Genomic DNA, 117,691 nt, shown 5'->3' with positions numbered 1-117,691 from the left:
ATGGCCTAATTGTTGGAGAAACAGAGATTGTGTCGAATGATCTAAATTTGAATTCTTTTGTCAACGGTCGTTAGGTCGATTTTATCAACCATGATTAGCCTAGTATGGTTTATGTCTCTGGTATGATTTGGAAACTATTATACAAAAGTGTAGGTTTATCCAGTGCACATATATAGTTAACTGCGAGTTCCTTCGTTACGTAAAAACTTCAATTATTTTCACTACCAAGAGAGACAAAAACAACAATATATTAGATCGAATTTGAATCTATGACCAACAAAACCTATAATATTTGTTAAAACCACTCTATAGTCTATGCCTAATTATAGATTGAATATAATGCCAACATTTGGGCCATTGTTACATATTATTCTTGAGATGGACATATAAAAAGAACACAAGAAAAAAAAAATGTTTTTACTAATTAATGTGATACCGTCGGCCCTTCTAAACGAATATAATCATACATGATTTCTACGAAGGGCGATTGAATTTGTGTCTGCGTCAAAAATATCGTGTTCGTTCCGACAAGAAGAGAACTCCCTGGTACCGGAATAGTGTAAAAACGGTACAACCCACGGATGCCATGTCTTGCTATTGCATTGTCCTTGCCTATTACCCCCGTTGTAAAATGTGGCGCTGATTTCGGATTGTTGAAACGCACCTTTTAATTTATTCATGAAAGCCAAATAGAGGTTAGCGCTTTTACGAGTCCGATAATTTGAATACCGTAACGACTTAAATTAAGATCCTTTTGATCGCGACTAATATAAAATATAATCTAAAAATTTATATTTTGCAATCTATGTTTCGTTGTACCTGTAATTCCGCATAATGTATTGATGCAAGGGCCAATTGGAGAGTATAGTTTCCCGTTTTATCGACGTCTTTTAGGTCGAACAAAATCTGCCATGTTGTTCCTACGTACTGTCCTCCCACATTCCTGATATACAATAATACATTAATACTCATATATATATATATAAATATCTCACTGAAAAATCACGAAAAATAAAAAATAAAAGAAATAGTGTTTATTAATATACCTTGTAACCTGAGAAAAAAACCAGTCTTGACTATAATTGCTAGAGCCAACTGTAAAAACTAGATCCTTTTGTGGGTACAGTTCTCCGTAACGGGCCCAAAGTCCGTATTGTCTGAACCTGTTAATATATAAACCAAACAAACTTATTAATCAAGAACTCGGATAACAATATCACTCGAAAATTTCGAGGGGGTCAAAAATACTAGACTAGTCGAAAAACAATAATTTTCTACATTGTGGCTAAAGCCTTAAATATAATGAGGTTTTTAGGATTTGAAGATCGAACTTTTCGACGGGTTGTTTGTATTGATGGATCTTGAATCTTGAATCTGGATCTGGAATGAAGAACTCGGCGGCTGATCGATCGGGAATTCCGAGCTCCCACAATGTTGGACCGTTTCTTGGAGCATCGAAAACAACATTAGTTGCCTGAATATTTGATCCCGGTGTAATAGTGATGTCTGAAGCATGTTTGTAATCTCCGACAAATCCAGGCACCCATGCAAACAAGCTGTAATTTCCGGGTATCACATTCTTAATCGAAAAACTCCCGTCTTCGTCCGTTTGTGTCCAAAATTGATAACCCTGAAACAAGAACATTAATTAGCTAATTCATAATACAGTTGAACCTCTATAAATTACTACAGTCGGGACTAGGGAAATTATATTAATTTAGTGAATTATTAAATTATCGAGTTAATAATTTAAAATATTTTCACCGAGTCGGGGAGAAACTATTATTTAGGCGAGGTTATTAATTTATCGAGGTTCTACTGTATAACTAAAGAAAGCTGCTTTTTTTTTTCCAGGGACTCGTTGCTTAGAAATTATATATATATATATATATATATATATATATATATATATATATATATATATATATATATATATATATATATATATATATATATATATATATATAGGAAATGAAAACCTTGCTTTCGAATTGCCATGAACCAGCTTTTCCCAGTGGTGCCAATCCGACATAAGACGAGGAAGCAGGCACAGCTTTCTTATGAACGAACCTGAAAACCAGCAACAATATACTAGTTGTTCATGCAGATTTCGATTGGCTTGATAAATTAGGTTTGAAACATGTATTAAACACGGAAATAATTCTGTTCATTAATAATAAAAAAAGAAAAAAAAAAGGAAATGATTGAAGTGACAAAAAAAAAGAGTTTTAAATATTCTAAATGAACAAATAAATTAAAAGAAGAAATCATTCTTGAATAAATGGAAAAGAATATACCTGTCTTGAACAAGCAATTGACCACTTAAAGCTCCTCTTTGTTCGGATTTAACAAATTCTTTCGAATTCGGGAAACTGTACGGCCAACTAGCAACCTCTTCTAGCATCTGCATTAGCGGAGCCAGGAATTTAAGTTTGAGGGGGCGAATGCAATTAATAAAAATTCTGAGGGGGCCATTAATGCTATTGTACACTTTTTTTTATATATATTTTTATATAAATTAATAGAGATTTGAGAAATGTTGGGAGGCAATGGCCCCCTGGCCCTATGCTGGCTCCGCCACTGAGCATCTGATCAGTAACCCAAAATAATCATAAAACGAGTAAAATTTTTGCGTTTTTGTCAAAACAAAATTTAGCAAATTACGATTTTTTCGGGTTTCATGCACGTAAATATTGTGCGACTACTATACTATTTATAAATAAAATACTCGTACCCTCTTTTTGGCGTCGCTCCAAAGCACAGAAGGATTGGTCTTTGCAGAAGCGTCGGAATTGAGGTAGATAAAAACGGGGCCGAGAACCTTTTTCCAGTACTCTTGACTCTCAAACTTGAGCGCAAGATCTACCCCGGCATAATGTGTGCTAATAAACACCTTTGCGTATACAAGAAAAGCAAACAAAATTAAATAAACGAAAACAAGCAAAATAAAGAATTTAATTTAATTGATTAGAAGGTTTAGAGAATGAATACTCACGGAAAGTACAGTTGGACCAACATGAGAAGTGAGGTCCTGTTTGAGAGGTCCGCCCGAGCGAAACTCGTTGCTAGGTGTTATCATCCAAAATCCCGATGAAAGATTACTGCTAACCCATCCGTGGACCTTGTTGTCTTTGTTATCGCAGGAGTACAAGTATTTATCGTCCACCTAATTAATCGAACGAAAATTAGCAAATACTGAGAATGGAACATACAAAGTTTGGAACTCTATACTATGCTATAAAATTTGGAAATTGAGCAAAAGGAAGATTTTCAGTTAAATGCAATTTATATCATAAAGGGCAAATTGCACTTCGCCCCCTCAAAAGAATCCTTTTTTTGCACTTTCGCCCCTCAAAAAACAAAAACGAGATTGTCCCCCTTCAAAATATACAACTCGATGCACTTTGCCCCAGATGTGTATTTCCGGTCTAATTCTTGTCGGATTTTTGAGTAAATTGGAAGGGTAATTTCGTCTTTTAAGGCTTTAAATGTCATTTAACCCTTTTCCCACCCCATCTTACGATGATTATGAAGAACAAAGAACAAATTTTGTCGAATTTGGAAGATAATTTCGTCTTTTCTGGAAGCGAATTTCATCAAATTGGGAAGAGAATTTTGTTAATTTGGGAACCCTAAGTAACTCTCAAAGGAGGATTTTCGAGCGAAAAAAAGTAAAATGACATATCCACATTTAATTCGCCGAGATTTAGACAGGAAAATACACATTTGGGGCAAATGTGCACCGAGTTGTATATTTCACATGGGGCAAAGTGCAAAAAAGGATTTTTTTCAGGGGCGAGGTGCAATTTGCCCTTTCATAAATAAATAAGTTCAGTTTGCTTTTCCAAAAATCGGACTCGATAAAATGTGAAATACAAGCAGAAAGTGATTTGATTCAAAAGTATAGATTCAATTATTGAAATTAAAATAACGGAAGATTGTTTAATAAAATTGTTGAATTACGAGTACGAATAATAATCATCGAAAAATTAAATTACCTCCCCTTTGAAATCAGGATTGCTTGGATTGGTTAAGAGAACAGCTTCCTTGTACTCAAGCTTCTCCCCGTTCTCGCGATCCTCGCTCGTAGGCATATACCTTTGTCTCACATCCGACATTGCCATGTAGTCGAACCTAATATATACAGATACATATATAATGTACTAAAACATTGTCTTCCTTAAGACAATTGAATTACATATTTATTACAGTGATGCATAAGTAGTGATGTTTTTAACTTACATGTTTCCATCGAGTTTGAACACCATTCTTCCGTTCTCTAGGTCAAAAACAGGCCATCCTTTTAAACGTTCGAGCACGGTGTACGAGTAGAATCCAGGCGAGTCGCGAAGCATCACGAATCTGCGTTGCCATTTTCAAGATTCCCAAAGCTTGTATTAATAACAAAAGACAAAAAAAATTGGTAATAATAATATAAGGGCTCATTTGGTTACTGTTACAAGGTTCTACTAATTAAATAGTAGGGGCTAGTAACACGTTCGGTTGGCAAGATTCACATTTTTTCAAACCCGTTACTAAAATCAAAGCCCGCTATTAAATGCTACTGTTTCATTAAGTTAGTAGCACCCCTGTCCCCGAGATCAATTTAATAGGGGGTGACTAAATAAGTAAAAGACTATTTTATCCTTCAAATTACAGTTAAACCTCTATAAATTAATACAGTCGGGACTAGGCAAAATTCTATTAATTTAACGAATTATTAAATTATTGAGTTAATAATTTAACACATTTTCACCGAGTAGGGACCGAGACAAACTATTATTTAATCGAGGTTATTAATTTACCGAGTATTAATTTATTGAGGTTCTACTCTACATGTTAATTTTATTAAATAAAAGGCTTTATAGACAAGTCACGTACAATACCAAAATTTAACAGATTTAATACAAGATCTAATCTTACATGCCGAACATCATACTAACTAATTCATTAATTAGTCAGTATGAAATTAATCCAATCTCATCTAATCTAAACTTCTCCGATACATGTAACCATGCGAGCCCTAAGTATTTAAAAATACTTTACCTTTTGTCGACGTTTAAGGGAGCGTTAGTGCTACCAACCGTCCATGTTCTGGTGAATGAAATCTCCGTTTGATTTTCATTTTGCACTATGACCTTATAACTCGTTCCTTCTAAACTGCAATAACAAAATCAATCGTTCGTGAATCGAACTGAAATTCAGTAAGTGCGAATCGATTAATTCAATTCAGTAGGTCTATAACGATAACCGATACTTACTTATCAATAATTTTGCCACGTTCGGTCATGTTCCAAACTATATTCCAATGCCTGTAGTTCAATGTTAGATTCATGACTCAAACCCTCGTACGTTACGAAATACATGCGTAACACACATACATATATTTAACGAAATCGCGTATAATAATTTTTATACCCTCTGTCCGCTTCTTTATCTTCCGGGAGAAGCAAATTGTCGCTCCCGTTGTATGTTATATTAGTGACGGCGCCACCTGGCACCGTCAATCTAATGCTAACTATCCCGTTGCTCATTACAACCTGCGACACATTTCAGTAAGTACATTCTTGTAATAACATTTTATATTAAAAAAATGCGAAATATTAGCTAATTTTCGTAGTTTTACATGCTGATCGTCTCGAAGCAATTCGACTCCTGGAGATGGCGAATCAGCTGGACTATCGTCGTCCACGAGTCTTCTACTACTGCAATTACATATACACGAAGAAATGCTGAGTCGACTCGGCCGAACAACTCGGAAGAAATTAATTTATAAATCTCTGCAGCTGAATAGTTATAGTAAAAGTACTCACTCGTTTGAAAATCTGATATGAATCAGGATGGAATTAAATGAAATTTGGAAGAGTAAAAGTAAAATTGTATACTTACACACTGCTACAGAGGTAAAATTCATTTTCAGAATCATCATTGATAAATTTTCAAGGCGAAAAGTTCAGGCTAAAATTGTAAATTAACAAAACTACCTTCAAAGCAAGGTAGTCAATCTGAGCCGTCGATTTCTTACCTTCAACAACAAGAGTTTTTCTACGCTTCCCCAAAAAACAAAAATAAAGTAAAATCAAGAGCAATAGAAGAGTTTTAAACGCCGGCAAGGTGGTCGGAACCACCGCCGCCAACAACGCCAACGCCGCCGCCATCTAGAGAACGCGAAAAGTTTCGAATTTGTAACCACACAGAACAACCATACGAGGAATTAGGTTTCTTTTTTTTTTCCAATTTCAAATTCTGATTGTTCGTCTTCGATTTTACTTTTGCCGGCGGCAAAATTAATTTTCATATAGTCAAGGGTAGTCTGGTCAATTCATTTTTCTAGCCTGAACTTCAAGTAAAAGCAAGTTATTTATTGAAGGTAATTAGGGTAAATTACGGTCACCTCCCTGATATAAGGTTAAATTACGAAAAAAATCATTTTGCTTGGATAATTATAATCACGTCCTCAACTATGAATTTTCTTACACACTCACTATTATGGTGTCGAATTCAACATAAGCTTCTAGATTCAGTGTAATGTTCTCTAATTTGTACTCGTTTTGTGCAAAAATGCAGTTTCTAATGCACCACAATCTGATATTTATAGGTCAAGAGACACATCATATGATCCTCTTGTTTCAAAATGTGGAGCTTGAATGGCGTAAAGCGAGTACAAATTGGAGAATAATTCACATAATATAGTTGAGGGTTGTTGTAATTATCCAAATATGATAGGTTTTTTCGTAATTTGATATTATCTTAGAGAGTGGCCGTAATTTCCTTAATTTAATATATTTAAATTCACCTAATATTTAACATTCATAAATTACAAAGGAGCCATCAATGTATCCATATAGTATAATTAGGAGTCCGTATGTCTAACTTTTTTCGAAAAATGAACCAATTTTTGCCCAATAGAAAATTGTTTACAAGATGACAAATTCTGACGTTGGGAATCATTCTTGGAGAATTGAATCACATGTCAACAAATAATACATAGTTTCCTATGTTTCATTTTTTTAATATCATTGTTGTCCATAAAAAGGGAGCAAAATAAATACAAAGATCGTTAAATTTATTTATAAAAAAAAACTTAAAACCAATGGATATTCAGAAAAATTTTACCAAATTATTCTATGTTCATTTTATTATATACAATTAAAAAAAAAAAAAAACACATTTGTTTTATAATATATGATCTATTACTACACTCTTTACCCCAGTACCATTCAGATAATTACTTGCAATTAACTAATTAACGTTGTTAATTACAGATAAAGTTGCTCGCAAATGAAGTGTATTGAGATTTTATGCACGTTTTCTTTAACATAAGAAAATTTGGTCATGGTACGAGACATCAGGAAGATAATTAACTATCGTCCTTGCAATTAACTAATTAACGCTGTTAATTACAGATAGAGTTGCTCGCAAATGAAGTGTATTGAGATTTTATGCACATTTTTTTAACATAAGAAAATTTGGTCATGGCTACGAGACATCAGGATGATAATTAACTATCGTCCTTTCAAAAAACTAAAAAAAAAATTATTTCTAAAATCAATTTCATTTTCATAAGAAAAATAAAACAAAGTTAGTTTCACTCAATAAAATGAACAAAGCAAAAATAAAAATATAAAAATATAAAAATAAATAAAAGATGATGGGAAAGTAGAACACAATAAATGTATGGCTTTAATTAATAAAAAAATAATAAAAATTTATTCACCTGTGGATATTCTGAGAATCAGCAACTAATACCAATAGCTGCAAAACCATCACCCAAATCCACCTTCCCATTTTTCCTGCGTACAACAAAATAAATATTAATTCTCTATTTTTATTTTCTTTTTTCATTTTTTTTTTTTTTTTTTTTTTTTGTGTTTAGGTCCACTGAAACTGTAAATGGAAGAACTCAAGATTAAATACAATTGAGAATATATATAAATATATGTATATATAGACTGTGATATACCTGCAATCTGGCAACAGATGAATTTTCTTTTAAATTTATGCAATGGTGATTCTGATTTTCTTTATTATGGCATTTAATTATATTTGAAAAGGTGAGGTTTATTAATTACGAAAATATATATATGTGCTGATGCACATAAGAAATGGACAAATATATATCCTCCCATCAGATTGTTTATTATTACTATTATTAATTAAGTTATAATTGGTAACGATAATTAGGATATTTATATAAAAATATATACACATATAGTCAAATTTTCTTTATTCGTTATTAAATATATTGAATATCCAAATATTACTACAATAATCTCAAGAGATTATATTATTCCTAATTACAGAGTCAAACTCTTTAATATATTTACTAACCTGCCGTGTTTAAAAATCTTTCGCAATCTTAATTGCAAATTGCATTCTTAAAAAAATATTTTTCGAAAAATATGATAAAAGAAAAAAAATATAAAGTAATTCAGTGGGAAGCCAGTGTAGGGGGCATGACATATTGAATTTATATTGTGCTTCTATAATTTTAACAATTTAGTTTTATATATATAAAAAGTAAAATTAAGTTAGTAATTGAAGAAGACATAGAAAAACAATAAATGAGTCTACTCAATCTCATCCTCAATTGAAAACAATTTCACTATATTGTACCTATATATTTATTTAGTCCATTCAATTTCTATTATATAGTACATTGCAAAAAAAGTCCTAAAAGATTTTCATTTCCTATCTTCTGGTTTTGTGAAAAGAAACAAAATATAACAAAACCTAATTTTTTTCGGGGGCGCTACCCCCGAACCCCCAAAATTTAATTATTTTACTGTATATTATTTTATAAAATCCTGGCTTCGCCTCTTTAAGTGATGAACAATATGCTCACATTTCGTGCGAGTTTGCATGTAGCGTGGGCAAGAGTTGTCATGTATTCGGCTTAAGAAGAGTTTCTCAATAGAGTGTAAAATGTATTAAGAGTTCAACAGTTCGAATAGTCGTAAATATACTATTTGACATAGTTTACATATTGAGTTAAATTTCAAACGCTACCGTGAAATGCCTAATTTAAACAAAAAAAAAAGCCCATGTGAAAAAGAACGTCACAAATATCCCCTCGTGTAAAAAAAGTATAAGATATGTATGCCTTTTCGCTTCAGATCGTGTAATCTCTTTCATGCGATTACGCGATCTTCATGCTATTTTAGAATAAAATGTCATAAATACCCTTTATGGATAAACATAAATTCAGTTTGAGTTAATTTTAAATAATCTGCATCTTAGGGCCTAATTGTAATTTTTAATTTATCTTAAAAGCCCCAATTATCTTCTTCCTTCCACAATTTTAGAACGTTTTTTCACCGTTGGGGTGGTTGCCGAGTCGGAGTTTGGTGAACGAAATATGTAGTCAATGAGCGGCGATTTTTCTTTAAACTCATACATTAAAAAGTAGGTTAAAATTTCCAAGTTTTTTAAAGTTATTCACAGAAAAATGCTAAAATTAGGCAAAATATTTTTTTATTGTATGTGCAACACATTATACAAAATGAGCCCCTTTTTTAAGAACTCTTATAATTTTGAAGGAAGGTAGTTGTAATTTAGCCAAATGATTTATTATTAGATATATGCCAAAAGGAAAAAAAGAAAAAAACAATTCATATCTTTTGAACAAGATTTGAAATCATTAGGCCATGTTGGATAGAGTCGATCAACGAGACCGAATTATATATGATATGCCTAATTGGGCCAACCCAATGGGCCTACAATTTCTTTACCTACTGGGCTACGAGCCCAATATCGAAGACTAATATCACCGAGGCCCAAACACCTTCAAGTAAGGTTTGGGCCCAACAAAGCAAACCCAACCCAATAAACGACATATAAATAGAGGTTTTACTCATTTTATTAAGGTACGTCCTATTATCTGAGCAACACTACTAATGGTATTCTCTGGACTATTTCTATGATCAGCACGTCTGACTTGAGCGTCGGAGGGGTTTCCGCCGGATCAACCCCCGGCTTAGCTTATGTGTTCTATGATCGCAGGTACCTCAGGATCATCAAGTTGTCAAGCTACTGATCTGCTTTGCTCTCCCAGTTCGTTTTCTACACCACCCTAGGTGAGCTAGTAATTAGCATCATCATTTTGGCGCCGTCTGTGGGAACGATGCAAACCAGATCACGTAGCCAACAAGATCCTCCTGAGGCGTCTGCTCGGAGAGAAAATGACACAGCTAACGACCTCCCACCTTGTGGAGGCTCTGGCTTGCCACCTCCTCCACATCCCATGGATCCGCCTCGCGAGGTTCAGGTGATCCCCCCTCGGGACCCACCACTCGCCGATCCACCACTCCCTGCTCCTCGAATGGTTCAAATAACCGAGGATGCGCTTCAACGCATGATAGCAGAAGCTTCAACTCGCGCTGCCACAGAGGCCGAGACCCAATATATCGCCACGATGGGAGCAAATGCTCCCAACGCGATACCAGCACCTGCTCCACATGTGGAGCCACCTATGGCACCACCGCCATCGACTCCCTGGGGGATTACATCTGCCCCCAAAATATTTAGGGTTATCAACTCCCTGGGGGTATACAGTGCCCCCAAAACATTTCGCTCGCCAAGGGTTATCGACTCCCTGGGGGCTTACATCGCCCCCAAAATATTTCGTTCGCCAAGGGTTATCGACTCCCTGGGGGCTTACATCTGCCCCTAAAATATTTCGTTCGCCAAGGGTTATCGACTCCCTGGGGGTTCACAGTGCCCCCAAAACATTTCATTCGCCATGGGTCATCAACTTCTACTTGCTCCTCTAACGGTTCAGATAACCGAGGAGGCCCTTCAACTTATGATTACGGAAACATCTTCCCGCGTTGCTACTGAAGCAGTAGCACAACGCATCGCCACAACGGAAACCAACGCTCCTCCTGTGGCTCCACCCATAGCACAACCTCAGAACAACAACCAACTTGCCACGTGCAGGTTCAGGTTTGACATGTCTCAGGACGTCACCTGACATCGTGACCGAGATCCCCTTCTAGACCCCCTCGTGATGATCTTCGAGGCTATCTTCAAGATGACACTTGAGGTCGCGCCCCAGATCCACTTCGAAACCTTCAGCAAGACCCTCATCAACCAGCTCCACCTCACATGGTTCAGATAACCAAAGAGGATATTCGACATATGATCGACTAGGCCATTCAGATGTCCTACTTCAGCTACATCTGATGTCATACATCAGGTACATCAGATGTCCTGCTTCAGCTACATCTGATATCATACCTCAGGTACATCAGATGTCAACTACATCTGATGTCATACTTCAGGTACATCAGATGTCCTGCTTCAGCTACATCTGATATCATACCTCAGGTACATCAGATGTCAACTACATCTGATGTCATACTTCGAGTACATCAGATGTCCTATTTCAACCACATCTGATGTCATACCTAAGGTACATCAGATGTCCTACTTCAGCTACATCTGCTGTCATACCTCAGGTACATCAGATGTCAACTACATCTGATGTCATACTTCGAGTACATCAGATGTCCTACTTCAACTACATCCGATGTCATACCTCAGGTACATCAGATGTCATGCTTCAGCTACATCTGATGTCATACCTCAGGCACATCAGATGTCAACTACATCTGATGTCATACTTCGAGTACATCAGATGTCCTACTTCAACTACATCTGATGTCATACCTAAGGTACATCAGATGTCCTACTTCAGCTACATCTGCTGTCATACCTCAGGTACATCAGATGTCAACTACATCTGATGTCATACTTCGAGTACATCAGATGTCCTACTTCAACTACATCTGATGTCATACCTAAGGTACATCAGATGTCCTACTTCAGCTACATCTGCTGTCATACCTCAGGTACATCAGATGTCAACTACATCTGATGTCATACTTCGAGTACATCAGATGTCCTACTTCAACCACATCTGATGTCATACCTAAGGTACATCAGATGTCCTACTTCAGCTACATCTGCTGTCATACCTCAGGTACATCAGATGTCAACTACATCTGATGTCATACTTCGAGTACATCAGATGTCCTACTTCAACTACATCTGATGTCATACCTCAGGTACATCAGATGTCATGCTTCAGCTACATCTGATGTCATACCTCAGGTACATCAGATGTCAACTACATCTGATGTCATACTTCGAGTACATCAGATGTCCTACTTCAACTACATCTGATGTCATACCTAAGGTACATCAGATGTCCTAATTCAGCTACATCTGCTGTCATACCTCAGGTACATCAGATGTCAACTACATCTGATGTCATACTTCGAGTACATCAGATGTCCTACTTCAACCACATCTGATGTCATACCTAAGGTACATCAGATGTCCTACTTCAGCTACATCTGCTGTCATACCTCAGGTACATCAGATGTCATGCTTCAGCTACATCTGATGTCATACCTCAGGTACATCAGATGTCAACTACATCTGATGTCATACTTCGAGTACATCAGATGTCCTACTTCAACTACATCTGATGTCATACCTAAGGTACATCAGATGTCCTACTTCAGCTACATCTGCTGTCATACCTCAGGTACATCAGATGTCAACTACATCTGATGTCATACTTCGAGTACATCAGATGTCCTACTTCAACTACATCTGATGTCATACCTCAGGTACATCAGATGTCATACTTCAGCTACATCTGATGTCATAGCTCAGGTACATCAGATGTCAACTACATCTGATGTCATACTTCGAGTACATCAGATGTCCTACTTCAACTACATCGGATTTCCTACTTCAAGTACATGAGATGTCTTATAGCCACGAGAAAACTCTCGAGTCGCTACTACGTCGCAGCGGGACAACTCCCCCGACGCCTACACTTAGCCTCGAGACAGCTCTTGAGTCGTTACCACGTCGCAGCGGGACAACTTCACCGACAATAATATTTAGCCTCAAGACAACTCTCGAGTCGATATAACATCTGGGCGATACAACTCCCCAGTTACTACTTACCCGTGTGACAACTCTCGCGCTTCAACTAAATTGTGGTGAAACATGTCTCAAAATGCTCGGCCCTACCACCTCGCGACGAGACAACTCGTTCGAGGCTACCACGCGCAAACGCGACCTCCGACGCCCAGGCCTTGCGCTGCAATGCCGCGCACGCCCTTGCCGCCGCGCTCGCCCGCCGGCCTTGCGCCCCAACACCGCGCAGCGCGCCCCCTAGCCTTGCGCCTTTAGCGGGCGCTAGCGCCGTGCGCCCTCGCCGACGCGCGCTAGCGCCGCACGCCCTCGCCGACGCGTTCTAGCGCCGCGCGCCCTCGCCGAGCGCCTTCGCCGACGTGCGCTAGCGCCGCGCGCCTATCCCTCGCGCATCATCGCCCTGTGCTCCCACGCCACGCGTACCATCCCCGCATCACGTAACTCCTCCTGAGCTGGGGGGCTAACACACCCCAAGGGTTGGACATCCCATCCCCAAAGGCTGGGTATCCCCTCACCTCTCTACATCAATTTCAGCGTATAATCGCGGAAGCTTCAACTTGTGCTACCACTGAAGCAGTGGCACCATACATCGTCATAGCAGGAGCCAACGCTCCTCCTCGTGAGGCCCCACTGGGTCCTCAACATGATCAATTTCTACTTACTTCTCGAACGGTTCAGATAACCGAAGAAGACCTTCAGCGTATGATCACGGAAGATTCAACTCGTGCTGCCACTGAATCGGTGGCACCATATATCGCCAAGGTTGGGCATCTCACCCCAGTGGTTCGTGATCCCTTCATCCTAAATGGGGGGCTATCCCATCCTAAAGTTGGGTATCTCATCTCAAGGGTGGTACATCCACTTACCTTTCAACCCCAAGGGGTTTCACATCCCATCAAGTGTTTCACGTCCCTACTTCAAAAAACAGAAAAAATGGTCTGACGCGCACGCGCGAACCAATGGCACAACCGTGCACATCCACCTCAAACCATAGGTCTCGAGCGCTTCATCCTACAGTGGGCAGTTATCCCCGTCCTAAGGTTGGGCATCACCCTTACCTTTCAACCCCAAGTGGGTTCACATCACATCTCAAGAGACGAGTATAATCTCCCTACTCAAAAAGTAGAACATCCCCAAGGGGGTGCACATCCCATCTCAAGGAACGAGGATAATCTCCCTACTAAAAAAATAGAACATCCTCAAGGGGGTTCACTTCACATCGCAAGAGACGAGGATAATCTTCCTACTCAAAAAATAGAACATCCCCAAGGGGGTGCCCATCCCATCTCAAGGAACGAGGATAATCTCCCTACTAAAAAAATAGAACATCCTCAAGGGGGTTCACATCACATCGCAAGAGACGAGGATAATCTTCCTACTCAAAAAATAGAACATCCCCAAGGGGGTGAATATCAACCACCAAAAAAAAAAAAAAGAAAAAAAAAGAGAAGAAGATGAAGAAATAGAAGAAAAAAGAAGAAGATGAAAAAAGAAGAAAATGAAAAAAGAGAAGAAGAAAAAAGAAGAAGAAAAAAGATAGAAGAAAAAATAAGAAGACAAAAAAAAACAGAGGAAAGGAGGCGCGCGTGCACAGCACGCGCGCGTGGCGTACACGCGCCAGACGCGCGCGCCTTCCCATGCACGCGCGCGCGCCCCCCAAGGCCACTTTGGAGCGCGCGCTCTCACCTAATTGGGCACAACTTTTGCTACTCTCCACCAAATTGCGCGTAGATTTCACCTCGCTTCACCAAATCGCGAGAGAATTTCATCGCGCTCCACCAAATTGCGCGAGTTCTTTAACGCACCTACCAAATTGCGTTCGCTATCAAATGGAAAATAAATAAAAAAATTATTTCTCCACGCCATGCCAACGAATAAAGAAACACTACAACACCGATCTACTCTCAACACGATCCGGTACCCTTTTCGACGTGGCTCCCACATCGTCTCGAGAGTGGGGGGCTTGCGAGACAACTCCCACGAGGAGCCAACTCGCTCAGTACTACCACCCGCAGCGAGATAACTCCCACGAGGAGCCAATTCCCTCGGGTCTACGAAACCATAGCGAGATAACTCCCACGAGGAGACCACTCACTCCGTCCTATAACCCGTTGCGAGGTAACTCCCACGAGGAGCCAACTCCCTCGGGTCTCATAACCATAGCGAGATAACTCACACGAGGAGATAACTCGCTCAGTCATATAACCCGTTGCGAGACAACTCCCACGTGGAGTCAACTCCCACGATGAGTCAACTCCCTCGGGTCTACGAACCCACAACGAGATAACTCCTACGAGGAGACCACTCGCTCCATCCTACGACCCGCAGCGAGGCAACTCCCACGAGGAGCCAACTCGCTCGGTACTACGAACCCGCAGCGAGACAACTCCCACGAGGAGCCAACTCGCTCGGTACCACAACCCGCAACGAGACAACTCCCACGAGGAGCCAACTCGCTCGATACTACAAATCCGTTGCAAGGCAACTCCCACGTGCAACCACCTCACTCGATAAATATTACTCACCGCGAGACAACTCCCATGAGGAGACAACTCGCCCGAAATTCACTATATAATCACAAGCTCAAGTTAGCACGATTACAACCCTAGAAGCACTTAGAGACATTATGAGAATCTATATAGCCTGGCCAGCTTGATTACTCAAATTTATCTACTTGTTTTCGATGGGTCATTCATTAAAACGTGGCCACGGTCCAAACATACTTAAGACCCACGAGGTCTAACAAGGGGCACGACCCCCATAAAAAAAATCTTGAGAGTCTGATCCCCTCCTCAAGTACATCACGCACAAGGCTATATGTAAACACATATAAGCAACGCGTCAAAACATTGACAATGTCGAAAAATAACAACTCCCACGAGGAGAATACTAGCTCCGTGCTACTACATTATCGTGAGACAACATCCACGAGGACGTAACTCGATCAACTCGATTACCCTAGAGACAACTTCCACGAGGACGTAACTCGATCAACTCGATTACCCCATAGACAACTCCCACGAGGAGATTACTTGATCCGTGCTACTACATTATCGCGAGACAACTCCCACGAGGAGATAACTCGATCAGCACTATTACCCCGCGACAAGACAACTCCCACGAGGAGATAATTCGCTACTACATCGTCGCGGGACAAAACCGACGACTCAATTAACTTACATCGCGACGACCTTGTCGCGCTATGCGCCAACGCGCATTCACGCCCCTCCGACACACGCTCCAACGCGTTTTCGCATACCATTTAGGCCATACGCCAACGATCGACTTCTACAATTTTTACTCTCGACACGATTTGAGACCCATCACAACATGGCCCCCACATCGACTCGAGAGTGGGGGGCTTAATGATATGCCTAATTGGGCCAACCCAATGGGCCTACAATTTCTTTACCTACTGGGCTACGAGCCCAATATCGAAGACTAATATCACCGAGGCCCAAACACCTTCAAGTAAGGTTTGGGCCCAACAAAGCAAACCCAACCCAATAAACGACATATAAATAGAGGTTTTACTCATTTTATTAAGGTACGTCCTATTATCTGAGCAACACTACTAATGGTATTCTCTGGACTATTTCTATGATCAGCACGTCTGACTTGAGCGTCGGAGGGGTTTCCGCCGGATCAACCCCCGGCTTAGCTTATGTGTTCTATGATCGCAGGTACCTCAGGATCATCAAGTTGTCAAGCTACTGATCTGCTTTGCTCTCCCAGTTCGTTTTCTACACCACCCTAGGTGAGCTAGTAATTAGCATCATCAATATACTAATCCGATGAAATATAACGAGCCCGATACGGAAATTAAAGAAGATGGAAATGCAAGCTAACTAATGTACGATTGCCGGCCCTTCTAAACGGATATAATCATACATAACTTCTGTGAACTTCGTTGCATTGTTAGCGGCCTGCGTAAAAAATAGCGTGTTGCGTCCGACAAAAAGACGATTTCCTGGTACAGGAACACTGTAGTAATGGTACACCCCACGAATTCCGTGTCTTGCTAATGCATTGTCCATCCCTATAGTCCCCGTAGTGAATTGTGGAGGTGAATTTCGGTCGTTGAAACGCACCTTTAAACATATGCAACGAGATTTTCATTGTTTGAAAAATAAAGTAACAATTTTTTTTTAAGCAATATTCGGATCTTGTTACGAATTGGAGAATTATGGGTTGGGGCAGGATTCGAACCCTAGACCTGTACTCTAATAGTAGTTGGTACTTAACAATTTAATTGTTTGTACCAAAATACGAAAAATTAAAAATGTATTTTACCAATTTCAGAATCAATTCTTAATTTATCTTCTCTTCTAAGTGTTCTTGACTTTTAATTTTCGTAGTTGTTTAGCAATTTTTGCATGGATAGTATTTTTTTATTAAATTTTATTTAGTTATATTAAACGTTCTATATAATGTTTTAGAGTTTAATAAATTTCATATATTCTTTTAAATTTTCTGTACAATTACTACATATATAGGAGGAACAAAAGAAGGTCTCGTCGTACTTGTAATTCGGCAAAGTGTGCCGATGCAAGGGCCAATTGGAGAGTATAATTTCCCGTTTTTTTGACGTTTTTAACGTTGAAAAATATCTGCCATGTTGTTCCTACGAATTCTCCTTCCACATTCCTGACATGCAAAATGATACTTTTATATATATATATATATATATATATATATATATATATATAACATCACTAAAAATAAAAGGAAAAAATAAGACGAAATAAAAAATAAAATCGGTGTACGAACCTTGTAACCTGAGAGAAAAACCAGTCTTGACTATAATTGCTAGATCCAATAGTGAAAACTAGATCCTTTCGTGGGTACAGTTTTTCGTAACGCGCCCAAAGTCCGTACTGTCTGAACCTATTAATTAATTAATCAAGAACTAAAATCAGTAGTAAGTGGCGGAGTCAGAATTTTACGTACATGACTGGCAATATGGACCTATTAATCTATCCTGTAAATAATGTTTTTTTTTTAAAAGATGGCGTTAAAAGCCTAAATATATATTTGAGTTTTTTTTAGGATTTGAAGATCGAACTTTTCAACGGGTTTTTTGTATTGATGGATCTTGAATCTTGAATCCGGGTTTGGAATGAAGAACTCAGCGGCCGATCGATCAGGAATTCCAATCTCCCACAACGTTGGACCGTTTCTTGGAGCAACAAAAACAACATTAGTTGCCTGAATATTGGATCCAGGTGCGATAGTGATGTCTGAAGCATGTTTGTAATCTCCGATGAATCCAGGCACCCATGCGAACAAACTGTAATTTCCAGGTATCACATTCTTAATCGAAAAACTCCCGTCTTTGTTTGTTTTTGTCCAGAATTGATAGCCCTGAAATTATTTATATATAAAGAAAAATCTAAATTCAAGAAAATTTTATTCCTTTTCTAATATGAAAGAATTTTGCTAGAAATTAAAAATTTGTTCTAGAAAAAAAAATTAAAAAAAAAAAAAAATCAACCTTGTTTTCATATTGCCATGAGCCAACTTCTCCAGGTGGTACCAATCCCACATAGGCCGATGCACCGGGCACGGCTTGCTTGTTAACGAACCTATACGTACATAATTAGATTATATTATATATACAATTTTTTATTATTGATCGACAAACCATCTAAATTTATTTTACGTCTCAATTGTTATACAAATGATTAACAACTACCAGTCGCGAACAAGTAATTGACCGCTTAAAGCTCCCCTTTTATTCGATTTAACGAAGTCTTTTGAAATTGGGAAGTCATATGGCCAACTAGCTTCCTCCTCTTGCATCTGATATAATTAACCATTCAAAATATAGATTAAAATTGTGATTCAACTATTTTTCAATTCTCATGAATATAATTAAATTAAATAAACATCGTCCATACCCTTTGTTTGGCGTCAATCCAAAGTACGGAAGGATCGGCGTTTGCAGAATCATTGGAATTGAGATAGATATAAACTGGTCCAATAACTTTTTTCCAGTGTTCTTCAGTTTTAAATTTGATTGCTAAAGCTTCTCCAGCATAATGTGTACTAGTAAAATACTTTTTTTTTTCACACATAATTAAGCTAGTTAGTAATGGCAATATATGTAATTACATAAAATTGAAACAGGAAATAATTTCATTATTTATTATGAAAATAAAAGTACAGTTTCCCTAAAAAAAAGTACTGTTAAATTTCTATAATTAATACAGTTGGAACCATCCGAATTCTTTTAATTTAACGAAATATTAATTTATATACTCTTTAATACATTGTCCTCAAGTTGGTACAAAAAAATATATTAATTAAAGAGGTTATTAATTTATTGAATAGTAATCTATCAAGATTCTATTGTACTTACATGGAGAACAGTTGGACCGAGATGAGTGGTGAGATCTTGTTTGAGAGGTCCACCTGTCCGAAATTCATTGGATGGTGTTATCATCCAAAACCCTAATGAAGGGTTGCTGCCTACCCATCCATGAACCTTTATATCTTTGTTGTCACATGTGTATAGGTATTTATCATCCACCTATATAATATACATATAATTTACACAATTAAATATTTAAATTAATGCATATTTTATTTTTCGTAAAATGAAGGGTACTTTATTAGCAATCGATATAACGAAGGGGTGTCGAATCAATTAGCTTGTAAAATATCGAATAAACTACACAAGTCTACAAAATCAAATATAATTTAAGAGGCAATTGTCAAATGTCACCATTGACTTAATTAGTGTAAATAAGAATGCTTAAAAATAAATAAACAAAATTTACCTCCCCGTTGAATGCGGGATTTGTTGCGTTCGTTAGGAGAACAGCTTCTTTGTAATCGAGCACCTTCCCGTTTTCACGATCCTTAACCTTTGGCATAAACCTTTGCCTCGAATCAGACACAGCCATGTATTGAAACCTAACATACATATAATGTAATATTTAATTTATAATTAGACTATTATAATTTAATTAGAAAATTAAATGTCTTCTTCAATATATATAAAAATGAATATATCACGAGTTATAATACTATATGATATTTATATGTTACATGTTTTCGTTGAGCTTGAACACAACTCTTCCTTCTTGGATGTAAAAAATCGGCCATCCCGGTAAACGCTCAAGAACCGCGTATGTGTAAAAGCCAGGGGAGTCTCGTAGCATTACAAATCTTCATTGATAAGAAGTCATTTTGGAGGTTAATTAATAAAAATCTGATTTTTTTTTTTGTGGTATTCGAATTTTGGAGTAATATTAATATTTAATAATACCTTTTATCGACATTTAAAGGAGCTTCTGTGCTGTTGAAGGTCCATGTTCTGGTGAACGAAATCTCGGTTTGATTTTCGTTTTGCACTATCACCTTATAACTTGTTCCTTCAAAACTGCACACTCATAAATAATTAAAGAGAGAATTTCAAAAAAGAAAAAAAAAATCCTTTAATTAATCAAAGAATTATTTAATTTATGTATGCATGCAATTTATAATTTAGTGATATATACTTACTTGTCCGTTTGATAGGGATGTCCTGTTTTGTTCCAAACAATATCCCAGTGTCTGTCAATTAATTATTAATTAGTACAATGTTACATTATTAAATAAATATTACAATTAAACCCATTGTCAAATAATTTTTTTTTTCAATTACACCCCTAATACATTATCCGGGTAAATTTTGAATTTAATGACGAATATTCTTGGAATCTAGAAAACTCTATTATCGCCGACGCCTCAAAAAGGAACGACTGTTAGGCAATGACATGTATCTTAGGGGTAAATGTAATTCCGTACACAAAGAAGAGAGGGGTGTTTTCGTAATTTAAGTTTACCTTGTCCGTTATAATATAAGTATATGTTTATGTGCTGTATGTTGATTATAAAATATTATAGGCATATCGAAGATAAAATGATGCAAATTCGATACCCTCTATCCGCTTCGTTATCTTTTGGAAAGAGCAAATTATAAATTACTTAATTTTTTTTTTAATCTTGGGGGCCACGGCCCCTCTTGACAAAATTACAGGCATATAACATGATAAAATGATGCAAATTTGATACCCTCTATCCGCTTCGTTATCTTTCGGAAAGAGCAAATTATAAATTACTTAATTTTTTTTAATTTTTTTTAATCTTGGGGGCCACGGCCCCTCTTGACAAAATTACAGGCATATAACATGATATAATGATGCAAATTTAATTTAAATTCGATACCCTCGATCGGCTTCTTTATATTCCGGTAGAAGCAAATTGTCACTCCCTTTGTAAGTTATACTAGTGACTGCACCACCTGGTACTGTCAATCTCATACTAACTATTCCATTGCTTATTACAACCTGCCAAACATTTATATAATTTACATGCAATTAGAACATATTTTTTCAACTTTAATAATTAAATATTAATAATCGATCGTAAAATAATATAATGTATAGTTTTATTACATGCTTATCGTCTTGAACTAATTGCAGTCCTGCTCGAATATTGTCTTGATTAAGGGCGGCTTTTCTGCAAATGCATATATTACGAAAAACCTCATCATCATCATTATTATAGATACACAAATTACATTCATATATATATATATATATATATATATATATATATATATATATATATATGTATATATATATATATATGCATGGCTGTACTTACCTCCTGTGCAAAATCTGAGAATTAGCAGCTAAAACAAATATCTGTAGAACCACTCCAACGAACATCGATATTCCCATTTTATTTTTTGCTTTCCTGAATGAATTATATATATATATATATATATATATATATATATATATATATATATATATATATATATATATATATATATATATATAGAAAATAAAAAATAGACTCACATATATTAGATTAATTCCCGAATAATTAATTCTATAGTTCTTATGAACTCATATATATAGTTCCACTTACATACATTTGCATTACCCTAAAGAATTTTGAAAAAAAGACCAAGTATTTAAATAATATAAGAAGTAAGAACATAATAAATTATTTATGTCAAACATGCAAGTACATGCATTAGAAAATTTGACTATATAAATATAAATATAAATATAAATGTAATAAATACATAAATATATATCAAATACATGAGTTGTAGCCCATGTACTAGTTCACAACTTGCTTAGTTGGTTGTTAATTAACACTGCAATTAGGGTAAATTAATCAAAGTCTTTGGTTCCGGTTTGTAACGTGGGGATTAACAACTGTCAATATATAGGTTGACATATTTTATTTATTTATTTTATGTTAAAAAAAAATTAAAATCCTATGACAATTAGGAAATTACTTTTTTTTTTTTTTTTTTTTTTATTAAAAGGTCAAGATATAAATATGTGAAGTTATTAAATACTATGTCTTAGTTCAAATTTTCGATTTATATTACATGTTAGTTAGATGTTGAGTTCTTTCGTCAAATCTTTATCTATTCTAAAAAAAAAAATTAACACAATCTTGTGCATTTATTTAAGATATAGACAATGTTCACCTCTAATTTTAAGAAATGTCAGTAATTCGAAGAAAATTATATCATATATTTTATTTAAGGACAAAATGCGTTTCGCCCCTTATAAATTTTCCATTTTCGCACAAATTCAAAAAATGGACAAATCGCCCTTCGAAATATTGTTTTGGTTGCAATTTTCCCCAAAATCCATTTTTTTGTGGGTATCACGCAATAAAAATAACATTTTAAAGGGGTAATGCGCAGAAAAATAATATTTTGAAGGGGCAACGTGTAACATAAATAACATTTGAAGGGGCAACGTACAACAAGAAAACTCAATTCCAATGAATATTCTATCGGGTCAATGTTCAACAAGAATAATATATTTTTGAAGGGGGCATTAACTTTTAAAAAAATTGAAGGGTAAAGTGCAAAAATATGAAATTTAAAGGGGGTGACGTGCAATTTGCAAGTATTTACCGCTTGTTTGATGTTATTTCTATGAAGACGGCGGTTATATGCAAACCCATTTTTTTATGAGTTCAAAAACACATAAAACAGTTTATTAGTTCAAGCCGTGGATTAATCTAATTTTATTATATCAAGACCAAAGATGACAAATATACCCTTATCCACAAATAATACTCAAATACAAATAAATCTTATTTTTAATTTGTTCAAGACCAAAAATCAAAAAAAAAAAAAAAAAGAATATCACGACTGCCAAATAATAATCTATGCAAAATATGTATGAATGAACATTAATCTATGCTTATTTCTTGTTGGGTTGCAATGATTTGGGCGATTTTGAAAAAAAATTGAGATTGAAATTGGTTTTTTTTATTTTTTTTCGTTGGTTTCCCAAATCGGTTTATCCAGACCGATTTTGTACACGAAAATCGGCGTCATAATGCCGATTTTTGTTAACCAAATCGGCGACACAACGTCGACTTTACAAGTCAAAATCGGCGTTCTAATGTCGATTATTGAGTACAAAATCGGTTTTCGAATACCGATATTTTTTGAATTTTTTTTAAATAATATATTATATATTTGGTTAATTGATATTTTTTAAATATTTGAAACGGAAATGTTTATCACCATTTGGTGGCGTCTACCACTCCTTTAACCCAATCGAGTAGAGCTTTCCGTATCTCAAATATTTATTCGTTAGATAATTCATTTGAATAATCCTCTATTAATCCCCTAGGTTGATGCATAAAGTATGAGAAAACGGTCTTAAAAAAACACAGATAATAAAATCGGTATTTAAAAACCGAATTTTGTAGTACAAGTCGGCATGACAATACCGATAATACAAAAACAAATCGGTGTTGTCATGACGATTTTTACTACAAAAATCGGTTAAGTACCGATTTTTATTAAAATAATCGGAATGTGGTTACCGACTTTAATAACAAAAATCGGTATTTGCAGACCGATTTTTGGTATCGTCGAATTTTTTTCCCAACAAAAAAAAACGACCCAAAAGCAAAAATAAACGGTCAAAACATATTTCATTGTGTCCTCCACCCTCGTAAACCACCATATCATTGCTTTCTGGTTCCATCGTGAATGTTTGGTATGTATTTGACAATTTTGGTGTGTAACATTTCTTGGTGGGTTTGTGAAGAAGAATGAGAGTTTTAAGTCGTGAAATAAGGAAGGGGGGTTTCTGGATTTATGTATTTTATTTGGTCTTGCACAAATGAAATGGATTTTATTTTTATTTTTTAATGTTTTGTATTTTTTATTTGATTTTAAATTTCATTAAGGATAAATTAGTATTTTTATGTTGGAGGTATTGAACTAATAAAAAAATGGGCTTGCATATAACCGCGACCTTCTATGAATACTTCCAAAAAATGTTTCTGGGGCCGCCGCGCCCGAATTCTATAAACCTTTAATTTATTTTGTTAGCTAACTTCATCAATATTTTAGTCGTATTATCCCCAAAAATTCTCAACTTTCAATAAAAAAAAATTGGTTCAACCAATTCTTGTAAAATTGAATTACTGTGTACATTATACAAGACGGTAACCATTTTTACAAAGGGCAAATGGCAAAAAGACTCATCACATGGGACTTAAATGCACATTGGTCCACAAAAAAAAACAGTCTCACAATTAAACTCATCCCCATGTTTTTAGTCTAAAATACCCTCCATAATATAATTCTTATCAATTCGTCCATTATGCTCTAACTTCCTTAATATTACACATTGACCTCGGATTTAAACAAATATATCACATTAACCCCCAAAATATTTTTTTTTTCAGAAAATAATTTATTTTCTGAAAAAAAAAATGGAAAAATAATATTCAATCTTTCTAAGTGAAAATAATAAATTGGATTATGGGTATTTATAAGTGAAAATAATAATTGAGAAATTTTTCAAAATTTCAAAAATCAATATTCAATCTTTCTTTTAAATTAAATCGTATTTTTTTATATTTTTCAAAATTAAATATATATGCATTTGTTATTAGTCGGGATTTTTGATATTAATAATAGTCAACATGACAATTAATAATTTATAAAACATTAGGTATACAATTATTATAATCATTAGATAATGTTATTTATATTATTATATTTATAGTTAGGATTATTATAACAAGGAATATATATAACATAAACAAAAGGTGTAAAATGATTATAATAAATAATGTTAAATAGATTATTAATTATCATATTCATTATTATTAAATAATTTAATTAAATTATTAACAAATATAATATAATAAAAAAATGAATGGACTTGAGCTTAATCCATTTAAGTTTTACGATTTGATTCTAATATTTGAATAAAATGTAAATGTAAAAAAAAGATTAAATCATATGATGTACGATTTAATTCTTACGATTTTTACAAACTAAACCAATTATTAAAAGAGAAATCACATCATAGTATTTTGATTATACTAGTCATATATAATGTTATTTTTAAAGTAAGAATATTAATTGAAATGAGATATGATCTATTTTTGTTAAAATATATTTTTAAATAATTATCTTATATATGATAAAATCCTCAATAATATTAATAAGTTCTTCTCAATAATTGAGGTAAATCGATTTAAATTAATTGAAATGAGTTATAATCTATTTTTTTAAATAAACATATCATTTTATTTTTCATTCGATTTTTTCACACTATCGATTTTAATAACATAAGTGAATTGATTCAATACTTTATATTTTTCAATAGTGGAGATTATATTGATATATTAATTAATAATAGATGTTTTGAAGTATTGAACTGTGATTATATATATTCTTTCTTATATTGCATTTGTTAACCATTTAATTAAAATTATTTAATAATAATTAATATGAAAATTATTAATTTATTTAACATATTTATCATTTACACCATAGTTGTATATTAGGGCGGGTCTGGGCTGGGTCCGGGTCAAACCCGGCCCGTGGCCGCGTCTACAGATTCTGGCGTTGACTTTTTTTTTGTTTTTTTTAAACTTTTTTCTTTTCCTGAAATTTTTTTCCGGCCGGTCAACCACCGTTGACCGCCGGTCTCCGACGTTGATTTTTTTTTGTTTTTTTGTTTTTTTGTTTTTTTCGATTTTTTTTTTCTTAGAAAAAAATATTTTAATTAATATTATTGTCTTGGCTACAGTAATATTACTGTTTGGGATAGTAATATTATGAATATTATTTTCCCGAACAGTAATATTATTGTCTAAGACAGTTAAATTACAATTGGGGAGAGTAATTTAGCAGCCAAGGCGGTAATATTAATTAAAATAATTTTTTTTAAGAAAATAAATTTCAAAAAAAAAAAGTCAATTTACATTTAAATTACTGTCTCTGACAGTTAAATAACTGCCGGAGACAGTAATTTAGCAACAAATACAGTAATATTAATTAAAAATATTTTTTTAAGAATAAAAAAGTTAATTAACAGTTAAATTACTGTCTCCGACAGTTAAATAACTGCTGGAGACATTAATTTAGCAACGAATACAGTAATATTAATTAAAAATATTTTTTTAAGAATCAAAATGTCAATAAACAGTTAAATTGCTGTCTCCGACAGTTAAATAACTGCTGGAGACAGTAATTTAGCAGCGAATACAGTAATATTAATTAAAATATTTAAAAAAAAAGCCAATTAAGAGTTAAATTATTGTCTCCTACAGTTAAATAACTGTTGGAGACGGTAATTTAGCAGCGAAGACAGTAATATTAATTAAAATATTTTTGAAGAAAAAAAAAGTCAATTAACAGTTAAATTACTGTCTCCGACAGTTAAATAACTGCTGGAGACAGTAATTTAGCAGCCAAGACAGTAATATTAATTAAAATATATTTTTTAAGAAAAAAAAAATTATAAAAAAATAAAAAATGTCAACGTCGGAGACCAGGCGGTCAACGGCAGTTGACCTACCGGAAAAAAAAGATTTCAAAAAAAAAAAAAAAAGTCAACGCCGGAGACCGGTGGTGGCGGGTCAAAATTGAAATTATGGTTAAAATTGGTTAATTGATGAAATTGGGCTAAATTTGGGTGTAAATCATGAAATTGGAGTTGAATTGAGTTTCAATGAATTGGGGGTAATTTTGGTATGTATAAAATGATTTTCCTTATTTGCAAATAAGTTTGAATGAACTGGATTTATTTGAAAGATAAAAAAGTTGGATGTCCCTCTTTTAATTAAGGGCCCTTGTCATTGACATATTTGTCATTTGCCCTTTTACAAATACCTAAAATTCGCCCAAGGCCCCCAATTTCCTAGGAATGAATCTGGGGTCATCATCCATATAATTATAATTTCTTAAATATGAGAGGCTTTTTTAAAACAAATTTAAAGGAAGGGAATTTTAGTTTACCCGAAAGATTTATTATTGAAGATATTCCGAAGGAAAAACTAAAAAAAAAATCATATGATGTGAAATCGTTAAGCTTGGAATTACAATAGAGTCGATAAATGAGACCGAAATGTATACTAATCCGACGAAAATTAAGAAAACCTAAAAAGATAATTAAAGAAGATGGAAATGTCAAGCTAACTAATGTACGATTGCCGGGGGCCCTTCTAAACGGATATAATCATACATGATTTCTCTGAACTTCGTCAAATTTCTAGCCTGTGTTAAAAATAGCGTGTTGCGTCCGACAAAAAGACGATTTCCTGGTATTGGAATACCGTAGTAATGGTACACCCCACGAATTCCGTGTCTTGCTAATGCATTGTCCATCCCTATGGTCCCCGTAGTGAATTCCGGAGGTGAATTTCGGTCGTTGAAACGCACCTTTTAAACGTACGGAAACGAGATTTTCATTGTTAAAAAAAAATATCATAACAAGTAAAAAATAAAAAGAAAATATGCGTTTTACTAATTTCAGAATAAATGCTTAATTTACGCTCTTTGACGCTTAATTTTCGTATTTTTTTAGCAATTATTAGCTTTTCATGCTCTTTTTTTTTATATATATAATTATATGTATATTTTTAGTTAATATGTATTAAATTTTTGTAATGAATTTTACGAGGAAAAAATGAATTTCCGTACTTGTAATTCGGCAAAGTGTGCTGATGCAAGGGCTAGTTGAAGAGTGTAATTCCCCTCTTTTTCGACGTTTTTAAGGTCAAATAATATCTGCCATGTCGTTCCGACGTATTCTCCTCCCACATTCCTGAAAATGCAAAATAATACTCGTACATATAGTATCACTATAAATAAAAGGAAAAATAAGACGAAATCAAAAATGAAATCGGTGTACGAACCTTGTAACCTGAGAGAAAAACCAGTCTTCACTATAATTGCTAGAGCCAATTGTGAAAACTAGATCCTTTTGTGGGTACATTTCTTCGTAACCCGCCCAAAGTCCGTACTGTCTGAACCTGTAAATAAATAGATCAAACAAATTAATTAATCAAGAACTAAAATCAGAAGTAAGTGGCGGAGCCGGAATTTTTCTATAATTTTTAGCATTGACAAAATAAATATATTACTCGAAAAATAACAATTCTATATAAAGGTTTATTAGGGTTTGAAGAACGAACTTTTCGACGGGTTTTGTGTATTGATGGACTTTTATTGTTGGATCTGGATTCGGAATGAAGAACTCAGCGGCTGATCGATCGGGAATTCCGATCTCCCACAAAGTTGGACCGTTTCTCGGAGCATCGAAAACAACGTTAGTTGCCTGAATATTTGATCCTGGTGTGATAGTTATGTCTGAAACATGTTTGTAATCTCCAATAAATCCAGGCACCCATGCAAACAAGCTGTAATTTCCAGGTATCACATTCTTAATCGAAAAAATCCCGTTTTCGTCTGTTTTGTTCCAAAATTGATAACCCTGAAATTAAAAAAAAAAAAGCAAAATTAATTTAAGAAATATCTTATTATTTTTTGGTTATTTTCAAGAATTTGTCTTGGAAATTTATTCTACGAAATAATAATAAAAAATAAATAAATAAATAAAATCAACCTTGTTTTCATATTGCCATGAGCCAACTTCTCCGGGTGGTGCCAATCCCACATAGGCCGATGCAGCGGGCACGGCTTGCTTGTTAACGAACCTATACATAATTAGATTTTATTATGTATACAAGTTTTGAATATTGATCGACAAAGCATCTAAATTCGATTTTACGTCTCGATTGTTATTCAAATGATTTATTAATTTATTACCAGTCGCGAACAAGTAATTGACCGCGTAAAGCTCCCCTTTGATTCGATTTAACGAAGTCTTCCGAAAGTGGGAATTCGTATGGCCAACTAGCTTCCTCCTTTTGCATCTGATAATTAATCATTCAAAAATATATATTAAAATTGTGATTCAACTATTTTTTTTTCGATTTTCATGAATATAATTAAATTAAATTAAATAAACATAGTTCGTACCCTTTCTTTGGCGTCACTCCAAAGTATGGAAGGATCGGCGTTTGCGGAATCGTTGGAATTGAGATAGATATAAACCGGTCCAATAACTTTTTTCCAGTATTCTTCAGTTTTAAATTTGATTGCTAAAACTTCTCCAGAATAATGTGTGCTAGTAAAATACTTTTTTTTTCAGACACATAATTAAGCTCATTAGTAATTAAAAATTGAAATATTAAATAATATTGTAATTATTTATTATTAAATATTAATTTATCGAAATTCTGATCTACTGTACTTACATGGAGAACAGTTGGACCGAGATGAGTGGTGAGATCTTGTTTGAGAGGTCCACCTGTCCGAAATTCATTGGATGGTGTTATCATCCAAAACCCTAATGAAGGGTTGCTGCCTACCCATCCATGAACCTTTATATCTTTGTTGTCACATGTGTATAGGTATTTATCATCCACCTATATAATATACATATAATTTACACAATTAAATATTTAAATTAATGCATATTTTATTTTTCGTAAAATGAAGGGTACTTTATTAGCAATCGATATAACGAAGGGGTGTCGAATCAATTAGCTTGTAAAATATCGAATAAACTCGACTTTATCTCCACAAGACTATAAAATCAAATATAATTTAAGAGGCATTTGTCAAATGTAATTTTTAACTTAATTAGTGTAAATAAGAATGCTTAAAAATAAATATATAAAATTTACCTCCCCGTTGAATGCGGGATTTGTTGCATTCGTTAGGAGAACAGCTTCTTTGTAATCGAGCACCTTCCCGTTTTCACGATCCTTAACCTTTGGCATAAACCTTTGCCTCGAATCAGACACAGCCATATATTGAAACCTAACATACATAAAATGTAATGTAATAATTAATTCAAGACTATTTTAATTTAATTAGAAATTAAAGTTAAATAGTATAAAAATGAATGTATCACAAATTTATAGATTACATGTTTTCGTCGAGCTTGAACAAAACTCTTCCTTCTTGGATGTAAAAAACGGGCCATCCCGGTAAACGCTCAAGAACAACATACGTGTAAAATCCAGGCGAGTCTCTTAGCATTACATATCTGCATCATTATATTTCAAATGTTATATATATAAGAAGAAATTTTGGAGATTAATTAATTAAAATCGAAATTTTTTTTGGTCGAGTTCTGATTTCGGAGTAATATTAATATTTAATTATACCTTTTATCGACGTTTAAAGGAGCTTCTGTGCTGTTGAAGGTCCATGTTCTTGTGAACGAAATCTCCGTTTGATTTTCGTTTTGCATTATCACCTTATAACTTGTTCCTACAAAACTGCACACACATAATTAAAAGAGAGAATTTCAAATTATTAATAAAAAATAAAATGAAAATCATTTAATTGGTCAATAATTATTTTATTTATTTATGCATATGTAATTTATAATTTAGTGATATATACTTACTTGTCAGTTTGATCAGCATGTGCTGTTTTGTTCCAAACAACATCCCAGTGTCTGTCAATTAATTAGTTCAATATTACATTATTATTCAACATCAATATTATTATGTAATTAATTTTAACAATTTTATTATGTTAAGAAATATATATAATATATATAAATCAATGATAAAATTATGTAAAATTGAATACCCTCTATCTGCTTCATTATTTTCTGGAAAAAGCAAATTGTCACTCCCTTTGTAAGTTATATTAGTGACAGAACCACCTGGTACTGTTAATCTGATACTAACTATTCCATTGCTTATTACAACCTGCCAAACATTTAATTTATTTAAAATGTTAGAACATATTTTTTCGACGTGTAAAAATTAAATATTAATAATCGATCGTAAAATAATAATGTAATAGTTTTATTACATGCGTATCGTCTTGAAGCAATTGCACTCCTCGAGACGGCAAATCAGCTCGAATAATATTGTCTTGTTTAAGGGCTTTTCTGCAATTACATATATTTTCGAAAAGCTCATTACGTATATGAATAGATACACAACTAGATATATATATATATATATATATATATATATATATATAATATGATATTCACCTGTGCAAAATCTCAGAATTAGCAACTAAAACAAATATCTGCAGAACCACTCCGACGAACATCGATATTCCCATTATGTTTTTTTCCTTCCTGCATGTAATTTGTTACGAAATATGTACTCGATTGCATCACCAAGAAAATTATATATATATATATATATATATATATATATATATATATATATATATATATATATATATATATATATATATATATATATATATATGGAAAATTAAATTAAATTTGATTGAGAAATACAAAATGGACTCGAAAGACTCACCGAGGAGATAAAATTAAATTCTTCGAGCAAGATGATAACTTTTAATTCCCGAATAATTCTATAGCTCTTAAGAACTGATCATTTATATATAATATAGTTGACAGAGGCAATAATAAAATTTTCATTCGATAAATTATGTTTTCCTTTTTCGAGTTGTTTTGAATTACGATTACGTGGTATATAATAATTGACCATCGATTTTAGGACAAATGTTTATTGTTTTACCATTGAATATAATTTTCCCTAATAAAAGGTCAAATTATAAGTGTGAAGTTATTATTTACAAATATAATAGAATTAGCAATATGAATTAAATGTTAGTCATCCTGTGGATTAGATTCTCATAAGCTGAAATGGGATATGTAATAAATTAATATTTTAAAATATATTAATTGAATTCCCAAATTGGAGAAAAGCCAATTTGAAAAATCAATTACATTTTTGTAATTTTGAATTTCTTTTTTCTATTTAGTCAGTAGTTAATTGAATTTCCATATTGAAGGAAAAGCCAATTTGGAAATTAAATTAGCTTATTTTATTTTTTAATTAGACAATTAGATATATGGATGTTCAAAATCAATAATGTGACTCGATTGTTAAACTCCTTCAGTCTTTTGACTGGCACTTATATTAAATCTTTGACAATTTTAATGTTATTAAAACTTTCAAATAATAATTATTGTCATAAGATTATATTTTTTCTATTGCTTATTGATATAAGGAAGATAGCTATATATTTTGAAAATGAGGCAGTATAATCTTTCACAAAACAAATGCATCTATTACATTAATGATTTATGTCTAAAAAACAGACCAGTATTTAGTGGATTACAAGCAAAAATCGTTATTATTACTATAGTAAGGTACTAATTACATGACATAGTTGCATTTAACTCCGAGATTTAACTTTCATAACGAGATTGAGTAGGGTTGAAAGTCGGATGGATCGGAAGAGAAACCAGCCTTGCGAAAAGAAAAAAAAAACATTTTTTTTCGGAAATCAATAACAATACTTGTTAGAATCTATCAATGACAAAGGGGGAGATTGTTAGAATTGATTCTAATAAACAAGGGATGAGTAAAGACTGGTACAACAAGTCCTTATGTACCGTGAAACACAAAAGGGAAGTTTCCTTGTTTACCTTAATTCTTTAATTTGTCATTAATTGTTTCTTTTATATAGGAAACTATCTTATTAATTAAAAAGAGTTATTCTTAATTTAATGACTTGTGTAGAAGTCTTGTGAAAGAAGAATTCCTTCTTGCCAGATATTACACACAGATGTGTGATTTGTGAAAGAGAAAGAGATTTCTTTTATATATTGATTTTTTATTGTTTGTCATTAATTGAGAATTATTTATTATATGGAGTCTTTTATTGGGAATATAAATCAAGAAGTGCTCTTACGGATCTTCTTATCTATTCCCATTAATTAGTATTTTATTAATTGTGGAAATTAGATTAGATAAGGAATAAATAATTAGTTTTCAATATTATATGAAATTCCTTTTCCTTCGTGACTATGACTCTTTAACCTAATTGTCTTTTCTTGTACAGAAGATTTGTAATCTCACAACTATATATAGAAGAACTTTAGACGTCTGTGAGTACGCCTTTTGTTGAAGAGAAAAATCATAGTTTTCTGCTCTTTTTATTTGCTGCGTTTGGAACATATTTTTATCGAGAGAAAATATACAGAGAAAATATTCTTGGCTCTCGTTTTTATTGTTCCATCGTGATACGTGATTTTCATAGAAAATAAACCGGCTTCAAGGCTTTGTGGTGAAGACACCAAGATTCAAGGAGTATCACAAGTTTGCTTCTTCTATATAAATAGAAGATCGGTTCTTCGGGAGAGGGGCTTAAACAGATCTCGGGAGGAGATCGATCCGCCGACTGAGGGATTCAGCGTTGAAGGGAGTTCAACCGTGCGGAGCAAGGGACGTGCTGCGAATTGAAGATTTATAATTCAGCGTAGTATACAAGAACGGCGTCAACAAAGAGGGAGTCTTTGTATATTGATTAAGTCCTAATATTGTATTCGTAAAACTAAAAATTAGTAAATTTTATTTGCAGGCCTCCGTGGATGTAGGGTACAATTGTATCCGAACCACATTAAATTTGTGTCTCGTTTATTTCTGTTCTTAAAAATTGTTTCACGAACTGTTGCAACAGTTCACGCAACAGTAACGGAATACTGAATCTGACACAAATAATTTATATCTGCACGAAATAAATTCTAACAGGTATCAGAGCCTATCACTAGATACACTTAGTGAGATTTTGGGATTTAATTTTTTTTTATTTTTTTTGTGTAGAGATATGAATAATCATCGTGAAGGCGCATTCCTACCACCTCTCTTAGGTGAATTGAATACTCTGATTGGAAAATAAGGATGAATATGTTCATCAAATCTATTGATGAATGGGCCTGGCGCGCGATTCTAATTGGTTGGACACCTCCTACCTCAATGAATGAGTCACACGAGATCATTCAAACGCCAATAAAGAAGTGGAGTGATGAAGAAGTACGGATAGCAGATTATAATTCCAAGGCAACCAATGCTATCTTGAGTTGTATCGACGACGACCAATTCAAATTGATATCAATGTGCAAATCAGTAAAAGAGGCATGGGATGTTTTACAAGAGACCTACGAAGGAACTACTCAGATAAGCGAGTGCAAACAGACTGTCGCTGAAACTGTTGAAATAGTTGGACAGACTGTTAAGACAGAACTTAGGTATGATAAGTTGCATTCAATACCTGCTAAAAGATTAACTCCGTTAAATATTGCAGGTGATGATGGGGATTCAGAAAACAACAGTGATGATGACGTGTCAACCTTGGAAGAATTAAAGGAGTGCTATGAAAGGATGTACGAAAAATTTCTTCAGGTATGCGAGTCTAATAAATTCTTAGAAAAAGAGAAGCTTGTCCTAATTGAAGAAAATAAAGTGTTGAAGGTAAGAATTTCTACTCTTGAACAAAATGTTATTTCTTCTAGTAGAGAAACATATAGCTTGAAGGCTAAATTTGCTCAAACCCAAGATGTTATTTCTAAGTTTAATACTGGTAGGGTAACTTTGAATGAAATTTTGAACATAAATCAGCCGAACTGCGGTCGTATAGGTATAGGGGGTAATCAGCTATCTAATGATGCATTGAAACAGAAAGAAGATCCAAAAAGAAAAATCAATTTTGTTAAAAAATCCACTGTTTCACAAACTGTTGCGACAGTTGCATCAACACATTCATCTCAAAGAAAACGTTTTGTCCCTACCTGTCATTTTTGTCATGTTCCTGGTCAATACGACCCAGGTGTTTTAAGTACTTGAAAATGGTTAAAAGAATAATGGCCCGCTCACCACTTTCCGCTAAAATTGATCACACTTTTGTGTCGTCTCAAAAACCCAAGATAAAGGCTGATTTAGTGAATAAAACTCAACAAAAAATCTGGGTAAAGAAGTCTGATCTTAATTGTTTATCTGCCATTACTTCTTTAAAATCATGTGATGATAGTACTAACTGTTCCAACAGTTCTGGTGACAAAGCTAGTTTGGGGAATAAAAAACTTGGTAATCTGAATTGTGATAATTTGTATGCGAAAAATAAGTTTACGAATCCAATTCAGCATTCAAGAACTAAGCTTTTACTGATATTTGTCATTGTTTCATAAGGAGCTTGGTCGAAAATGGGGTTGTCTCAATTGATTATGCTGCAACGGAGAATGAATTAACGGATGCTTTTGCAAAAACCCTTGATGCACAGAGATTTGATTCCTTGCGAAAATCGCTGGGAATTTATGTTGTTTAATCTGGTGCAATTGCATGAACTATTGCAACAGTCTGTGTGTCCAGACTTGCAACTTTTAGTGGTAGGACACTTCATATGTTTTTGCCAATGTTTTGAAAACCTGACCAAACATCGAACCGGACGCACCATCGGGTCATGGTTCGACCGGTTCAACCGAGGTTCAACCGGGTTTTTACTTTTTTTTTCAAATATAATTATTTTATTATTTTAATACTTTAAATATAATATCTTACTTATTATTTACATTTTCTTCCAACTTTCTTCACTTTATTATACAACCTATTCCACTTTCTTTTTATAAAAAAAGAATTTATTCATTTCTTTCTTTCTCTCTCCTATCCTCTCTCTCTCTCTCTCTCTCTCTCTCTCTCTCTCTCTCTCTCTCTCTCTCTCTCTCTCTCTCTCTCTCTCTCTCTCTCTCTCTCTCTCTCCCTCTCTCTTTCTTCTTCATTATCAATTTTGACGCAGAAGCCTCACATTCCTCTTCTTCCCTTCTTCTTTTCTTTTTCTTTTTGTCTTTCTCCTAAGTTCATCGTTTCTTCTCTACATCTCCACGCAAACATATAGTTTTTTTTCCTTCCATCATAAGGCAAATCTCTTCTCTTCTTTATTGTTGCTTTCAACTGAACAACACTTCTTTTTTCTTTTTTTTCTTCAATCGAGAAATATGGCTGCCACCACTTGGATCGGGTGACATACGAACCCAGATCCGTTCACCCACAGCCCTATCCGACAAGATTCAGTCACCCATGACCACCATCGACGTAGATCCGGCCCTTTTGTGCTAAAAACCGGTTCTCGGACCGGTTCGCGGGTTTCCCGGTTCTTACCGATCCAACCGGTTTTTTGGTGATTGGCCCAGGTTGTTGTCCATTTTGGGTTTTCAGATCTAACTGGACCGGGCATGGCCACAGTTCGCGGTTGGACCGGTCGGACCGGCCGGTCCGGTCCGGTTTTCAAAACATTGGTTTTTGCATCTCATATAGGACCTGCATTAAGCATACTGCATATGATTGAGACAAATGTGAATTTGGTACTTCGTGTACTTCTAATCTTTGTGGGGGTAGAACTTCACCAATTCCCAAAATGATTACTTAAAAGGCTCCAACTTATTTATTTCTCTGAATAGTCTTGTCATGGTTGGATGTTTTTATAGGGAAAAGCTGCCTCTTTTAATGAGTGAAAGCTACTCTTGAACTACTATTACTAATATATATATCTACAACCATTTGGTCAGTGAATAGTTCGAAGCCTCTTTGAGTCGAGCCAGTAAATCACGTGGCCGAAAGCTCGCTACAAGGCTCAATTAGAAAGCCCAGGGGACTACACATTGCACAGCCAATATAAACTATATATATGGTTAGTGAATAGTTCGAAGCCTAGTTGAGTCGAGCCAGTAAACCACTTGACCGAACACTTACTACAATGCTCAATTAGAAAGCCCAGGGGACTACACATTGCACGACCACCATAATCTCGTTCCTTTTAATTGCTCTGTTTTTCATGGGAAAAGGATACCATTAGACGTGTGTGTATGCTACCTAATAAGAGCATCTTTGTGTTTGACTTGGGATTATTAAGTTTATTGGTCGCATTGCCAGTCTGATTTTTGGGGATTGCGCTTATCATGAATGTGAAGATAAATCCTATATATTTTGTTTGTCCATGCAGTATCCTATTCACATATGTCTCTTCAATCATGTCTATTTCTCATGTTTATTTCTTTTCTTGCATTAGGCATTATTTATTAAAAAAAAAAAGAGAAAGAGAGAGACGGGATTTTTGTTCATGTGCCGGTTCAATTTGATCTTTTGTTGCAACCGGATCTATTGGGCTTACTCCTCACATTTCCTCGTTTCGTATGAAGTTTGACAAAGTCTGTAGTCTTTGTTATTTAATGTTGGATTTGATATCACTATCCTTTGATTTTCGCATTGCAATTATCGTGTGGTATTGAGTTTGTGAGTTTGTGATTTTGTGTGCACGTCATGTATGGTGTATCTTCTCACTTGCTTTCAAGATTCTCTCTTCGTTTGATCTTTTTGTTAAGTGTTTGAACAGATTGCTCCACACATCGATATCATTAGTCAATGTTGATTTATCTATGCATGGAGATTGCCCAGAAAGGGGGAGAAAAGAACAGCAACGCTGGCATGAACACATGGGGAGTTCCGACAACTGTTGCTACAGTGCATCAGACAGTTGCTGGAACAGTGCAGGAATGCAGAGGGAGTTCAGACAACTGTTGAGACACTGCATCAAACAACTGTTGGAATTGTGCAGAAATACAGGACAAATAATGAGCATTCTGAAGAGAAGTTGTTTCTGGTACTGCATATCATTTTATCTGCTTTTATTTTGGAACTATGGTTTATTTACGGTTTACACTATTTGCTGAACTGTTTGACAAACTGTTGCAACAGTTTATATGTGCAGATGTTATTCTGAATCTGCTAACCCTTGTTCATGCAGGTATCATATATTTAGGGGGAGTAAATGTTCTGACCAATCAATGCCAAAGGGGGAGAGTGTTAGAATCTCGCTGGGATTCTAAGTCCACAACACGAAGTGGAATTCTATGGAGATTTGTATTAATATGAGGAATATATTTTCCTTAGTTATCTCATTAGATAATTTGAGAAGAAATAATTTATCTCTCCATATTAACACATGAACGTGTGTATCCAAAATAGAAGGAATTTCACTTCTTCTAATATTGTGTTTGTTGTCATTAATTGGTTTAGGTCTTCACAAGAATATAAAAGGAGGAGCTAATGCTGACGTTATTTGCCGAGTCTTTTATCACGTGGATGATTTACCACGACGCCCTCCACCGCCCTCCAAGTCTACCAAGCCAAGTAAGCAAAGGGGAAGAATGAAGTCATTTACAAGAGGAGCTTCCTAAGGATCATTTACAGAGGGGGAAACACATGCAGGGGGAGCTGACTCAGTTGTGAACCACCTGCCGAAGCCACTACTGCTAGAACAGTTGCTGAAACTGTGGTACTTACTATTGCAGCAGTTGATGCCACTCTTGTTGCTGAGAGAGATGATGATGAGCTGTTCCTTTAATGCTGATGATGATCTTTAGTTTTATTGTTTCCTTTTATCCTCTATTGTTTTATTTTCAGGCACTTTACTCAGGGGGAGAAAATAATTATAATCAATCAATGACAAAGGGGGAGATTGTTAGAATTGATTCTAATAAACAAGGGATGAGTAAAGACTGGTACAACAAGTCCTTATGTACCGTGAAACACAAAAGGGAAGTTTCCTTGTTTACCTTAATTCTTTAATTTGTCATTAATTGTTTCTTTTATATAGGAAACTATCTTATTAATTAAAAAGAGTTATTCTTAATTTAATGACTTGTGTAGAAGTCTTGTGAAAGAAGAATTCCTTCTTGCCAGATATTACACACAGACGTGTGATTTGTGAAAGAGAAAGAGATTTCTTTTATATATTGATTTTTTATTGTTTGTCATTAATTGAGAATTATTTATTATATGGAGTCTTTTATTAGGAATATAAATTAAGAAGTGCGCTTACGGATCTTCTTATCTATTTCCATTAATTAGTATTTTATTAATTGTGGAAATTAGATTAGATAAGGAATAAATATTTAGTTTTCTATATTATATGAAATTCCTTTTCCTTCCTGACTATGACTCTTTAACCTAATTGTCTTTTCTTGTACATGGGATTTGTAATCTCACAACTATATAAAGAAGAACTTTAGACGTCTGTGAGTACGCCTTTTGTTGGAGAGAAAAATCATAGTTTTCTGCTCTTTTTATTTGCTGCGCTTGGAACATATTTTTATCGAGAGAAAATATACAGAGAAAATATTCTTGGCTCTCGTTTTTATTGTTCCATCGTGATACGTGATATTCATAGAAAATATACCGGCTTCAAGGCTTTGTGGTGAAGACACCAAGATTCAAGGAGTATCACAAGTTTGCTTCTTCTATATAAAAAGAAGATCGGTTCTTCGGGAGATGGGCTTAAACCGTGCGGAGCAAGGGACGTGCTGCAAATTGAAGATTTATAATTCAGCGTAGTATACAAGAACGGCGTCAACAAAGAGGGAGTCTTTGTATTTTGATTAAGTCCTAATATTGTATTCGTAAAACTAAAAATTAGTAAATTTTATTTGCAGATCTCCGTGGATGTAGGGTACAATTGTATCCGAACCACATTAAATTTGTGCCTCGTTTATTTCTGTTTTTACAAACTGTTTCACGAACTGTTGCAACAGTTCACGCAACAGTAACGAAAAACTGAATCTGACACATAATTTATATCTGCACGAAATAAATTCTAACAATACTGACTCTAAACATTTTCGGAATTCGAAAATTTATTCCAATTTCGTAAAATTTGGAAGTATCGGGAGATCAGAAGTTTCAAAAATTCCAAATAAATTGTAGTTGAAACAATTTTCGAAAATTTAACTGAAAACTAGGAATTTAATTCAAAATTTTGGTAATTTCAAATAAAATCACAAACAAATTGTAATTTGTTTTTTAGAGGAAAGAACGAAATAGTATTAGGCACTTACGACCAAATTGGAAGGAATGGAGAACCCTTCTAAACAATATCCGCCACAGAGATAGAAGCAAGATTATGAGCGAGGCAAAAAAAATCACAAACAAATTGTGTTTTTGTTTATGTAGAAAATATTATAATCTCACTTATTAAAATATAATTATGCGTGTATCGAGGCTCCTTGTGCCTTTAAGCAATAAAAGTATTCTTTTGGAAAAAAAGAAAAGAAAGAAAGAGTGTGCGCGTGCATGTGTGTATATAAAATTATTTAAGAATATATTTTAGAAAAAAAAGAAATTCTTAACGGATCAAATTTGGATCGGAAATTGAAATTTTCAAAGAATATAATGACATATAATTCTAATTGCAATACGATAATATTTGTTCAAAAGTCCAAAAACCCCTAGATTTGAGTAAGTACGGATCTGCTCAACCAAACACCTTATTACTAGATTCTACTGTTTAATCAATAGAATCTAATAGTACTCAGTTATTTATTGTTGTTTTTCCAACACCCCTAAAATAATATTACGGGGTGCTGCCCCGAACCCCGTTAAAAACTTAGTTCATGCATCAATAAAAAGAAATTGGAGTTTTGACTTTTGATCTACACGATATTTATATATATCTCTTTAGTAAGACTTCAAATGACTCATAAGATTCGTAATGTGTTTTTGATTTGTTTTTTTCTATCTTTGTTGTATATATTATTTACATTAATTTATCGTGTCTCACTAGCAAAATCATAAGCTAGAGTAGTACACATCTATGATGCACGGAAACTTCAACCCACACGTGTTTTCACGTTTTGGAAACCGAAATTCCATGACATATGTCAGAAACGTTTCGTGGCCGTTTTCATAAATATTTAAAAGTCTCTGGGACGTTTCTAATAATAATACGTTCCCACACAAAATAAATCCAAATTCATTTTAAATAAAAACTCTGAATTTCATACGCTTAAAAAAAATCTGAACTATTATGCCTTCTTTTCACTTCTAGTGTATGCCTAGAATATAATTTCTGGAACAATATTAAACATTATAATATTTTTAGAAATTATGAATGCATTCCTATATTTTTATTTTTTTATGCCTTTTTCCCCACGTTCCCGATCCAGCTTTTTAGAAATAAGAGTTTCCCCGTGTTTGTTTCCCTATTTTCCCGTGTTCATATTCTCGTATCCGTACTGCATAGGTGCACATTAATCTTTGACAGTGAAACTTATAAAGTTGTGATTCGATCAATATAATAATGAGAAAACATTTAAAAAAGATAGACAAATAATTTAAATATATATTTAGTAAGTTAATTCATTATTTTATGGAGGAATCAATTTTATTTCCTTTGCATTCTTTTTTTCATTTCAAAGTTCTTGATCAAATCACATACTGAATTGTGAAAATACAACTCATTAAGCTTAATTATACGGAGAAGAAAATGTTTAGTGGTGTTTGCAAAAGCTTTTCGGAATAACTTCTAAACTTTTTTTTTTCTTTTCTCATCATCTGTTTTTAGATATTTGCAAATTCAACTTTTGCTTTTATTTATCTTAAAATAAGTTAATTTAAGCTGCAATTTGAAAAACACGCATGAACCTTTTTTTTTTTCTTATTTAATCTTGCTTCGCTACATACTTGCAAACAACCCCATCTTTTAAACATAAACATTTAATATGCAAACTCAACTCACATTCACTAATTAACTTCTGCATTTGAATAGTTTCAAAGTTTTTGCAAACACCACCTCAACATCATTCACATTTACTTTAGGTAATGTTTGCAAAAGCTTTTAAAAAAATTAAAAGTTGGTGACTATGAGTTAAGCTATTAATAAATATTTATTTTTAAAAATTGAGAGTGCATGTTTGGAGACTCCATGAAAAAAAGAACTTTAAAAAACTTATTTTAAGATGTGTGTGTGAAATATTAGTATTCAAACTAAAATTAATTAAAAAAATTAAAGAAAAAAACAAAATTTCAAATATTTTTAATAAAATTTAGATAATTCGGTTATTTACAGAATCGTACGATAAATGGTATGAAAAATTGGTACGATTTTACCAAATGAACACACCTCTAAATTTACCAACTAAAATAATTTTGTGATAAGACAATACATAGTCGATGGATGACTGTAATTATGCAAACAAGACGAGGGTTTTTTTCGTAATTTGACCTTACCTCATGGGATGGCTGTAATTTAGTAGTTTTGTTTATACTTCACATTGTGAATAGAAAGAAATCTTTTCAAGCCTAGGCAGTGGTCCCTTGATTAATATAGTTATTATTGTATGAATAATTTTGTTAATAATTAAGTTTGTAGGAATCCAGCTATTAGTCAAATTTTGCCTAACAATTAGTGTAGGCAAGATTGAGAGCGTACTCTACCTACTATTTTTTGATGAATTACAATAACATCTTCGTTATATATAATCTTATATATAAAAGAAAGAAACGCTGGGCAACCCTAAAAAACCCTAATGGTATTTCTGTAATTATTTATTTTTAATATTTTTTCTCTACTAATTTCTAACTATAATTTTTAACAATTATCAAAATTAAAACTAACTTGTGAAGAATCCTACCTTATTGGTACTTATGTAATTATTTATTTTTTATATTTTTTCTCTACTAATTTTTTAACTATAATTTTCAACAATTATTAATCTCCTATTTTTCATCAATACATCTCAAATCTTAAGAGATAAAGCTAGAAGTTCGATTTGTTAAATCTTAGTCTATTTATTTGGATTATAAATTTTAATATGTAAGATTTAAAAAATTAATGTTATATAAAATATGAATAATACTATATTATTAAATTTTACTATATTATTGTACTATATTTTCTTATCATATATTAAATTGATTATTTTTTTTCACTATTTAAATAATATTCCGTGCATCGCACGGGGGAAAAATGCTAGTTAATTACACACTTTAGAATTTGAAAAGTTATTAAAATATTTTTCGATGTTTTATTCGGCCCAAACACTCAACACAAACCCTATAAATTAATATTGTTATCCTCAGTCCTCACAGACATACTTTGTAATTTAGTTTTTTCTTCAAAAGCACCATAAATTTATTTTCGGTAAATTATGAAAATCTCCCTAAACTTGGGCTAAATTATGACAAAAATCCCATCTATCCGTAATTATAAAATTTCCAAAATTTGTTTTCATCTTACACCGATATCTTGTGGTGTATATTTTTACGGATTTTTTTTATTCCAGGGAATATTTACCGAAAAATGTCGATTCTACCCCTATAGACGTGACATTTCTTTATTCTTTTTAAATAAAACCTTCAAAAAAAATTTAATATTACCACTACCCCTCTAAGGGCAATTTTGTCTTTAAAAAACAGCATAAATAAATGTCACGCCTGCACGTGTTGAATTGATATTTTTTTGGGAAATATTGCCTGGAATAAAAAAAAATCCTTGAAAAATCACACTATAATAAGGTTGGTGTACGACGGAAACATACATCATGGGGATTTTAACGGATAGGTCGGGATTCTTTTTGTAATTTAGTCCATGTTCAAGGGGATTTTCATAATTTACACATTTATTTTTGTAGTTTCAAACTATATCATTACATTTTTGAAAACGACAAATAATTTGAAACGAAGAGAGTCATAATTTATTTAAACGCGTCCATCAAAATTCGAACTGATGGCTAATAAATTACGCGATAGCTAATGGAGACTAATTTATTACGGCTTAATTTCACTTTTTACCCTCGAAATGTACAATATTTCCTCTTTGCACCCTTGAAAATAATTTATGGCACTTTGCACTCTTGAAACATGTTTAATCGTTCAAATTGCACCATAGTATATATTTTTCGTCCAGAATTCAGTCATTGACTTAATTTCCGATATTCAACATAGTCATTTTTGCTCGAAAACACATTAGCAATTTGCACCCTGAAGAAAAAATCAATTGAATAGATAAAAATGACCATGCTGACGATCCGAAAATAAGTAAACGACAAAAAAATATGTCAAGAAAATAGACTAGGGTACACTTTGAATAATTAAACATGTTTTGAGAGTGCAAAGTGCCATAAGTTATTTTCAAGAATACAAAGTGCTAGAATAGTATATTTTAAGGGTGCAAAGTAGAATTAAACCAATTTATTACTAGAATTTCATTAAAACACCAAACTCAAATTCCTCCACACATATTTCATAAGCAAAGTTTTTCAAACTTAGACACAAATTAGTAGTGAAATAAAATATTAGAGCAAATCAAAATTAGGTGAAACATTGTTGGGACAAGACACCTATATATAAATAATTCCTCTTTGTTGGGCTCATCTAATAATCTTACAACAACTCCAATCACTTTTGATTTTTGATTTGTTTGCAGCCATTTTTATTCATTTGTCTTTGTCTCGTTGTCCCCCCCCTGAATTGCGCAGAATTTTCACAATATCTCCACTTAATACACCATTTAATAATTAATTCAACTAATTAAATATAATAAAGCCAAAATCTTTCATCAACATTATAATATTATTTACGATTATTATTATTATTATTATTATTATTATTATTATTATTATTATTATTATTATTATTATTATTATTATTATTATTATTATGATATTTAAAAGTATGATAATTCATCATTTTCTTTCGAATGTTAGTACCGCGTAACGACCCGACAAAGTCTATAATACCCATCGTTTTCCACGCACTTTCCACCACTCAACACAAACTTTGAATTTTTCAATTAAAGGATTAAATACAATTTGCGACCCTAAATTATATTTTTCGCATTAAAGACCCCCAAAAGTATCAAAAGTTTCGAAACCTCCCCTAAAATTAACGTCACACTAATAATAGTTATTAGTATATCTACATTTCTATTCTATCACAATAATAACAAAACTAATATACCAACTATTATAGAAAAACCTTTTAAAATGTTAATTATTAAATTGAGTATTCTAGTTACTAAATTACCAAAAATAGTAGCATGTACTGTCGGGTCAATGTAAAACTACAAAAGGCAATATAAATGTCATAAAATTGAGCCGCTTCAAAATTTGTAATTGGGATTGTCAAATAAATTTACATGGAATATTACAGAAGTCGATCAATTTGATTTCATTTCCTTCAATCAATTTCAGAACAATATATATGCACACATTTCACTATTCTATTACTCACTTTCATCAAAAGATTTATTTTTAAAATTGTTTTTGTGCTCTTGAATAAGAACGTACATCGGGGGTTTATCCTCTTCCTCGTCCGTTTTTGTAATCTCGAGTACCTATGACAGACCGTTCGATGCTAGTAAAAATATACGGTGGAAATTACGTTTATATTGATTGACGTGTTTCTTTTAGTATGTATTGACAAGTAACTGAGTTTTGACTTTTGATACTAGCTAGAGGGATATTATTGTAAGAAAAGAAATATATTTGAGGCATAATAAGAATAAGTACATAGTTCAGGGGTGTCCACAAAAATAAAAATCACTACCTTCCACCCTACGAAAAAAGACCATTTCTAATTTCCCACCCCTCTATATATACATACAAACATACAACAAAGAGTTTTAATCTGTCTGAAAAAAATAGATATGGAAAGCAATTATAATAATAGTCGAAGAAATTACGAGAAAACCAGCAAAAGATGCTGCGGAGGAATAAAGCTAAACCCTAGAAGATTTTGTGTGCAGAGGCTGCGCACAAATTTCATGAATATTGTAAGAGTATTGAGAAGATGGAAGAATTATTACAAGAATGGTGTGAGAAAGCTGATCACAAGAAACCTCCGAACAAGGAAGAAAGAGAGAATCGATGACGTCGAATTTGTTTATTATAATTATTATTATTATTCAAAAAATAATAATAATAATAATAATAATAAAAGAAGAGTAGCAATAATGGAGCATTCGAATTCATTCAGCTCAGAAGCAATAGCAGATTGTCTTGAATTCATCAAGAGGAATTCTGTTTCTGTTGATGATGATACTAATCCTATGCTCATTCAACATAATTAGCCCAAGGTTTTACTTTTTTTTTTTTTGTTAAATGTAAATAATTACCATAAATATTTTTCTTTTCTTCTTTTTTTTTAGAGTTTTTTTTTTCTGAAAAAAATTGTAAAATTATTGGGAAAAAAATAATCTAAAAATTGGTGTTTTATAGAATTTCAGTAAAAAGAAAAATTATTTTTGGGTTTTATTTCACTTTTGGAGCTGATTGTATGTTTTCACACTTACACCATGGGAAATAATCAAATCATAAGCAATTTGAATTGTTCGATTATTTTTTTTTGTTTTGATTTTTTTTTTTTCTATTCAAAAGAAAGAAAAAAAGTAAATTCCAAAAAAATATATAAATCATATTTTTTTCATGGGTCGAAGTTGGCCCGGCCCGGCCCGTATTTGACATGTGGATCGAATTGTAACCCATATTAATTATTAATTAATATTGTCCACTAATAAACTAATTAATTCAAATCTGCAACGTTTTCAAGAATTAAAGTTGGCAACCCACTACGAAGAAAAATATATTAGTTTTTTTTTTTTCTCTCACCAATTTAATATTTTCATTCTTTCTTATCACTATTTGAAGTTTTAATATTCAATTAGTATACGACCAAACCGACCAATTTGAGGTTTTCAAATTTCCACCAACATAGTTTTCTATTATTATAATACGTGTCACCGTACAAGCGGCGAGATAACATAAGATATAATTAACAGCTATAATTGTATTTTAGATATAATTAACAACCATATCCCTCTTATGCGATGTAAGAAGTTCGCCTTTAAGATTAAGAGGGTGTTTGGTTAAGCTTATTTTAAACAGCTGAAAAGCTCTTACGTGTAATAAGATGTTTTAAGAGCTGATTAGTTGTTACATCTTATTTTTAGGATTAATTTTTAGAGTGTTTGGATAATGAGCTTATTTCATATTTTTACTCATTAAAAGATCTTAAATAAAAAGGTGGGGTAGAGGTACTTATTTAAAAAGATCTTATTTGCTCTCCAAAAAAGTTCGCCTTTAAGATTAAGAGGGTGTTTGGCTAAGCTTATATAAAAAAAAATTAAGATCTTTTTCTAAAAATTTACCAAACACTTTAGAAGAGCTTATAAGCTCTAAAACATCTTATAAGCTCCTTTTAACATCTTATAAGCTTAGCAAAACACCCTCTAAAATTAAAATGTCATTCAACAAAACAATGATAGTACAAAAATAAAGAAAAAAATATAAATATAAACTAATATAATTTAAGATTTTAGAAAAAAAATCATTAGACCAAATTGACGTAGGAATCATTTAATACAAATACGTAACATAATACATTCGACACATTTTTCACACCAAATGTTACGGTCAACTTTAAATTAGTGGAATACAGTGCATAATACAATCTTGTACATGAAAATATTTTTCAAAATAGTAGACGGAACCACTATATTAAAGTCGAGTAGTTAACCTCCAATTTTTTCGTGTTTCGCAGCAAATTAGTGCCGCACATTACTCAAACAACAATCACATAAATTCGAGAAAAATAAAAAGAATATTTACATCAAAAGTGCCTTAGAAAATGACTGTGCCGAAATACGCCAGAAAAAAACAACCCCGTGCAAATATACCACTTATAGAAAGTATATTGTAATATAAATAAGACAAAGTGTGATTATAATTAAATAAATAATTTATATTATTTAAGATATATACATTCATATTCGCTGAAACACTTACTTCCAACGATGTTGCTAACAACACTTGATATCCATCGGTTCAAACTTGATTAGGATCATAGTACAGTTGATGGTGGTTGAATAGAGGTCTAGGAGGATACAAATCAATGTGCAAAAGTGTTTGACTCTTGTTGATCGTCATTGCAGAAGAAATCATCAACGAAAACTATTGGATTTGGAACTTAATGGGTAAGGTGGAATTGGATGGGACCAAAATCATCTGAGAAATAAAAACAACATATCGCCAATGTTTTTATCGGGTAGATCAATCTTGCAACTAAGAACGTGGCTGCCGTTCTAACAATTGTATAGTTTCCTTGCACAATCCTCTTGCCTGATTGATGTTTCATATTAGAATAAAAACATCAACCTTGAACTTCAATCTATGTGAAGGGAGTCCGAACATGACACGGTACTGAGGAACTCGGCCGAATAAATTTCAGCATTCACTTTTGAACTCAACTCACCCTTGCATATACTATACAACGGTCAATGACCGAAATATATTTATAAAAAAAAGAAAAAAAAAAGTCAACGCCATTTATTGATGTTAACACCCAAACTGATGAAACTGTGAGATTGTGGTTAAATTAGGATTTAATTTGAATCATAGAGTTTAGTTAATTAGGATTTAAAAGGGTAGAGTAATTTTGTTACATATAGTAGAGTATTTCTTAGTAGCAATAATTGTTGGAGGGGTGAATTCATTGACAAAATAAAAAAAAAAGTAAAATGTCCGTTTTTTAATTAAATGGCATTGTCATAAGTTTTACTAGTAGAAAAATTGCTTTTTACTATAAATTTTTTTGCTACGTTAAAAAATCGGTACAAAATGTACCGTTTGCGATGCGACAATCTAAGAGTCGTACGTAGTAAACACTACAGATTACCGTAGCAAAAAAGAATTTGCTACGGTCATTTACCGTAATAAAATTTTTTGTCACGCCGTACTCATTGTGAATTATGAAACTTCATAGTAAAATTATAGCAAATTTTTTATTTTATTTACCACAAATAGTATCTTACGCTACAAATTTATTTAATTTAATAGTAAAATCTATTTTTCTACGAGTGCATATTTGCCACTTGTATAAGCAAATAATAAACTAAATACAGGCCTGATTTTTAGAAAGAGACCATAATCACCACCTATTATATTATATTAATTATCAGTTAGTCATTTTCATTAAGTATATATATCAAAATTACTTTTTATGACAATCATTTATATTTGAAAGCCAAAGGAGTTTAACAATGATGGAGTCATATTATATAGGGGCGGAACTAGGATTTTTCTGTTGCGAGCCGAAAATTTGAGAGAGTTAATGAAAATCTGGCGAAGTTGCCCCCAAATGTTTTTACGGATATTTGTGTGAAAGAAAAAAAATGGAAATAACTATAAGTAATTAGTTATAGACATTGTTGTTAACAAAAATATTTATAGACATTAATAAAATAAATTACAATATAGTATACATTAGTTGAGTGAGTAAAAGTATTTTAAAAAATAAAAATCTTGAAATACATAGAAATTCGATAGATTGAAAACTTAAAATATTGAGAAGAAATAAAAAAAAAATTCTTGCTTTATGTTATTTTTTTTTTATCGTGGATTTTAGTATTGTGAAAAGTATTTTATATGATTAATTATAATAGAAAGTTAAATTTAAAAGATAGAAATAAAAATTATTTTTTAATGTGGGCCATACACAAGCATTTGTAAATAAAACTAAGAAAACAATATAAAGTAGTATATAAAAGTTAATATACCAATCAATTACTAATATACCAAATAATATTATGTAATTTAATTTGAACATCCATATATGATATAACAAACTAATTGTCTAGTTGAAAAAATAAATAAGAAAAAAAAAACTATTTGAATTTCAAATTGGCCTTTTCTCCAAATTGGAAATTCAATTAAACTAATGATAAATAATTAAATATCAGAATCCAATTCCATGCCGTTGTGAAAATTTGCCAACATATTTGAAAATATAATTTATACATATCCCATTTCAGCAGATGAAATCTAATCCATGGGAGGACTCACATTTAATTTAATTCTTATTGCTAATTATATTCTATCTGCAATTAATAAGTTCACACTTTCATATTTAGACCTTCTATTAGGGAAAGTTGTATTCAATGGTAAAACAATAAACATTTGTCCTAGAATCGATGGTCAATTATTATATAGCACGTAATAGTAATTCAAAATGACTCGAAAAAGGAAAACATAATCGCCTTCATTTATCGAATGGAAAATTTATGTTTGCCTCTGTCGACTATATATACATGAGAATTCTTTAAGCACTATAGAATTATTCGGGAATTAAGTTTGCTCGATGAATTTAATTTCATCGATGGTGAGTCTTCCGAGTCCATTTTGTATTTCTCAATCAAATTTAATTTAATTTTCCAATATATATATATATATATATATATATATATATGTATATATAATTTTCTTGGCAATGCAATCGAATATATTTCGTAACAAGTTACATGCAGGAAAGCAAAAAAATAATGGGAATGTCGATGTTCGTCGGAGTGGTTTTGCAGATGTTTGTTTTAGTTGCTAATTCTGAAAATTTTCACAGGTGAGTATCATATTATATATATTAATATACATGTATCGAATTGTGTATCTATACATATATAATCTAACGATGACGAGCTTTTTTCTAAAATATATGTAATTGCAGAAAACGCCTTATACAAGACAATATTATTCGAGCAGATTTGCCATCTCTAGGAGTGCAGTTGCTTCAAGATGATGAACATGTATGTAAAACTATAAACATTTTGCGATCGATTATTAATATGTAATTTTTACACGTGGAAAAATATGTTCTAACATTTTAAATAATTAAATGTTTTGCAGGTTGTAATAAGCAATGGAATAGTTAGCATCAGATTAACAGTACCAGGTGGTTCTGTCACTAATATAACTTACAAAGGGAGTGACAATTTGCTTTTTCCAGAAAATAATGAAGCAGATAGAGGGTATTCAATTTTACATAATTTTATCATTGATTTATATATATTTCTTAATATAAAATAAAATTGTTAAAATTAATTACATAATAATATTGATGTTGTATAATAATCCAATATCGAACTAATTAATTGACAGGCATTGGGATATTGTTTGGAACAAAACAGCACATGCTGATCAAACTGACAAGTAAGTATACATCACTAAATTATAAATTGCATATGCATAAATAAATATTTTTTTTACCAATTAAGGAATTTTTTTGAAATTATCTTTGGTAATTGTGTGTGTGCAGTTTTGTAGGAACAAGTTATAAGGTGATAATGCAAAACGAAAATCAAACGGAGATTTCGTTCACCAGAACATGGACTTTCAACAGCACTAAAGCTCCTTTAAACGTCGATAAAAGGTATATATAACTATATATCAACAGCTTTTTTTCTTCTTAGAATTAATATTCAAAAATAATTTAACATTTGAAATGTAATATATCACTTATTATAAATGCAGATATGTAATGCTGAAAGACTCGCCTGGATTTTACACATATGTTGTTCTTGAACGTTTACCGGGATGGCCGGTTTTTTACATCCAAGAAGGAAGAGTTTTGTTCAAGCTCAACGAAAACATGTAATCTATAAATTCATTTTCTTGCATAATTAAATTGAAATTTTCTTAAACTAATTATTACATTATATGTATGTTAGGTTTCAATACATGGCTGTGTCTGATGCGAGGCAAAGGTTTATGCCAAAGAATCAGGATCGTAGAAACGGGCAGGTACTTGGTTACAAAGAAGCTGTCCTCATAACAAATGCAACGAATCCCGCGTTCAACGGGGAGGTAAATTATTTATTTTTTATTTTTTTAAATCATTGTTATTCACATTAATTAAGCCACTAATTGCATTCAAATATAACCTCTTAATTAAAATAAATTTGAGTTTATCGGATATTTTACGACACCAAATTAATTGAATTCGACACCCCTTTGTTATATCGATCGCAAAAAATATCCTTCATTTACTAATATAATTGGCTTGCCATTTTATCCCTAGATTGAAATTAATTTTGAAAAATAAAGTATGTATTAATTTAAATATTTAATTGTGTAAATTATATGTGTATTATATAGGTGGATGATAAATACCTATACACAAATGATAACAAAGATATAAAGGTTCATGGATGGGTAGGAAGCAACCCTTCATTAGGGTTTTGGATGATAACACCATCCAATGAATTTCGGACAGGTGGACCTCTCAAACAAGACCTCACCACTCATCTCGGTCCAACTGTACTCCATGTAAGTATAGTAGAATCTCGATAAATTAATATTTAATAATAAATAATTACAATATTATTTAATATTTCAATTTGTAATTACTAATGACTTAATTATGTGTTTGAAAAAAAAAAGTATTTTACTAGCACACATTATGCTGGAGAAGTTTTAGCAATCAAATTTAAAACAGAAGAATACTGGAAAAAAGTTATCGGGCCGGTTTATATCTACCTCAATTCGAACGATTCCGCAAACGCCGATCCTTCTGTACTTTGGATTGACGCCAAACAAAGGGTACGAATGATGTTTAATTAATTAATTTAATTATATTCATGAAAATTGAAAAAAATAGTTAAATCATAATTTTAATATATATTTTGAATGATTAATTATCAGATGCAAAAGGAGGAAGCTAGTTGGCCATATGAATTCCCACTTTCGGAAGACTTCGTTAAATCGAATCAAAGGGGAGCTTTAAGCGGTCAATTACTTGTTCGTGACTGGTAATAAATTAATAAATCATTTGAATAACAATTGAGACGTAAAATCGAATTTTAGATGCTTTGTCAATATTTAAAACTTGTACACATAATATAATCTAATTATATATAGGTTCGTTAGCAAGCAAGCCGTGCCCGGTGCATCGGCTTATGTGGGATTAGCACTACCCGGAGAAGCTGGCTCGTGGCATTACGAAAACAAGGTTATCTTTTTATTTTATTATTATTTTATTTTTCTAGAATAAAATTTCCAAGACAAATTCTGGAGAAAAAAAAAGTTTCTTATTGACTTTAGATTTCTTATTTTATTTTTAGGGTTATCAATTTTGGACAAAAACAGACGAAAACGGGAGTTTTTCGATTAAGAATGTAGTGCCCGGAAATTACAGCTTGTTTGCATGGGTGCCTGGATTTATCGGAGATTACAAACATGCTTCAAACATAACTATCACACCTGGATCAAATATTCAAGCAACTAATGTTGTTTTTGTTCCTCCGAGAAACGGTTCAACTTTGTGGGAAATCGGAATTCCCGATCGAACGGCTGCTGAGTTTTTCATACCCGATCCTAGCCCTACATACAAGATGTATCCGTACAAAGAACATGTTGAAAAGTAAACTACTAAATTCAAACTAATTAAAATTATTAGTACATACACACAAAAAAATTTATTGTTAAAAATTATATGTTTATCGTCCTTAATTCGTTTGTGATTAAATTACAGGTGGAGACAGTACGGACTTTGGGAACGTTACAAGGACATTCATCCGGTGACGGACCAAGTTTACACCGTGGGATTAAGTGATTATAAAAGGGACTGGTTTTTCGCGCATGTTCCTCGGTAAGAAATTTAATTTGTGTCTTAATTATTAAAATACATGTTATTGTTTGTATGATTATTATTAAATCGATTTATTTTTGAATTAATAACGAAAATATATTGTTGATTTTCAGGAATGTGGGACCTAAATTGTATAATGCAACAACATGGCAAATAATATTCGAAATCAAGAATATTACTAAAGGAAGTTACACTCTTCAATTAGCACTCGCATCAGCTAATGGAGCTGAAGTACAAGTAAGCCACACTATAATCTGTTTATCGCATTTAGGAGTGAAAGTCGGTATGGAATTTCAACTTTTAATAATCTCGGTTTCAATTTAAAAATTCAATTTTTGGAAAGAAAAAAAAATTCATTCCGGTTCAAAATTCTGATTTAATTAGGATAATATTTTGATTTTCAATTCGAATTGGAAATATATATACACAAATATTTGAAATTTTCGATTTCCAATCTGATTTTAATTTATCAAAAAATTCCTTATTTTTTTTCCTCCTAAAACACACCTATAAATAATATTTATTTATTTTACTTAGTGCAAAATTGATTAAATGTTTAATTATATATTTTTATTTATGGCTCATCTTGTAGAGTCAAAAGTGTATAAAATATATTTTCTCCTTTGCTATTTCTCATTCACAAAAGGCTAATTTCGATCTGATACATTTGCTATTTATGATATTACAATTCTCCCTATGTTTTTTTAGCTTATATTGTTAATAATGACAATTTTATAATTACAGGTACGAGTGAATAATCCCGAATCAGAAGAATTATTTACGACAGGAGGGATAGGGAAGGACAACACAATAGCAAGACACGGAATTCACGGGCGGTACCATTTATACAGCATCGGCATAGCGGACACACATCTCGTCGTTGGAAATAATACAATCTTCTTAACACAAACAAGAAAACTATCGCCCTTTAGCGGAGTCATGTACGATTATTTACGTTTAGAAGGTCCCGCCTAAATTATATATATCTTGATAATTAATATATGATTTGTTTTTATTTTTCCATATATAATCTGCTCTGCGATATTTGTAGTCTTACAAAATTTGGAAGAGTGTCGTTTGTTCTTTGATGGGCTTTTTATATAGATTTTACAGTAGAACCTCGATAAATTAATACTCGATAAATTAATAATCTCGCTTAAATAATAAATTTTCCCGGTCCCGACTCGGGGACAACGTGCTAAATTAATAATTCGCTAAATTTATAAGATAATACACATTCGAAAATTTTAAGAAGCCCCATATAATATATAAATTAATAATTCATAAAAATAATTCTTAAATTACATGGTGCAATACATATTTTATAGATCTATGAAGGTTTAATAAAATATAATTTCATTGCCCTTTGTTTTTGTTGAAGTTCACATTACCACCAATCTCGTGTCTCACTTTTTTTTAACATGGTTAGAACCTCTATTATAGCTTTCGCATAAATCAACATGAAATTGTTCAATAACATCGCTGCTTTAAGAGCTTCCGCTCGTGAAGCGGGCTCTATAGTGCGTTGAACTAATGGTACTATGAATAATATACGCGTAAAAAATTAAAAAAAATTATATTTATTGAAAATAATAATAAAAATAATTTCATAAATTAATAAATTATTAATTAATGTATAAATTAATAATTATTAATTTATCGATAAGTTAATATTTCGCTAAATTAATGAAATTTTGATGGTCCCAACTGTATTAATTTATAGAGGTTTAACTGTATGTAACATCTTATAAAATACTTGAATTATTTTTTACTTTATTTATTTGTAACAAAAAAGAAATCAAAAGTATAATTAAAGTTGAATAACTATATTATATGTCAATCGTGCAGCGTAAATGGACTTTTTTTTATTGTTAGAAGTATAAAGTCAATATAGGGTTACAATAATTAAATAGATATGATGAAATCTCTAAAAATAGATTTCTAAGCTTTTTAGCCTTCTTGTATTTTTCTTATTTTTTAGGGACTATTAGTGAGAACCCCTCTAGCATTTTGTTAACAAAGATGGGCCCAGCTCCATTTTCTTTATTAGTGATAGGTCCAACTTTTTTTAATTCTCAAATTTACCCTTTCTTACTATTCACTCTCCACTACTTTAATATCTATTTCATTTTTTTTCTTTTAATTATAATATTCGTTTATAATTCGTTTATTTATTTAAAAACTTTAAAAAAAAAATCAATTTTATTATTTTTATTTTTCAGTTTTTGTTTTCATATCGATTATAAAATTCAGAAAACAGCTATAAAATTTTCGGAATCTACTATTTCCGAAATCAACTATTTTCAAAATCAACTATTTCCATAAATCAACTATTTTCGAAATTAACTATTTCCAGAATCAACTATAGATTACTGAAAACAACTGTTTTTTTTTTCGTTTTTTTTTTTCAAACCAACAATCACAAAAAATAGTTATTTTTAATAGCAGGTTTACTAAAATTATATCAACTACAAATTAACGAAAATCAACCATAACAAATTGAAATCAACTAAAAATTTATCAAATCAACTTTAAAATTATCTAAACCAACTATAAAAATCGAAAACAACTATAATTTATCTAAATCAACTATAAAATAAAAATCTCAATTTAAGAGATTAAACAACTATAGGTCAATCCAGATGCTGGACATTACAGTCCCATATCCATCGAGAAAGGGCTATATCTCCACCGACCATGTGTTGAATCCGAAGGCTGTGAGGGTGATTTGTTCCGTCTCCACCGTCTCAACCACTCCCCAACTTCTACATGTCAATGTCTCTCAGGTGAAGAAAGGATGCAAATCCCTTGCGTCAACCGTCAATTACCACTCTGCCACATCAGATCGCCGCTGCGGATATCTAAAATGGTTTCAGAGAAAATTAGTATAAAAAATCCACTACACTCTACAATATATCGAAAATCAACTACAAACCACATTTTTATCGAAAATCATGAATACAGATCTGAATGGAATCTGAAAATATGATCTAAAATTGGCAAAATATAAGATGAATTAACTGCTTTGCTCCGATGAGTTTTTTATTACCGGTTTCATCCTCGGGCTGAATGAATCGACAAGAGCCGCGACTCAAGACAATCGGAGAGCGATTGTTGCCTACTGAATGACGGTTTCTGGTATTTGGGGAGACTCAAAAAGAGTAAAGGATTGACGAGGGCATTGTTGGGCGGTGATGACGGTGGTGGATGGAGGGCAGCGACGACGACGGTGGACGGAGCTAGGGCAGTGACGACGGCGGTTGACGGAGGGTGGCGGTGGGCATATGAGATCTGGTTTGGGGTTGGGGATAGAAACGAGAGATATGGTGGCTGGAGAGAAAAAAGTAGACGAAGATGAGAAATAGGGTTTGGTGATTTTATATGATAACTAAGGGTAATATTGACATACCACTTAAAATTTGAATTTATGTTAAATTAAAATATAAAATAAGGGAGTTCTCACTAATATGTAAAATGAAGTTATATCCATCCTAATATATTCAAATGTATTGGGGGGTTTTCACTAATTATCCCTATTTTCTATGTTATTTATTTGGGCAAATTATGGCCATCCCTAAGTTATTGTCAAATTACGAATAACCCCTTTTTGTTTGAGTAATTACAGCCACCTCCTCAATTATGTATTATCTTACGAAAATACCCCTCCAGAGGTAAATTTAGGAATCTTAAATCGGTAAAACCAAACCGAAACTTCGGTACGCCAACATTTCATACCGTTTACCAAACTAAATATACAATTTGGTTCGGTAAATAACCGAATTACATAAATTTTATGTAAAACTATTTAAAAGAAGGGATGACTGTAATTACCTAAACAAGAGGTCTTTTTCGTAATTTGACAATATCTCATGGGTAGCTGTAATTTGCCCTATTTAGTTTTGTTCATTATTAATTAATATTTCTTCTACAAAAGTCTTGCTAAGCTAATTAATTTTGATTTGACTCAACTACCAATTTTCACACCTAAATATAGTCAAAATTAAAATAATTATTTTTTACTATTTTTATAACAGGTGGACAGATTTTTGAACACGCCTACTCTAATATTTACAACTTACCCCAGCAAAAATTTGTTTATACTTCAACATATCACCTTTAGCACATTTCTACTACAACAATATTTATATTTATAAACAATAAATATAATTCATTATGTTTCACATACATAATTATAAGTTTAGGAAATATTACTTTGCATTTGATATACAAATAATTTTGAAACATATTTAGTAATTGTAATATATTGATCTACATCTATTCTCTGTTTGAATTTTTATATATATATTTTTCTGTTGTTATTATTTGATGAACTAATTCAATTATATATACATGTGTGTGATTTTTTATTATTTACTCATTTGTTTATAATGTATCAAAATAATTATATAATAGAATATTTCATCCAATAAAAAATAGTTTCCGTTAATGTTATAGCTGAATTAAGATAATAGATTATTATTGAGATTTGGTCTTTTAAGTAATTTCACTATTAATTGAGTTTGATTTTGTTTATACAATAATAAGTTGAAATATAATAACAGTCAATGCTAAATATATTTCAAATTCAAAATAACTCATAGATATGTGAAGATTAATTATAAAATATCTGAAAATTCCACACATCTCTGAATTTTGAAATTAATTTGACCGAAAATAATACAAAATTAAGCTTACATATTTTTCCTTCAAAATTAAGCTTTCTTATGTAAGGGGGTCGAATTTCGACTCTGATATAGAGCAAAAATATCAATATTGTGTTATTTTGAGTTTTGATTAATGATTTGTTCTATGTTACGCGTGACGAATTTCATCAGATTATATCCTACTATATGCGTCTATAATTTATACATTTTATAAAGAAACATATATCTAAAATAAATAATAATAAAATAATTTGTATGACTAGTTTAATTAGAGTTTTGTTTATATAAAAAACAAGGTCAGTGTAAATTTGTATCACAATTTACTAAGAAAAAAGATATTTTTAGTGTTAATTAAATGGGCAACCCATAAAGAATTTTCTTTTTTACCGAAATTCAGTAAGACGCAATACAGTAGACCATCGATAAATTAATACCCAATAAAGTCAAAAGCCGAAAAGAAGAAGGAAAAAAAAAAAAAAGCAAAGAAAAGTAATTCTAGTAAATTATTTACATTAACAAAAAAAAAAAAATGGTAAAACCTTGGGCTAATTATGTTGAATGAGCATAGGATTAGTATCATCATCAACAGAAACAGAATTCCTCTTGATGAATTCAAGACAATCTGCTATTGCTTCTGAGCTGAATGAATTCGAATGCTCCATTATTGCTACTCTTCTTTTATTATTATTATTATTATTTTTTGAATAATAATAATAATTATAATAAACAAATTCGACGTCATCGATTCTCTCTTTCTTCCTTGTTCGGAGGTTTCTTGTGATCAGCTTTCTCACACCATTCTTGTAATAATTCTTCCATCTTCTCAATACTCTTACAATATTCATGAAATTTGTGCGCAGCCTCTGCACACAAAATCTTCTAGGGTTTAGCTTTATTCCTCCACAGCATCTTTTGCTGGTTTTCTCGTAATTTCTTTCACTATTTTTATAATTGCTTTCCATATGTATATATATTTTTCAGACAGATGAAAACTGTGTCTGCAAATTGAAACTCTTTGTTGTATGTAATGTATATATAGAGGGGGTGGGAAATTAGAAATGGTCTTTTTTCTTAGAGAGGAAGGTAGTGATTTTTATTTTTGTGTACACCCCTGAACTATGTACTTATTACAAATATGCCTCAAGTATATTTCTTTTTTTACAATAGTACCCCTCAAGTATTGAAAGTCAAAATCAATTACTTGTCAATACATACTAAAAGAAATACGTCAATCAATACAAACGTAATTCTCACCGTATATTTTTACTAGCATCGATCGGTCGGTCATATGTACTTGAGATTACAAAAACGGACGAGGAAGAGGATAAACCCACGATGTACATTCTTATTCAAAAGTACAAAAACTATTTGAAAAATAAATCTTTTGATGAAATGTGTATATAGACATAGTTCTGAAATTGATTGAAGGAAATGAAATCAAATTGATCGAACTCTGTAATATTCTGTAAATTTATTTGACAATCGGAAGTACAAAATTTTGAGCGACTGATCATATTGTCTTTTGTAGTTTTACATTTACTCGACGGTACGTGCTACTATTTATTGTAATTTAGTAACTGAAATACTGAATTTAATAATTTGCATTTGAAAAGTTTTTTCTATAATAGTTGGTATATTAATAACTTCAATTTAACTATCCGTTAGTGTGATGTTAACATTAGGGGGAAACTCACAATAAGAAATACTTTAGAGGAAGTTTTGAAACTTTTGATACCTTAGGGGGTTTTTAATAAATAAAAAAATTGAAGTTTTTTTGTTGGGTCGTACGCGGTACTAGCATTCAAAAGAACGTGAGAATTGTCAATTGTCATACTTTTACATTTATAATAATAATATTATATTATAATGTTGATGGAAGATTTTGTCTTTATTGCAAATTACAATTAATTCATTATTATATTTATATTAAGTGGAGATATTGTGAAAATTCTGCGTAATTCAGGGGGGGACAACGAGACATAGACAAATTAAATAAAAATGGGAAATATTTAATTAGGTGTCATGTTCCAACAATGTTTCACCTAATTTTGATTTGTTCTAATATTTTATTACACACAATGAATTTGTATATAAGTTTGAAAAAGTTTGCAGGGGTAGTCTGTAATTTTATGAAATTTGTGTGGAGGAATTTGAGTTTGGTGTTTTTATGGAATTGTAGCCATAAATTCGTCTTTATTAGTTATGGCGTAATTTATTGGGCATCGATTCGAATTTCGACCGACTGCTTAAATAAATTATGACTTTCTTCGTTTCAAATTATTTGTTGTTTGGGTAAATTATTTTCCTTTTCTTTTTTTTGCCCTACAATCCGTGGGAATTGGCAAAATTGCCCCTTCATTCTCACGTGTGTATCGCACATGTGCAACTTCCGAAGTTTTTTAGCCAATAATGGACTTTTAAGTAATTGGTGCTACGAATTAGTAAGTCCAGATATGATCGTGTAATGTTTTTGTTTGGGTGGCAAAGCGCAAAACGGGCCTAAATACGAGGGCGAAAGTGCACTTAACCCTATTTATATTAGTTGTATGTATATCAAATTTCACAAATTAAAAAAAATAAAGAATTGCAAGAACTTCTAACAATAAGTCAATAACAATAAAAAGAAAAAGTGCCTTAAAAAATACAATAAAATAAGTCCATTTACGCTGCACGATTTCAATATATGATGATTATTCAACATTATTTATTGTTGGCAATTACGACTAATTATACCTTTTGATTTTTTTTTTTGTTGCGGCTGTTTATCAAGTTCACATTTTGTAGGTCACATCTCAAAACACCTTTACTTGCCCAATTTATATTTATTAATCATTTTTATCATTATTTATTGCAGGTAAGAGAATTAGGATAATTTATCCCACTGACAATTTGAATATGTGGTCAGTGTTAAGTGTTCATTCTGACATTTTATTTAGTGTTAAACACATGTTATCTATCACCTATATACTATTATCGATCATCTTACCAGTCAACTCTCACATCTCTAACGGTGTCGGTTTCTTTAGTGTAATTATCTTTTTATTCCTTACTTTTTTGTGTATAGAAAATAGCAGTGTTCTAAAAATCGGTCGAGGCGGCCGATTAATCAGTCTCCGAGGCGGAGGCGGTCCAAAACCTTTACGATTTTAGTGTAAAGGTTTGAAAAATCGGTTTTTTGACTGTGAGGCGGTTTTAGGCGGTTTGAAGCGGTTTGAGGCGGTCAAACATTTAAGGCGGGTCAAACTTCGATGGCAAAAATCGGTCAAAAATCGTTTTTTTTTTTTTTTTTTTTTAATTCAAAATAAAAGTTGGGATTTTTATTAGAAAAATGAGTTTATGCTTTATTTTGTTTATGTTAATTGATATTGTTCTAATGATGTATGCTAGGAATGTTTAAGAATAAATCAAAATTCAAAAAAATTGCATTTTTATTTATATTTTATAAGGATATTTATGTATTATGATCTTATTCTTATTAAACTTTTATTATGTTATTAGGATATATACATGATGAAGATATAACTATGTTTAAATATATATTTTTATATATGTTTTGAGTATTAATAAATAATTTCTAGAAATATATTATATTAAATTTTAAAAACCGATTTATTTCCGATTTATCACCGATTAATCACCGCCGCACCGATTAATCGTGAGTCGGTCCCTGACCGCCTCCGACCCGATTACCGCTTTTTACAACCTTGGAAAATAGCTATCTTTTGAATTTGTCACTTGGGCAAAACAAAAAAATTCAAACACGTACAACATAACAAAAGTGGATGTGTATTTGTTTGTGTGTGTATGAGTATATTTCACCCGATGTAGCATAATATAAACTGTAGATATATAGGAAGTTGAATTATAAAGTTGAAAGTTTTGGGAATTGAGATATCTCGGGATGTGGTGACAGGACATATTATTAATTAATAATTAATTAGTCGATAGAGAATTGATCCATCTCATATTATAATCACGATTAATTAATGAGATACAAGTAACCGAGCGAAACCAAAGTCTAAGGTAAAACTCGATCATACAGCGTAATATCATTAGTTATGCCCACTATATTCTTAGGTGGACTCGAGTTGTACCACCATCACGCATGGTTAGTTTAATATATTTTACATCTCTAGTGTTGTTTGCGAACTATTATACGAAAGCATATTTTACAGCGCACTTTAAATTGTCAAGAAAAAAAAAAAAGGAAAAGTTTTCAAGTATCTTATAAGATGTTATATAAAATCTTGCAAGACTACAAGTATTGGAGATTATGGAAAAATAAAAAGATCATACATTATATCATATATAATATATATATGATATAGATCTTTAATTTATTATATGGAAGAACAAAAGATAGTCCCTCAAATTTTAATTTAGGCAGGCCCTTCTAAACGTATATAATCGTACATGACTTCGCAAAAGGGCGATATGCTTCTTGCCTGAGTTAAGAAGATGGTATTTTTCCCGACGACGAGCTGAGTGCCTGGTATGTCGATGCTGAATAAATGGTACAATCCATGAATTCCGTGCCTTGCTATTGCATTGTCCTTACCGATTAATCTTGTTGTAAACAATGCTGCCGAATTCGGATTATTTACTCGTACCTTGAAATATAAAATTGTTATTATTAACAATATAATTAAGCTAAAAACAACGGGGTAGATTTGTAATATCATATAAGATATCCGCGGAATGAGCTAAAAAAAACTTGGGAAAATTGTAATTGTCTGTCCTCTAACTTGTCTTATTTCAATTTTAATTTACATCCGATTTCGCTTGAGTCTTAGTTTGTATACTAGGATGAAAGAGGCGAACATAATGGATCGAAATTAGCCTTTTGTGAATCAAAGGAGAAAATATATTTTATACAATTTTGACTCTACAACATGATCTATAAAGAAAAAAAAATTATAATTAAATATTTAAAAAAAAGTTGCACGAAGTAAAATGAGTACATATTATTTATAGGTGTATTTTGGACGAAATTGAACTTTTTCGAATTAGTTAATTAGAAATTAAAATCAGATTGGAAATCGGAAATTTCAATTATTTTTAATATATTTCCAATTCGAATAAAAATCTGAAATAAAAAATTTGAATCGGAATGAAAAAAATAAAAAAATAAAGAAAAACTCCGAAATTTTATTTTTTCAGATCGAAACCGACATAAATTTTAAAAGTCCTGTTCCAACTTTCCCTCCTAGATGCGACAAACAAAGTTAAAGGACTTTGCAATATATATATATATATATATTAGTGGCTTACTTGTACTTCAGCTGCATTAGCTGATGCAATTGCTAATTGAAGAGTGTAACTCCCTTTAGTAATACTCTTGAGGTCAAATACTATTTGCCATGTTGTTGCAGCAAATTGTCTAGGTCCCACATTCCTGATGTTCAACAATATATTTTCCTTATTAATTAAATATTATTAAAAAAAATCGATTTAATAATAATAATAATAATATAAACAATAACATATATTTGAATTAAGACACTAATTAAAATTTCTTACTTAGGAACATGCGCGAAAAACCAATCCTTTTTATAATCACTTAATCCCACGGTGTAAACTTGGTCCGTCACCGGATGAATATCCTTGTAACGTGCCCAAAGTCCGTACTGTCTGAACCTGTAAATTAATCACGAGCGAATTAAGGACGATAAGTAAGTAATTTTTTTATTTTTTAAAAATAAATATTTTTGTACTAATAAATATTAATTAGTTTGAATTTAGTAGTTTACTTTTCGACAGGTGCTCTGTATGGATACATCTTGAATGTAGGGTTAGGATCGGGTATGAAAAACTCGGCAGCCGTTCGATCGGGAACTCCAATCTCCCACAAAGTTGCGCCTTTTCTCGGAGGAACAAAAACAACATTAGTTGCCTGAATATTTGATCCAGGTGTGACAGTTATGTCCGAAGCATGTTTGTAATCTCCGACGAATCCAGGCACCCATGCAAATAAGCTGTACGTTCCGGGTACGACATTCGTAATCGCAAAATTCCCGTTACGGTCGGCTTGTGTCCAAAATTGGTAGCCCTAAAAAGAAATTTTATTATAATTATTGTGGTTTTTATAAAAAAAAAAATAAAAATCAAGAATTAAGAATTAATGTTGCTTAAATAAAATGCAATAAAAAAACAATTTAATATATGTTTTGTACCTTGTTTTCAAATTGCCATGATCCAGGGCCTCCTTGTGGTGCCAATCCCACATAAGCTGATGCACCAGGCACAGCCATCTTATTTTTGTACCTTCAAATCGAAAAATAAATAAATAAATATACAGAGCTGGAATACCAGAGCAGTATAAATAAATAAATAAACGAAGAAACAAAAATCGTGTGCTATAATATATATCGTTTAATGTAAGTTTTCTACTTATATACCGATATGTAGGCAAAATTTTAGTATGTTCGCGGAGCATTCACAATCGAACATTCTTAATTATATTGTTGTTCAAAAAATTTAATGATAAGTAATATAAATTAAGCTTACCTAATATGGATAAAAAATTACTAATTACATAGATTGGCAATAATTAAAATTTAAAATATAGATTTATTATCTAAAATAATAATTCTAAATAAATTCAACAATTAATTTGTGCATACATACCAGTCATGAACAAGTAATTGACCCTTGACAGCTCCCCTTTGGTTAGATTTAAGGAAATCTACTGAAAGTGGGAAATTATATGGCCAACTGCTTACCTCCTTTTGCATCTGATAATCAATTTCCAAAAACAATAAACTTATTAATAATTAACAGAAATTAATTAACTTAATTAGGAATAATAATAATAATATAATAATTGCAAATTAAATTAATATTTAGTAGTATATATATATACCCTTTGTTTGGCATCATTCCAAAGGACGGAAGGATTAGTCTTGGCCGAAGGGTCGGAGTTTAGATAAACGAAAACCGGACCGAGAACCTTTTTCCAGTAATCGCCGGTCTGAAACTTGAGTGCAAGATCTTCGCCAGCGTAATGTGTGCTAATAAACATCTTTTTTTCCGAAGAAAAAAAATGTAATTTTTCATAATTAACTTGTATTTTTGTTAAAGATAATCAATTAAATTAAACTATAAATCAAATTAAATATGAGAAATTATATATATATACTCACAGAAAGTAGGGTTGGTCCAACATGAGAAGTGAGATCTTGTTTGAGGGGCCCACCCGTACGAAACTCGTTGCTAGGCGTTATCATCCAAAACCCGACTCCTTGATCACTGCTTACCCAACCGTGGACCTTGTTATCTTTATTATCGCACGAGTATAAATATTTATCGTCCACCTAATCAAGAAACAAATAAAAATTACCCTAATTAATTATATATTAATGACTAGTCATATATATTTAATGTATGCATATTTTGGATTAGTAATTAATTACCTCTCCTTTGAGCTGGGGATTAGTTGGATTCGTTAAGAGAACAGCTTCCGGATAATCGAGAGGTTGACCGTGACCGGGTATACGGTCAACGGGCATTGGCATAACTCTTTGCCTATCGTCCGACATAGCCATGTAATGAAATCTACGTACATTTGTAGTTTCCGTACATAGTAATAAACATGATTATTAATTTCGAATTAAGCAAGATTAACTTCTTTAATATATGATAATATGTTTTTAGGGTTTACTTGTTTTCTTGAAGCTTGAAAAGAAATCTTCCTTCTTGAATATCGAAAGCAGGCCATCCTTTTAAGCGCTCGAGCACGGTGTACGTATAAAATCCCGGGGAGTCTTTTAGCATTACGAATCTGCTTATCGCGAGTGATAAAATAATTCAAATGTTAATGCAATTTAATTAATTATTGGAAATTAGTTATATACAACAAATAATTCACCTCTTATCGATATTTAAAGGCATTCGTGCACTGCCGACTGCCCATGTTCTAGTGAACGATATCTCCGTTTGATCATTATTTTGAACGATAATCTTATAACTCGTTCCTTCTAGCCTGCACATTCATTAATTAATATTTATATATATACATCAATTTCTACATTTTTATAAATTTAATTTAATAAAAATTATGCAGGATGGAAATTAATTAATTCTTAATTACTTATCCATGCTAGTCGGAGCCCCGGGCTTGTTCCAGATAAGATCCCAATACCTATATCGATTAAGAATTTAGTTAAGTAATTATAATTCCATAATGTAAATGCATTATAGTAAAATAAAAATAGATTTAATTAATATATAAATATTAATTAAATACCCTCTATCATTTTCTTTGTTTTGAGTTTCAAGCAAATTGTCACCCCCTTTGTATGTTACACTGATAACATTACCATCCGGTATTGTCAATAAGACGTTGACAATCCCATTAGTCAACGAAACCTACGAGAAAAAAAAAATCGAAACGGAAAATAAAATAAAATTAGATGAGATTTAATTAAATATCGGTTGTAAGAAATAAATAGTAATTTTTAGTTTTAACACGGTATGGTTTTGTTGAAGCAAATGCACTCCAGCACCAGTATGGCTTCTTCTGCCTTTCCCATGCTTATGTCTGAAATTAAATGAAATAAAATCAATTTCCATGGAATATTCTTAATTATACGAAATTAAAAAAATATTTTTTTTTGAATTAAAAAGAGAATTGAAATCTTTATTGCAAATATAAATATAAATCTGTGAACTTACCTATCCGAATTATGAGAACGAGTCGCAATTAGTAGAAACAATAGCTGCACGATCGCTACAAGCTGCCACGAGAAGATCGAGTTGAGCCCCGATTTTCCCATTAATTTTATTTTTATATATATCCTGCAAATTAAACAGCAAAAAATTAAAATGACAATTCAACACACTAATTTTTTTATTTATTTAATTTTAATTGTATATTAAGCTGTACATACAAGAAAGCACAATATGAACAGATATACAATTTCACTAGGGCTGGCAATTTCAGCTTTTATAAGTTGCTGATGAGGCAATGAAATTGATTTTGATTTTCAATTATACACTAAAGAGTAGATTTATATATATGGAAAGTGGCAAAATGAATTCATGCAAAAAAATAAATGAAACTGAAGTGATTAATTGAATCAGCTTATTTAGAATGTGTGGGTCAAGTTTTAATTAATGCATAATACAGATTTTGAAATTTTGGATAATTTATATAAAAAAGAACAGAGTGTATAAAAATATGGAATCTTCTTTTTGTGACAAGTGAATTGATATTGCTACATTTACGTCTTTATTAACTTTCAATAAATTAAAAATAAATAAATAAATTAATTAATTAAAAAAAGCTTATTGATTGAGAACTTTGTTGACATAAGTATAAATACCTATTTATATGGCAAAATATAATTATCCCCACCAATTAACTAATTTAAACATTTACCCTATTTCTAATTGTTGCCAATTGTTAACCACTGCTGGTGAGCCGTCGTTGACCGACAATTAATGTTGTATGATTTTTCTTAATCTACGATACTCGCCACCCACCGTCGTTAAAGAACTTATTTATTAATAAAAACATCATACGATAATAAGGATTCCAACCCAAATCTATAGAAATACAAAGTGTTATGTACCACTAAGATGATGTTTGCAACGCTGTTACAAAGTGATTATGAGTTTTTTTTATTTCAAAGTTCAGTTTTTTTGAAACATTAAAAAACTCATAATCACTTTGAAAAAACGCTTGCAAAAACCACCTAAGTCAATTGTGCTTTTGTATTATAAATCAAGTATTTTTTTTTATTTATATCTACTCCAGAGTAAATATTGGTCAACACAGTATAGTGGCTAGTTTGTATCATATTAATTTTCTTTTATTTTAATTTATTTTTATACGGCAAAATTCTTTTTCTTTAGTTAATTTCATAGTAACATTAATTTTTAAAGTACCATTCATTTGTTGATCCGGTATTTTACTGTTGATCACGACATAATATAATATTGGTATTTTAGTATAACAAACTAAAATGGGCCTTATTAACAAACTAAAACCACGATTTGGAATGCCCAATGGGCCTATCAGTAGCAGGCCCACTTCAAAATGATTAAATGAGTAATGTAAAACAACATTGTAACGCTACGGTTATTTCCATGCTACACTCAGTGAAGATTACACCGAATGATTTTACAGTTAATCTACAAACACCAATGTGGTGTGTGTTTGTTTATGTGTATATGAATAATAAAGATCTACCCAATATATTTTATCCAGTGTAGCATAGAATAGACCGTAAGTAACTGTTCATGCATATGCAATTAGTAACTAACAACTTTGACTCTTTGACTAATTTTCACATTATATTTTTCACCAAATATACTTTTTTTCTTGTATGAATTTTCATTTAACCGCTAGGATCTCTACCTATATTAAAATTACAATAAAATATTAATTGCATTTTTCAATTTTGCCCCTTATCGCACTTAATTAGTTACCTGAAAAACAAATAATGACAAAGGTGTTTTAGTATTTACTATATTCTTTATATATATATATATATATATATATATATATATATATATATATATATATATATATATATATATATATATATATATATGTTTATTGAATTTTTTAATATGTGTACAACCACCCAAAACGACATATAATATGGTGCCGATGGAGTAGTAATTTATCAATTTATCACCCCTGAGTGGGGACCGAGAACAATTATTTACACGTTAATCGAATATTAAATTACCTATGTTCTATTGTTATTTGATACTCCCTCCGTCCCAATTTAAATGTCGTTTTTTGTTGTTTTGCACATATTAAGAAAATTAATAAATGTGCATAGATTATAATAAAAAAAAACATATAAAATTACTAAAATATCCTTGACACTAATTGTTTCTCAAATAATTACTAATTAGGAGTGAATAAGGGTAAAATTGAAAATAATACAATTAATGCTTTATTGAAAATTTAAAATAACGAATAATTTGGAAACAAAAAACACTCTAAAAAACATATAATATGGGAAAGAGTAAGTATTAAATTTTAATAGTAAATTTCATGGTCAATGGTGAGAGAATAAAAAGATGGATTAAAGTTAATTATGAGAATATAAAAAGCATGATTAAATGAAACTCCATGGTTATGTGTGCTAATGGATAAGTTAAACAATGATTAAAGGGTGAAATTGAAATTGAATGAAAGTGCCAAGCACGTGCAGACATGCAGTTGGCGACTAATCCGAGGAAGTTACCCATCCATCCATCACTGATTTCTTACAACTTCTACTACTTCAGCTTTTCAACAATCCAGCTTCTCTCTTTATTTTCCCCCTTTTCTTTTTTACTTTTTTTTCTTTTCTCTTTCTTGTCTATATAAACCGGTGCACAAGTTATGGTGTGAGTTAAAGAGCTTATATAAAGTTTATTTTATAAGCTGTTAAAAAAAAGTTCGTAAGATATTAAGAGCTTATAAACTCTTCTGAAGTCTTTATTGAGTTTTTGAGATTCTTTTATTTAAGTACATATACTCCACTTTTTTATTTAAGATATTATAATTATGTGGTGTTTGTAAGAGCAACTCCAATGAGAGACATCAAAATGGAGCATTAAACATTCATTTGATACTTGATATAATATTTTGATACTTCTAGAAAAAAAATTCACTCCAACCGCAAGTATCAAGTAGATTATCAAATTTTAAATAAATGAATAATTATATTATTAAATGCCACGTGGCAAATTGTGATAGGTTAATAGAGTGGTTACAATTTTGATACCTCATTTTCCAGAGAATATTTTTGCACCTCGGGGTGGTTGAATATCAAAATAGTTCTCCCTTTAATGCCTCCATTGGAGGAGGATTTTTTAATTTTGGAGCATCAAAGTGGTAGTTTTTTAGTTTGATACCCCATTTAGTTCCTCCATTGGAGTTGCTCTAAAAAACTTATTTAAAAGCAAAAGTTATGGTGTGAGTTAAGTTGGTTTTAAATGTTTATTTTTAAAAGTTGAGAGCGTTTGCAATTTACAAGAAAATAAATTTAAACAGAAAAAACAGGGTCATGTGTGCTTAACAAATTGTAGCTTAAAGTTGCTTATTCTAAGAGAAGCAAACATAAAAGTTCATTTTGCAAACACTTAGAAATAAATTATGAGCAGAAAAAAACTCATAATATGTTTGCAAAAACTTTTGCAAACACCACCTTAGTAAAACTAGCTTATAAGTTCATTGTACAAACACTTTAAAAACTAATTCTAAAAATAAGATGTAACAGCTTATCAGTTCTTAAAATACCTTATATAAGAGTTTATCAGTTGTTTAAAGTTATCTTACCCAAATGAGTTCGAGGTCGGTTTGTTGGTTTCCTAACACGACTCATGTAATTGGGTTATCGGTCAATTGATCCACATTCGACCCAATTTTCATAGTCAATAACCCATAATTAACGGATCCATATTGTAGTACATATAATTTTAATCCACCAATATATAAATGGATCGTTCGATGATTTCTCATTCACTTAAAAGGCGGTTGGCATATAATTATCCGACCAACCAACTTTTTAATTATAAATTTTATTTTATAAGTAGTTAATTGTAACTAATTTAACAAAATAATGATACAAGACGTTAAAACTCAAAAAAAAAAACTCAATACAATTTTATAGAGCTCTATATTATATATAATATTATGAGTAAACTGCAAAAACTACCCCTGTGTAATCTCGAAATAGCAAAAACCCCCCATGTGATAAATAAACTAGCAAAAACCTCTCCTGTAAAATTATTTAAATAGCAAAAACCCCCCTATGGAACTATTTGAGGGTTGACTTGATATAAAAAGACACAAATACCCCTGGAGTCTTGCAATTAATAAATTCTTATATTTTATAAATATTTTAATTATTGTATTTAAAAAATAATCAATTTAGTTGTTTACTATTTTTTTTAATTTCTAAACAAACAAATTAAAAAGAATAAATATACATATAATATGTATATATATAAATACATTTTGAGGGACAATTTTGTCATTTCAAGTCTAAAAAATCAGCTAGGGGGATTCTGCCTTTGACTAAATTTCACAGAGGGGTTTTTGTTAGTTTATTTATGACAGTTGGGTTTTCGCTATTACGAGATAACACAGGGGTGGTATTTGCAGTTTACTCATAATGGCAGCATCTACATACCATTGATGTTAACGGAATAAATTTATAAAAAACGAAAACCACCAAAATAACGGAACGGACGGCTTTAATAAAATTAAATCTGTAACGTCTCCACCTTACCTATCCCGTAATTCATTGTCTCTTCATGTGGGCCCCCACTTGAAGGCTCTCCAAACAACGTTGACGTGTGATAGCTCGATGCGGGCCTACCTCTTCGTTTGCGCGTGTATCCCACATTCTGCAATCGACGCTTATCAATTGGAAGGTGGTGAATAAACAAGATTGGAACGCGTGGGTGAGTTAGTTGACCATCACCGTGCTGCTCATGTGGGTTATAGGCCAATAAAAAATGTAATTTTCCGGAATATAGAATTTGAGGCCACGTCAGAGTTTTTCTCACACACTATTTTTAGAGAGGGTGTTGAAACACTCAACCACTACCCCAAAAATGGAACATATAATTAGGGGTGGGAATTGAAATCAAAATTTTCGGATTCCACCGATTTCGATACGAGATTGTTCGAGTTTGAATTTGTAGTTTTCAATTCGACTTCAATTCGACTTTTGAAGTTTCGATTTTTGATTTTTCCGAATTTATTTGGAACGAAATTGGAATGGCATATAAAATTACTGGAAATTCCAATTTCGATCTAATTTTAGTTTCGAATATTTGAATGATTTTTTGGAATATATAATATAATTTTAAGATATATTTTGTAATCACATAATGTTAATTATGTTATATTTTATATGAAAAATATAAATACTCACTGGACAAAAAAAAAGTAAAAGCTTAGAAAAAATTAATTGGTATCAGAAATTTAATGTTGCATTTTTCCTTATAAGAAAATATATGTTTCAATTTGGTGTTCCTATATGTTTTTTTATTTGTTACATTTTATCGAACTCTTTTTTGATTTTTTTTGGCATTTTCTTGCAACATTAAAAAAAATAGAAAAATATTGTTGAAAATTCCTATTATATTCGAATTTGGAACAAGAGATTATAAACTACTGTAACTTCCGAAATTCTGCAGATTCCAAGGCATCCCGAAATCGTAATGAATTTTTGCATTCCAAATTTTTTTGGCACATAAATTGGAACCCCATTTTTTACTTGCGAAATTTTTTTATTTCCAATCCATTCGGTTTGATTTCCACCCCTCTAACCATAATCAATCAATGAAAATAAAAAGACAATAGTTATTATTATTATTATAATTATTTTCTTTTGCGAGAAATAAATCCCCAAATACAAAAATAATAACGTTTTGAGATATTTATTTAATTAGAAATTTACTAGAAACATAATAACACTTTTCACCCAAAAAAAAATGTTATATACAGAAGCATTCTTGGAGGCTGATAAGATTGGTTACACTGAATATGGTTATATAATCAGTAGTTTTAACATTAGACTATTGGATATTTTAAATTATAATTATACACTCTTTATCAACCGTGTCTGCCGAGCAACATCGAACGTTGTCGAGCACGTACGTCGAGTTATTCCCATATTCGCTCGTGCTGTCTGTCGCCAGTGCTAGATGTCAAGTACTGTGTCAATACTCAACCGAACCAATTTCCGAACCATAACCCTGCCAGATGCTAAGTAGCACCGCCCATTGTATTTATATGGTTGGTTACGAGCCGAATATAGGTTTAGAAATATTATTGGAAATGATAATATTTATTTTTCCTAGTGCAATTTAATTCATCGATTGTTCTGTTGATGGAACATATAAAATTTAAAATTATAATTTTTTTTATTTGATCATAGTGATGATTGCCTAGTCCAAGTCCCATTAAACTATCTACGTGCTAGAGTGAGCTTGGAATTTTCCCAATGAAATTTAATTTATCTTTTCGTCTTTGGATAAAGTTTTATACTTCAATTTTTTTAGACTAAGAGACAGGTTTTAATTGTTATTTAATCAATACAGTTAGGTTGGGAAAAAGTATAACAACTTGATGTAGAATAAATGTGATGTATAATTTAATCTTTCAAAGTCAACACCTTAGTTATTTATAAAGAATTAAACATTAATATATGCTATCGAATTATTATTATAAAAAAGATTTGAATATGATAGAAATGGACCTCAGCCATCTTCAATGCTTACATAGTAGTAATAAATTGATGGTGAATTTCAAGTGCATGTAATTCTATTTTATACCCAAAAAAAAAAAAAAAAACTATTATTGGTATTGAACAACGTCGGTGGACTCAAGTCCTTCAAGAAATGATGTAGCGGTTGTAGTAAAACAATTTGTGTCAGTTATCTTAACTTCAAATTCCTCTTGTCAACAGTCTCAAATCGAGTTTGTTACACATAGTAAGTCTAGTGTAGTTTACAACTGCTCCCATAACAATGGAATGTGAACGCATCGCCAAACTAGTGACTCATTACCAACGAAATCAAAATTCCTCGCAAATAAATTGTAATCCGTCACAAATTGGTTAATAATCCGTCAATAAAGTGCGACAAATTATTCAGTCGCAGAAATTCCGTCGGTGAAGCCCTGTTTTCTTGTAGTGTGCCAAAGCATTTTTTTTTTTTTTGCGTTCTTACTAAAACAAAATCTATTTAATTTCATAAAATCAAGCCCACATGCCAAGGCCTCTCAGAGAAAGTTTTTCCAGTAATCAAATAACACGATGTTCTCTCGGTTGCGCTATCAGAAGGTTTGGGGAAGTTGGAACAAGAGAACACTAATTTTATTGTGAGCTTATAAGTGTTTAGATGTTTTCAAGAGCTATATACATTCCGCAATTGGCTATCCAGTGTTCACCGTTGGGAAAATAATCGGTACACTAGAGGTGCGTTGGACGAACAACCAACTCTTGGAACATATATACTACAGCCATCGAGGTGCCAAATTTCCCCTCGACGTGAGCTCTTGGGGAAAATCAACATCCCTAGAGTAACTTTTATCCATTGAGCGATGTCGCTTCCACTTGCCATTGTCCGGTCATTAAGCCCGACTGTAGTCCCTATATGATGGGTAGGTAATAGTCGGGCTAATTATGGCAAACTAAAATTTTCAAACTTCCGACATCGCTTCACAGTTTTTTTGTGATGTAAATCTCTCGAGCGGACACTTTCCGCGAGCCAACTTCACAAATCCGTGTATATAAGTCAACAATCCTTCACATTTTGAATCAACTCTTGAAGAAAAAAAAAATATCAAAAGCTCCATCTAAGCGATCTCCCTTATATTCCTAATTAACTCTCTAGTGATCCTTTTGAATTGCATCTTTAGTGATCATAAGTCAAAAATAGATATCTCATAATATATCATATTTTTATTTTAAAAATAATAAAGTGAAGAAAACAAATAAAACATCCAACAACAAAAATCAAAACCAATAAATTCAAACTTCAATTATATTTATAAGATTCATCACAAAGAAAAGGTAAAAATAATATTAATTCCAAAAATAACACATGACATGAAGAGAGCGTGTGAATAACTCGCCAAGACAGCGCGCGTATTAGAGATGAGAAAGAGCAGTAATTTCATAAAAAGGGAGGGAAAAAAAAAAGAAAAAAAAAAGAGGGCCACAAAGGAATTGCATATTTTGGTGTATGGGAATGCAAAAGCGGCAGCAGCCAGCAGGTGGGTGGGACTCGGGAAGTGGGCTGGTCCTTTTGAGTGACACACCTCATTACTGTGTGTCACTGTGTGGGCCTGGCATCTTTTTTACAACCGAAACCGAAACCCGAAACCTGAAAACTCGAAAAATGTTTTATTTTGATCATTACTTTTACGTACGAATTTACGAATTTCGATTGTCCTGATTGAAGTTTAATTTTCGTGTTTTGTGTTTTAATCTGACTGTCAACAACAATATTTTTTCTTTTCCCGCAACTTTCACCTTTCTACTCTTATTTGAGCTGAGTTGGATAAAATGAAAATATTGCAAGTTAAATTCGTTAATTACATGTTTTTTTAACCTAAATTCTAATTAGAACAAGTATATGATGATAGTTTTCTAGTTATAGGAAACTTTCAAACTTATAAGTATCCGTCGAGAGTCGATTATGTTTCTCCGCAGAGACAAGTAGATAAGAGACATTCAAGGGAACTAATTCGGAATCAATTCGACTCAATTGCAAACATCCACACAAAGATAGATGAGATTCGACTAGACCCGGCTCATAACGGAACCGTGAATTGCCGATTTTGAACAAGTCCGAACGTAGCATTAACAAAGGCTTTAAAAAGAATTACAATCGATCAAACAAAGGAAGGAACTAATTGTGATCTGAATTGAATTTTTTTTTTTTTGTAATATATATATTTAAGTTTTGCCCGACTAATTAGTAGGGGGTTTCATCTGTTCGATAAACCAATTGAATCGTGCCGAATTAAAAAAAAAATTACATGCACCAAAACCAGTTTGGTACATTGGATTTTTTCATTTCCAAAAATTTCGCATTTCGATAATATTGAAATTTCAATTTTTACATATTTTCATTTATTATTTTCTATATTATTTCATAATTAGCTTATAATGCACCCTTAATTCATATTCATATACTCCACCCGTTCCTAAATATGTGTCGTATTTCACCTTGACACAAGTCTTAAGAATCTCAATAAATATGTCTTGATTTTAGAAAAATAAATATAGATAGACCAAAATACCCTTGTTTACTAATTAATGCAGCATTGGAATTATAAAGTATAAAGATAATGAAACAAAAGAAATTCTTAAAATAGACAGATATTGTGGAACAGATGGAGTAATATAATGGTAAGTTAAATACTACACTTGGTCATTGACACCGGGTGGATTCGAACTGTAGATTTGATTAGATAACTACCCACTAAGCACACATACAAATATGTGTATGTGTGTGTGAGATAATATGCAGATCTATAGTCCAAATCTATCCGGTGTAAATAACCAGGTGCAACATCTAATTTCCCGTATGTAATCTATGTGTGTTGCTACGATTGCTTGGGGATGTAATCGGGGAGTTAGATGATACACCTGATTATTTATAATGTGGATTTAAATTATAAATTTGATTAAATAATTACCTACTAACCACACAAACACCTACGGTTCAATTCATTCGATTTAAATAACTAGATGCAACATCTAATTTTCCATAATTAAGATTATTCTCCTAATTTTCCATTAAATAGGGTTTTGTTTTCTTTAACAAAGTGTAGCAATCATAAATTATTTCCTAGCATGTATAAAATGTTACAAGAAAATAGAAGAGAGAGATATATCATATGTGTGTGTGTATATAGAGAGAGAAAGAAGAGAGAGGAATGAATGAAAGCCAGTGGCATTATTATTAATATTATTATTAAGGCTAGGCTTCCTTGTCTTCCTTATCTCCTCCAGCTTCATCTCCTGTTCCCCTCTTGAAGCTCGCGCCCCCATTTTTCTATTCCCCCACTCTTCTCTCTCTTCTCTCTCTCTCTCTCTCTCTCTGCTTATATTATTACTTTTCTTGATTTAAAATTAATTAATTAAAAAAGAAAAAAAAGAGGTGCTGCAAAAAACCAAGCAAAATCATGACTTTCCAGTTTTCAATTCACCCACTTGCAGTGATCCATGTTTCTTGAACCAATTGCCCCACCGCAATTTTAATTAATTTATTGATTAATTAAAAATCCCGTCTTTTTTACTGCAATATGAAACGAGATCGTGATCGTGGTGGGAAGGCGGCGGCGGTGAGTGGTGGCACCACCGCCGGAAAGGGGAAGATGTGGGCGGAGGCGGATGCCGGCATGGACGAGCTACTGGCTGTATTGGGCTACAAGGTGAAGTCTTCTGACATGGCGGATGTGGCGGAGAAGCTCGAGCAATTGGAGGTGGCGATGGGGACCACCGCCATGGAAGATGGTGTTTCTTCTCTTTCCACTGATACCACTGTTCATTACAACCCCTCCGATCTTTCCGGCTGGGTCGGCAGCATGTTGTCTGAGCTCAGCGTGATTCCCGACCAAATCGGGGTTTCCGGCGGTGGTAATCTTATCAACGACGATGATTTGAGAGCGATTCCTGGTGGGGCTATTCTTGGCAATGATTCCGAGAGTGCGAAGAAGAGGATTAAATTTGATTCCCGGGTTGAATTTCTCGAAAACGGTTGTTCGGCGGCGGCGGCGGCGCCGCCGCCGCCGCGGGCGGTGGTGCTGGTGGATTCGCAGGAGGCGGGGGTGAGGCTGGTGCACACGTTAATGGCGTGCGCGGAGGCTGTCCAGCAGGAGAACATGAAACTCGCCGATGCTCTGGTGAAGCACGTCGGGATACTGGCGGAGTCGCAGGTCGGCGCCATGAGGAAAGTCGCCGCCTGTTTCGCGGAGGCGCTTGTTCGGAGAATCTACAAGATTCGCCCCCAGCCGGAGGAGAATTCGTCCTACGCCGATGTTCTGGAGATGCACTTTTACGAAACGGCGCCGTATCTGAAGTTCGCGCACTTCACGGCGAATCAGGCGATCCTGGAGGCTTTCGCCGGAGCTAAGAGGGTCCACGTCATCGACTTCGGTTTGAAGCAGGGTATGCAGTGGCCTGCTTTGATGCAGGCTCTGGCTTTGCGGCCCGGCGGGCCGCCGGCGTTCAGACTGACCGGGATCGGGCCGCCGCAGCCCGACAACACCGATGCTTTGCAGCAGGTGGGGTGGAAATTGGCGCAGCTGGCGGAAACAATTGGAGTTGAATTCGAGTTTCGTGGATTCGTGGCGAATTCTTTGGCGGATTTGGATGCGAAAATTCTGGATATTAAGCCGGGTGATTACGAGACGGTGGCGGTGAACTCTGTGTTCGAGCTACACCGGTTGTTGGCCCGGCCCGGAGCGGTGGAGAAGGTGCTGGGTTCGATTCGGGCCATGGGCCCGAAGATAGTGACGGTGGTTGAGCAGGAGGCGGACCACAACGGGGTTGTGTTCATGGACCGGTTCAACGAGTCGCTGCACTACTACTCGACGATGTTCGACTCGCTGGAGGGGTCCGGGTTGACTCAGCCCGACGGCGGCGGCGGCCAGGATCTGTTCATGACGGAGGTGTACCTGGGGCGGCAGATATGCAACGTGGTGGCGTGCGACGGCGCCGAGCGGGTCGAGCGGCACGAGACGCTGGCGAAGTGGCGGCGGCGGATCGGCTCGGCCGGGTTCGAACCGGCCCACCTGGGGTCCAACGCGTTCAAGCAGGCCAGCATGCTGCTGGCGCTCTTCGCCGGCGGAGATGGGTACAGGGTGGAGGAGAACGACGGTTGCTTGATGCTGGGTTGGCACACGCGGCCGCTCATCGCCACCTCAGCTTGGAGGCTGACGGAGGTGGAGTGATTGTAAGTCAACTGCGTTTCGTGAATCCACTGAGTTATGAGCCAACTCGGAACACTGCCGCCACAGCGAGTGGGTATGAGCTGAGTTGGTAGAGAGAGAGAGAGAGAGAGGGTGAGTGAGACTGATAGAGAGAGAGACATACCTAAAATTGAGTCAATTCCTGTCTTTTACTTTTCACCAAGTCAGCTTTTTTTCTATTTTTATCTTTAAAAAAAAAAAGAAAAAAAAAAACAACAAATCCCCTTTTTTCGTACATTATTGTAACGTTATGAAATTACTTTCATTTCTAATTTTGTGTTTTTTGAATTAATAATTAATATTGCATCCTTATATTACGTCACTCATGACTAATTATGTTTAAGAAAAATATTATATATACATAATATGTAATATGAGGTAAAAAAAATTAAAAGTAAGTATTATACATTATTCTATTATATATCATTACTTTTTGATTATTTTTTTTAATTATGTTGTATTTAAATTAAATTAAATATTTTTATTATACATGAACAAAAATTAATACTTAGAGAAAAAAAGAGACTAGACTCTATAAAAGAAAGAAACGCTGGACAACTCTAAAAAATCCTAATGGTATTTCTATAATTAAATATTTTTAATATTTTTTTTCTCTACTAATTTTTAACTATAATTTTTAACAATTATCAAAATTGAAACTAAATCCTGAAGAATCTTATCTAATGGTACTTTTATAATTATTTATTTTTAATATTTTTTGTCTACTAAACTTTTTACTATAATTTTCAACAATTATCAATCTCATATTTTTCATCAATATATCTCGAATCTTAAGAGATAAAGATAGAAATTCGATTCGTTATTAATCTATATATTTAGATTATAAATCTTAATATGTCAGATTTAAAAAAAAACTAATGTTATATAAAATATGAATTACTACATTATTAAATTTTACTATGTTAGTATACTATATTTTCTTATCATGTATTAAATTGAATTTTTTTTTTCACTTTTGAAATAATATCCCGTGCATCGCACGGAAAAAAATGCTAGTATGTATATATATATATATATATATATATATATATATATATATATATATATATATATATATATATATATATATATATATATATATATATATATATATATTATATATATATATATCGAACATTCTTCAAATTCTTTCCGCCAACAAGACAAAATAATATAAAGAAAATCAGATTACGGAGCTCCTATGCTCATGGAACCACACGGTTGGTTAGTGATTCTTATACATATTGTAATTATTAAATTATAAATTAATCTTAGTTTAGGACGATTAATTAATTATATCCTCTTTTGTTTTTAATTTCATAATCATTGGCCTGCATGTGTTATTTTTTCTGTTGTTATTTATCTTAAACATGCACATAAGTCATAAGGATAAGGTTTAATTAATTAATTAATTATGCTTGATCATGATTAAGATTCTATGCTTTTCGATTACCGTTTGGTCATTTGTCACCATTAGTCACCAAACATTAACCCTAAAAATAAACTACCTGGGAAAAAAAATAATAATAAAAAGCCACATTATCGGATGATTAAGCTCGCTAATGATTCGGCTTTTGAGCTGATTAAGACATAAAATTTGTAATTGCATGCAACTGATTAAGTGATTATGATGGGATTAATTTAGTTTAAATTATATTTATGCCCTTAATTTTTTTTTGAAGATTAAAGAAAGATCATAATTTTGAAAGAGAAAAATAAATGAAGTATTTATTTTCAAAAACTCGGGGGGTGTTTGCAAATCCCATAAAAAATCGACTTGAATCTCTCAATTTATAAGTTTGCAGAAGCTTTTGCAAACACCGTCTAGCTAAGTCTGATCTATATGCTCTTGAGATTAAGATTTAAAAACACTAACTTGTTTCAATAAAAAATCGATGCTTTCGAGATTATAGCCGGCTTAAAATATAACTTGATTGAAGAGAAAAAAATTATTAGTAAAAATTTCATTTGCGAACACTTGAACTAGATAATTTGAATCAAAACAAGATCATAATTTGCTTTCAAAAACCTTCTGCAAACGCCACCTTAATGAAAATTGAAAAGTTACATTTGAATATTTGTGTCCTCTTATCATGTTATTTAAATCCACTTCTTAAGGATTTTAATGTATTCTACCAAAATAATCTAGACGAAAATTTGTTTGCAAAGTACGACTTCTAAATTAGTCGATTAAAATCGATTTTTAGGACATTTGCAAATAGCACTATCGATTTTCAGAAATAAGTAATTATATAAAACAATTCATTCACAATCCTAACCTTCTATTTGTGCTAGCATCTTTTTCAAATACCATCTAAATATGCTTAACATGCTTCATTAAAATATAGCATATATTAGGGTTTTAAACCTAAACCTCAAATAGTATATTTAATAAATACTAAATTTTATTGTCTATAAAGGCCATTCATTTGGATTTGAATAAGATGAAAAACAAAACAAAAGGAATGTCATAAATGTCGTTTTAATTTTAATAAAATCATTTCAATCCCAAATATGATTATGACTATTTTAGAGTCCGAATTTTGCAAAACTCAAAATATGGAAGTGTAGTTTTCGAATTGGCTTTCTAATTCAACTTGAATCATTATGATTGGATGTCGGGTGAGAAATATATGCATGAATCGATGAACACTGCCCATAATTTTGATGTTTTGAATTATCTAAAATTTAAAATGTAACTCATTTATGCATAATCTTTTGTCTTTCGACATCCAATCTAGTTGATTTAAAATTGAGGAACAAACTAATAATATATTCTTTTTGGGTCATTAAGATATTTAATGTTTTCGATTATAATTTAATTGATAATAATTAATATGTAGATGTTCAATCATCTAAATAAATTAGAGAAACACATAAATTAATTAAAAGAAGGGGTAGTGAATGAATTATTGGAACGTAACAGAGAAAAAACATCTCATCGAAGAGGGAAAATTGACACTACGAAGAGGACAGTGGCTTTAATGGAATCTTAGGACAATGATTTCTCTTCTTTATTTCAAAATTTTCTAAAAAAAATTGAATTTCTTAGCTAAGATTGAACTAGACGTGTACCGAATTAAAACTTATGTAAGTTCAAGACTTTTTGGAAATAATATTATTTATATTATTATATAAAAAAGAAAAAGAAAAAGATCACGAAATAGAGAAGTGGGAGATTTTATATACTAAAAAAAATAACAGTTAAATCTCCATAAATTAATACAGTTGGGATTAACAAAATTCTATTAATTTAGTGAAATATTAAATTATCGACTTAATAATTTAGTACGTTTTCACTGAGTAGGGACCACGATAAATTAATATTTAATCGAGATTATCAATTTATCGAAGATTAATTTATCGAGGTTCTACTGTACAATAAAATATCTTTTGAGTGACAACACTAATTTTCTCATGATTCGATAAAAAATGTTTTCGCTATGGTTATAACTAATGGGGTATCACTAATGTTATACAGTGATAATAAAAAGGGGTTATTACTTCTATTTGTGACAAAAAGAAAAAAAAAAAGATGATTAAGTGACAGCAAAAAGAGTTATTAGTGACAACATAAAAATATTGTTACTTAATATATGTATTTAGTGACAACATTTAATTGTGTTACAATTACAATATCACTAATTCTATTTTTTCTTGTAGGGAAATTGCAAACCCATTTTTGTTTGGACATTGTGTAAATGAACTTCATGTTTTTACTCTTTATATCTTAGTTTATGTATTTTATTTTTTCTATATGGTTTTTTTTTTTTTACATTTTATATTTTTTTATTAGATATTTTGAATTTTTGAAGATATTTGTAAACAATTTTTACTTTCTGGTGAATATAAAAAAACTCAGTGGGAAAGTCATTGTAGGGTCAGGGGTGACCCTATCTCTCAATATTTATTGTCTTGCACTATGCTCCTATAATTTTAACAATTTAGTTTTATATATAAAATAAAATTATGTATTTATAATTAAAGAAAACAGATAAAAATAATTAATACAACTTTCAAGTAAGATAAAAACGTTAAAAGTTGTTACTTGGAAGCAGGAACGAGTCCACCCTTAAAAGTAAGATGGACACAAGCACGTCCTCAAATCCATAAAAGTAATCCAATATATTACACATTACACACACATATATATATATATATATATATATATATATATATATATATATATATATATATATATATATATTGATACGGGCCACTATGACGAGATGAGTAAATACAAATTGAGAAGAGCCAAATTACTATTATAGGACACGATGTCGGACGGCGGCCTTCGAACAACGAGCTGGCAACACCATGACTCGGATTCCGGTATAAACATGACCTAAAGCAGGTCCAGTAAGAGAGGCCCAAACACTTAACTTGAGGGGGGAGCAAACCCTGGAAAAGGAAACCTTGGAAGCCAAGGTTTCCTCATCTATAAATAGAGGGATCATTACACACACATACACACACGAAAAATACATTATCTACTGCTACTTCATATACATATTCATCTTTTCCGATCACTGACTTGATCGTCGGAGCTTTCCCGCCGGGAACCCCTCCCGGCGTTGTAGGAACCCTCACCGGAGTACGGACCAAGCTGACTTGAGGAAGACGGAGGCCCCACGGACCAAATCATATATATATATATATATATATATATATATATATATATATATATATATATATATATATATATATATATATATATATATATATATATATATATTATTAAGTCCACCGAAGGTTTATTATTTAGTCCAGTCAAAATCGAAATTAATACAAAATAAAAAAATTACCCTAAGTTTTTTCTTTTCTTTATCTAATGATTTTGTAAAAAAAAAAAACAATTTCCTAAAACTTCTCTGGGGACAAAAAAATGAAGTACACCAAGTAAAAAATATGAATGAGGGGATATTGGTACTGAATTTCCACAGCACAGTGGAATTATTTCACAATTATTCCTAACAGAAAAACATCAAATCGGAATTAGGAAATTGACACTATATCATAGGACAATGAACCCATGCTCACCCCATGTGCACCATGTTCATAATATTTATTACAATTATTTGTTCATACATCAAATATTTAATCATTATATATATTTATATATTTGTGTTCCAATTTCATGCTTCACCATATTTTTTTGAGGGGGGGACCCTTTTAAAAATAGGACACACATTTGTGTGTTCACTGTTGTCCAGGCAAGCTTCTTTGCATAGAGATATATGATGGGGTTTTTGGGTTATGTATTGTGCCCCACTATTTTAAGACACTTTCTTGCTTGCCCTAAACCATATCCCACATGTTACCCACATGGGATCGATTTTGATTTTCTTCCTTTTTTTTTTTCTGTTTTTTTTTTTGATATGGTGATTGTGTACCACTAAAATTATCAATTATTTCTTGGGTAAATTACAATAACCTTTGATGTAAGGTTTATTTATGAAAAAAAAACCCTCATTTTTTTATATTAAAATACACCTATCTGCAATTTGTAGATTAATTTCATTAACATCCTTGTGTAGGGGTGTTTGTAAGACATTTACAAACTTTAGGGGGTTGAATGTAATTTCTAAAAAAGAAGGGATTTTTTCGTAATTACAATTTGCCTCAGAGAAATGATTGTAATTTATCCTTATTTCTTTTCGAAGAATGAAAAGAAAAAAAATCAATTATATTATCTTTGTGAGTGACTTAATTAGTGGAGTTAAGAGACTGTGCATGCAGTGGGAACATATTTTGATTGAATTAGTCGCACATGGCTTACTCTGTGCAATTTATAACACATGTTATGCAGACTATAGTAGTAAGAGTGTCTATATATATTCTTATCCAAAAAAAAAAAAGAGTGTCTATATATACTCAATTATTTTGTTAAAAGAAAATCAATTTTTAATATGGAAAATTATAAACACTCCAATCCATGAATAATTACTAAAACTTCATTTGATTCTTGTTAGATTTGGAGACAGCCCTCTTGAATTATTTTAAATATGACATTCATGTTTATGGTTTATTATTTAAAAAATATAAAAAGAAAATTGCAATACATATTACATACTCATGGGGTCAATTTAACAAAGCTCGGTCAAATTCCTCATATTGGACTTATTAAATTTTACGAAGACAAATATATGAGTTGAGATCGATATATTGGGCCCAGAGGCCCAATGAGCATAAACAACCTTGACTTTTATTGACGCTCGCCGGAAGAAAGCTCCTCGATCAGTACCTAGCTCACTAAATGATGGCATGCGATATGCGGTTATCGAGCTCGCCAGCTCATCCGAACATGCAACTGACGATTTCTGATAAATAACAAGTACTCTCTTCCAAACTCTCTCTCTCCTTAGATCTGTGTTTTCCGTTTGTTAAATTTATTTTCGCCCGCAAATTAAGACAGGCGTTGAGTGGATTTTCTGGCAGTCCAGAGAATTGAGCTTGGAAGAAGGTTTTAATGGTGTAAATTCTACACCATTATCACATGTCGAATATAAAATTTACTGAACCATAGTATAATGGTTGATATATTATTAATTGTTTGTTCATTAAATTATATATATAGTCAATTCTTCATCGAGTGTACTGCAAAGATAAAATCAGACACATAGATATGTTTCTAACCAGCGGACAGGAATATCGTAAATGATATTTCTTATAAATTAAAGTGTCAACTTAATTTTTTTTTTTAAATTTATAAAATACATTTTCAAGAATCCATATAGACCCCATGAAATATAATTTATTTATGATTTTATAATTAATACATAGTATATTTATTATGATTAATATCTGAAGACTACCTAAAGCATGGTTCAATTATAATTTTATTTTATTTTTCTTTATTGAATTTTGATATATCTAAAAATTCATCTAAGTTTTATAATTGATTATTTAATATTTCCAAGATTAATAAAATTTTGTAGCACCAATATTTTTTAATTTAAAGAAATTTAAATTTACCAATATACATATTGAACAAATGTAATCAGATTTTGTGGTAGAGACAGAGTAGATTGGGTTAGGATCTCATGTGATTTTTGGTGTCAAAAATTTAATGCCAATTAAAATTTGCACAACTTATTAGTTTTGGTTAGAGTATCTAACTTTGGACCCCACAATATATTTTTATGTCAAGTACCCTCAGGCAAACATCCTATCATTCATTATTTTTTTTCAACTATGAATTCATTATACTTTGGGTAAAAATTGGAACATAATTTTCAAATTCCATCGCATTCGATTTGAATTTTTTTTATTTTAGAATAACTTTTTTTATATCGGTTTCCAAAATTCGGATTTTTCATATTTTTTGAATCTTTTAGATTGAAATTGGAATTATATAAAAAAATATTTGGATATTTTGGTATCTGATCCGATTTAATTCCAGAAATTAATTTCAAAATTCTAATGTTTTTTTCCAAAAAATACACAATAATATAAATATATAATCTTGATTATTATAATTCTTGTAAAATAAATTAAACATTTACATATTTTGGCATCATGGCCATGTTGGAGAGACAACAATTTCTTTGCTATTTTTCATGTAAAAAAAAAGTTTTTTCCCTAGTTTTGACTTTTATTATTTTGATGGTTTAGAATTTTGTGGTATTTGAAATAGGTGCCTAGAGTCCATTATTCTAGAAGGAGATTGCAAATGCGTTATCGATGCCCGCTGGTGGTTCTCCATCTTCTTCTTTTGGAGCTTTTGTTGAAGAATGTTTAATTATTTCTCGTTCATTTATTTTATGTATTTTTTCTTTTGTTAGACGGACTGGTAATCTCTTGGCCCATGTCCTTGCTTCAATGGCAGATTCATCTTGTATTGAAGGATCTAACCTTCCCCAATCCTTGGCTATTTATGCTTAATGAAATCCATTTTTTCCTATAAAAAAAAAAAATTTGCCTACAAACAAAAGAAAATAGGTGCCTTGTGCACTTGGAATCATTGCAGTTATTTTTAAGATATTAGAATTTATCATATTAGTAGTTTTAGTTTTATGATTTATAAAAATAGGTGTTGATCTTATTATTTTAAATTTATAAAAGTTTCCGAAACTTTTTAAAAATGTTAAAACTCATATGATTTTTGAAATTCTGAAATTTCTATAGCTTTTGGAAATGGAATGAATTTCTAGATTTCGCTTTTTATTTTATTTTAATTATAATTGAAATTAGTTTTGTACTTTCGAAAAAAATTAAAAACTTTTCGAAAAGTTTCATTCTGATCTGTTCCATTCGACTTTCACCCCTAATTATATAGTCACACATCTCCAATTATCCCACTCTCAACACACACATACATAGTCAAAAAAAAAAAAGTTATTTCTATGCTACACCCATTGAAGTCTACACTGTGTGATTTTCTACCATTGATCTAGCCACACCAATATGAATGTGGATGTATGTAGGGTTGTTCATGGGTCGGTTTTACCCGCCAACCGACCCATTATCGGCCCGACTATTGTGGCCGATAATTGCCCACCAACCGACTCATTTTGGTCGGGCCGATAATTTTAACCGACCCATGTTTAGTTGGGTTGGGTGTAGTTTTTAATTTATGGAAAAGTCGGTTGGCCGATATTACCCGACCAACCGACTTTTCATTTTTATATATAATATATTTTTTTTAACCTTTTGAGTTTTGACTTTGACTTCACTAAATTATTATAAAATATTAAAATACTAATTTTAAATTATCCATCTCCTCTTTAACTCTACATCCAGAAGCAGAAACCAAAACTCCACCACATAAACACCACCGCCGACATTTCTCTTGCAAGCCACAACCAGTCATCGCCGCCTGCGCCGGTGGGCTGCTACTTCCTCCAACTCTCCACCTCTGGCCCTCTCTATTTATCTTTTACATTCTACACTCTAAAGGGCAAAAACTCAAGGCTAGGGCTTTTTTTCGTTTTTTTCTCAAATTAAAATTGGGCAATTCCTCATTTGAATGATTTAATTTGATTTTTTTTAAACACGAATGATTATTGCTTAGATTTTATGTTTCTCCATACTAATTGTGTGAAAGGAAAATGAAATTGAATATTCATTAACTTCTGTGTGTTCTTGTGTGTGTTCTGTGATGTGTGTGTAAGAGAGAAAGACACACAAGTGTAAAAAAAAATTAATCTCAATGTACAGACTTTCCATTTTTTTAACTCTGTGATGTGTGTTCTATGATGTGTGTGTAAATTAATTTCTAAATTTCTAATAATTAGAATATTTTAAATTGTACAATGACGAAGCTCACCGGCACATAAATCTAGCAGCAAATCTTTTTTTTTTTTTTTTTTTTTTTTACTGTGGCCGATATCAGCCGATAATTTGCAACCGAACTATTTCGGTAACCGACAAAGTCGGTTGCCAACCGTTACCCGACTCACAATTGTCGGGTCGGTAATGGTTTTACATTTTGGCAATAGTCGGTTGGTCGGGTCGGGCCGATAATCGGCCGATAATCAACCGACCCGACCCATGAACAACCCTAGATGTATGTGCGTATATGAATAGTGAAGATCTACCCTGTGTAGCATAGAATAGAAAAAAAAAAAGGCAATTAAATAAAGAAGAAAAGATAAAAGTATTGCTAAATTTGAGGGATGAATTGGGAATTTTTATATTTTTTTTCCCCATGATAATGCAGAAATCCAAGGGGCCATGGATGTTTGGGATTGGGCGGCCAATTAAGAGGCCCATCTGTAATGTCCCATTACACTAACTAAAGGAGGCCCATCTTAGACACCACGTGATATTTTAATTTCATGTTTATTAACTAATTTATAAAGTATCTAAAACTATTTTTATCAATTAAATATAAATTTATTTATTGACTAAAATTATTGGAATCGCGTGTGTTGCACGTGTCACGTACTCAGTGGCGGATCTAGGATTTTTACTAAGGGGCTTCGAAATTGTAGAATAAAAAATTTAAATATCAGTTTATAAAAATAGTGGACCAAAAATTTATAATTTACAAATTTTAAGTGAATTGTGGAAATATTTAAAGACAAAAAATTGAAAAATGTTAGGGATTAGAACCCAGGACCTATTAATATAAGAAGGCATATCTTCACCACCTCAACCGACTGCCGTTTCAGTCAACTTATGTATAATAGTACTATTTATTTACAACCAAGGGTGTGCAACCGCACCCTAGATCCGCCACTATACTAGTAACATTTAAAAGAGGAAGCAACATCCTGCAAGGGGTGATATAGCTGTTGGAACAAGTGAGTATGTATCAATTGATCCAAGTTCGAATACTCTTGCCACCGGTCACTAGATCGAGTTTGTCACATATGGTTAGCCTAATGTGGTTTACGTCTCTCGTATGATTTGCAAGGTATTATACGAGAGTGTATGTTTACAAAGTGCACCTATGTGGCAGTATGCGAGTTCGACACCCAACTCATTTGAGTCAATTACTTGTTTGCAATACGTGCAATTGCGTGTGTGTTGATATTTATTTTGACCAATAGTCATTTATCCTTTTATTTTGGAATTTCCCCTATCTATTTCTTATTTCTTATTGAGATGTTCATATACATAAATAATGAATATTGAATTGCAAAGCAAACTATATCTTGAGTGGAATATAAAGAAAGGATATAAAATATATCACCCTCATATATTTATTAATTCATATAACCATTGGCAATTAGTACGTAAATTAAACATGCAATAATGATAAGTCAAGTGTTGAACACGTCGGTCACCGTACGTATAATAGACATGTTCTTGCATGTGCCCAGTGATAATTTCCAAGTAATTAATTAAATCTACGTTATAGAGATTTTTTCTTGAGATTTAAGTTTGTTTAAATTAAACGAGAAGGAACCACCGGTATAAAAAAGGTTTTTTTTACTGTGAAATATTTTGCTATGTAAAAAATCAAAACAAAAGGTACCTTTTAGTACGCGACAATATAATCTTGGATTTGTAGTAAATGCTATGATTTATTGTTTACTGTAGTAAAGTTTTTGTCATGTCCATTTATACTACGAGGTAAATTAATAGCAAACGCGTAAAAGCTTTTTTACTACGAATTTGACTTTTTTTCTACGGTTAATGGTCGTTGTAAAAAAATTATTTTTCGACTAGTGTATTTACATTTCCTCTTTCTTTTTTTTCTTTTTTTCTTTCTATTAATTTAATCTTCAATTATTGAAGTAAACTGTATGCCATTCAAACTATAAATCTTCTTACAACCACCCCTCAACTATAAATCTTCTTACACGTTCCCCTTGCGGTTTCAAATTTAGTGAAATCTTCGAGATCATATGAAATATTATTACTTTTATATATGTTTTATCCCATTCGAACTCTACATTTTGAAGTAAGATGATCATACTATGTATTTTTTGGCTTGAATATATCAGATTGTGGTGCATCAGAAACTGTATTTTTACACAAAACGAGTACAAACTAGAGCACATTCCACGGAATCTAGATGATTATGTTGAATTTGATACCATAAGGGTGGATGTGTAAGAAAAAAAATATAGTTGAGAGAGGGAGATAGATGTAATTATCCAAACAAGAGGGATTTTTTCGTAAATTGACCATACCTCAGAGGGTTGGTTGTAATTTACCCTTTATATATTGAGAATTAAGAGTTATATACAATATTTTTAACATTTTATTAAGCACGTTAAATATATACACATTTACGTAGAACAGATTCGTGTTTCGGACATGTTTCATGTCTGACACTCGAGAACACATGCCGGATATTTTATGGGCTATAACTCGGAAAAACTTTGAAACATTTTGAATAGTAAATTTTAAAATATTTTTGTTGTTTCCCTAATTATTTATATGATTTAATATAATTATCAATTACAAATTGATAGTTGATAATAATATTTATTTTGGATATATTTCTATGGAAATATACAAAAAAATACTATAAATAAATAAAATATGATATATCTTTATATATCATATATTCATATTTATAAATACACTCCTATATTTTTAATATATACATGTTTCCCCCAAGTTCTCATATCCCCAGATTGGGATATTCCGTTTATTCGTGTTCGTTTTTTCGTTTTCTTGTATCGTCGTTTTCGTATCAGTGCTATGTAGATAGATACACATGTAATAATATTATTGGCTATCGAATTGCTCGGGCTCACGTTAAATAATAAATTCTAATGCCATATTTTTCTACATAGATCATGATACAAAGTATGGGCCGAAAGTGACATAAATTTAAAGCCCATGTCCAACAATATGATAGTCTAAATTTAATAAAGTCTAGTGGGAAATGGCGAACGCGATACGGGGAAACGGGAAAATGGACACGGCGAAACGACAAATCCTGAAAATGGGGATACGGGAACTTGGAGAAAATATGCAAATATTAAAAGTATAGGTGTATATTTATAACTTTCCTATAAATATATAAATGTTTTTGTTTATATATAATTTTTCTTTTTTTATATTTTGATGCAAACATATTCCAAATAAATTTTACTATCTAGTATCTACTATCAATTTGCACTTGATCACTAAATTATGAAAATAATTAGGGAAGCAGTAAAAATATTTGAAAATTTGCTATTCCAACATAGTTCTAATTTTTTAAAATTGTAAAATGGCCCATAAGGTGTCCGACAGGTAACTTCAAGTTTCCGACACAAAACGTTTTCGAAACGCAGAAATGTTAAGAAGTTTAAATTTTCGTGCTACATATGCCGTGACTATTTAACCTTAATCTATTTACCTTTATTAATTATAATTTTTTTTTCAAATTGATAATTTATTTTTATTTTTATCTTTATTCGCTATTTAAAAACAATCAATTTAAAAGGTTAGTGTCTGTTGTCAATTACTCATATATATATATATATATATATATATATATATATATATATATATATATATATATATATATATATATATATATATATGGGTTATTAGACAAACCCCCTCATTACACTCACTCAATTACAATGAGTTCAAAAAAATTCTTATTTTTAAGTTAAATTTAAAGTATTTTTAATTAATAAAAATTAATATAGTTTTACAATTATACCCTTCTTCATATTTGACATAATTCCATCATTTAATATGAATTTATAAAAGTTCAATTATTTACCTAAATTCCCAAACTCTATTCTCTCAGTCTATTGTTTATTTTATTTTCTCTTTTTTTCTCCATGCCGCCGCTGTTTCTCTCTTTTCTTTTCATTCGCCATTTTCATAGGAAGACTTCGTGGGTTATCGGATTTAGGAGTTCGATGCTTCTGATGGATCTAGAGCTTCAAACAGGCAGCTTCTCCATGTGCTTCTTGCTTCCATGGACGACGATATCTTTTCAAATTCGCAATAGACCGGGGACAACCGAGATCCACATCTTCGTCCGAAATCCGATCTGACATCTATTCCTCTTCCCTATCAATTGTTGATGTTTATTTTTGTATCTCATCTCATCTGTATGAGAGATGAACTCTTCTATCGAGTAAGAATTGAGTTTGAGAATACATATTTTTCCAACCCTGGTTCATGTTTCGACAAGTATGGGGGGAACTACTTTATATGTACACAGTGGCGTATCCAGTGTAGTCCTAGGGTGTGCAACTGCACACCCTTGATTTTGAAAAAAAAATATTCCCTATATATTCATATATTATATAACTGTAAATGTAAAACTTGCTGATAAGATTTTGTAGCTGAACTGGTAGAGTACTCCCTACAAATTCAAAGAGGTGCAGAGTTCAAGACTTTGATGAGCCATCTATTTTGTATTTCAAAGTTTTTTTTTTTTTAATATTTCTATTACATATAATATTTCGAAAAATCAAAATCTCCTAATAAAACATATATTATATATTTTGCTATTTGCAACTTTAATTTCCATTCCTTTAATATTTTATATAATCTAAATTATTCCAAAATCTTAATTTTATATATATATATATATATATATATATGCTTGTTTTTTTTTTTGTTTTTTTTTTTGTTTTTTTTTTGTTTTTTTCTAATACATATAATATTTCAATTGTTTTCAATTTTTTTTGAATATGTGGGTATTTTAGAATATTTCAAAAAATCAAAATCTCCTAATAAAACATATATTTTGCTATTTGAAACTTTAATTTATTTACCATTCCTTTAATATTTTATATAATCTAAATTATTCCAAAATTCTTAATTTGATATATATATATATATATATATATATATATGCATTATTACAATTATTTTCTAAATTTACAACTACGTGGGTATTTTTTTTTTAATTTTAAAAATTCAAAATCTGCTAATGAAATACACATTTTGTCACTTGCAACTTTAATATGCTTACCACTCCTTAAATATTTTCACCAATTTTATGTCTAAATATTTCCTAAATTAGCCCAAAATTTGTAAAATAATCCCTTTAAATTTGAAAATATTACATATTTTTATTATTTAATGTGTATAGTATTAAAAAAAAATCGGGGGCGCTGCCCCCGAACCCCCGTAAACTTTTACCTTTTTTACTATATTTAATTCCGAACACCCTTGGCAAAAATCCTGTATTCGCCACTGTATGTACATGACCCACCTCAATGTAAGAGTGATTTTTGCATGTAGAGTGATTTTTTAACGCATAGTGGTTTTCATTAATTTCATAGCCGTTTTCGTTAATGATAAGTTTTTAGTGAATTTTTGTAATGAAATTTGTTAATTACATAGTGATTTTCGTTAATTACAGATTGGTTTTTATTAATTATAGAGTGTTTTTTGTTAATTTGATAAGTTCTTAGTGATTTTTTGTAATGGAATTTGCTAATTCCACAGTGATTTTTTGTTAATTTATAGAGTGGTTTTCATTAATTTGTGGTTTTTGTTGATTACATAGAAATTTTCGATACATTTATAATGGATTTTCGTAACGGAATGCTATAATCACATAGTGATTTTTGGCAAGTTTGTGTTAAAAACAATTTATTTATTTTTTAATTTAAATTTGAAAAATAGAAGTATAAAAAATAAAAATTAAAAATTAAAAAAAATGAAAATTAGACTTTTTTAAAAACAAAATCAAAATTTTCTTATGAAGAAATCGAAAATAAGAAAAGAAATAAAAATGAGATTTTTAGAATTGATTTGGGAGCATTATTTTGGGCATAAATCTGTAGCGTGATTTGTGGGTATAATTTTTGGAGAATATTTGGTTTTAGATTATGTGTATAATTTTTTTTAATTTGAATAATAATACTAATTAATAATTAGTGGGGCATATATTGTTTTTCAGGCCCATTGGATTTATGTCAAATAACATTTACAAATAAAGGATTTATCATGAACATGAAGTAAATTTTTGAATGGAGGGTGTTTGGCATATATACATATATATATATATATATATATATATATATATATATATATATATATATATATATATATATATATATATATATATATATATATATATATATATATATATATATATATATATATATATATATATATATGGGCTATTAGTGAGAACTCCCTTTAGCATTATTTTAATGAGCATGGATCTTGCTCCTTTTCCTTTATTAGTGAGAGACCCATCTTTTTTTTATTCTCAAATTTACCATTGCTCTATTTACTACCTATTATACCATACTTTGATGCATTTTTTATTTTTATATTTTAATTTTAATTTTCGTTTTTTTTATTTATTTCTTATTTAAAAAAAATATTTTTAATAACTTTTTATTATATTTTTAAAAAATATTTTTTGTCTTCAGTTAAAACAACTATATTTCAATAAAACAACTATTATTTAAACAACTACGGTTAAAAACAACTATATTAAACAATTGTTATTAAAACAATTATGATTAAAACAACTATATATCTCCAACAACTCTCATTTGTCAAAATCAACTATTTGTTAAATTAACTATTTATTAATATCAACTAAAAGGTAGTAAAAACAACTATATTGTTGTACGTACGAAAACAACTTTATTACTGTACGAAAACAACTATATATCTGTAAATATCATCAACACAATTTCAACAAAAACAAACATTCATTATACTATTGATTGAACACAAAATTAGCCTTCAATATAAGAATTTAACCAAAATCTCCAACTAAGAAAATTGAAATTCGAGAATTGGGTTTAAAAAAAATCAGAGAAGAAGAACTACAACAATCAAATAATGTTGGCGGTGGTCTCTATTGAAATTTCAGACGCAATATCAACCCTAGCGCCGTTGTGTAGTCTCGTCATTTTCTCTACCGAAAACCCTAACACCGTCCTTGACGAGAGAATTCCATGGGTGGAGACCGCCTTCTTTTTGCGGCGGTGGAGGTAGGAACGCCGATGGGAGAGAGTAGACGACGGCGGAGACAATTGATCTACTGTCGATGAAGTCGTATTGCCTCTCTAGATCATCGAGAATTGTAGCGGCGGCGGGATCGCAGATTCAGAGTCGGAGACGAGCAGTGACGATAGAGAGGGATCTACAACCAGATTTGTCGCAAGGTTCCGATGTTGTAGTGGCGACGGCGCTGTGAAATTGGAGATGGTGGGGGCGGTGGCGACGTCGGCTGAGGCGAATTTGTGGAAGATGTATATCTGTGTGAAGAGAGAGAAAAAGGAGGCTAAGAGAGAGTGAAAAGAGAAATAAAATAATAGGTTGAAACCTAGAAATAATTAGGTTAATTTGAATAGATGTGGGGTAATATGGGGCATAACAATTAATAATTTAATAAAATATTAGATTTAATTATGATATGTGGAGTTATCACTAATAAAGTAAAAGGAAGTGAATCCCCTCTAATATATCCTAATGTATTGAGAGTTTTTTACTAATAATCCCATATATATATATATATATATATATATATATATATATATATATATATATATAAATGGTGCATCTGATCACATGTTATAGGATCTATAAACCGCAATTTAATATTAACTATCAACTAATTATCAATCATATGTTCCAGTTCAACGGTTTGACATCCGTACTTATAAATCCATTACACTCAATATTTGGCCATGTTACCTCATGTGCATACCCACATGGACACTACAATATTAAATTCAATTATTATTTTTTCTTCCAAAAGTTTATAAAATTGATAAAATTATGTGCAAGAGAAATCAATTGCGCTTCCCGTAGATTAAGATATTAATTGTACCAGGCCCAGACCTAGTATCTTAACGAGCAGTTGAGTCACCATAATTTATATTTTTCTATATCAAAACCTATCGAACCAGGGAATGGGTGTTCTGGAAACGAGAATTTGCAAGATATCAAATATTGAGTAAGTAGATAAATGATTTAAAAATAAAACATACATCTAAAAGAAAATAAACTAACAACCAAAGTAGACCAACATTTTTATAATACTTAAAAGGGGTCAATTTTTCAGCATCATCTCTTTTTCCCATCTATCAAAAGATTGCACCATGGTATGCAAATCTGGCAAATTGAAATACTTTACTAAATATTTGAATATCATAGTAATATAATTTTGGTACTAAAGATTGTGATAATTTTTTTCTACTTTTAAAAGGGGCAAACGATTATCCCACCACCAACAAATAGGTCAGGAAATGTTATACAGATTTACCCATATTTAAGGAGAAAATTGATTAATATACCCTTAAAAATATTTCGTATAGCTAAGTGTCAGTCCGAATATTTGAATTTGCTAAAAGTTTTTTGTGGCAGCTTAGTTGGACAACATATACTGAAAATAGAACTTATTTGGAGAGTTCACACAGAAAATATATAATTTATACTGAAAATTAACAGCTTAGTTAAAGAATTTGGACTCAAAATAGACATCTCAGATAAAAACAACATTTTTCCAATGAAGTTGTGGCGGAAATTAGACGTCCGACAACATGGGACTAACAGGGAGAGGCGAAATAGTGGAAGAAATATCATTTTTTTTTTCAGTATAAAATTACCATTTCATCTCTAAGCAATCTAAGTTGCGCGAATGATTTTAGCAAACTCCGAAAATATAGTTCTGATTTAAAAGCATATTAGTACTCCCTCCGTTCCATAATATCAGCACTTTGGAGAATTTTTTTTTTATTTCATATTATCTGTCACTTTAAATTTCCAACACTTCATTAATTATTTAATTTCCAGTTTATACCATTATCAATATTTGCCAACACTCTTTCTTTAACTAATTTCTCTCTCTTATTAATTATAAGGTAAGGTTATTTTAGTCTAAAATCATATAATTTTCCTAAAATCAAGACACATTTAATGAAATTCTTAATATTTGTGCAAAGCTAAAAAACAACAATTAAATTGAAACGGAGGGAGTATTCAAATGTGTTTAGCAAATTGCCGGCAAATTTAATGCTTATATTAATAATGTTGATGAAAAAAAGGTTGCTAATGGATTACGATTCCACTATTCATGATTAGGAAGCCAAAGAAATAAGGTCATAAGTAACATGCCCAAAAAGTAATTAAAAAAAGAAGAAGGGCCAAGAAATGCAATAATAGCAAATCAAAGCACAACAAACGCGGCGTCGTTTCCGCATCACATTTATGGACTTTGCTTCTTGATTTAATTTTTGCCCTAAATCAACGCCTCAAACAATGCTCTCTCCCTCTAATCTTCTCCCCAAAAATAATTTCCCTATAAATATTCACACTTCCATTATTCATTAATTCATATACCATTCATAAATATTTCAATCTAGAGAGAGAAGATTTCTAGAGAGAGAGAGAGAGATGGCGGCACGTTCATACACCTCTACTAGTAGTCTTTTGCTGGTTTTCGCTATTGTTATCATGGTTACTTTATCTAATGTGGCTGAGGTAATTTATTTTGGGGAAAAAAGTTAATTTTAATTAATTTCTACTGCAGTAAATCAATAATTGTTTTCTTCTTCTATTCTCCATTGTTACATTGTTATTTGTTCTAACTTATGGTGTCTCCATTTTCACAGGGATACAATCGCCTTCGTCCTCAAGGTACGGTTACATTAACATAATAGTATTTTAATTGCAATTTTGTAAACACTACACTACCCTTATATGCAACTGACAATGTATTCTTTGACGTAAAAAGACTCAAATACCCTTTAAGTTAAAAACATTATTAATATATTTAACTTCCTTTTTACTAGTCTTTTTTGCTGATGGTGGAGATAATTTATTTTTTTCTAATGTATTTATATTCTGTATTTGTATTTTTTTTAAATAAATATTATTAAAAATATAAGGGTAATTTTGTTTTTTCATCCAAGTGACAACAAAATTTGATACAAGGGTTGCGTACAAATAAAACACAATATATGAGGTTATGTGCTAAATTTTTTTACAACGAGGGGTTTTTTGCAATTTCGAAATAACACATGGGGGTCTGTGCTAATTGCTCGTAAATAACTGATGATACACACGTTGAGAAACACTGGATCGGAAGTAAGAATGAAAACATAAATATTAATTTGAATTTATATATATATATATGTAAACAGACTGCAAGCCACGGTGTACGTACAGGTGTTCTGCCACGTCACACAAGAAGCCGTGTATGCTGTACTGCTTGAAATGCTGCGCCAAGTGTCTATGCGTGCCACCTGGCACATATGGCAACAAACAAACATGCCCTTGCTACAACGTTTGGAAGACCAAAGAAGGCCGCCCCAAGTGCCCTTGAAATGCAATTGCATTATAGTTATTTTCTTCATTCATATTTACGACAATATTTAATTATTGTTTTTCTTATGAAAAAAAAATGTAGGAGGAGAACAGAAATTAATGTAGTAATCTTGTTTGTGGATTGGCTTGTAATATTTTCTTCCTTTCATAATAAATGTAAACCATGTGATGCAACTTGTAGTTCAATCTTTTGAACAAGTTTAAAATGATAATATTTCAAGAGGCAAATCACGGCCGATGTATGCTTAAATTATAAAAAAGAAAAAAAAAAATCCTTATGCATTGTCTTACACGTCTGGTGTCAGTATAATCTACTGAATGAAGGGTTTTTTTTTCATAAAACAGTATATAATTAAGGGAATGATTGTAATTATCAAAACATGAGAGATTTTTTCGAAATTTAGACTTATCTCAGGAGAGTGGCCATAATTTTGCCTTACTTTAATTGTATCCTCTATATTAAATAACTTTTTGCTCTAAAATAGTTAGAACGAAGTATTAGATTCTCCTGGCGGCACTTTCTATGTTGAACTCGTGGTATATAATAAATTTAACATAATTGATGATGCTATAAATAGATCACCTTAAGTAGTTGAGATAGAGGGAGCTGGGAGAGCAAAGTGGATCACTGCTCACGTGCTAAATGACTCTGAGATACCTGCGAACATAGAACACGTGAATTAGGCCGGGGGTTGATCCGGCAGAAACCCCTCCGACGCTCAAGTCAGACGTGCGGATTGTAAAAATAGTTGAGAGAATATGAATTGTCGTATTATTCAGATAATATGACGTACCTTTAATAAATGAATTATATCGTTATTTATACATAAGTTGAGATTGTTGTGCCCAAACCTTATTTGAAGGTGACTGGGTCTCGATGATAATGGTTTTTAATATTGGGCTCGTGGCCCAGTAGGTAAATAAATTGTAAGTCCATTAGGTTGGTTCAATTGGACATATTATTAATTTATATTTCTCGTGTGATTAGCAAACCGTTGCACTAGAATGGAATAATTCAGTTATTGGTTCACTCTTCAAAAACATAAAGAAAAGTTGTGGTTTTATTTGGGGAAATTAGATGTTACACTTAGTTATTTATACTGGATGATGTGACCCGTAGATCTATATATAATAATCACACACACCCATATACATATATGCTTAGTGGATAGTTATTTAATCAAATTTATGACCTAAATTGATTCAGTGTAAATAATCATATATATCATGATCTAACTCCCCTTTCACTCGTCGGGTAAAAAAAAAAAAAAATTAAGAGTTATAAAATAGTGTTAAATAGTCAACATTCATGAGTTGGTCTTCCACTCAAATCATTGAATATATCTTAAATTTCAAAAAATCTCTATGGAATATTAAACTATGTTACTCCATTTATTTTATAATAACTATCACTTTCAAAAAATATTTTTGTTTTACATTGTTAGGTCTTTAAAATTTTCAATACTGTATTAGATTTATATTTTTCTACTTTAACCTAATTAATTCAACTCTAATCATAATTTTCTTATAAATTATTCAATAATGAAGGTTATTTTAGCTTTTTTATGCGATTTATCAAAATCAAACAATATTTATTGATTTTTTTTTTTAATGCAAAAGTGAAAAGAAGCAATTATTTATTACTACTTCAAAAATGTCTCTCTACCTAAAAACTTCAATGTGATAACAATAAATGGACTTTTAATCCATAAACATTGATAAGAGAAATCGAACCCGAAGCATTAAACATTGCCCTCTCTTTACTCCACCGATTAAATCACTCTTACTGAATGGATTATTAATATTGAATTACAAAACACAAGGATTTACTCATATGTTTTTAGATACGAACGAGCAATATAAAAAACACCGAAGATCAAACAAACTAAAATATAGTATTCGTCGAAAAAAACCTTAACAATGTCCGAACAAGTAGTTCTCGTCTTTGTTTTATTTCATAGACGTCGATGATTACTTGATACAAAAGCAAGAGTAGAACAAACATTTGTATCACATTAGATAGAGAATACAAAGATGGATTAGTTAATTAGAGAATAGAACCTAAAAATGGGGTTCCAAATCCTATCTACATAACCAAACTATATATCGATTCAATTCCTATTCGGTCCCACTATCTTCTTCGTCGTCGTCGTCTTCGTTTACTTCTGGTCGTACGGTTTGATTCATCATGAACCGCCAGCTGTCACCTTCCTCGATCTCCCATTGTTTCTTTAATTCATTGATCGTTTTAGCCGCTGCTTCCGCTATTGCAGGGTTGCTATCTTCAGCCAGTCTCTGCCAAAGCATATATTTTTAAACTTTAAATTTTGTTTAATTGCGAAAACATCGATTTCTTACATTATTATTTAAAGGGTAAATTACAACCACCCCTGAGGAATGGTCAAATTACGAAAACCCCCGTCATGTTTGGGTAATTACAACCACCCCCTCAGCTATAAATCTTCTTACACGTTCACCCTTGCGGTTTCAAATTTAGTAGAATCTTCGAGATTATATGGAATATTATCACTTTTGTACCCGTTTTATCCCATTCGAACTCCACATTTTGAAGCAAGATGATCATAATGTGTTTTTTGGCTTGTATATATATCATATTGTGGTGCATCAGAAACTGTATTTTTACACAAAACGAGTACAAATTAGAGCACATTCCACGAAATTTAAATGATTATGTTGAATTTGACAGCATAAGGGTGGAATTGTAAGAAAAAATCATAGTTGAGGGGTAGATGTAATTATCCAAACAAGAGCGGCTTTTTCGTAAATTGACCATACCTCAGGGGTGGTTGTAATTTACCCTTATTTAAAAAAAAAATTGTTATTTTTATTAGCATAAATCCACTTATGTTATAGTTTTTTAGGCAGTTCCCCACAAACAATGAGCTACAAGAGGTACCGTATATGCCTTTGATTACCGATAATCGGGGGGTTTTATGCTAATTAAATGAATTTTAAGGATTGTTCGACAATTATAGTAAATACAGGGGGTGCCGAATAAATAAATAAATAAATAAACGGGGGGCTAAAAAGTTGTGTACCTGTAGAGCTCCCATGCCGGCATTTCCAAGAGTCCACATTGATGGAGCAGTTGATAACGCGTTAGCTAGTGCTCTCCTGCTCATTAATCGTACAAAAAAAATCGGAAAATTAATAAATAAATATCTCGTCAACCAAACGAGGCCTTAAATCGATCGAACCAAAAAAGTAGAATATACCTGGTGCTGACATCAGGAGAACTAGAACACTCTGCCAATAGAGATACACTACTTTTACCATCCATTGCGTCGAGATCGATAAGAGCTGACACGACCAACTCAAGCTGCACGAGTAAAATAAAATAAAATAAAATAAAAATATTAAAATAAACACAAAATCAAAATTGTGTGATACGTAGTCGTAATTAATAATTAAGATATGTATTCATTTGATTCATACCTCTTCCGGATCGGTGTAGTCGATTCCATCAGCTTCCGAAAGCGCAGAAGCTATGCTCAAATAAGCATCCTACATTTTTTATTAAAAAAAATGGTTCGAAATTATTATTTTTTTTCTCACTTTTATTACAATCTAAGGCAAATTACGACCGACCCCCCTGGGATAAGGTCAAATTACGAAGAAAAAAAAAAACTAATGTTTGAGTAATTACAACCACCCCCTCAACTATGTATTGTCTTGCAAAAAAAACCCCTCCTTTGTAAATTTGACTTTGTAAGGGTGGATGTGTAAAGATGAGGGTATTTTCGTAATTTGACCTTACCTCAGGGGCATTGCCGTAATTTGCCCTACAATCTATCTAAATATATACAAATGCATCCAAAACAAACCTGAATTGCATTAATACGATCGGTAGATACCTCTCCGTGAATAAAATCAAGAGTTTTTCCGTTCTTTTCAAGTGTTATATGCCTCGATGCCTCGCTCGTGTTTGTAGAATCTTTTTTCCTGTGCAGAAATTAAAAAAAGAAACATTAATAATAATAATTAACTTGATTTTTAGGAAATAGTCGTTAAATAGTCGAGTGGCTAAAAAACATACAATTTGTCCATTTTCGTCACCATCATATCATGAAGGTTTTTGACAAGCTGCAATATTCCGACAAACGGAAATTCTTAAATCATTATCGAAAATAAATGAAAACAGAATTATTCGTAACCAAAGAAATGACGGTTGGATAAAGAAAATTACCTCCAATGCCATCACAGAATCTTCCATTGCGCGTTGTTTGGCAGCAAAGTCAGCTCGCTTCAAATCAGCCTAAACAAGAACGAATTAATTTAGTTCTCGTGGAATTAAATTAGTGCACGTTTATCTTAAAGTGTTCGATTTCTCAAATGCAGTAGTGGTACAAAACCGACTCTTCTGAAACTCAAAGGACTTCAAGGGGTGTGAACGAGCCGAGCTCGAGCTCGGTTAGGTTTTTTTTTTTTTTATTATTATTATTTATTTTTTATTAAAATCATTTAATTTTTTATTAAAAATTATTTATAGTAAAATGAAAAAAAATATAAAATAAATAGTGAACTGTAGTTATATTTTTTTTAATTGGGCTGTTGCGAGGTGTTGAACAACTAAAATTGGGCTCGAGCTCGAGCTCGTCCGAAGCTCGAACTCGTGAGCTCGAGTTCGAGCCTTTGTCAAGCCGGCTCGTCGAGTTCGCGAGCCGGCTCGGCTCGTTTACCACCCTAGGCTTCATAATTGACGGCAAAAATGCTATTATGTCTCAAATTCTTTTTTATATCAAAAAACACACAAACACACACACGAGATAGCTTTGTAGCACCATCACTCACCTCTAACGCACCGTCACTCCAGTGTTTGTCAGCTGCACTTTTCAACTTCGATTCGGCAATATTTTTCAGAATCTAAAAAAAGAAAAAAATGATCAGTAACAGTAGGGAGCAATTTAATTTCGGTATTCCTTATCTTTAAAAAAAAAAAAAAAAAAAAAAAATCATCCCTTACCATAGCAACATGATGAAGCCTTTCAGCTCGTTTCTTTACATTGTAATCGATTTTTTCAGTATCTTCCCTTGCACGTGCTATTACCGAACAAAAACGACAGCAAGAAAACAATAAGCATCACTAAAATTTATTAATTCAGATTCGTTTGAATTTGTCGTCTACTGATATAATATATATATATATATATATATATATATATATATATATATATATATATATATATATATATATATATATATATATATATATATAGTGATAAAGAAGATTTTTACCATCGAGCTTGAGAAACGTTGTACCGAGAAACGCAACATCTTGTCGCGCACGGGCGTCCAGCATCATTAAGCCTCTGCTCAAGAAATGCAAAACCATTAACAACTAATTCTCAAATTTAATAGCATTATTCATTAGTATGAGCAATTAATTAAAATTTACAATTTTTACCGTGAGAGAAGTACAATGTCGTTTTTAGCCCTTTCGTTCACGAATTTCGCATCACTCGAAACAAATCTGCAAGCTTCAGCTAATCCACCTCGTTTAGAGCTGATGCAAATACGACGAAAGTATTACATTATCCAAATCAACTATCACATTCAAGAAATCGAAATCGGAAGTATTAGAACAAAAAATAATTTATTTATTTATTTTCACCTATGTCGCACACGCTCTTTAGTTTCCGTATTATTTTGTCTTTCTGTGGACTGACATTTCACCGAACACCTTCGAGGTGCAACGGGACTGTCTAATTTTCCACCCGAAATCCAAAACCCCTTTGTGGAAAACTTGAGTTTCGACATCGAGCAATGAGCAGGGGCTTTCTTGTAATTGTTAGCACAGTGGTGCGTAGAGTATAGCTTAGGGTGCTGCGGAGATTTCACCGATGAGTAAACGACTCCGTTTGCTTTCGCCATGAATGTGGCTCCGGCAAGAAGCTCCCCGTTGCAGTGTGGCTTTCCGTAAAAAGAGAGGAGAGACGATCAAACTGTTAGAGCGAACAGGCTAGGCTAGCATTTTGCCCGAAATCTGGACGCTGCGTGTCGAATAAACACAAGATTATCAAGATGAGATTTCAGGAGTATGCTTTCCACAAAACTGAAATGGATAACATTAGATGATGTTTATTACTAGGGTAAATTACCAGCCACCCCTGAGGTGAGGTCAAATTACAAAAAAAAAACTCATATTTGGGTAATTACAATCATCCCTGAACTATGAATCTTGAACCATGAATCTTCTTACGCATCCGTCCTTCCGGTGTCAAATTTAATGAAATCTTCTAGATTACGTGGAATATTCTTCAGTTTGTACATATTTTATCCCATCGGAGCTCCACATTTTGAAACAAGATGATTATAAGATGTGTCTATTGACTTGTAAATATCAGATTGTCGTGCATCAGAAACTAGATTATTGCACAAACCGAGTACAAACTAGAGAACATTTCACATAATCTAGAAGATTATATTGAATTTGATACCATAAAAATAGAAGTGTAAGACGATTCATAGATGAGGGATGGTTGTAATTACCCAAATAGAATGGATTTTTTTCGTAGTTTGACCTTAGCTCAGGGGTGACCCTAATTTACCCTTATTATTATTACATTTATTTCGTTGAAAAAAAAAAAAAAAAAAAAAAAAATCAACTAATATGTTAGTGAAGAAGTTCTGTAATCTGAATTTTGACAGATGAAAGTATAATCAATAGGGAATCATTAAAACCAGCAAGTATTTGCACTATGCTGTTTATACCAAGTCTTGATTCATGTACACCAAAACACACATACACACACACAGAGAACGAGCAATTTAAAGCAAGCAAATGATTAAAAATGATCATTATCAAGACATTTATTTATAATTTACAGTTAAAAAAAAAAACCGTTCAATTTGCGAATTGGAGAAAGAAAATATGAAAAATGAAGAAGCCCAGATTGAGGAACATGAGAGCTGAGAAGTAAGAGAACACTCACCTGGGTTAGGTCAAGAAAGAGGAGAGAGAGAGAGCTGAGAGAAAATAATATCAGAGAGGAGTGAGAGAGAGAGAGAGAATAAGAGGGGGGGCCATGAAAAGATTGAATTGATTGCAACCACAAACGGGGGTTGTGGCCCCTCAATTGCCAACACTACCCAACAAAGAATAACCAAGGGGAAATAAGGTTAGTTGCAATTTTGGCAGGTTTGCCATCACTATAGACGAAGGACCATCTACATTGGCTTTCATGTACTAGTGGCACATATTTCACCACATCTTCAATGTACCTCACCTATTCAATTTCAATCCTCTATATATATATATATATATATATATATATATATATATATATATATATATATATATATATATATATATATATATATATTTGATGTCGGATTATTCTAGTTGGGTAGTTCGAGTTAGACACGGCCACGGCCTGGGTTGGGCCCGAACCCGCCCCACCCTGGACCCAACCTAAGTGGACCCGGACCCGGACCCGAGTTTGCATTTTTGTGGACCAGATACTCGACTGGTCGACCCGAGGACCCGGACTAGGGGACCCGATCCGAGGACCCATTGGGGTCCACTCAAATTTAATGTGTAAATTCAGAAAAAAGGCAAGGTTCGGGGTCGGAGCTGGGTTGCCCGAATGGTTTATAAGAATACTAACAATTTGGGCAAAGCAAGTTATTATAATATTGCTAACTGTAAACATATAAATATAAATAAAACTATAAAATGATTATAATAATTGTATAACTAATTTTTAATAAATTATTAATTGTAATTATTAATATTAAAAATCTCCACTACTAACAAATGCATATATATTTTGAAAAATATAAAGAACTAGTGATTCACCCGTGCGATGCACGAGATCAATTTTTTTTTTAAATTATTTTGAATAAAATAAAACGAACGAAAACTTTGAACAATTGACATACATGTAAATAATACCAAAACAAAAATGTTTTATTGAATCAAAATATACATTTCTTTGTGATTTACCTTCATATTCGCTGAAAATCTTTTGTGCACACAACATTGCTCGTAAAGTTAGTTATATCGCCCAATTCCGAGCTGATGAATATCTCTATCTCAAATCTACTTTTAACTCTGAACATTGCGGCGTACAATTTCCTATGCCACTTTAATATTGACACTAATATTACACTAACAACAACTACTAATACTAATACTAAAACCAACATTGATAATACTAATACCAATACTAATATTAATACTAAAACCAACACTAATAATACTAATATTAATACTAATCCTAATATTAATACGATGATTAATACTAATAGTCTAATACTAATATTAATATCAACACTACTATTAACCAACCCTCATTAGGAGAGTTGGTACCTAGCATTTACCAATAGGGTAAAGGTCTAGGGTTCGAGTCCCCCCCTCCCCTACTTCCCCTTGATGGACTTGAATTTACTCAAAAAAATAAAAAAAATCAAGACTACTATTAATAATAATACACCAATTCTAATACGAATATTTAATGTTTAAACTAATACGCCAATACTAATACTCATAATAATACTAATATTAAGACTAATGCTAATGTTAATGCTAATATTTAATGTTTAAACTAATACGCCAATACTAATACTCATAATAATACTAATATTAAGACTAATGCTAATGTTAATGCTAATATTTAATGTTTAAACTAATACGCCAATACTAATACTCATAATAATACTAATATTAAGACTAATGCTAATGTTAATGCTAATATTTAATGTTTAAACTAATACGCCAATACTAATACTCATAATAATACTAATATTAAGACTAATGCTAATGTTAATGCTAATACGCCAAGACAAATATGAATTTGAATACTAATAATAATACTAGCCAATACTAATACTCATACTAATATTAAGACTAATGCTAATGTTAATGCTAATAATAATACTAATAATGATAATAATACTGATATTGATATTGATACTGCTACTGATATTAATATTGATACTAATATTAATACACATACTGATACACATACACATACACATATTGATACTGATACCGATAACGATACTGATACTAATACTATTATTAATACTAATACCAATACTAATAATGATAATAATAATGATAATAATAAAGATAATAATATTGATATTAATATTGATACTACTACTGATATTAATATTGATATTAATATTGATACTAATATTAATATACATACTGATACACATACACATATTGATATTGATACCGATATCGATACCGAACTGATACTAACAATCTTACTAATACTATTATTAATACTAATACCAATAATAATACTAATATTAATATTCATACCAATACTTACACAGATACTGATACTGATATTCATATTCATACTCATACTGGTGTTGTTATTGATAATGATACTAATACTGATAATGATACTGATACTAATACTAATACTGATATTGATACTGATACTGATACTGATACTAATACTGATACTAATACTGATACTGATGCTGATACTGATACTAATATCATACAAATACAAATATTAATACTTATACTAATACTAATACTAATACTAATACTAATACTAATACTAATACTAATACTAATACTAATACTAATACTAATACTAATACTAATATTAATATTAATCCTAATATTAATACGATGATTAATACTAATAGCCTAATACTAATATTAATATCAACACTACTATTAGTAATAATACGCCAATTCAAAATACGAATATTTAATGTTTAAACTAATACGCCAATACCAATATGAATACTAATACTATTACTAATACTAATACTAATAATAATACTAATACTAATACTAATACTAATACTAATACTAATACTAATACTAATACTAATACTAATACTAATACTAATACTAACGCTAATGCTAATGCTAATGTTAATGCTAATATGACTTTTAATACTAATAATAATACGAATAATGATAATAATAGTAATGATAATAATATTGATATTGATATTCATACCCATACTCATACTCATGTTCATACTAATACTCATACTCATACTCATAGTGATACTGATAGTGTTATTAATACTAATACTAATATTGATATTGATAAGGATAGTAATACTAATACTAATACTAATATTAATACAAATACTGATACTGATATTGATACTGATATTGATACCGATACTGATACCGATACTGATATTGATACTGATACTAAAAATAATACTCATACGTAAGTAATGTTGACATAATTATAAATTAAACGTTTAAATTTAGTAATTTTGCCGCATAATGAAATTAGTGATTATTTGTTTACTGTTAGTTGAATGAAATTATTATTATTTGAAACAAATTAAAAGAAGATACATAAAATATGTGTCAAAGGTAGGTACTACTACTTGTCAAAAATATAGTTTCCATTTAAACTCTATATAGAAATCATATCAATTAATATCCATTATTAATTTCTTTTTGTCTCTAATTATTATTCTCAGTATATGATAAAAAATAAAAATAAGTTTACGATTTATATACTTAAACATAAATTAAATAGCAAAAGGAAATTGCTAAAGGAAAAGAAAAAAGAAGATTGACACGGATAATATAAAGTAAATAGCAAACTATGAAACAAAAATCTGGAAATACAGCTATCAATATATAACGGGTATCGAGAAAATATGTGGGTATCTTTAAATATTTTATTTGATCTAGAAAAAATATGTGGGTATCATCTATATGTAACATTTATATTGACCATTTAATATAGCAGATTATATATATATATATATATATATATATATATATATATATATATATATATATATATATATATATATATATATATATATATATATATATATATATATATATATATATATATATATATATATATATATATATATATATTATATATATATATATATATATATATATATATATATATATAATTTTTTCTAATTTTAATTAATATATTAATTAATAATTCAAATTAATATATTAATAAATTAAGTTATCAATATACATTGAAATAATTATATATAAACTATATCATTGATTGATAAAGATTATATCAATCATATTAATTTGGATTTATTTTATTTCCTTTTGTAAATATAGTATATTTATGGACTTGGATGTTTCATAATGTATGTACATATGAACAAAATAGATAAAAATAAGCATTATTAATGGACACAAAAATTAATATTGTTATAAAAATATGTAAACGCTAAATAATCTATTACATGATCAATCAAGTTCATTAATCTCAATTTCTTTTTCATCGAAACCAAGCTTACAATCATCTCACGTATAATCAAAAGATGGAAATGCATAAATATTTTTTTTCTAAATCCATGCTTAAAATATACACGGATCATATTTATGCGTGCTATACAACGTCGCAGGGCTTCTCTCTTGCTAATGTCGTCGCGTACAACACAAACGATGATATCCATGGATCTGCAAAAACAATAAAAAACAACAAAACAAACATAAGTTAGATTGTTATATGTACACATTCATAATAAATGAATAACATCATAAATATTCAACGACAAATAAATGCTTCAAGCGAACACATCGATAAATACTAATTGCATTATGAATTTACAAAACAAAAGGAAAAAAAAAAAGAGTTTTAGATGAGGACCTTAGTTTAGCATGATTATAACAAAATATGTAGATGAAGAGAGAGATGAATGAGTTGGGGTTGAGATTTGGGGTATTTATACTTAATTTTCACACACTAAATAAGTAAATACAATTAATTTTAAGGAAATCATATATTGTTTATATTAGTTAATGTATATATAAATGCATATATACTAAAACATGTATACATATATATTTCACCATAATTGGACATAATTAAAATAAATGTAAATTGATTTCATAAAATAAAAAATAGGCATGATTGACAACAAATCCGGTGATTGATTTTATTTCATGCAAATTCAAATAACTTATTAATAATTAATAATTGAAAGTCAAACTTTACATAAATTAAAATTGATTATGGTAATATTATTTCCATAAGTTATCAATATATAATAGATATGATATTGATGATATATGTATATATAGATATGTATATATAGATATGTATATATAAATGATTTAGATAATAAATGCATATCCGAATTTTAATAAAAATCAAAATATATGAAATATACATACTATTTTTCTTAATATTTTTTTCTTTTTTCGTATTATAGTAATAAAAATATAAATTTCATAATATATTAAACAAATCCAAGTCCATAAATATACTACATTTGCAAAATAAAATAAAATAAATCTAAATTAATATGATTGATATAATCTATATCAATCAATGATATAGTTTATATATAATTATTTCCATGTATATTGATAAATTAATTTATTAGTATATTAATGGAGCTTATTAATTAATATATTAATTAAAATTAGAATATATATATATATATATGTATATATATATATATATATATATATATATATATATATATATATATATATATGAATTTCATGTATAATGATATTTGAATATATTAATAAAATATATATTTTATTATATTTCATTTGATTATGATTAATTAAAAAATACTAAATTCAAAACACACACACACACACACACACACACACACATATATATATATATATATATATATATATATATATATATATATATATATATATATATATATATATATATATATATATATATATATTAGTTTTTATATATATTAAATTTATATATTCAAATAAAAAAATTATGAAATATATATTAATTTATTAATATATTCATTTTATACGAATATCCCAATTTTTTTTTATTGAATGGATATTCGAAAATTCCAAAATATTGAAAATTAAAAAAAAAATGTATTCCTTTATTTTAATATTTTAATATTAAAAAAATATTTTTTCCTGAAAATTATTTGAATATTCATAAAAAAAATTGAGTATCATGAATTTTTTCAATAAATGTATTTTGAAATACTGAAAATATAAATAAGATTTTTTTATTTCGAATTTATAAGATATTAACTTTGGAAATAATATATATACATGTCGTAATTGTTTAAATGAGTGTATAAATGTTAAATAGGAAATAACTTAAATACATACCAAAATAAAATTGACATCTCACCAATTGAAGAATCCACCTCATCAATTGAACTCCAACTAAGCAATTTTGATAAATGACATCATCATTTGCCACATGTCAATCATTGAGGGCATAGATCCTCTTTTTATATTATATATAGATTACGGTTCAACCCGTGTAATTTAAAAGAAATATTGAATTTTGAATTTTTTTTAATTTTGAAAAATCTCTCAGCTATTATTTTCACTTATAAAATAATATATTTAAAAATATAGATTATAACTCATTTCAATTAATTTAAATCGATTAACCTCGATTATTGGCAAGAACTCATTAAAATTATTGATTATTCTATCATAAAAATAGTAAAATATAATTCGTAAATATTGTAAGAATAAAACTTTTAATCGTAAGATTTGAATCGGTTAAGCTCTAAATTCTTTCAATCCGTACGCTTTATTCAAGGATTTAATTTATTAAATTCAACTATAGACAATGACGCATTAATCAAATTAACTATTTATAAGTTCAGTAATATCTTTTTAAATTAAATTTTATTATAAAAAATAATAAAATTTAATTTGTAAAAATCGTAAGAAACAAATCATAGATAATTTTGATTCAAATTGTAAGAATCAATCGTAAATACTTTTCAATCAAATTGTAAAAAATAATAAAATTTAATATATATATTTTTGTAATTTTAATTTAAAGTTAAGCTCAAGAGCTTTCAAGTTTCAATTTACTTTTTTTTCATTGTAATTTACCATTAACAAAGAAAATAAATTAAAAACCCGGACCCGACCCGGATTTAGACCCGCCTCACCACGGGTCGGTTTCGCGTCCTCAAAATGTTGGACCCGGACCCAACCCGACCCATGGTCGTGTCTAGTTCGAGTGTCAAGCTGAACTATTTTTTTTTATCGGTAAAAATGAAATATATAGATTAAAACGAACTTTACAAACACACCGGGCATACCTAGGTAGTGTAATAAAAAAATGCATATCAATGCTTATACGTGAACTAGACCCCACAGGTCAAATGTAAAACGAAGATTGCGGGAACAAGGCAAAAACCATCTTGTAAACATGTATCTTGATCTTGAGCACCATCTCCGCTATCATAGGCGTCTCGTTCTCAAAAAAAATCTGGTTACGAGCACTCCAAATCAGATAAACGGTGCACGCCAGAGCCACAATCTTCGTTTTTTGTCGCCAACATGAGCCCCAAGCTTCCTTCTTCAGCCATTCCAGAGCACTTTTCGACGTGCCCGTAGCCCGAGGGAAACCAATCCATTCCCGAATATTCCTCGAAACAATTATATGTAAACGCGCAACCAAAAAACAAATGGAAGGCATATTCATTCACTGTACAAAAAATGCATGACTTTTCGATCACTAAGTGCTTATATGATCCCTAGTCCGGAGCTTGGACAGAGTACCAAGCCACAAAATAAAACAAGTGCTTCGGCGTAATGCACAAACACCAGATCACGCTAAGGGCGAGGAACATCCTTCGGTCGAAAACATTCGTAAGCTGCAATAGACCCCTACCGGGCAGCCCATACCACTTGGTCAGATTAGTTATTACAAGCTCATCCGTCCCGAAATGCATCCGAATCTTATCCCCAACACTTGCCAGGTACTGGAGAAAAGGAGAGTCTTGTCGGCCCGGCTCCCAGTTCCACTGAACGTTACTACAAATCACACAATTAACCCAACAGACCCACAGAGAGTCTTTCTTTGAATCTCCCAAAGATTTTCCGTAATAAGGGGAGCATTCCAAGCCCCTAATCCCTCAAATCCAAGACCCCCTTCAGACTTAGGAAGACAACATTTCTTCCACGCCACAGGAGCTCCCGCATTTTCCCATAAAAAAACACGACACAATTTAATAATAGCAATCCTTACCGTGACCAGGATGGAGAAAATAGAAAGCCAAAAACATTCAACACCTTGAAGGGCCGCTCGAATTAGCTCAGCTCGACCCGCATATGAAAGAGAAGCCTCCGTCCAACCAATATCTTGCCAAGCAATGGCCCGTGCTGCACAACCTTGAAGCGTTGTGCAGCCAAGGGGATTCCAAGGTACCGATAAGGCATAACTCCCCTAGCCAAATGCGTCATTTCATGTAACTCCTCACCTTGTTGTTCGGAAACTCCTGCAAAATAAATATTTGCTTTAAGAACATTAAGCTGCAGCCCTGATTTAGCTCCGAAATCCTTCAAACAATCCATGAGCACTTGAATAGAAATAGGATCTCCTCTAGCCAGGAGCATCAAATCATCCGCATACGCAAGATGCATAATCTTCAAAGGTCCATATTTCGGATGGAAATTAAACTTAGAATGCTCGGTAGCCTTAGCCATCAATCTTGAGAAATATTTCAGGAACAAAATAAAGAGATAAGGTGAAGTGGGATCACCTTGCTGCAACCCCTTATTCCCTTTGAAATAACCATGCAGACCGTTGTCAATGGACTTCGAATAGGTTGGAGACGATACACATTCCGTAATCTATGCAACGAACATCGGTTGAAACCCAAGCCCCTTCAGCACATCAAAAACAAAATCCCAACTAATCGAATCATACGCCTTACATAGATCAATCTTGATAACACATCGAAGAGAAGCTTTTTTTCGATTATAATGCCGGAGAAGCTCCTGCATCAAGTGTATATTATCACTTATACTCCGACCTGGGATAAAAGCCGCTTGAGCCAACATCGCTGCAAGAACTTTAGTAATAATCTTGTACACAACATTGCAACACGCAATCGTCCTAAAGTCCCTAACCAATGGAGAGTGACTTCCTTTCAGCACAAGAGAGATAAATGAGTTGTTTAACTGTTTAAGAAGGGATCCGTTGCCAAAGAATTCCTTCACCACACCAACAACTTGTTCTCCCACAATATGCCAAAACTTTTTAAAAAATTCAGCAGAGAAACCGTCCAGCCCCGGCAATCTGTCCACTCCGATATCATCAAGCGCCTCCTTAAATTCCAACTCAGTAACCTCCTGAATGAGTTGAGCATGTTGCTGGTCCGATAAGCACGGGCCATTATAAATAACATCGTAGTCAATCGTCTCCATCTGTACCTTGGTCCCAACAAATCCTTATAAAAAGAGAGAAACTCCAAGACCACTTGTTCCGGAGAAGTTGTAGTTGCCCCGTCGCCGTGAGAAAGTGTCGTAAGACAGTTCTTCATTTTGTTCCTCTTCACAATCGAGTGAAAAATTTTGTGCATCGATTGCTATTAAAGAGGTAAGCACTATTGGCTTCGGTTTGAAGAAGCTCCACTCAGCATTCCCTAATCTTAAGGCATCCTTACGGAGCTCGAGAATGGATCGTTGAATCTCTTGGTCCGTAGGGTGGTCACGCACCTTCTGCTGAGCCTCAATAAGGAGATCATTTGATATTTTGAACCGCTCAGATATGTTGGAGAAGTGCCTTTCATTCAACAATTTCAGATGGGATGATTTCTAATGCAACGCTCCCGAGAGGGTCATCTACAGGGACATCAACCAGTTCAAGTTCGATGACCGCTTAGTGTTCTGTTCATTCCCACCAAGGATAATCAATCTCTTTGTTCAAGTCACTAGACCATCCAGGTGTTTCTCAAGTTAAATACTTCCACAAGTCGTTCGGATCCATAATAAGGTCAATGCCCTTTTTGTTTATCTCTTCTTAGGGCATATCAGCTACTCGAGAAAGAAAATACTTTGAGTTAAAACACCAAAAGAGGGAAGCAGGCATATAAACCACATGGCATTGAGCTAAAAAATGGTGGGAGAGGGAAAGACATGGGTGTGAGTCCCGAAGCAGAGATAAAGTCCGAAGGTTAAACATCCGCAAAAAGAAAAAAACAATCATGCTAATGATAAACAATCATACATTAGCCACCTGGTATCATATTTGATCAACATTTTCATTCCACGAAATCTCACCTAGCTTCTTTAAGTGTTTAGGGAGAGCACGATCTCGGGTCTCTTGCAAAATCCTACCGGCATCTCACTCCAAAACACTAAAGTTAGAATATTGACCCGACACTACTAGTCATTCCTTGGTTGTTTCATACGCTTACCCATTGGGGCGGATGTTGCCAGAGAGGCCAAAACTGCACTCTTCTCTGCATGAGCTTCTTGGGGACAAAACATATGTAGAGTGTGACCCAAATGAATTCTTTGTGAATGGCCCATTAAAATTCCACCTTGCAACCCACTTACGAGCAGCCCACAAAATTTGAGCCCAAAATTAAAGTTAGCCCAATCTCACTTTGGTTTTTCCTTATCTCTCTCTTCATCGTTTTCTATCTCGTTGTTTTTTTCGGCAGATGTTTTCAATCTACCCATTTTTTCTCTCAACGAATCATTCTTCTTATCTTCAACAAATCTTGTTGATTTGTTGCCTGATTTTTCGTGAGTTTGGTGGAGGATTTGGGCGTATAAGTGCAACCTATTCCCTTTCTGTGTGGGAACGATAAAAAGAGACTAGAAAAGGGAGAATACTTTGTGTATTTGAGTAGGAAAAAATAGAGTGAAAGAGAGAACCTTTTTTGAGAAGAAAAGCTCGATTCTTTTCGATGAATTCGAGCTTACTTCTTTAGGGATATACCGTGAGATTAGGGTTTGAATTTGGGTTTCGTTTTTTCTTTGGATTTTTTCGTTGGGATACACTGTGTGTGTATGCGTGTGCGTGGCTACCGTGAGTGTTAGGAGGCCCCACTTGGATCTCGGACGAGAATGTGGAGAACGAGGATTGAGTCGGATATTGGAACTGCCACCGGAGCAGCCGTCGGAGAATCTATCGTTCGCAATTCTGTGTGAATTGCTCAGTTCTGTTCCTTACCCTTATTTATTTTCGGCATTAAATAAATCATGTTTTATTCTATGATAATTGGGCATTAATAATTAGAATAAAATATTGTGGATACGTGATTGCTTCACATTTTGCTTTCATAACTTGTTTCTATTAATTAGTTGCTGTCTACGGCTCTACGCCTATTGTCTTTTGTAGTGGCTATTATTAGGATTAATATTTTATCTTTAAATTACTTCCAATAAAATATTATGGCTACATATAAATTGATTATTTATATGGCTCTGTTGAATATTGTTTCTCCGGGCGGATACCAACAGTGGTATTAGAGCTTTGTTACGGGTCCGTCTGGAGCGGCATACGAAACCCTGGTCTAGGGGTTTCGCTCAGGTATAAAATTCTCCTCTTGGCGAGTTGATTTATTCTTTGTGATAATTTATACCTGTTATTGGTGAATCTTGGTCATTCTTTTATTTATCGCTCAGGTCCGTCTGTGTGATTCTTTATCTTTGTGATATTTGAAATTGTGAATCTTTATGATTCTACTATCTTTGTGATTTTTTGAAATTTTGTGAGACTTTGTGATTCGATTTTGCTAAAGAATATTGAATCTGTGTGATTCTTCTGTGTGTTGATCCTGCTGATATTTGATAATCTTTTTGATTTTTTGCTATCTTTGTGATACTTAAAATATGGGATCTATGTCTATGTTATCTTTAGCTCCTTTTGATGGAAAATGATTTTTCTATTTGGCAACAGAAAATGAAAGGCATTTTAATCCATCAAAAATGTTTTAAAGCGATTTCTCTAAGTGAAGAGGGTTTTATAACTGTAAACGTGAAGAACTTGATGATCTTGTTTATTTTGCTATTATCTTGAATCTAAGTGACTTTGCGATTAGAAAAGTAGGAAAGCATGATTCTGCTAGAAGTTTATGGGATAAATTGGAAGAACTTTATGTTGAAAATTCTTTGTCCAATAAAATGTTTTTGCTTGAAAAGTTTTTTGGATTTAAATTGGACTCACGCAAAAATATTGATGCTAATATGGATGTTTTTACCAAGTTAGTTCAAGATATTAAATTAACTGGTGATAAGAACATGGATGATTATACCCCTATTGTGCTCTTGAATGCTATTCCTGATATTTATAATGATGTTAAGTATGTTATTAAGTATGGTAGAGATAAGGTTACATTAGATACTGTGATTAATGCTTTAAAAACCAAAGAGCTTGAATTGGGAATCAATAGGGATAAGTCATTTGGTGAGGTTAATTTTACTAAACGAAGTCAGCCTAATCGCTTTCAAAACAACAAGGCTTCTTCTAGTCAAAATGATCTAAATAAGAACAAGGGTGGAGATTGGAGTAAGTCGAAGGCTAATCCTAATAATAGAAGGTGTTTTGATTGCGGCGAACATAATCATTTTATTAATGAGTACCCCAAGCCTAAGAAAAATCAACATAGAGATCAAGCCAATATGATATCTGATGGTGGTGATGTATTCTAATGTGTTAGAATATTTGCATTACTTTGTGTTTTGCTTGTTATTTGTGTTACTTTGTGTTTTGCTTGTTATTTGCATTACTTTGTGTTTTGTTTTTTAAACTTGTACTAACTTTGTGTTTTGAGTGCAGGTAGTATCATACGGCAATGATGACTTCGTTTCTCCTAAAAAGGTCCCGATGATCCATTTGGGAAACGTGGAGATTTG

At 31.8% G+C, this 117,691-nt stretch overlaps 8 protein-coding genes and 2 long non-coding RNA genes across 17 annotated transcripts; 4 read left to right on the top strand and 6 right to left on the bottom strand.

Moving 5' to 3' along the window:
• Positions 1 to 230: 230 nt before the first annotated feature.
• On the bottom strand, positions 231 to 7,905 carry LOC105965125 (uncharacterized). 5 transcript variants are annotated; one of them, XM_088822470.1, is made up of 15 exons: positions 7,718 to 7,905; positions 5,627 to 5,705; positions 5,419 to 5,540; positions 5,262 to 5,312; positions 5,047 to 5,160; positions 4,243 to 4,362; positions 3,999 to 4,134; positions 2,996 to 3,166; positions 2,735 to 2,893; positions 2,298 to 2,404; positions 1,980 to 2,070; positions 1,332 to 1,630; positions 1,047 to 1,163; positions 820 to 943; positions 231 to 664 (listed from the first exon to the last, which is right to left on the bottom strand). In XM_088822470.1, exons 1-15 carry the CDS (start codon positions 7,843 to 7,845, stop codon positions 425 to 427), a joined length of 2,058 nt encoding a protein of 685 aa, XP_088678596.1. In that variant the 5' UTR covers positions 7,846 to 7,905; the 3' UTR covers positions 231 to 424. The 5 variants fall into 5 exon arrangements, with proteins under 5 accessions (XP_088678596.1, XP_088678597.1, XP_012845099.2 ...); XM_088822471.1 differs by having other exon boundaries at positions 5,627 to 5,702; positions 7,718 to 7,887; XM_012989645.2 differs by lacking the exon at positions 7,718 to 7,905 and adding an exon at positions 5,985 to 6,268.
• Positions 7,906 to 17,438: 9,533 nt separating this feature from the next.
• LOC105964937 (uncharacterized) lies at positions 17,439 to 21,686 on the bottom strand. The gene is made up of 14 exons (XM_088821374.1): positions 21,610 to 21,686; positions 21,399 to 21,462; positions 21,169 to 21,290; positions 20,464 to 20,514; positions 20,228 to 20,341; positions 20,008 to 20,127; positions 19,737 to 19,872; positions 19,316 to 19,486; positions 18,855 to 19,013; positions 18,650 to 18,756; positions 18,449 to 18,539; positions 18,020 to 18,318; positions 17,725 to 17,841; positions 17,439 to 17,601 (listed from the first exon to the last, which is right to left on the bottom strand). The coding sequence occupies exons 1-14, from the start codon at positions 21,684 to 21,686 to the stop codon at positions 17,439 to 17,441; spliced, it is 1,791 nt and encodes a 596-aa protein (XP_088677500.1).
• A 5,756-nt stretch (positions 21,687 to 27,442) lies between these two features.
• Positions 27,443 to 30,362, bottom strand: LOC105954846 (uncharacterized). The gene is made up of 10 exons (XM_088821373.1): positions 30,243 to 30,362; positions 29,998 to 30,133; positions 29,566 to 29,736; positions 29,288 to 29,446; positions 29,075 to 29,181; positions 28,872 to 28,962; positions 28,441 to 28,739; positions 28,162 to 28,278; positions 27,947 to 28,070; positions 27,443 to 27,685 (listed from the first exon to the last, which is right to left on the bottom strand). Exons 1-10 carry the CDS (start codon positions 30,353 to 30,355, stop codon positions 27,443 to 27,445), a joined length of 1,560 nt encoding a protein of 519 aa, XP_088677499.1. The 5' UTR covers positions 30,356 to 30,362.
• Positions 30,363 to 33,227: 2,865 nt separating this feature from the next.
• LOC148768881 (uncharacterized) lies at positions 33,228 to 39,631 on the top strand. Of its 2 annotated transcripts, XR_016033295.1 has the most exons (3): positions 33,228 to 33,858; positions 33,931 to 37,756; positions 37,901 to 39,631. It is a non-coding gene; the product is annotated as an uncharacterized LOC148768881 (long non-coding RNA). The 2 variants fall into 2 exon arrangements; XR_016033294.1 differs by having other exon boundaries at positions 33,228 to 37,756.
• An 11,596-nt stretch (positions 39,632 to 51,227) lies between these two features.
• Positions 51,228 to 54,428, top strand: LOC105964936 (uncharacterized). The gene is made up of 10 exons (XM_088821156.1): positions 51,228 to 51,347; positions 51,425 to 51,560; positions 51,852 to 52,022; positions 52,137 to 52,295; positions 52,398 to 52,504; positions 52,614 to 52,704; positions 52,817 to 53,115; positions 53,227 to 53,343; positions 53,457 to 53,580; positions 54,088 to 54,428. The coding sequence occupies exons 1-10, from the start codon at positions 51,235 to 51,237 to the stop codon at positions 54,316 to 54,318; spliced, it is 1,548 nt and encodes a 515-aa protein (XP_088677282.1). The 5' UTR covers positions 51,228 to 51,234; the 3' UTR covers positions 54,319 to 54,428.
• A 1,390-nt stretch (positions 54,429 to 55,818) lies between these two features.
• On the bottom strand, positions 55,819 to 56,871 carry LOC148768880 (uncharacterized). Its single transcript, XR_016032935.1, has 2 exons — positions 56,393 to 56,871; positions 55,819 to 56,204 (listed from the first exon to the last, which is right to left on the bottom strand). It is a non-coding gene; the product is annotated as an uncharacterized LOC148768880 (long non-coding RNA).
• Positions 56,872 to 62,209: 5,338 nt separating this feature from the next.
• Positions 62,210 to 67,024, bottom strand: LOC105964935 (uncharacterized). Of its 2 annotated transcripts, none has more exons than XM_012989442.2 (16): positions 66,896 to 67,024; positions 66,681 to 66,803; positions 66,477 to 66,546; positions 66,253 to 66,374; positions 66,097 to 66,147; positions 65,875 to 65,988; positions 65,668 to 65,787; positions 65,420 to 65,561; positions 65,150 to 65,320; positions 64,870 to 65,028; positions 64,635 to 64,741; positions 64,181 to 64,271; positions 63,758 to 64,056; positions 63,528 to 63,644; positions 63,279 to 63,402; positions 62,210 to 62,617 (listed from the first exon to the last, which is right to left on the bottom strand). In XM_012989442.2, exons 2-16 carry the CDS (start codon positions 66,779 to 66,781, stop codon positions 62,387 to 62,389), a joined length of 2,019 nt encoding a protein of 672 aa, XP_012844896.2. In that variant the 5' UTR covers positions 66,782 to 66,803; positions 66,896 to 67,024; the 3' UTR covers positions 62,210 to 62,386. The 2 variants fall into 2 exon arrangements, with proteins under 2 accessions (XP_012844896.2, XP_088677281.1); XM_088821155.1 differs by having other exon boundaries at positions 66,923 to 66,973.
• Positions 67,025 to 76,287: 9,263 nt separating this feature from the next.
• On the top strand, positions 76,288 to 78,725 carry LOC105965124 (DELLA protein GAI). The gene has a single exon (XM_088822468.1). The coding sequence runs from the start codon at positions 76,786 to 76,788 to the stop codon at positions 78,433 to 78,435; it is 1,650 nt and encodes a 549-aa protein (XP_088678594.1). The 5' UTR covers positions 76,288 to 76,785; the 3' UTR covers positions 78,436 to 78,725.
• An 18,380-nt stretch (positions 78,726 to 97,105) lies between these two features.
• On the top strand, positions 97,106 to 98,301 carry LOC105965024 (protein RSI-1). Its single transcript, XM_012989534.2, has 3 exons — positions 97,106 to 97,269; positions 97,401 to 97,425; positions 97,932 to 98,301. Exons 1-3 carry the CDS (start codon positions 97,183 to 97,185, stop codon positions 98,111 to 98,113), a joined length of 294 nt encoding a protein of 97 aa, XP_012844988.1. The 5' UTR covers positions 97,106 to 97,182; the 3' UTR covers positions 98,114 to 98,301.
• A 1,690-nt stretch (positions 98,302 to 99,991) lies between these two features.
• On the bottom strand, positions 99,992 to 105,368 carry LOC105965123 (senescence-associated family protein). Of its 2 annotated transcripts, none has more exons than XM_012989642.2 (13): positions 105,069 to 105,368; positions 103,748 to 104,126; positions 103,541 to 103,639; positions 103,372 to 103,445; positions 103,100 to 103,176; positions 102,928 to 102,999; positions 102,323 to 102,391; positions 102,173 to 102,219; positions 101,961 to 102,078; positions 101,572 to 101,640; positions 101,352 to 101,455; positions 101,175 to 101,250; positions 99,992 to 100,410 (listed from the first exon to the last, which is right to left on the bottom strand). In XM_012989642.2, the coding sequence occupies exons 2-13, from the start codon at positions 104,005 to 104,007 to the stop codon at positions 100,234 to 100,236; spliced, it is 1,242 nt and encodes a 413-aa protein (XP_012845096.2). In that variant the 5' UTR covers positions 104,008 to 104,126; positions 105,069 to 105,368; the 3' UTR covers positions 99,992 to 100,233. The 2 variants fall into 2 exon arrangements, with proteins under 2 accessions (XP_012845096.2, XP_012845097.2); XM_012989643.2 differs by having other exon boundaries at positions 101,991 to 102,078; positions 105,069 to 105,272.
• Positions 105,369 to 117,691: the final 12,323 nt, after the last annotated feature.

This window comes from Erythranthe guttata, chromosome 8 (genome assembly GCF_056151865.1).
Source record: "Erythranthe guttata isolate IM_541 chromosome 8, IM_541, whole genome shotgun sequence".
Taxonomy (NCBI): domain Eukaryota; kingdom Viridiplantae; phylum Streptophyta; class Magnoliopsida; order Lamiales; family Phrymaceae; genus Erythranthe; species Erythranthe guttata.
The sequence above is the reverse complement of the archived record's forward strand: the minus strand, read 5'-3'. Positions and strand labels throughout refer to the sequence as shown.

Excerpts from the sequence above, each read along its gene's own strand:
- LOC105964936 (XM_088821156.1), top strand. The coding sequence starts at position 51,235 with ATGCTGAAAGACTCGCCTGGATTTTACACATATGTTGTTCTTGAACGT. Across the intron at positions 52,296-52,397 it reads GGATTGACGCCAAACAAAGG|ATGCAAAAGGAGGAAGCTAG; the intron begins GTACGAATGATG and ends ATTAATTATCAG. Across the intron at positions 53,344-53,456 it reads TTTTTCGCGCATGTTCCTCG|GAATGTGGGACCTAAATTGT; the intron begins GTAAGAAATTTA and ends GTTGATTTTCAG.
- LOC105965125 (XM_088822470.1), bottom strand. The coding sequence starts at position 7,845 with ATGAAAAAAGAAAATAAAAATAGAGAATTAATATTTATTTTGTTGTAC. Across the intron at positions 5,541-5,626 it reads TGCTTCGAGACGATCAGCAT|GTTGTAATGAGCAACGGGAT; the intron begins GTAAAACTACGA and ends AATGTGTCGCAG. Across the intron at positions 2,894-2,995 it reads TTGGTCCAACTGTACTTTCC|GTGTTTATTAGCACACATTA; the intron begins GTGAGTATTCAT and ends GTATACGCAAAG.
- LOC105965024 (XM_012989534.2), top strand. The coding sequence starts at position 97,183 with ATGGCGGCACGTTCATACACCTCTACTAGTAGTCTTTTGCTGGTTTTC. Across the intron at positions 97,270-97,400 it reads CTTTATCTAATGTGGCTGAG|GGATACAATCGCCTTCGTCC; the intron begins GTAATTTATTTT and ends CCATTTTCACAG. Across the intron at positions 97,426-97,931 it reads CAATCGCCTTCGTCCTCAAG|ACTGCAAGCCACGGTGTACG; the intron begins GTACGGTTACAT and ends ATATGTAAACAG.
- LOC105964937 (XM_088821374.1), bottom strand. The coding sequence starts at position 21,686 with ATGGGAATATCGATGTTCGTTGGAGTGGTTCTACAGATATTTGTTTTA. Across the intron at positions 21,291-21,398 it reads TAGTTCAAGACGATAAGCAT|GTTGTAATAAGCAATGGAAT; the intron begins GTAATAAAACTA and ends AATGTTTGGCAG. Across the intron at positions 19,014-19,315 it reads TCGGTCCAACTGTTCTCCAT|TATTTTACTAGTACACATTA; the intron begins GTAAGTACAATA and ends GAAAAAAAAAAG.
- LOC105965123 (XM_012989642.2), bottom strand. The coding sequence starts at position 104,007 with ATGGCGAAAGCAAACGGAGTCGTTTACTCATCGGTGAAATCTCCGCAG. Across the intron at positions 101,641-101,960 it reads ATCGTATTAATGCAATTCAG|GATGCTTATTTGAGCATAGC; the intron begins GTTTGTTTTGGA and ends TAAAAAATGTAG. Across the intron at positions 100,411-101,174 it reads CCGGCATGGGAGCTCTACAG|AGACTGGCTGAAGATAGCAA; the intron begins GTACACAACTTT and ends ATGCTTTGGCAG.
- LOC105954846 (XM_088821373.1), bottom strand. The coding sequence starts at position 30,355 with ATGCTAAGAGACTCGCCTGGATTTTACACGTATGTTGTTCTTGAGCGT. Across the intron at positions 29,737-29,997 it reads ATCCCGCATTCAACGGGGAG|GTGGATGATAAATACCTATA; the intron begins GTAAATTTTATA and ends TATATTATATAG. Across the intron at positions 28,740-28,871 it reads CATGGCAATATGAAAACAAG|GGTTATCAATTTTGGAACAA; the intron begins GTTGATTTTATT and ends TTTTAATTTCAG.
- LOC105965124 (XM_088822468.1), top strand. The coding sequence starts at position 76,786 with ATGAAACGAGATCGTGATCGTGGTGGGAAGGCGGCGGCGGTGAGTGGT.
- LOC105964935 (XM_012989442.2), bottom strand. The coding sequence starts at position 66,781 with ATGGGAAAATCGGGGCTCAACTCGATCTTCTCGTGGCAGCTTGTAGCG. Across the intron at positions 65,788-65,874 it reads CCTTTAAATATCGATAAGAG|ATTCGTAATGCTAAAAGACT; the intron begins GTGAATTATTTG and ends CGCGATAAGCAG. Across the intron at positions 65,562-65,667 it reads TTCAAGCTTCAAGAAAACAA|ATTTCATTACATGGCTATGT; the intron begins GTAAACCCTAAA and ends AAATGTACGTAG.